This window comes from Myripristis murdjan, chromosome 5, assembly GCF_902150065.1.
Source record: "Myripristis murdjan chromosome 5, fMyrMur1.1, whole genome shotgun sequence".
In the NCBI taxonomy this organism is placed as follows: Eukaryota; Metazoa; Chordata; class Actinopteri; order Holocentriformes; family Holocentridae; genus Myripristis; species Myripristis murdjan.
In genome coordinates, this window is record NC_043984.1 from 17,977,463 (window position 1) to 18,099,358 (window position 121,896).

General features: G+C 40.0%; 11 protein-coding genes across 21 annotated transcripts in view; 6 read left to right on the plus strand and 5 right to left on the minus strand.

Moving 5' to 3' along the window:
* cacna2d3 (calcium channel, voltage dependent, alpha2/delta subunit 3) overlaps positions 1-4,319 on the plus strand; it is a 33,650-nt gene extending 29,331 nt beyond the window's left edge. The window contains exons 31-38 of the mRNA XM_030050661.1: positions 1,129-1,199; positions 1,403-1,478; positions 1,695-1,735; positions 1,848-1,903; positions 2,054-2,171; positions 2,426-2,538; positions 3,028-3,110; positions 3,377-4,319. Coding sequence (XP_029906521.1) covers positions 1,129-1,199; positions 1,403-1,478; positions 1,695-1,735; positions 1,848-1,903; positions 2,054-2,171; positions 2,426-2,538; positions 3,028-3,110; positions 3,377-3,469 — 651 coding nt within the window. The 3' untranslated portion in view covers positions 3,470-4,319. The remainder of the gene's footprint in view (positions 1-1,128; positions 1,200-1,402; positions 1,479-1,694; positions 1,736-1,847; positions 1,904-2,053; positions 2,172-2,425; positions 2,539-3,027; positions 3,111-3,376) is intronic.
* Positions 4,320-35,328: 31,009 nt separating this feature from the next.
* Positions 35,329-57,719, minus strand: LOC115358721 (uncharacterized). Its single transcript, XM_030050711.1, has 16 exons — positions 57,510-57,719; positions 57,203-57,229; positions 56,789-57,067; positions 55,640-55,948; positions 54,672-54,731; positions 54,478-54,558; positions 39,116-39,181; positions 38,939-39,013; positions 38,774-38,848; positions 38,216-38,317; positions 37,923-37,941; positions 37,492-37,511; positions 37,339-37,367; positions 37,132-37,180; positions 35,625-35,665; positions 35,329-35,542 (listed from the first exon to the last, which is right to left on the minus strand). Exons 1-16 carry the CDS (start codon positions 57,559-57,561, stop codon positions 35,450-35,452), a joined length of 1,377 nt encoding a protein of 458 aa, XP_029906571.1. The 5' UTR covers positions 57,562-57,719; the 3' UTR covers positions 35,329-35,449.
* Positions 57,720-58,338: 619 nt separating this feature from the next.
* h1m (linker histone H1M) lies at positions 58,339-59,758 on the plus strand. The gene is made up of 5 exons (XM_030050750.1): positions 58,339-58,544; positions 58,789-59,048; positions 59,133-59,235; positions 59,323-59,369; positions 59,461-59,758. Exons 1-5 carry the CDS (start codon positions 58,439-58,441, stop codon positions 59,695-59,697), a joined length of 753 nt encoding a protein of 250 aa, XP_029906610.1. The 5' UTR covers positions 58,339-58,438; the 3' UTR covers positions 59,698-59,758.
* An 858-nt stretch (positions 59,759-60,616) lies between these two features.
* Positions 60,617-75,619, minus strand: tmcc1b (transmembrane and coiled-coil domain family 1b). 7 transcript variants are annotated; one of them, XM_030050692.1, is made up of 8 exons: positions 75,535-75,595; positions 71,844-72,017; positions 67,364-67,407; positions 65,769-66,034; positions 63,255-63,680; positions 62,405-62,889; positions 62,164-62,299; positions 60,617-62,028 (listed from the first exon to the last, which is right to left on the minus strand). In XM_030050692.1, exons 4-8 carry the CDS (start codon positions 65,991-65,993, stop codon positions 61,714-61,716), a joined length of 1,587 nt encoding a protein of 528 aa, XP_029906552.1. In that variant the 5' UTR covers positions 65,994-66,034; positions 67,364-67,407; positions 71,844-72,017; positions 75,535-75,595; the 3' UTR covers positions 60,617-61,713. The 7 variants fall into 7 exon arrangements, with proteins under 7 accessions (XP_029906552.1, XP_029906546.1, XP_029906549.1 ...); XM_030050686.1 differs by having other exon boundaries at positions 65,769-66,546; XM_030050689.1 differs by lacking the exon at positions 75,535-75,595 and adding an exon at positions 73,062-73,773 and having other exon boundaries at positions 65,769-66,546.
* A 224-nt stretch (positions 75,620-75,843) lies between these two features.
* On the minus strand, positions 75,844-78,958 carry LOC115358705 (uncharacterized). The gene is made up of 6 exons (XM_030050681.1): positions 78,577-78,958; positions 78,127-78,240; positions 77,918-78,036; positions 77,424-77,574; positions 77,216-77,337; positions 75,844-77,134 (listed from the first exon to the last, which is right to left on the minus strand). The coding sequence occupies exons 1-6, from the start codon at positions 78,863-78,865 to the stop codon at positions 75,938-75,940; spliced, it is 1,992 nt and encodes a 663-aa protein (XP_029906541.1). The 5' UTR covers positions 78,866-78,958; the 3' UTR covers positions 75,844-75,937.
* Positions 78,959-80,049: 1,091 nt separating this feature from the next.
* LOC115358699 (proline-rich transmembrane protein 3) lies at positions 80,050-84,347 on the minus strand. Its single transcript, XM_030050675.1, has 3 exons — positions 84,124-84,347; positions 82,529-83,125; positions 80,050-82,268 (listed from the first exon to the last, which is right to left on the minus strand). Exons 2-3 carry the CDS (start codon positions 83,103-83,105, stop codon positions 80,641-80,643), a joined length of 2,205 nt encoding a protein of 734 aa, XP_029906535.1. The 5' UTR covers positions 83,106-83,125; positions 84,124-84,347; the 3' UTR covers positions 80,050-80,640.
* Positions 84,348-85,965: 1,618 nt separating this feature from the next.
* On the plus strand, positions 85,966-95,027 carry qrich1 (glutamine-rich 1). Its single transcript, XM_030050671.1, has 12 exons — positions 85,966-86,438; positions 87,231-87,487; positions 87,595-87,666; positions 88,752-88,892; positions 88,991-89,815; positions 90,353-90,512; positions 92,173-92,327; positions 92,444-92,558; positions 93,414-93,522; positions 93,630-93,781; positions 93,864-93,954; positions 94,047-95,027. The coding sequence occupies exons 2-12, from the start codon at positions 87,242-87,244 to the stop codon at positions 94,234-94,236; spliced, it is 2,256 nt and encodes a 751-aa protein (XP_029906531.1). The 5' UTR covers positions 85,966-86,438; positions 87,231-87,241; the 3' UTR covers positions 94,237-95,027.
* rpusd4 (RNA pseudouridine synthase D4) lies at positions 94,981-99,496 on the minus strand. The gene is made up of 6 exons (XM_030050724.1): positions 98,999-99,496; positions 98,149-98,350; positions 97,960-98,053; positions 97,718-97,868; positions 97,121-97,218; positions 94,981-95,741 (listed from the first exon to the last, which is right to left on the minus strand). The coding sequence occupies exons 1-6, from the start codon at positions 99,402-99,404 to the stop codon at positions 95,535-95,537; spliced, it is 1,158 nt and encodes a 385-aa protein (XP_029906584.1). The 5' UTR covers positions 99,405-99,496; the 3' UTR covers positions 94,981-95,534.
* Positions 99,497-100,238: 742 nt separating this feature from the next.
* Positions 100,239-107,080, plus strand: LOC115358738 (WD repeat-containing protein 82-like). Of its 3 annotated transcripts, none has more exons than XM_030050736.1 (10): positions 100,239-100,376; positions 100,604-100,778; positions 101,139-101,239; positions 101,345-101,411; positions 103,174-103,273; positions 105,568-105,684; positions 105,816-105,971; positions 106,105-106,174; positions 106,283-106,425; positions 106,548-107,080. In XM_030050736.1, the coding sequence occupies exons 2-10, from the start codon at positions 100,618-100,620 to the stop codon at positions 106,578-106,580; spliced, it is 948 nt and encodes a 315-aa protein (XP_029906596.1). In that variant the 5' UTR covers positions 100,239-100,376; positions 100,604-100,617; the 3' UTR covers positions 106,581-107,080. The 3 variants fall into 3 exon arrangements, with proteins under 3 accessions (XP_029906596.1, XP_029906595.1, XP_029906594.1); XM_030050735.1 differs by having other exon boundaries at positions 100,260-100,529; XM_030050734.1 differs by having other exon boundaries at positions 100,262-100,778.
* Positions 107,081-108,851: 1,771 nt separating this feature from the next.
* Positions 108,852-116,454, plus strand: twf2b (twinfilin actin-binding protein 2b). 2 transcript variants are annotated; one of them, XM_030050730.1, is made up of 9 exons: positions 108,852-108,876; positions 109,709-109,786; positions 109,945-110,123; positions 110,742-110,837; positions 110,960-111,082; positions 111,889-112,014; positions 113,362-113,512; positions 113,999-114,120; positions 116,042-116,454. In XM_030050730.1, exons 1-9 carry the CDS (start codon positions 108,852-108,854, stop codon positions 116,207-116,209), a joined length of 1,068 nt encoding a protein of 355 aa, XP_029906590.1. In that variant the 3' UTR covers positions 116,210-116,454. The 2 variants fall into 2 exon arrangements, with proteins under 2 accessions (XP_029906590.1, XP_029906592.1); XM_030050732.1 differs by having other exon boundaries at positions 110,960-111,064.
* Positions 116,455-118,674: 2,220 nt separating this feature from the next.
* Positions 118,675-121,379, plus strand: cishb (cytokine inducible SH2-containing protein b). 2 transcript variants are annotated; one of them, XM_030050753.1, is made up of 3 exons: positions 118,675-118,971; positions 119,460-119,626; positions 120,331-121,379. In XM_030050753.1, the coding sequence occupies exons 1-3, from the start codon at positions 118,958-118,960 to the stop codon at positions 120,840-120,842; spliced, it is 693 nt and encodes a 230-aa protein (XP_029906613.1). In that variant the 5' UTR covers positions 118,675-118,957; the 3' UTR covers positions 120,843-121,379. The 2 variants fall into 2 exon arrangements, with proteins under 2 accessions (XP_029906613.1, XP_029906614.1); XM_030050754.1 differs by having other exon boundaries at positions 119,474-119,626.
* Positions 121,380-121,896: the final 517 nt, after the last annotated feature.

A 121,896-nucleotide genomic window follows, 5' to 3' on the forward strand; every position in this document is an offset into this window, starting at 1 on the left:
CACTCCATGTCGCTAGCAGGCAAACCGGCTCCAGAGGCGTGAGTTGAACACCATCTGGAAAGGGTCCTTCACCTTTCCCATTTCACCCTCAATACATGTTTAGGATTACTAGGTCTAATCGACAGTCTCCACCACCACCACATGAGGGCTTCAGTCCCCAGTTGAACTAGAGCCCCAGGTGATACCTTATCCAGGACCCCACCCAAAGTGTCCAAGAAGGCCAGGTGCTGTGACCTGCCAATCAGTGTGTATGCACCAAAGAGAGTCAGAATGTTCCCTTGCCCAAGGCAAAGTCACAGTTAGGAAACTCTCTCGTTCACTAGGACAAACAAGGTCCATTAGCACTCAGCAAGGGGCTAAAAAATAAAGCTATGCCCTTCTGCTGTTTCTCACAGTGGACAGTTCTGGAGCCGAGACTGTGTGTGGAGTTGAGCGCAACTATATATGAAGAGTTCATTTGCAAAAACAGATATCTCCATTTGAATTTATTAAATCTTTTCAAACTTTTTTGAATTTTATTACAGTTTACTTTATATTTATTTCTATTTTTTATATGTTTATTTAGCCTGGCATAATGTTTATTATCCTAAATCATGCTTTGTTTGTGTGTGTATATAAAGGTGTGTGTCCTCCAAGCAGTATCAGTGAAAAAGGTGTATTGATTTTAAAGATGGCTTTTATCTGTTTTTGCAAATGAACTCTTCATATCTATACTATGTCTCGATGTGGACTATTGGATCACAGGGGCACATAAACCCCTACACCATGATAAGGACGCAATGACAGACACATCAGACCATGATACTTTTTTCCATTGCAAAGGTTTATTGCTCTTTACACCAGCTTGTGCATCTTTGTGTGGTGGCATTGTAGGAAAGCAGTTTCCAAATAGCAGCATGAATATTGTTGAGACTGTGCCACTAAGATGCCAAAGATTTGTGGTATTTTGCAATGATCATGTTAAGTGTCTATCACTATTCCTCTTTGGTGGTACAATCTGGGTCAACTTTCAGAACTGTCCCCACATCAAACAGTTTTGCAGCTTTTTAACTTGATGCATTTTCTCACGTTGCTGCTTTGAAACCGTGCTGTGTGTGTCTGTGTGCTTTGACATAACTTCTCTCTCAGACAGGGCTCTTCTTTGGAGAGGTGGAGGGTGCTGTTATGAACAAACTTCTCCAAATGGGATCCTTTAAAAGGTCAAACCCATAATATGTTTAAAAAAAAAAAAAAAAATTCTCTCAACAATGCCCACATCCACTTTCTCAGTCTTGTTTTCACCTAATACTTCAGACTTCATGATATGCAAAGTAAACATGGCCTTGCATGTGATTATATATGTCACCTCAACTGCTGAATGCAAATCTTGAATGTATGAGAATGTGTATTTTTGTGTCTGCAGGATCACACTGTATGATTACCAGGCCCTCTGTAAAGAGTATGCTGGGAGCAGTGACAGTGCACGCACTTTATCAGATGTAAGTATGTTAGAGAACATACATCTAAATTTGCACAGGCTGAGTTTTAATCAACCACATTGACCTTGATGCATGTCTGAGTCTGCGGTTGACAACCTTTTTGCATGCTAGTGGAAGGCTAGATGTAGAGCAGCCACAAACTGAGCTGTGACAGGTTAAAAAAAAAAAAAAAAAGTGAATATCTTTTCCACACACATTCTCTGTGTTCTCTTTCAGCCCTTCTCTGTTGTCAAGTGGATCTTGACTGAACTTGTAATGTAAGTTTAACCCCCCCAAAAAACAAAACAAAACAAAACAACCTTTTCATTTAGTATTGGTTTAATATTAATGTCAGTCAATTTAATGTTATGTTTGTGTTCTTCTTCTCAGTTTTCTGCTGGAGTTTAATCTCTACAGCTGGTGGAATGTTGATCTGTCTGTTAAAGGTGAATATTCATCATGATAGTATGTGTCTGTAAACGTGTGAGAGAGACTGTATGAGAGAATGTAGTGGAAATTACTTTCCATTTATCTGTGGCTCTTTCTTTTAAGACTTGGTGGTTTTGTTGGTCTCATTCTCTCTGTCGTGCATTCAGCCCAAAGATCACGGGGTAAAACCATGATGGTCCCATGTGACACAGAGTATCCTGCCTTTGTCTCTGAACGCACCATCAAAGAAACAACAGGCAACATTGACTGTGAGGGCTGCATCAGGTATTGCCTCAGGGAAAGAGTGTGCACCAGCCTCAATTAACTTGTCAATCAATCAATCAATCAAAGAAAGATCTATTTTGCAACAATATCCTCTCAAATTCTTCAATAGATCTGCTGTTGTACTCATTGTCCTGTTTTAGACATCGTTACAATGTCTCTCTCTCTCTCTCTCTCTCTCTCTCTCTCTCTCTCTCTCTCTCTCTCTCACACACACACACACACACACACACTTTCATTCACTCCCTGGACTTCAGATCTTTTGTCATACAGCAGATTCCCAGCAGCAACCTCTTCATGGTTGTTGTGGATAACAAATGTGACTGCAGCTCCACTCCTCCAGTAACCATGGATCCCATCGAGATCATGTATATCCTTTCTAGATGGAACTTGGGAAATATGACATAGGTTTAATTTGTATATTACATAGTCCCTCATTACTTCATCACTTGTGGGAGCACAAACAGGTAAGCAATCATGAGAAAAAAATGAAATAATGAGGGACTACTTAGTAGCTACTGAGTATTATGTAAGACATCAATTGGAGGCGCACAAAAAGAGTAACTTATTTTAAAGTAATTAGTAATGAATGAGTTGTTACTAGTTTTGTGCCACTCAGCAGCTGGTTCAGAGTTAAACGAGAATGACTCAAGGAGAGAGCAGTCAGTATGTTTGAGTCACAGTTATTCATGAACTAAGCATTACCTAATGATTCATTAATGTAGGATCTTTCTTGGCTAGGTTGGTTAGTAAAGATTGAAATTTGAAGGAGGAGTCAATCATTATGAGAAGTTTTAAACTGTTTTTGGATTTAGCAGCATATTCTGTTCACTGTGTTTCACCCTTAACCCCTTTGAACACAATGAGTCACTGAAATGTGACAGACTGAAGTTTCAGAAGGACAGGAAGAAGCCAGAGTCCTGTCATCCTTTCCACCCTGAGGTGTGTTAAAATGTGTGTCTGCATGTCTGAATGTGTTGGTTTCTGTATGTGTGCATAAAAGAATTTGCATATGCTTTGATAATAGAAGGTAATGCCTTGAATTCATAAAGGAAAATCCCTGAATTTCAGCTTTGAAGTGTGGTAATAAAGTTCAGTTTTTTCCAGTTGTCAGCCAGATACAAAAGCAGCTTGTCCATCCTCCTAAGGTGTAACATCACACCAGTGTGCAGCTCCGTGTGAATCAGAAATGAATGTGTCTTCTGCAGGAAAATGCCATGGAGTGTGGCTCAGCAGCAGGCCTCTCCAGTCCACTCACAGCAGCACTGCTCCCCCTGTTGGTGGCTTTCCTCAGCAGGTGACCACAGCACTCGCCCCTAGATCCAAAACTGGACGTCAGTATGGACTAAATCAGCTGCAGCACATCAACAGCCAACATGCTTGTGAACACACAGGGAATACGGCTTGTATGAAAACTTTGCTCATAGCACTGCACCAAGAAGAAATCCTTGTCCTGTGCAGTGAGGGATTCACATCAATAATTAAAAAAAATGTTGCTGACTTGAGCATAGAACTTAACAGATCATGTCACTGATGATTTGCCATTTTTTCCTGAATGTATGTAGAAATACAATATGGGAAACAAAATATGTTGCCAGTAAAAACAAATGGATAGGACCACAGGTTTTTTTCAAACAATAAAATTAATCCTTTTTAAGAAGGGCAGTAGTCAAATAAACATCATATCTTTGTTTGTCATGAGGGAGATGTAACATACAAATAAACTGCAGAATGTACATTGCACTTTTGTTACATTTGAAAAGAATGAAAAGTGGTCTGAATTGTTGGCAGCTGAAAATGCTGAAAACAAGTGATCTACTGTAGTGCTGTGATTTTCTTTCCTCTAAAATTTTAGCTGCTTTATCTTGATAACCTAGTTCTTTCTATCAACAATAATATGGATCATATAAAACACCAGTGAGACAAAGACAATGTTGAACTTGCTTTACTCTGCCACTCACTTCTTTATCTTTTATTTGTTTGATGGTTGTTTGTTTTACAGTTGAAGACATTTCAAATAAGATGCATGTTGAAGACTAAAAAATATGTTTAAAGAATATCATATGGACATAAACAGCCATAACTGGCCCACATACTCATAACCACAAGTCTGACAAAGCTGATAAATAAAGAAAGAGATATTTTCCATCATTTACGCGTTGGTGTAATTTACACTTTATGCGGTGTGTGTGTGTGTGTGTGTGTGTGTGTGTGCGTGTGTGTGGGTGGGTGTGCATGCATGCATGCGTGTGTGGGTGCATGTTGCAGCAAACGTCACTACATAAAAACTTAAAATTAAACCTTAACTAATCACAAGAGATTTACTTGAAATAAAAATAAAAACACAAAAATACATTTAATATTAATGGGACATTAATGGGAGACCTTGTAACATCATTGGCTAATATATATACATAGCAAATTGCTCCAGTGAACACCAATAGTGATAAAGACTTTTTAATATCACTTCAAGACAAGAAATGATGCCTAGGAAGTTCAGATAGAAAAATATAATGTCCAATAAAGCCATAAAAAATTAAACTAGCCACAAAGTTAGTTAAGTAAAGTGAAAATGATGCATTACAAGTAACACAAGGTTTGGGTGCTGTGAACTACATCCTTTGGGCTGATGCAGCTGGCTCCTCGGGGATGGTGCTTTATATATGGTGTGGGTCACACCAAAAAGAAAGAAACAGAAACTTCTTTAAAACTTTATCAGGGCAAATAGACTCTGAATGCCGTGCCTCATGATGTCCTTCAATCTTCATTTTGCAGAACCTTCCAGTCAGAAAAACCCACAGTGAGATGTTTTCCATCTGAGATATTTAGTGTTTTGTATGAAAGGTGATGAGGAAGTCAGGTGAGCAGTCTGGAAAAAAAAGGATTTAACATAATGTTATAAGCAATCTGTGAGTCCTCCTCCTCATCAGTCCTGTGCAGGAGCCTAATGCTACAACTGAGAAACTGGGTGGAGCAAAGCAACTCACCAGAGGGAGGGACATTTCCAAGTACATAAGTGACCACACTGTGGACTCCAGAGTGACCAGCAGGCAACTTGTGACATCAGAGAAGGAGGGGAAAAGAGAGTGAGAGCAACATTATCCAAGAGAATAACAACCCATGCGTTATCATTGAGGAAAAACTGAGATAACAGGTAGAAAACCTAATATATTCAGAAATATTTCAACAAACGTTTATTCACTCTGATGCTTCATCACTGAAGAATCTGTGAATGTGACATCTGACTTTAGCAAATGTGAAAGTTGAATTACCACTCCACTTTTGAGGCCATCCATGCACATACAGTAATCTATAACAGAATCAAAAACTCAACTTAATAAAGAAGAAAACATAAATGAAATTAATATAAATGTCTAAATAATGCTGTGTGATCGTTCATGGTGTGCCACTGTTGTGTTTGGATGTTAGCAACATACATTTTAAATCACCAATGGCTTTGCCTTCTGGTCTACAAGGAAATAAAGGACACAAAAGATGTTTTGTGAGAATGTGGCCATACAACAAAAGGAATGTGAATTAATGAAAAACTGGGTGATGATACAAGAGAAGCTGGACGGTCTGTTAGCTTTTCCAGGAAAATTAAAGGTTAGAAAATCTTTCTTACCTCTTGGAAGCACATGTTCCTGGAAAATGCATGATCATCGTCATCATCATCATTATCATCATCATCATTGTAACTTTTAGTTAATTTTCCCTTGTCACAGTTCCCTCAATTTAATTTCAACTAAAATGTGAGAGTGAGTTAAATCACATAGCCAGGAATTGGTAGTAATGTATGTGTATACCGATGTTAAAAAGAAAAAAGCAGTCTGGGGCATTATTGCACATCCAATTCAACCAGTTAAAATTCTTACCGGTCCTTCCTTGGGCGTAGAAAAGTGTCAATCCCAGCAAGATGAAAGCCACAGTTACTCCACAACAAGCTGCAACAACTGTAAACGTCATCATCTGCTTCTCTGTTTTGAGACAGCAAGTGTGAGCTGCAAGTGTCAGTTTTACTTCTCAAAGTGTTACAAGGGAAAGATGACAGTCACATAAGCATTATTACTACCACTACAGGTAGATAAAGTAAAATTACTGGGTACAATAATAGACAGTCTGCTTTCATGGGCAGAACACATTAATACCATAGTGAAGAAAATGGATTGTGGTGTCTCCATAGTGAGGAAATGTCTGTCTTATGTCCCTATACACATTGTGGGACATGTGGTTAAATCTTTAATTTTATGTCACCTGGATTATTGTGCACCTGTATGGTCATCTGCATCTAAAAGTCAAATAAAGAAATTACAAATTGCCCAAAACAGAGCTGCCAGGTTAGTATTGCATTGTCCCATGAGAACAATCGTTGTCAGCATGGACCGTCAACTCTCATGGTTAACGGCAGAGAAAAGGCTGGTTTTTAATGTAACTAAATTCTTTAGAAATACTGTGTTTTCTTTTCAGCCATTTTTCTTATATAAATAGATTGTTAGGTGCAACCAGGTTCATTCTCACTTGACTAGATCAGCTGATGATGGCCAGATAATGTTACCACGCCCAAAATTAAATTTTTCAAAGAGAACTGTTATTTATTGTGCCATCAACCATTGGAATAATTGTCCACTGAATATACAAAAGAAAAGAAAAATATCTTTCAAGTACCACTTGAGTGTATTATTTAAACCTGTGAGTGGGGAATGAACATATATACTGTATGAATGTAATAATGAATGAAATGCTGTAATAATTTACTCTGAATAATTTTTGATGATGTTAATAATGTTATAATGTTGTCTACAATGATTTTTTTTTTCTTTTCTTTTCTTTCCCTTGTGGACCCCAGGAAGACTAGCTCATCTACTTTTGTGACAGCTAATGGGGATCCTTTTAACAATAAACAATAAACACTACATTAGTGTATCGCACACACACACACACACACACTCACATACACACACTACAAACAGAACAAAACAGAAGAAAACATCCTCCTCTCAAGCTGATAAAAAAAAAAACAGCAAAGAAAACATGTTTTTCATTGTAAGCTACAATAGCAAGCTGTTTCCACTGTAGTTGAGGAAAAGTGGACCTTTAAATTTTTTAAATATTGAATAACATTTACAGTTTTTTTTTGATTGCTTGAACTCATTTTACAACTGCTTTGCTCACTGTGCCAAACCTCTAAACACAACACAAATAAGACACAACACCTGGAAATAAACCATACACATTTATGGCAAACTGAAACTCAGTCATCAAAACTTAAAAATCCTTTGTCAAAATGCAACTCACACACACACACACACACACACACACACGTGAAAGCACTTACTTAGAAAACTGAACACCAATCATTCAAGGCCAAAGCACTGCAAAGTGGGCCCAGGTCAGCCATGTTGAGTACTTTGCGTGGAGGCAGTGAGAGAAAGAGGCACAGGAAGACATCGTATGCGATGTGGATGATATTTTGTAGCTGTACGTAGTTTGATTTTGTTGTACTGTTTTATTTTTGCTTTACATACTATGTATGTATGTTAATTTTATGTTTGTCAACTCACAAACCCTGGTTTCAAAACAGTAAATCCATCGGCCTAATGAGAGGCTCTCTTCCCAAAATAACACATTTTGTTTGCAAAAGGCTCTTACCATGACAAAACATTTCAAACATGCAGCAAAAGCACATTTTGTCACCGCCCAATACAACTAATCCACTCACTCACTTCATGCTCAACACCAGAATGCAACACAGCCTTTTCAGTCTGAGCAGGTTCAACCTTACTTTTTCCTGCGTGTACGGTAGTCATATTTTTTTGACGATTTACATCGTCACATATTGTAAAGCAAGTAGCAAAAGCCAGTATTTCCCTCAAACAACTCAACTTCTGCCCAAATTAGTAGATTCCTTCAATCAGCTCTATTGTACTGTAACACAGCTGACAACAGAATACAAAATACAGCTATCAGTTTGAACAAGGCTCTCCTGTGAGCTACACATTCAAATGTGAACTTACAGTAAAGAACTGCATCCAAACTCAGAAAGACTTTGAAGTGAAATTTTACTGTGTTGATGGAAAAACTGAAATACTGTAATTCACATACAGTATTACACAGAAAAACTCAAAGGAGTTGAAAAAAATACAGAAAACAATTTATATGCCCCTTTTTTGTAGGTACATACTGACTGATTGGTGATTGGTGGAAAGGGCAGTGATGCAGGTGCAAAAGAGCGTGAAAAATGTGTGAATCCAATGAAAAAGTATGAACACATTTGCAAAAGAAAACCTCTGCTGTGGTTTGGAGGTGAAGATGACGACAAAGTGGATCCCAGTTTCATTATACTGGAAAAAGTGATTGAAAAAACTGTACTGTAAAGTACAATATACTGTATACTGTATACAGTTGACAGAGTTGACACCTTTCTTATTTATTTTTATTTTTTGGTTATTTTGGAAACAGCTGTTACTGTGAAAAGATGTTTAATTTCTGTTTTGAGCTTTGCAGAATTCTTTTTGAAGAAATAAATGAAAAGCAGTAAAAACTGCAGTGTTTTGTGTTAAGTATGTTATTGTGTTGCTTGCTGCTGTGAAAGTGTGTTCATATTATAGAAATGTGTATCCTTTTGTTATCAGAGTTGCATTTTGACAAAGGATTTTAAAGTTTTGATGACTGAGTTTCAGTTTGCATGGTTTATTTCCAGGTGTTGTGTCTTATTTGCGTTGTGTTTAGAGTTTTGGCACAGTGAGCAAAGCATTTGTAAAATGAGTTCAAGCAATCAAAAAAAAAAACTGTAAATTAATTAATTAAATTTAACTTTGCGACTGTATCTGCACCTATGACATTTCCAAATGCTAACTGTGTATTCAGAAAAGACTGTACTCCATTACTGCAAACTTTAATATCCAAGAAAGTTTGATTTGTCATTTAGTCAAAGAAAAATAAATTATCCAATTAAAAATGATGGATATTCTATTTGCACGTACTGACAATTTTTTTTTATAGATTTGTCAAAGTCAAACTGAACATTTCACAAAAATACATATTCTAACATTTTTGGATGCAATATTTTGAATCATTACATCAATTGTTTTTGGTTACCTGATGTTGGATTCATAGGAGTTTCATAGACACAGGTAGAACCATCATCATCATCATCATCATCATCATCATAACTGTTCGTTTTGTCACCTGAATGAGGATTCAGAGGAGCTACAGTTGCAGAGCGAGATGCAGCAGAAGCAGTGGAGCTGCCTGGTGGAATAACAAGACATTTCAAAACATAAAAAAAACAACAACATATTTTGCAATTTTGGGACTGTATATTGCTTTTTCAACCTCTAATGTGACTGGTGGTTATCCACTGTGTCTGGTCCACATTCTGCTCTCTTTCCACTATATCTGAAACAAGATGAAGTTTGTCCATGCAGAGGTTTATACAGAGCTGAATGTCAAAGGCAGGAAAGCCAAGGAAGACCTGTGGAGGTTAGGTGCCATGTAGTTGTAGCAACATTCACCACTGGGTTACTCAGTGAACAAACAATAAAACAACAACAATAATATAATATAATATAATAATACATTTTATTAATACACAAAGTACTAAGTGCTTAGCAATGAAAAATTTAAAGACAAAAAACAACAAAACAATAGCAACATTTAGAGAACAGTTGCAGAAGCATATGCATTGTCAACAGCCTGACCTGGTGAATAAATACACAAAGACATTTCGACATTTTCAGAGGAACATCCGCATCAACACTTTGTGAAAAATGTATGTTTGTAACCTAAAGGCACCTGTCGTTTTGTCACCTGAGCCTGGATTCACAGGAGTTACAGGAGCAGAGCTCGGATAAGCAGTAGGTGAAGCAGTGGGCCTGACATCTTTTACCCCTGGTTAAAAAAACATGAAAAACATTAAAACACGAACACACACACACACACACACACACAGTTGTGTGTGATTTTGTGATAAGACTAATTGCTTTCTCAACATATAGTATGTCTTACCTGTGGTCACTGACTGTGTCAGCACTGTTGAAACCGTGATCTGCTCTTTTTCCAAAACAGCTGAAACAATATGGAAAAATGGACTTGGGACAGTTGTTTTCATATCATTTCATATCTATCTAAGTAACCAATGTGAACCCAAACACCTGCTCACTTAACTGGTTTATCTTAGAAAAAAGACCCCTGAGACTGTAGTCCTGATGAAATACGTTGATTTGATTTGATTTGATTTGATTTTTTTTCTTGAGGTTCTGCTCAGCCCAGCACCTTGAACTTTTCTACATTTACGATGTGTGCCAACTAATGCTGTTAAGTACATAAAAGCACAGCACAAAGTGCGCAGAGCGGATGTGGAGAGGGCAGTTATGGGAACTAATGACTCACTGTTGAGCCTGCTTGAGGTGTCGTGGGCTAAAGTCAATTCAGCATCTAACAGGAGAGGCCCTCGTGATAATCAGTAGGACAAACCTGCTCACCCATGCAACTTAAAGGTACCTACTCAAAATACTCCAATAGATATTTACATCATAACACAGTCACACCCTTGAAATGGGAGACTGAAACATATGGAAACTTGTACAATGCTTGTCTGAATTTATTTGTTCAATAAATTCTGCTGCAGTTCACTTTCTATTCATCAGCTTATCAGCTTCTATAAATGCATTGTGTGTACATGAGTATTAATTTCCTCTGTGACTTACGTGTTAAGCTGAATCCATCACTCCGCGCAGACAGAGAGCTGGGCTCACCTCCCAAGCTGTAATCACAGCTAGCTTCCTTACGATGCACAGACTGTAGATGTCTGATGAAATCAGAAGTTTTCAGGGAAAACATGCAGAACTGATTGTCTGATCTGGATTTTTTCTTCTTGATGGTTTTTGACAGAACTGGATGACTTGCTTCTCCAAGGTACAGGTTACATCTGGTGTCACTTCCAGCAGATCCAGGCAGTGAACAAATGAAGTAAAAATCACCATCGATAGAATCAACATTCATCTGTGGTTTCTGACCTGCAATAAAAATCATTTTAAAAAAACTTTGCATATATGCCAAAATACATTGACTTATGCTTTATGTTGTAGGAGTGTTTTCAGTTCCAATGATTCGATACAATAATTATATGTATCATTTAAAAGCATAATGCAAAATGCAAAGTGTTCAAATGAAGTCAGTTTCATCATAAATACAGTATTGTCAGATTAAACATGATTCTGACAACAGCAACTAATTTTTCAAAACATTATCCCTTTGTGGCATTTTTTATGACATTTTCAGAAGAACATACAGATCAACACTGTGTGAAAAATGTGTTTGTAACCTAAAGGCACCTGTCATTTTGTCACCTGCACCTGGATTCACATGAGCTCTCTGGATTTTGTTTTGATTTTTAAATGTATATTGTGGCTTATCTGTGGTCATTGACTGTGTCAGCACTGTCTGAACCATGGTCTGCTCTGTATCCAAATTACTTAAAATATGGATTTGGGCCAGCCATTGTCATGCATTAAAAATATACATGTATATAGATAGATGTACATTTGTAAATCATGCAGTGGCTTTTGAACTGTCTGGAAAAAGAAAAAAATAAATCAGCATATTTGTATGAATGCTTCCGGAATCAATACACCTAAAACTTACAAACAACACACACATCTTTGATTGTAATGGAGGCTGTAAGATCAGTCGTTTCTCCTCCACGTATAAAAGCATGACAACATCTTTTCTCCTTCAAACCCCTCGCACAGTTCCCTTTGGGGCTCGACCGTCATGTTGGAAACAACTAGACTGAGCTGATACAGTAGCAAGGTACAATAATATATCAGAGCTTGAGAGTGGCGGTTACTTACTTTGTATGGTGATAGTGACTGGTTCACTGGACAGACTTTCTCTCCCTACAGTATAAACACACTGCACTTTGACCTGAGCAGGTGAGTTTTGCTGTGATATCCTCAGTAACTCAGTCCCTGTCACCGTATGCTGACAGGAGAACCTGGTGAGCATTGCTTGGCCATGACTGGAGAAATAACACTCAGTCACTGAAAGTGATGGAGGCTGACAGTTCAGCTTGACTGAGTCCGTCTCCGTGACGACTGTGGGGTGCACTGTCAGCTTAGGTTGCTGAGAGCCTGAAAATTTATATTAAAAAAAAATCAGCAGTTTTCAGGGAAAACATGCAGAAAGCATGCAGAACTGAGTGTCTGATCTGGATTTTTTCTTCTTGATGGTTTTTGACAGGACTGGATGACTTGCTTCTCCAAGGTACAGGTTACATCTGGTGTCACTTCTAGCAGATCCAGGCAGTGAACAGGTGAAGTAAAAATCACTATCGTTAGAACCAACATTCATCTGTGTTTTCTGACCTGCAATAAAAATTCATTAAAAAAAAAAAAAAAACTTTGCATATACACTACTCACAAAAAGTTAGGGATATTCGGCTTTCGGGTGAAATTTCAGGATGAACCTAAAATGCATTATAACCTTTACAGGTGAACTTAATGTGACCTTCTGTAAACTTTTGAATGCACATGTCCAACTGTTCAGTGTTTCAGTACCTTTTGCACAAGTTGCTGTTCTCTAACAAGGAGCTTAACGGCAAAATTCATAACAGGTGTTTGATCCATGAATTGACCAATAAATTTCCTGGTTCAATTAGAATTGGTATTTAAACAGTCCTCCTCATCATGCTGTTCACATTTTGACATCATGAGACCAAGATGACATCTAACAATTGATCAACAGCACCTCGCCATTGCGAGGCTTCAAAAGGATGTTCTCAGATGGAAGTGGCCACTGAGCCACTGAGCCACTTCCATCATCAACCTGAGTCATCAGCAGGTTGCAACAGAGATACAGAGAGACTGGAAGAGTCACAGAAAGGCATAGAAGTGGACGTCCTTTGGCCACATCCCACACTGATGACCGCTTCATTGTGAACAGTGCCTGCGGAACTGGATGATGAATGCCACTCAAATCCAGGCACGTTTAAGGGAGGTGAGAGGCACCCAAGTGTCACGTCAGACCATTCGAAACCGTTTACATTAGCATGGTCTGCGTGCTAGACGACCTGCAAGGGTACCTGACCACACCACCAGGCACAGGTGTCATCATCTTGCATGGGCCAGGGAGCATTTACGCTGGACGAGGGACCAGTGGGCCTCAGTGCTGTTCTCTGATCATGAAAGCCGATTCATGTTGAGCAGAAATGATGGCCGCTAACGATGTTGGAGACGTCAAGGAGAGCCCTATGCATCAGCCACTGTTGTCACCAGACGAGCCTTTGGTGGTGGTGGTGTTACAGTGTGGGCAGGTGTGTCTAGTCAATACAGAACTGCCCTGCACTTTGTGAATGGTACAGTGACAAGCCCATACTACCTGAATAACATCATTAATCCAGTCATTGTGCCCCTGCATGAACAACACAGGCCTAATTTCATCTTCATGGACGACAATGCTCCAGCTCATCGAGGTCGTATCATTAGGGAACGGCTGCTGGAGACTGGGGTACCTCAAATGGAGTGGCCTGCACTTTCTCCAGACCTGAATCCCATAGAAAACCTATGGGATCAGCTGAGTCGCCGTGTAGAGGCTCGTAACTCTGTACCCCGGAACCTCAATGACCTGAGGGCCGCCCTTCAAGAAGAGTGGGATGCCATGCCTCAGCAGACAATAACTCGACTTGTGAACAGCATGAGACGTCGCTGTCAAGCTGTAATTGATGCTGAAGGGCACATGACAAGTTATTGAGACATTGACATTTTTCGTTGTGGTATATCCACCACTGTTGTTGGCTTTTGTTTCAATAAATTGTTTGAGATGAAGAAATCACCAGTGTATGCTTCTACTTAAATCCCCTACTTTCATGATATAATATCACTGTAGCATGAACTTTTTACATTTTCCATAAATTTCACCCGAAAGCCAAATATCCCTAACTTTTTGTGAGTAGTGTATGCCAAAATACACTGACTTATACTTTATGTTGTAGGAGTGTTTTCAGTTCCATCGATTCAACATAATAATTTTATATATCATTTAAATGCATAATTTAAAATGCAAAGTGTTCAAATGAGTTCAGTTTCATCATAAATACAGTATTATCATATTAAACATGATTCTGACAACAACAACTAATTTTGTAAACTATTACCCCCTGTGGCATTTTTAAAAGGAATAAAAGTTGTAGATTGGTGCATGCTGCAAATATTACATATTTCGCGTTAAATGAAAAAAATAAAATATTATGCCCCATCAAAGGCCCTCACACATGTAGTCCCTTTAGGACTAATGTTTAAACCTGTTTTATAATATGTTGACTCTATGGAAAAATATAATAGTTTGAAAATAGTCGCTTACTTTGTATAGAGATAGACAATGGCTCACTGTGTTTAGATGGATCATTGAAACTGCTTCTCTTTGCAACATAATAACATCGCACTTTAACCTCAGCAGGTGCACTCTGATGTGCCTTCAGTAACTGAGTCCCTGTCAGAGTCAGCTCACATGAGTGTTGTGCAAATGTTTCTTCGGTCTGAATGTAGAAATGACACTGATTTTCAGAAGCAAATTCCTGTGGAACCTGACAGTTCAATGTGACCCAGTCTGTTTCTGTGATGACTGATGAGTTTGCTGACAGTTTAGGCTTGTTAAAACCTGAAAATGTAGAAATAAACACATTTTAATACTCTAAACTGATAGTTAGAGCCATATTGTACATTAGTATTATCACTTATTTAGTCTTGTTTGGATATTTTGTAATTGCAGTTATTTAATTTACATAATTTACATTATTATTGAATTCACATTATTATTATTTACATTATTTATATTGTTAGTGGAAGAAATGGTATTCGAATTATGGTTATTATTTGACTTCATGTGCTCAATCGCATTATCTTGCACTGATTTATAGTTAGGTCCATCAATATTTTGCCAATGACACAATATTTATTTTTTTTGCCCTTGTACACCACCACAGAGGATTTGAAGTGGAGAAATCAAGATGTGATTGAAGTGCAGACTTCAGCTTTAATTTAAGCAAGTGAACAAAAATATTTAAACCTTTTAACCTATTAACCTTTTAGAAATTACAGCCAGTTTTATGCATTGTTACTCCATTTTCAGATGCTCAAAAGTAATTGGACTATAATAACTGTAATTAAAAGGAAAATCCCTTGCTGTCTATGACTGCCTGAAGTCTGGTACCCATGGACAACATCACCAAATTCTGAGTTTCCTCCCTTGAGATGCTCTGCCAAGCCTTTACTGCAGCTCCTTCAGCTGCTGCTTGTTTGTGGGTCTTTTGACCTTCAGTTTGGTCTCAGCAGGTGAAAAGCAGCTCAGCTGGGTTGAGGTCTGGGCATTTGGCTGAATCTGAGCAGATAGTATGGCCTATAAACATCAGAATTCATCCTACTACTTCCATCAGAAATCACATCATCAATAAACACCAGTGACCCAGTTCCACTGGCAGCCATACATGCTCATACCATAATACTCCCTGCACCATGCTGGACAGATGATGTGCTCTGCTTTGGGTCATGAGCTGCTCCTTTCTTTTTCAACACTTTTCTCTTCACATCATTCTGGTACAAGGTAATCTGTGCAAAGAACCTTGTTCCAGAATCAGTTGTTGCTATCTGTCTGATAGATTTTATTTGCTTTTTGAACCTAATTCATTCAACCTTTATTTGGATTCGGAGAATCATTGAGAGCAAGCCCTCATTTACAATGATGCCGAATGTACAACAACCATAAAAACAACACGGAATTACAATACAATAACAAAAACAGAATAAAACAGGGACAAAAACAGAATAAAACAGGGATTAAAACAGAATAAAACAGGGATTAAAACAAAATAAAACAGGGGTTAGAACAGAAAAAACTGGGAATAAAAACAGAATAAAACAGGAACAAAATTAAAAGCAGTTACAATTATGAGTAAAATAATCAGCAATCAGAGATTTGAACTGGTTGAGGTGTACAACTGATTCAAGCTTCAAGTCACATTGCAAAGTGTTCCAGCTGTGAGCTGCACAGAAGCTAAAAGCAGTTTTTCCAAGTTCAGTACGTGGGCGCGGTACTTGGAGCAACAAAAAATTGGAAGAGCGTGTGAAGTAATTCCTACTGGACCACCTCAATAGAGAGCTCAGATAATGAGGAAGCCTTCCAATAAGGGCTTTATAAATGAAAACAAGCCAATGCCTATTCCGTCTGACAGACAGGGAAGTCCAGCCAAGTTTATGATACAGGACACAATGATGGACAAAATAACTGTCACCAGTAATGAATCTTAAGGCTGAGTGGTAAACAGCATCTAATGATTTTAGGGTGGAAGCAGATGCATGGCGATAAATGACGTCACCGTAATCCAGGACAGACAGGAATACTGCCTCAACTACCCGCTTCCTGCAGGACATAGGGAAGCTGTCTCTATTTTTATAAAAATATCCTATTTTCTGCCGCAGCTTGGTAACAAGCATGGCAATATGAAACTTAAAATTAAGTTTTTGGTCCAGCCAAAAGCCGAGATATTTATATTCTGAGACTCTCTCTATGTTATGACCATCCAGGGTCGTGATACACAGTGGTATGTTGTTATCAACATAACTACGAGAAAACAGCATAAATTTAGTCTTGCTTGGATTTAGTAATAATTTCAATTTGAAAAGAGCATCTTGAAGTGTGCCTTTTGAAGGGTTTCAACAGCAGATTGAGCCGTATTGGTAGAACAGTATAGGACTGTATCATCTGCATAGAGATGAGCATTACAGCCTGTTATAGAATTTGTAATATTGTTAATGAAAATTGAAAACAAAATTGGGCCCAGAATAGAACCTTGAGGAACCCCTTTCACCAGTGGCAGGAATTTAGAATGATTATTACCCAGAATTACACATTGTTGTCTATGAGACAAATAATCATGAAACCAATTACAGGCGTTCAAATCAAAACCAATATCACATAATTTCTGGAGCAGCAGAGCATGGTCAACAGTGTCAAACGCTTTTGTAAGGTCAACAAAAAGTGCCACACAGTATTTCTTGTTATCAGCATCACAAATATTATCATTTAAAACCCTGGTAGCAGCAGTGATGGTACTATGTTGGGCTCTAAAGCCAGATTGATTTGGGGTCAACACAGAATTTTCTGAGAGGAATGATTTGAGCTGCTCATTAACAAGAGATTCCAGTATTTTAGCAAGGCAGGGCAGTTTGGAAATCGGTCTATAGTTATTTAAATCATTTCTATTACCACCTTTATGCACTGGGATTATGTGAGCAGACGTCCAAACTAGAGGGACAATTTCACTAGACATAGAAAGGTTGAAAAGATAAGTGAGCTGCTCAGTAATAAAAGGGGCAGAGAGCTTTAAAAAGTAAGGTTCAAGGCTGTCCTCTCCAATTGCTGATCTACAATCAATGGCCTGCAGTGCCTTACTAGCAGCAGAGGGAGTGACAGCCTGTAGAGTAAACTGAGGAAAGGCAGGAGAAGTAGAAACAGGAGTTGATAAATGGGTTAAAAGCTTAGAACAAGACGCTGCTCCTGGGTGTATGATGTCATCCATTGTTCCAACGGAAGCAAACTGAGTGTTAAAAGCCTGACAAATATCAGATGCCTCGTTTACCTGACAACCATTTAACATTATATAAGTTGGAATTGATAAGGAGGATTTATCTTTTGTATTTACTGCTTTCCAGAATTTTGAAGGATCTGAGGCAGATTTGGAAATCAGTTCAGTATAATAGTTTGCTTTTGATTTCCGTAAGGAGGATGTGCATTTATTTCTAATGATGGCCTCCTCCACCTGCATAAACACCTCGTTGGATCGTATGTTGAGGGTTATGATAAACAGCTACCAAATGCAAACACAAACACTTGGAATGAACTCCAGAGCTTTTATTTTCTTAATTTGTCATGGAGTAATGAGGGAAAAGGCCACACCTAGCTGTGAAACTGCTTTTTAGTCAAGTGTCCAATGACTTTGGAGCCTCTTAAAACGGGGTGACAATGTTCCTAAACAGTTAATGCCATATTTTTGTTCAACCCCTTAAATTAAAGCTAGTTTGCACTACATCACGTCTTGATTACTCCATTTCAAATCCACTGTGGTAGTGTACGAGGGCAAAATTATGAATTTTGTGCTACTATATATTTTAAAGTCTTATCTGTGCTCCATTAATCTATCCTGCTATTGGAAGACTGTAGGTTCATTAGTCAGATGTGAGTGAGTTCAGTTGTAATCAACAGAGCAGGATGTGGAGAAACAGTGGGCCAAACTTCATTCAGTTGTTTCTCCATGTGGAGAAATTTTGTTTTGTATTTTGGCAGTTTATAAAACAAGCCCATGCATTTTTGCAACTTATTCCTGCCTCGTTTACGCTTTGTGGACCCTAATTTGCTTAGTTTGCAAGCTGTAGGCAGAATGTGGAATACTGAAACTTGGACAACACTACAACTACACAAGTCAGAAACTTTACAGCCTGCTGAAGTGGCAAAGACAGGTTTTTACTGTCACTTTGTCACAACACTGATAATTGCAATTAAATATAGAAAAAACAAGCTTGTTACACATAACCATTTAAAAACCATCAAACTTACAGCAAACAATATATATTTATGTATATACTCAGCGGCCACTTTATTATGTCCACCTGTAAAACCTAATGCGGTTCAGTGCAACAGTATGTTTTTTATTGAGGTTGTAGTTTGCAGAGGTCTTGTACTGGGCTACATTATATTGAAAGATGTTTCTTATTTTTTGTCCTCCCTATTTATTTATATGAGCGGGGACAGAATATTAGAAACACCTCTCAATAAAATACAGTCCAGTACAACAGCAGCACTAACTATGGGCTCAATGTCAAACATAGAAGTGAATGAACACCTCCATTACTGTGACAAAAAGAAAACCTGAGCATTATAGGCATCATAAATGTAAACTTTATGGCAGAACAGCTGTATTGGGTTGTATTAGATTGTACAAGTGGCCCTAATAAAGTGGCCACTGAGTGTATAAATAGATAGATAGATAGATAGATGTGTCTTTAAATTCAGATTTACCTTGTACTCTGTACTGAAAGGAATCTGTAATTGCAGAAAAAAATGTGTTGACCAGACCACATTACATATACCGGTAGTTAGAAATTTAGAAAATAATATCCTAACTAATGTTGTATAATTTTGTCGATGAATTGTATTGGCCTAATATAATAATACACACTTTTAACATTACACAACATGATATAAGTCAAATTTGATACTTGCTAAAATGTCTGTTAAATTAGTATCTAATGCTAGGTAATGATAACATAAGGAAATTTGGAAGAGAGATTGCCTGTTACTCACAGATGAAGAAAACTATCAGTGGATGACCAGCCATAAAGATGAATGCTGCCATTGTTCAGAAATACTGTTACCAGACTGTCTGTGTGGCTACACTGTCGTGTCAGCAGCTTACAGAGCTGTGTGTGAGGAAAAACACAGTAGGGAGTGGAAGTGAAACGTACCAGGGCAGACACACCCTCTTTGAAGAAGCCACACCTCTGTTACATTTAGGTCATCTAAGGTCGCATCGCTGCACACGTTTCAGTATTATTCCTGGGACAGTTTTAGCGTGAATCTCCACAAAGTGACAACAGTTTATTTTCTGCGGTTCATCTCTAACATCACATAATAAGAGTGTTGTTTTAGCCAGCACCGCAAATCATCTCCAGAAAGTCTTCAGTTGTTGCTGGTAAAAGACTCCAAATTATCCTTTATATCATGGCAGTTAAAATTTGCATCATATTAATACACATCCTTGGATATTGTGCAACTCATAGAAAAATCAGGACTGACTGCATACAATATCTTTGACTTGCCTGTTCTTGCTGTTTTTCTTCAATTTTTATTATGTAGATATTTCTTAGTGCTACTAATTTATTGTTTGTAATGTCTTCCCTACCAAGCAGAGGTGCAGACCCCAAATGTTATTGTGCAACTTGTACAATGACAATAAAGGCTATTTGATTTGATTTGATTTGATTTGATTTGATTTGATTTGATTTGATACAGATAACTACACTAGTGGGGCGGCTTAGCTCAATATATCACAACAATCGTTCATTTTGTGATAAAAGAATAAATTTGGTAGATGTGTTGGTGGATATATTTCAAACAAATTTGGATATTGGGTTATCACAAAATCGCCCCCTTGTGGCCATAGCAGGCATTTGATTTGTTAAAATGAATAAAAACGTTACAGTTTTTTTCAATCGCTTTACCTCCTTTGTCAACTCAGAAATGCTGGTATCAAAACAGTTAATCCATAGGCCTAATGAGAGGTGCACTTCCCAAAATAACACATTTTGTTTGCAAAAGGCTCTTACCATGACAAAACATTTCAAACATGCAGCAAAAGCACATTTTGTCACCGCCCAATACAACTCGCAGTCAAGCGACATAATCCAGCCACTCACTCACTTCATACTCAGCACCAAAATGCAACACACCTTTTTTAGTCTGAGCAGGTTCAACCTTACTTTTTTCCTGTGTGTATTGCAGTCATATTTTTGACAATTTACATAGTTACATATTGTAAAGCAAGTAGCAAAATCCAATATTTCCCCCAAACAACTCAACTTCTGCCCAAATGAGTAGATTTCTTCTATCAGCTTTACTGTACTGTAACACAGCTGACAGCAGAATACAAAACACAGCTATCAGTTTGAACAAGGTTCTCCTGTGAGCTACACATTCAAATGTGAACTTACAGTAAAGAATTGCATCCAAACTCAGAAAGACTTTGAAGCGAAATTATACTGTATTGATGGAAAAACTGAAATACTGTAATTTACATACAGCATTACACAGAAAAACTCAAAGGAGTTGAAAAAAAAACAAAAAAAAAACTACAGACTACAATTTATAGGCCCCTTTTTTGTAGGTGCATACTGATTGATTGGTGAATGGTGATTTGTGGAAAGGGTAGTGATGCAGGTGCACTAGTGATTTCACAGTGATTCAGCTCATTTCTATCAGCTGTGAGCAGAAGTTTTGCTTTTGACTACCACAGTGAAGTCAATAGAGTCAGGGCCATGTAAATGACACATGTGAGAAGTGTTGTGCAAAAGAGCGTGAAAAATGTGTGAATCAAATGAAAAGTTATGAACACATTTGCAAAAGAAAACCTCTGCTGTGGTTTGGAGGTGAAGATGACGACAAAGTGGATCCCAGTTTCATTATACTGGAAAAAGCGATTGAAAAAAACTGTATTACACAATTAGGAAAAAATTTGACGACAAAGCATACTTGTGCATGACTGTTCAAAAACATCACAAAAAGTCCAGTATGTGTAACAACAGAAGATCCAACTACAGTGGGCAAAGAAGAGGCAAATTTAGAAGCAGGTGGCTCTTATAACGAGTTATTCAAGTACGAGTAAGCCTGAACTATAACACACACACACACACACACACACACACACACACACACACACACACACACACACACACATCACACACTTTAACATTGTTTGAGGAATCTATCTAAACAGAACTATTCTGCTGCAGAAATGTTTCACTAAATTAGAAATGTACCCCTGGGGAAACAGGGCAAAGTAATCCATGTTCAAGATTTATTGATGCAAGCTGTGCCAGCTAAAGAATTTGAGAAGAATTGGTTTGTTCTCAATGGCTTGCCTGGTTAAAGAAAGGTTAAATTAAAAAATAATAACTACTATTTCTCTGTGACTGCAACTGCTTTCCATAAATAAATAAATAAATAAATAAATTCAAGGAGGGTAACAGGATGAAGGGGTGGACTTTTGATGTTGGATTATTTTGATGATGGCGTTATGCTGCTGTGGTGGTTTGCCTACTTCTTTGCTCTGATGGGTACACTTTTGCCGAACATCTTTACCCTCTCTTTATCATGTAGCTCTGATATTATTGAGTTATAGGGAAATTAAATTGTGGCTCTATATGAAAAAAAAAAATTCTATATGAATAAAATGTTTATCAATGAGAAGTAGTTTAAATTAAGTGATTATTAATTTTAATTAAGTGTATTAAGCTTCCTAGGTGGAGCCTGATGCACTAATTTGAATCATTTGGCTATGCCTGCTTTTTGCTGGATACAGAGGAGGTACACAGAAGAGGCAGACTTACTTGTAGTACTGGACCTACTAACTACTACTAGAGACAAATACAGTGATTTAAATATCAAAAACAACTAATATCTCACCTTTTTGTGTACGGTTGACGTTACTCTTTAATATTCCTCTCATTTTGTCACCTGAGCCTGGATTCAGCAGAGAGGCAGGTGCTGAAGAAGGTGGAGTGAAAGCAGTGGACCTGCTGTCTGTCAAACCTGGTGAAAAAAAACATCAACCTTCGAAACATCCATGAGAACACACTTAAGGATGTTGAAGGAATAAGGAATAAGATGTATAAGATGTATTGATTGTTAAATGTATATTATGGCCTACCTGTAGTCATAGATTGTGTCAGGCTTGTCTTGACCATGGTCCGGTCTTTTTCCAAAATATCTAAAACAATTTGATTAGGGCCAGTCATTTTCGTGCATTATGAATGTACGTGTCAATATAATTTCAGTTCATTCAATTCATGCATGAGCACATTGGAGGATTACCATGATTATTGGAGGTGTTGTGTTAACTTCAATTAAACATCTAAACAAGAGGTTCCTTCACTCTAACATGCCTGCTCTTTCCTTTTTCCTCTAACACGCAAACTACATTTCTAACTGGACTAAATAGACAAAATGCAACAATAAATAAAATCATGTCATATAACACTTTCTCACTCAAAGTTATTGACTGACTTTAAAAGGAAGACTGAATTAACACATTCAGTTACTGTCTGTGGCACTCCACCTCTATTCGGTCAGCTCATCAACTTGTATAAATTCATTGTGTGTATCAAATGAAATCATGAGTATTCATGTCCTCTGTGACTTACATGGTAAGCTGTATCCATCACTCCGCAGAGACAGAACGCTGGGCTCACCTCCCAAACTGTAATCACAGCTGGCTTCCTTATGCTGCGCAGACTGTAGACGTCTGAGGAAATCACTGACTTTGATTTTAAATACACAGAACAACTGACTGTCTGCCATGGATCTTTTCTTCGAGATGGTTGTCGACAGAACTGGTTGACTTTCCTCTCCCAGGTACAGATTGCATGTGGTGTCACTGCTAGCAGATCCAGACGGTGAACAGGTGAAGTCCAGAAACTCACCATCTATATGAAGAGCAATATGCGGTTTTCGACCTGCAATAAAAATTCATGAAGCCCCTTTTCATATCACGTTCCATTGTGCATTGAGTTCTGCTTCATCTTGCAAATCGCATTCAGTTAACTGATTCTAATTGTTAATTTTGTGTACCATCAAAATGTATCATGTACAATGTGATTATAGAAAGAGCCTGCATTCAGATTTATCATATCCCTGCTAATGCCCTACTGGTGGCATTTTTAATGGCATGGAAGCTGTTGGATGAGTGGTTCTCCCTCCTTTTTGGGGGGGATTGCAACCCCCCAAAAAGAAATGAATGCCTGAAATGTAAAGTGATGTCTTTTTTGCTCATTTCCAGGCTGTTGTGCATAATAAATTTCATGCTGCATAAATTAAACATTGTGCGCCACCTCAAAACCCTCACACAATTCTAACTGCGATTTGACCACATGTTGAGAACCACACTTAAATTAAGATGATACTGGCAAGATACAGTAATTCAGAGTGTGTGAATGGTGGTCACTTACTTTGTTGTATGGAGACAGATAATGTCTCACTGTGTGCAGATGAATGCTTTAACGTTTCTCTCTCTACAATGTAAAAGCATTGCACTTTAAGTTCAGCAGGTGGACTCTGAAATGCCTGCGTCAGTAACTCAGTCCCTGTCAGTGTCCACTGACAGGGAAACTTTAAGAACATCGCTCGTCCCTGAATGGAGAAATAACACAAATTCACAGGGACCAATGTTGGTGGAACCTGACAGTGCAATGTGACCAGCTGTCTCTCGGTGATGACGGGTGAACTCGCTGTCAGTGTAGGCTGAGGAAAATCTGAACATTGAGAGAGAAACATATATTGTAGTAAATATTTTCTAAGTTGCATTGATAATATTGTGTCTCTGTGTACAGAAAATTGGCTTGTGATGTATAAGCATACAAAATAATATGAATAACAATAATGATGATAATAATACTGAGCAAGGACTGACCTTGTGCTCTGCTTTCATGAAACAAATCTGTATTTGGAGAGGAAAAAAATTAATACTGATAACAGTGAACTGTAGAAGATAATATTCCAACTAACATGTTATTCTGTAAATGAAATGCATTGGCGTAAGGTATTAAAACACACTGCTAACATTACATCAATTGAAATGATAAAAAAAATCACATTTGATGCTTCCTAGTGAAAGTGGAGAAAAAGCTATATTAATATTAAGAATCTGGATGAGAGGCAGTTTGTTACTCACAGATGAAGAGTATCAGTGGATGACCAGCCAAAAATTTGAATACTGCCATTGTCCACAAAATCCTCCAAACACTGCCAGTCTGACTACAGTACAACATGTCAGTTGACCCAGTTAAAGAGCTATCTCTGAAAACACACACACACACACACACACACACACACCACACACACACACACACACACACACACACACACACACACACACACACACACACACACACACACACAGCAAGCAGCGGAAGTGAACTATGGCCACAGAAGAACACCACTCCCTGAAGAGGCTTCCTCTGCAATATTTAATTTTTTTCCGATAACCATTGGCCTTCCATTCTACCTGCTGGCAAGAGGATGAAGAAATCAGGAGCTCCTCTTCACTCTCCAGGAAGTTTACTGTAATACGATGACATCCTGAAAGGTGAGCATGTGCTCGGGAAAACAGTGCTATTCAAGCGAGATGAAAATGTCACTTTCCTCAAGTCTCCATAAACAGATCATGGTTTATTCTCTGCTTTAGAAAAGGGGAGTATGGGTTTGGCCAGCACAGCAGTTCAGCTGCTTTAGGACAGGAGCCTTATTCTGGTGAGTAAAGGGGAGTGATGGCAAGCTTTTGATATTTTTGTGACAAGATGCACCTGATGCATGTAGAAACGAGGGGGGCAAAGGTCATCCATGATGCTACACTGACAATAACATCATGCCCACTACCGTTACTCTCCTCCTGTTGCAGCGCGCAGCACATCACTAAAATTGGCTGAGTGCACCAACAGCATCAAGAGGTCATCGGGTCAACAAAATGGACAGATTTAATCCTCCAGGCAACATGTATGTTGTCACAAAAGTTCATGGTGATCCACCCAGTAGTTCAAAGGCAACACAAACACATACAAAAAGCTTGGCCTGTAACACTGTGTATGCCACTGTGTGCCTTAACTTCCTTAACTCCCTGTATCTCAGACAGGGCTTTTCTCTGGAGATTCTGGATGTTGGGAACAAAAGTCTCCAAATATGATTCTGCAAAAGGTCAAACCCACAAAAAGAACATTCACTTTTTCCCACTTGTTTTAAACTGATCCATTAGACCTTCTTGTATAATAGAGCAAACACGGACTTGCATGTGGTTGTACTGTATGTGTCACCCCTACTGCTGAATGCAAATCTTGAATGCGTGTGTATGTGTATTTTTGTGTCTGCAGCATCACACTATATGATTACCAGGCCCTCTGTATAGAGTGAGCACGCACTTTATCAGATGTAAGTATGTGAGAAAGCATGAGCTGGTGGGTTCATGTACATACTCTTTGACCTGCTTGGTGCATCTAAATTTGCACAGGTTGACTTTTAATCAACCACATTGACATCGAAAGCTGTTTGAGAGTCTGTGGTTTACAGTCTTCAACTCCAGAAGACGGCTCACGCCACAAAGAACTGTGACATTCAAACAACCACCAGTATTTTTGCATTCTGACATTGCTGCAGACAACAAGTTATTTTTTCTCTGTCTCTCTCAGTATAATTGCAAGGGATGACATAGACAATATTAATTAAATATTCTGTTTGTGTTTGCTTTAGATTTCTCTGAGATTAACATCTACAGCTGGTAGGATGTTGATCTGTCAAAGGTGACTGTAGCTCCTGATGTATGTGTATGTGTGTGTGTGTGTGTGTGTGTGTGTGCGTGTGTGTGTGTGTGTGTGTGTGTGTGTGTGTGTGTGTGCGTGTGCGTGTGCATGTGTGAAAAAGAGAGAATGAGAGAGAGACTATAGGAGAATGTAGGCTGATGGATCGTTCTCTTTCTGTCGTGCATTCAGCCCAAAGATCATGGGGTAAAACCATGATGGTCCCATGTGACACAGAGTATCCTGCCTTTGTCTCTGAACGCACCATCAAAGAAACAACAGGCAACATTGACTGTGAGGGCTGCATCAGGTATTGCCTCAGGGAAACAGTGTACACCAGCTTCAATTAACTTGTCAATCAATCAATCAATCAAAGAAAGATCTCCTTTGAAACAATATCTTCTCAAATTCTTCAATAGATCTGCTATTGTACTTCTCTGTACAATATTGAAATACAATCTCTCTCTCTCTCTTTCTTTCTCTCTCTCTGTCACTCTGTCACTCTCTCTCTCTCTCTACATATTCTGTTCTCTATATTTTACCCTTAATCCCTTTGAACACAATGAGTCACTGAAATGTAACTCAAGTTTCAGAAGGACAGGAAGAAGCCAGAGCCATATCATCCTTTCCACCCTGATGTGTGATAATATGTGTGTTTGTATGTGTAGGTTTCTGTATGTGTGCATAAAAGAATTTGTGTATGTACTGATAATAAAAACTAAATATAGCCACAAGCCACATACATTCATGAGTTATGGGAAGTTTCTTAGAAGTAGCCTGCCTTCAAATTTTTAAAAGCAATTTTGTTGTGAAAAAAGTAACTTTTTATGGCTTGGTCCAGATATGTTATGTACCAAAGCTGATGAATTGTTTAAAATCTGTTGGAGGAGGAACAAAAAAACTATTTTGGAAAAAACCCTAAATAGTAGAAAATCTTCCCACTGCACAATGCGATTTTTTTTTTTTTTTTTTTTTTTTTTACATGGATAGGTAGAATTTCAGGTTTGAGACTTATTGTTCAAAATTTATAAGCCAAAATTTAAAGGTTGTTATTATTCCATTGGCCAAGTGGCATAAGAATGAGATAGCCTATCTGCCAACTGTAGTTGTTATGGTTTCAGTGGGGCTGATGAGGGATTCACATTCATTCAAAAAAAAAAAAAAAAAAAAGTTGTTGCTGACTTGAGCATAGAACCTAACAGATCATGTATTTTTTTTCCCTGAATGTATGTAGAAATACGATATGGGAAACAAAATATGTTGACAGTGAAAACAAATGGATAGGACCAAAGGTCTTATTTTTGTTTTTTTAATTTTTTTTTTCTGAGAACACAATTGATCCTTTTTAAGGACAGTAGTCAGTTAAACATTAGATATCTTTGTTACTTTGCCACGAGGGAGGTATAGAATATAAAAAATGAATGAAACAAGTTTTAAAGAATCACATCAGTGTGAGACAATGTATAACATCATGGGTTACAAAAAAGTATCAGGTAGTTTCACAGTGTACAGTGAACACAAAAAGTGATTCCCAAGTGGCCCATAACACCTCAAATGACGTCCCATTGGATCATTAACACAGTTGCTATCACATTTCAACTCACGTTCAATGAAATTAATAAGTAAATTATGATTTAATTATATGATTTATTTTCACTTTCACACTTAAACCTGTGTTTCTTGTTTATCTTAATTATCTAGCATTGCCCATTGTGTATTGGATGTTTCTTTCTTTTTTATTTGAAGCACTTTGTAATTTTGCCTCTTACATAAAGTTAGTAGCATGCTACATTTCTTTGTTTACTCAAAACCTTGCTACATACAATTTAACTGTAAGTCATCTTGTCCTTTCTCCCATATATCACAGCCAATACAGTTTGCCTCGTATTGGAGCTCCTGCCGACTCACTTCTGTAGAACCTCACAGTGAGACTTTTCCCCATGATAGTGTTTTGGAGTGTATATTCACAGTGTATAAATGAGAAGTGAGGAAGTCAGATGAGAAACCTGTCTGTAATTGAAAATAAATTCATACAGCCCTGCTGATCTCTTTTTTTTTTTTTTTTAACCCAAACAAATGTATATTCCATTTCCCTCATTCAAAGTCATTTGACTTCTTTATTTATACTATACACCTCAGGATATTTTTGCAAAAATGACACCCTGAAAAAACATTTTTACATAATTTGGGAAATGACTTCATGAATAATCTTGACTGTCCATCATCAGTACCGAAGAACTCTCTAGCACTCTGTAGAACTCTGTAGAACTCTGTAGAACTCTATTGAACTCTGTAGAACTCTATTGAACTCTGTAGAACTCTCTAGCACTCCGTAGAACTCTGTTGAACTCTATAGAACTCTGTAGAACTCTGCTGAACTTTACAGAACTCTGTACAGCTGTAAAGCTGTTTTTTGTTTTTGTTTGTTTGTTTATTTGTTTTGTAAAACTGTGTATTGCTGTTGCCTGGTGTATGGCATGGCCTTTGTAGCCATATTTGCTACAGCATGACTCAAGGAATAAGGGGTTTGCATGAGTGCACTGCAGCTGAAATGACAACACAAGCACAAAAAGACTGAGGTATATATAGACAAACATCCTTGTTGATTAGAGATCTTGTTTGGTTCTCTGGATGAAGGACATTGACATGTGGATGAGTTGATAGGTGGCCTTAAAGGGAGGTGAAAAAATGAATGAACACATGGGGAAATGGAGCTGACTCTGAAAGTCTAATAGTAATAGGCTTAGAGGAAGTGAAAGTATGAATGAGCCTGGGGGAAATAGAGCAGATTTTGTCAGACTAATGTGGTAGAAGGAACAAAAAGAATCCATGAGGAAGGCACAGGTAGTCTTTGTGACTGAACTTACAATATATTACAGTTGTATTTAGTGTTGAGAATGATGTGAGCAGCTCTGAGAACTGAGAGCCGACTGGAAGCGTTGTGGGCTTAATTTAGAGAAACATCTTATTGGAGGTTCCCACTTGATAATAATACTGTCACATACCTGCTCTCAGCCCTCCAAGCTAGATTTCTACATTCCATCCACTCAGATATGGCAAATGGATGGACAGCATCCATCCATTTTGAAAACCTGATTACTCTGAATTAATTTTGCAGGGAGCTGGAGCATCATCATGCACTGGGCAAGAGGCAGGGAATCACCTTAGTCAGTCCATCACATGACTACCATACACAACACACTCACATCTATGGGCAATTCTGCGTCCTCACTTCTGCTGGCATGGCATATCTTTGAGAAACATGAGAGGAAACCAGCATACCTAGAGGAAACCCACACAAACATGAGGACATGAAAATTCATAGAAAGGGCCAGGGCCGAAGGTGTGTGCTCAGAGTCTTCTTGAGTTAGTTGGCTCAGTATTAAGGGATGCTTTCATTTATAACAAATATTTACTATAAAATTAATAAAACCATGATAACACCTTGTGCCCCCTAACGCAGTTCCCTTTTAGAATAGAACAGAAAACCTTTATTGTTACTGTACAAGTAAAATGAAATTAAAAGTCATAGAGCCAAAAGCCGCTGCGTTCGTGGTGCCGCCCATGTTTAAACCCACTCTCTTAGATGATGCTGATATTGGAGCAATAATAATACTTTGTCAGAGCTTGGGAACAGCCCTTCAGGTCCTACAGTGTAATAACACTGAACTTCAGCCTCAGCAGGTGGACTTTGGTTTGTCTTCATCAGTAACTCAGTCCCTGTCACTGTCTGCTGACATGAAAACTCTGAGAAATAACAAATGACACTGATTCTCACGAACAAATGCTGGAATCTGACAGGTCAGTGTGACTGAGCCTGTCTCCGTGATGACTGCCGGATACACTGACAGTTTTGAAAGCCTGAACATTTAGAGGCACACATATGTTGTATTAGATACTTGAAAGTTGCCTTGTTAATAATTATTTCTGAATCTAGAGAAAATTTGTTTGTGAGAAAAAAAAAAAAAATCACATTTACAGCAGACCGTATGCCAAATACAGTGATAACAGTACAGCAGGTCTTATAAATCATATATAATTAAATTGAAATGGAGTTTAAAAAAATATTTAATATAAATACATAAATAAATTAATACAGGGACCAAGCTTGTACTCTGTTCTAATGAGAACAATCTGCAGTTGGAAGAAAATGTGTTGATGGGGGAAAAAAATGCAATCATACTCAACACAGTACAAATATTACTGAAATCAAATACACAGCTAATATTACGTCACATGAATGATATGTTATAAATGAAATGTAACGCTTACTTTAGAAAATGGATAAAAATGCTCAGTTGTTTTGGATGACATAAAGAATCTGGGTGAGAGACAGAATTATTACTCACAGATGAAAAGAATTAGCAGTGGCTGACCGGCCAGAAATATGAATACTGTCATCACTCAGAAATCCTCCCAACACTGACTGTCACCGACTACATGGTGTGTGAGATCTACATACGTCAGTAGCTCACAGACCTGCCTCTGAATAAAACCACAGCAAGCAGCCAAAGTCAGTCAGTCATGGCCACAGAAGAACATGAGGCCTGATTATACACCTTCTTTGAGGAAACCACATCTGTAACGTACATATTTTTTCCTACAACCAGTCCCAGCCACACATTCGACCTGCTGGCAGTAGGATGAAGAAATCAAGATGTCAGCTTCACTCGCCCAGGGAATTTAATACCGTTCCTCTGTTACAGCTGCATCTGCTCTGCCTTCACTGTCGTAACCAAAATGTCATGTCACAACGCACTTTTTAGCATTATTCCACAGACGATTGGTTATGGCAAAAGTGAATTCAATTACTGTCAAGTAATGTAGTAATGCTGTATTTTTTTTTTTTTTTTTGTGCTAGAATGAATTACACGCGTAAAAAATGACCCACTGAGTGCTTTTTTTTTTAAGCCAATTAATCCAATTTTATCACCCAGTATGTTGTGATTTCCTCTTTTTTGATGATTTCATGTCATGTTTTCATTTTATCTTCATTATATCTTGATTAAAAACTGTTTTCTGTTGCTACCCTTTGTCTACATGCCATTACATAACTTCTCTCCCAGACAGAGAGGTGAGGTGGAGGGTGCTGTTATAGAAAAACCTATTCAAATGGGAACGTTCAAAAGGTCAAACCCACAAAGTCTGTTCAAAATTTCCCTAAACAAAGCCCAGATTCACCTTCTCACTCCTAAGTTAAACAAATTCTTCAGACCCTGCTATATGATAAAACAAACATGTCTCTAGGCATGGTCTTTACATGTATGTGGTTACACCTGTAATGGAGAATGTGAACCAGGAGTGCATGCGTATGATTTCCAGGCCCTCTGCAAATAGCATGCTGAGAACAGTGACACTTTACCAGATCTAAGTACAACAGAGAACATGAGCTGATGTGTTCATGTCCATACACTTAAGTCATCTTTGGAACAACTAAATTTGCAGAGGTTGAGTTTAAATCAACCCACACAGATGTCAATAGCTGTCTGAGAGTCTGTTGTCTGTTATGTTTTTATTTTACACACCGGTGAAATGCTAGACATAGAGCAACCTTAAAATGAACCTCAGTAAACAACCTTCAGTATCTTTGCAACATTACACAGCCATTATGACATAAGAAGTTTTTCCCTCCTTCAGTGCCTCTTCACTGTCAAGTGGCAGAAGACAGTGACAGAAAAAGAGAAATGGAAAGAGAGAGCAGATGACTTGTACATATACCGTGATGAACAGCTTGCAGGAGCAACCTTAGCATCCCATCTTCCTGCAGTAAATCCCCACAGGACACCTTGGGGACATTTTCTAGTTTCACAAAGCACATTTAGACCAGACTGGTGAGCTCCCATGACTCCTCTAATATCCTCACTATGGCAAAGAGTTGGTCAGTGTTTCCACAGCCAGGACAGAACCCACACGGTTTCTCCTAAATCTGAGGTTGGACAATCAGGAGGAATCCCCTTTCCTTCTTGAGTCTCCTCTGGTGGCTGAGCAGGGTGATATTCTGATAACTGAAGGCACACTGTCAGCTCTCTCTGGAAATCCAAAAATGGATGTCTGTTACTCCATGGGCTCTGTTTCCGACGTCCACACAACACAGAAGGGATGTGACAGCCACATCATAACGATATCCAGAGCTTTGAACACCTGCCTCCACTCAAAAATGGGTTTTCTTTTTAGTTTAGTATTCGTGGAAGGCTTCAACTGTACAGATTGGTATTGGTGCCAAAACTGCCACTGCAGCAGCGTTCTCACATTCCTCAACTAAAGGGGTGAGGCTTGCCCTTCCATCACTGAAATGTGGACATTACATATGAGTACAGAGCCAGCGGCTGCTATTCAAAGATATGCAAATTAGAAAGTAGCACCTGATGCTGCTGAAACTAGCCCAGTGTCCACAAGTGTTTTGTGGACGCTGATAGGCATTGTGACAGCTGATGAATGCCAGCCATTGCCAAAATGTTGGTGTCACACAGAGGCAGTCTGGTGAGTGATGTGAATTTAAACTTATATGTTTAGATTTCCTAAGAAACAAATGTTAAAATCAAAGCTATGACCAACACCAAATTGACATATGCCACTACGTACAGTTAACCTGTCATAGCCAGCATGACAGTGTGCTTAATAGTTGCAGGCTGACAGCGATGCAAACAAACTTGGCAATAAACTTCTGATTAACTTTTTGTAGAATAAACAGATGAAACAATTATTTAACAACCACCATTTTTTTTTGGACATTTCTGCTTTATTTGGCAGTCACAGTAGAGAAAGGGAAAGATGTTTTTTTTTTTGTTGGATTACTTGGATTAGTTTGTCTCTGTCCTCCAATTTCAAAATGTGGTGAAGCTGTCAGCTACAAGGTAAGCTGTTTATAATTAACGTTTTCTGTTCCTGCAGTGCTGCTTGCAGCAACAGAGGCACTCATGCAATTGATCTGAAATTTGGACGAGCTTATCTGCAGAAAGTGTGGTTTCAGAGCAGCTGTGAATGAAGCTGAAGTGGAGGGCAGTGTACAAGCTTATTGTTGGTTGGTTACAGAAATGTATAAGCTAAAACCAGGAAATAACAACAGGGTGGCTGTAAATTGTATCTTTGAGAGATGACTCTCACATTGCAAGGTGGTCATTTTACTGCAACAACATGCATGTAACACTGCTTAATCTAGCTTTAAAGTACATTTCCACAGTTGCAAGCATTCACTATCATCTTCCATTGCCAAACACAAGATGACTTTGTCTAAGCTCCTATTATGTCACATCACACCAGTGTACAGCTCCATATGAATCATAAATGAATGTGTCTCCTGCAGGAAAATGCTGCTGAGTGTGTGACTGCCACAGGCCTCTCCAGTACACTGACAGGGGATGTGGTGCAGCCTTGGTGACTTGAACATGAGCATAGCAGATCATGTTTCTGATTATTTACTATTTCTTCCCGACTGTAGGTAGAAAAGCAATATGAGAAACAAATAAGTCAACAGCAAAAAACAAATGGATAAGACTCCAGGCCTTTTTTTGTTTGTTTAAGCATGAATTAAGTCCCTTTTTTAAGGTTAATGGTGAGTTAAAATCAGATTTCTTTGTATCTCTCTCTGCCGAGGGGGAAGATGTAGTACAGAAAAACATGCAAGTGTCTGCTGCACTTTTGTTACATTTGTCACATATAATAAAAAGTGTGCTAACTTTCTGCCTTTGCACGTTGTAGCTGCTTTATCTTGATAATCATTCTTCCAACATTATGTAACAGTAATGTGGATCATTGTGCTGCCCCTTTAAGACAGTCAGTGTTGGAGTGTAGTGCTGTTGCCATGGTTACATGCTAACTGAAAAGCCACTGAAGTATGCCTGTTGCTTTTTCCTCTCTCATCTATTTTTTCTCCTCTAAACTCTCAAGAACTCATATCTGTAAGTACTCAGAGATATTTGACATGAATGTTTACCTTAATTATTTGGAACAATCGTTAGTTTGTGTGATAATCTTAATCCTATATCCTGTCAGCAGTGTTCACTTGAGTCGTCAGTTAGCTTACTGTAACAGATAATTGATGATAATCTTAGCATATGTTGATAATTTAGTCTTTGTTGGTGTGCCAACAAGAAGCAAACGTGCTATAATTGTTAATATTTTTATGTCTGCCTTTCAGTTTCACATTGCTTCTGATAAAGATTAAGTGACCAGCCATCTCCTGGATGTTTGTGGAGCCTGTTTAGCTTTCGGCCAAGCCAAGAAACAAACCTACGCTCTTGTTAGGGCAGAGTAATCATATAAAATACCAGTGAGACAAAGAAAATGTTGAACTTGCTTTATTCTGATTTTTTTCCCCAGCAGAAAACCTTTCAAATAAAATGCATGATGAAGACTAAACTATATTTAAATGTTATATGGACAAAATAGCCATAATTGTCCTATATACTTATAACCAGACAGACTGATAAATAAGCAAATATTACTCTTTATCCCTTTGTTTTCAGATTTTATGGTGTGTGTGTGTGTGTGTGTGTGTGTGTGTGTGTGTGTGTGTGTGTGTGTGTGTGTGTGTGTGTGTGTGTGTGTCCGTGTGCGTGTGTGTGTGTGTGCATGTGTGCATGCATGTGTGCGTGTGTGTGTGCATGTGTTGCAGCAGATCACACTATATGAAAACTGAAATCAAATCTTATGTTTGGTAAATTATAAAAGACTAAAAAGAAGCATCAAGAGGGTAAAATGTATATAAAACATAAAAAGTTAAAAGACTAACATTAATGGGAGACTGTAAAAAAAAAAAAAAAAAAGCACGTATTTCTGCAGAGTACAGTGAAAACCAGAATTAATACAGAGGAAATGACATGCTGCAAGATGGCAAAATCATTAATATATTTTATGATTCTTATGCTTTAATTTGAGGCCTTTTAAATTTTTCATCTTAACACTTAACACTTTGTGTTGTCAGCTGTGTCTTTATGTAGCTATTATTCTTTTTTTTTTAAATTACAGCACTTAATTTTCTTCCATAATTATTAGATTATTATATTTCTTTTATTACTCAAAACCTTGCTGCAGAACATTGCATGTCATCTTGTTCTTTCTCTTGTCTTCTCTACATGTTCAATGAAGCCAAGACATCTGTCTAAAAAATGCTATGTATTACAGTAATGTGAAAATTACAAATTAGCCTACAAGTAACACCAGGTCTGGGTTTCAGTAAGCCTGCAGAGTGCTGTAAACTATATCCTTCCGGGCTGATGCAGCTGGCCCGTCACAGATTTCGCTGTAGACATGGCACGGGTCACACTGAAAAGACAGAAACAGAAACTTCTTCAAATCTTTAGCATGGCAGATAGACTCTGAATGCTGTGCCTGATGATTTACTTACGTCCTCATTTTGAGACTCTTGACCTCTCACATCTGCAGACTCTGCCAGTCAGAAAAACCCACAGTAAGATTTTTGATTTATTTAAAGTCTTAGAGTTTTATTTCACAGTGTACATAAATAAAGGGTGGTGAGGATGTTAGGTGAGCCGTTTATTTGCAAATAAAAATAAATTCACACAGCTCAGTCAATCAGAGTCAACAACTGAAACTTCACTTCATCCCTCTGAAATGAGTTCTGCTGCGCACTTTCCTCTTTTAAGGTCATAACTGTTATAAACGGCTCTACAAAAGTAACTACAAAAATTAAAATGGGGGCGGCATGTGTGGCCCCACCTATATGTCCATCTGACAAGCTATTGGGTGTCCTTATGGTAAAGAATGCACACAGGACAAAGATAATGTATGCACGTGTCCAATTAGAGTGGCCATTTAATGAAAAAAAAAAAAAAAAACAACAACTGAGGTTTCCATGTTCTACTCGAGTGCGCTGATTTAAGAGTTTTTTGCTTCTGTAAGATATCATGAAGTTGTTTTGTGGATTGATAGCTTAGATTTGGTAAATCATGTCTTTGTCATTGGAAAGGCATATTTGTGAATCAAAAATAAACATATTACTACATAAATGTATCTTTTATGTACATTTAGGGCTCTATCTTACACCCAGAACAAAGTGACACCAAGCCAAGTGTCTTTGCTAGTTTTCAGCCAGCGCAGTTGTCATCTTCCTGTTGAAATCAGGAAATGAGCAAAAACCAGGTCTGAAGTCAGTGGCACAGTTTTCACTGTTATTTTAAGGGCATGTTATTAAGGTAGTAGTGCACGTTCTCTGTGCTTGGTATGCCCACAGAGATGCTTGATTCACCTCAGGGAGCTTTGATGGAAACCTGCTCTTACCGTAGATGATCTGCTCGTGCGCTTTCATTTCGTGCACAAGCAGATCCATTGCCTCTGCAGAGAGGACTTCCTTCTTATAATGGTGCATTTGGCAGATGTACCTGGCTTTTAAAGGGAATGGGAGATGGCTTTTCCATTTCTTTATTGCATGTCATGCCCAAACACACCCATGATTAATGAAGAGTCTAAGTGGAACCCTGTTGAACCATGCGCTGTGCGATGCAATGACCCTTTTTTATAGTCATTAAAATAGCAAAACTGAACTTGCACACACTTTGAATGTACTTGTGCCATGCTCTTCAGACTGTGCTCTTAGATCATTAAATTCAATGCGGAATTCAATAAATAGAGCCCGTATTGTTTTACTTATTATGTTGACTGAAAAAAATGGCTTTCGTTGGCTTTGTGGCATTCTTTAATCGCCCAACTTAACTTTCAGCCTTACTCAGTGGCATGATAACTTGGGATTTTGTGCTTGTACTGATTTTTATTATAGCATTTTTAGTGTAGTTTTAAAATAAGCCCAAAAGGGGTTCAGCCACACTTGAATATTTGTACACTGAATTTTGTTTATCTTAACATGTGAATCAAATCACCAGAGGGAAAATCATTACCAGGTACAGAAGTGATCATACTGTAGACTCCAGCATCACCAGCAGGTAACTTGTGAGAGGAGCAGAGAGGGGAGAGTGAGTTAGTGTCATGTTATCTAAGACGGCAGGAAAACTGAGATAATGAGGAATGAGGAATAATTAATATAGCCTATACAGTATTTCACCGTGGTGTAAACCTGATCTTAGTAGATACAAAAGTTAGATTACCACTACTCCTTTGGTCCCTCTCATGTCACCTGCAGAAGAATCCAAAACTAAACTTACTTACTAAACATCAATGAAATCAATATGCATGCATGTATGAATAATGGTGTGTTATTGCTGCAGCGTGATATTGTTGTGTTAATGTGGCAACGTTACCTTTGGCCTTGGTTTTTCGTCTAAGGAAATGAAGGAGATAAAAGACAAGGGGGAGGGAAGGTGTGTGTGTGTGTGTGTGTGTGTGTGTGTGTGTGTGGGGGGGGGGGGGGGGGGGGGGGGGGGTTAGAATGTGTCGTCATCACAGAAAAACACGCATAACACAGGAATATAATGTCCAAAAGATTATATTTCTGTCTCTCTTTGAATTATGTGCCAACAGGGAAATGGGGAACTTAATGAGTCAAACACTCAACTAATGTCACAGTGCCCTTGAGCAAGGTGCTGAACCCACAACTGTTTCAGTGGAGGGTGCACTGGCCAGGTGCCTGCTGAATGAATGAATGAATGAACTGGATGATGATGGAAAAGAAGCTGGATGGTCAGTTAGCTTTTCCTGGATAAACAAAGGTTAAAACAAAGACACTTCTTACCTCTTGGACACACACGTTTCTGGAAAATGCATAAGAAGAAGAATAAAGTTTTAATAAAGTGACAAAGTAGGTTTTAGCACCCCTTGTGCAACCCACATCAATGCAATAAGAAGCTTTATGTTTATTTCCTCTGACAAGTGTGCTTTTTACACTCAGTGGCCTTTAAGAGTTTGCATTTGACGTTCTACCCATCAGTGATATATGTGTATTTACCGATGCTAAAAAAGCACATCCTGAGGTGTTATTGAACATATAATTCAGCCTTCTTGAGGTTAACAGTTAAAAGTCCTTACCAGTCCTTCTCTGGACACAGAAAAATGCCAACACCAGCAAGATGATACCCACAGTTACACCACAACCAGCCACAACTACTGCAAACATCAGCGTCTGGTTCTCTGTTGTGAAAGAGCATATGCCATCAGGAAGCATACGTTTTACCTCTCACAATGCTGCAGCAAGGGGAAAATGACATTCACATATATATCTCTACTACCACTACAACAGTGAGTAGCACACAGACAACAAAACACAGAAGGAAAAAATTCCTTTGCAGCTGAAATAAAGTTTAATAATTTGTGTAAAGCTGTGGACGTGGGTACATGTAAGTGCCCTATCAAGAAGGTTAGTCAGTTATATGTTTTTATATTGTGCCATATCTCATATGATGACAGCAAACAGACAAAAAAGACATAACATAAACCATCATACGGTAGAGGGAAATTAACTGAGCTGAGATAATTACATGCATATTCTGTCAGTTGTTATGAAATTGTATTATGTCTACCTAAAAGTATGATAAAATTTTAGTTAGTTTGCTTCTAAGTTTATCAAGTTTATCAAGTATTACACACCTGGCGCTGTATGCATGGTAGTCACAGGAAAAGATGGAGAGCCAGATTCAGTGATGGGCTTACCAACAGTCAGACCTGGTGAATAAATACATAAAGAAGAAGTGAAAGTTATTTTATACACTCATTTGATTTTTTATTTTTTTAGGTTACCTGTTTTTCTGTTACCTGAAGTTGGAGTCACAGGAGCTCCACAGTCAGAGGTAGAGTCACCTGTGGTAGTGAGCCTACTGACAGTCAGACCTGGTGAATACAGACACAAATCATGGCATATACATATCAAAAGCAACAAATATCTCATTGTTTTACAAAAAGTCCATGTTATGATTCATTTCTTTTTGTCACCTGAGCCTGGATTCACAGGAGCAGAGACAGTTTGACTGGCAGAACTTGGCCTGTCAACAGTCTGACCTGGTGAATAAATACACAAAGACATTTCTACATTTTCAGAGGAACATACGCATCAACACTGTGTGAAAAATGTATGTTTGTAACCTAAAGGCACCTGTCATTTTGTCACCTGAGCCTGGATTCACAGGAGTTACAGGAGCAGAGCTCGGATAAGCAGTAGGTAAAGCAGTAGGCTTGACATCTTTTACTCCTGGTTAAAAAAAAAGAAAGGATTTTGTATTGATTTTTAAATGTATATTGTGGCTTATCTGTGATCACTGACTGTGTCAGCACTGTCTGAACCACGGTCTGCTCTTTATGCAAAACAATATGGATTTGGGCCAGTCATTTTCATGCATTACAAATATACACAAATATACCTATATATTTATATAGATAGATGTACATTTGTAAATCATGCAGTGGCTTTTTATCTGGAAAAAGAAAAAAATAAGCCTGCATATTTGTATGAATGCACCTAAAACTGACAAACAACACGCACATTTTTGATTGTAATGGATGCTGTAAGATCAGTTGTTTTTCCTCCACATATAAAAGCATGACAACATCTTTTCTCCTTCAAACCTTAACGCACAGTTCCCTTTGGGGCTCGACCGTCATGCTGGAAACCACTAGACTGAGCGGATACAGTAGCAAGGTACAATAATATATCAGAGCTTGAGAGTGGTGGTTACTTACTTTGTATGGTGATAGTGACTGGTTCACTGTACAGACTACTTAAACCTTCTCTCTCTACATAAAAACACTGCACTTTGACCTGAGCAGATGAGTTTTGCTGTGCTATCTTCAGTAACTCAGTCCCTTTCACTGTATGCTGACAGGAGAACCTGGTGAACATAATAAATAAATAAAATATGAGACTCATCATGTACAGTGTTCATGAAAGAAATCTGTTGTTGAAGGGGAAAAAATATGTTGACCAGAGAAATATGAATAACCTGGTGAAAACAGACACAAATCATGACATACACATATCAAAAGCAACAATATCTCATTGTTTAAAAAAAAAAAAAAAGGTCCATGTCATAATTCATTTCATTTTGTCACCTGAGCCTGGATTCACAGGAGTTACAGGAGCAGAAGGTGAAGCAGTGGGCCTTACATCTTTTACCCCTGGTTAAAAAACATTAAAAACATTAAAACACACACATACACATACATACATACATACATACACACACACACACACACACACACACACACACACACAAAATCACACACAGTTGTGTGTGATTTTGTGATAAGACTAATTGCTTTCTCAACAAATAGTGTCTTACCTGTGGTCATTGACTGTGTCAGCACTGTTGGAACCGTGATCTGGTATTTTTCCAAAACAGCTGAAACAATATGGAAATATGGACTTGGGACAGTCGTTTTCATTTGGTCAAGATACACAGACATGATACAATAATCGGTGGTTTTTGTCATGAGCCTGAGATCATATAGCCAGTGTGAACCCAAACACCTGCTCACTTAACTGGTTTATCTTGAAAAAAGACCCCTGAGACTGAAGTCCTGATGAAATACATTGATTTGTTTGTTTGTTACATACATAAACACAGCACATAATGCACAGAGCAGATGTGGAGCGAAAAGTTCTGGGAACTGATGACTCACTGTTGAGCCTGCTTGAGGTGTCGTGGGCTAAAGTCAATTCAGCATCTAACAGGAGAGGCCCTCATGATAATCAGTAGGACAAACCTGCTCTCACCCATGCAACTTAAAGGTACCTACTCAAAATACTACAATAGATATTTACATCATAACACAGTCACACCTATGAAATGGGAGACTGACACATATGGAAACTTGTACAATGCTTGTCTGAATTTATATGTTCAATAAAATCTGCTGCAGTTCACTTTCTAATCATTGGATTATCAACTTATATAAATGCATTGTGTGTACATGAGTATTCATTTCCTCTGTGACTTACGTGTTAAGCTGTACCCATCACTCCGCGCAGACAGAGAGCTGGGCTCACCTCCCAAGCTGTAATCACAGCTAGCTTCCTTACGCTGCACAGACTGTAGATGTCTGAGGAAATCAGCAGTTTTCAGGAAAAACATGCAGAACTGATTGTCTGATCTGGATTTTGTCTTCCAGATGGTTTCTGACAGAACTGGATGACTTGCTTCTCCAAAGTACAGGTTACATCTGGTGTCACTTCTAGCAGATCCAGGCAGTGAACAGGTGACGTAAAACTCACCATCGTTATATTCAACACTCATCTGTGGTTTCTGACCTGCAATAAAAATTCATTTTAAAAAAAACTTTGTATATATGCCAAAATACACTGACTTATGCATTATATTGTAGGAGTGTTTTCAGTTCCATTGATTCGACATAATAATTTTATGTATCATTTAAATGCATAATTTAAAATGCAAAGTGTTCAAATGAGTTCAGTTTCATCATAAATACAGTATTATCAGATTAAACATGATTCTGACAACAACAAATTTTTCAAACTAATATCTCCTTGTGGCATTTTTAAAGGGAATAAAAGTTGTAGATTGGTGCATGCTGCAAATATTACATATTTCGTGTTAAATGAAAAAAATAAAATATTATGCCCCATCAAAGGCCCTCACACATGTAGTCCCTTTAGGACTAATGTTTAAACCTGTTTTATAATATGTTGACTCTATGGAAAAATATAATAGTTTGAAAATAGTCACTTACTTTGTATAGAGATAGACAATGGCTCACTGTGTTTAGATGGATCATTGAAACTGCTTTTCTTTGCAACGTAAAAACATCGCACTTTAACCTCAACAGGTGGACTCTGATGTGCCTTCATCAGTAACTGAGTCCCTGTCAGAGTCAGCTCACATGAGTGCTGTGCAAATGTTTCTTCGGTCTGAATGTAGAAATTACACTGATTTTCAGAAGCAAATTCCTGTGGAGCCTGACAGTTCAATGTGACCCAGTCTGTCTCTGTGATGACTGATGAGTTTGCTGACAGTTTAGGCTTGTTAAAACCTGAAAATGTAGAAATAGACATATTTTAATACTCTAAACTGATTGTTAGAGCCATATTGTACATTAGTATTATCCACTTATTTAGTCTTGTTTGGATATTTTGTAATTGCAGTAATTTAATTTACATTATTTACATTATTATTGAATTCACATTATTATTATTTACATTATTTACATTGTTAGTGGAAGAAATGGTATTTGAATATCTATCTATCTATCTATCTATCTATCTATCTATCTATCTATCTATCTATCTATCATCTACTTTTTTTTTTTTTTTTTTTTGCCCTTGCACACCACCACAGAGGATTTGAAATGGATTAAACAAGACGTGATGAAGTGCAGACTTTCAGCTTTAATTTAAGGGATTGAACGAAACTATGGCATCAACCTTTTAGGAATTACAGCCAGTTTTATGCATTGTTGCTCTATTTTCAAAGGCTCAAAAGTAATTGGACTATAATAACTGTAATTATAAGGAAAATCCCTTGCTGTCTATGACTGCCTGAAGTCTGGTACCCATGGACAACATCACCAAATTCTGAGTTTCCTCCCTTGAGATGCTCTGCCAAGCCTTTACTGCAGCTCCTTCAGCTGCTGCTTGTTTGTGGGTCTTTTGACCTTCAGTTTGGTCTCAGCAGGTGAAAAGCAGCTCAGCTGGGTTGAGGTCTGGGGACTGACTTGGCCACTGAATAATATTCCACTTCTTTGCTTTCAGTAACTCTTGGGTGCGTTCACATTATGTTTTGGGTCATTGCCCATCTGCACTGTGAAGCTCCGTCCTATCTGCTTTGTGGCATTTGGCTGAATCTGAGCAGATAGTATAGCCTTATAAACATCAGAATTCATCCTACTACTTCCATCAGAAGTCACATCAGCAATAAACACTAGTGACCCAGTTCCACTGGCAGCCATACAAGCTCATACCATAACACTGCCTCCACCATGCTGGACAGATGAAGTGCTCTGCTTTGGGTCATGAGCTGCTCCTTTCTTTTTCCACACTTTTCTCTTCAAATCATTCTGGTACAAGTTAATCTTCATTTCATCTGTCCAAAGAACCTTGTTCCAGAATCAGGCAGGCCTTTTTAGATGTTTTTTGCTAAGTCTAATCTGGCCTTCCTGTTCTTGAGTGACACCAGTGGTTTGCACCTCGCTCTCTGTATTTATTTTCTCACAAATATCTCTTGACTGTAGATTTGAACGATATGCCTGCCTCCTCAAGAGTGTTTTTGACTTCCCTAAACGTTGTGAATGGGTTTTTCTTCACCAGCAAAAGAATTCTCTGGTCATCCACTTTAGATGTGTTCTGTGGTCTTCCAGGCCTTTTGTTGTTCCTGTGCTCACCAGTGAATTCCTTATTTTTCAGGATATACCAAACTGTTGATTTGACTACTCCTAAAGTTGTTGCTATCTGTCTGATAGATTTTTTTGCTTTTTGAGCCTGACGATGGCCTCCTCCACCTGCATTGTTGGATTGCATGTTGAGGTGTGCATGTTATGATAAACAGCTACCAAATGCAAATACAAACACTTGGAATGAATCCAGAGCTTTTATTTTCTTAATTTGTCATGGAGTAATGAGGGAAAAGGCCACACCTAGCTGTGAAACTTTGGAGCCTCTTAAAATGGAGTGACAGTGTACGAAACTGGCTGTAATTCCTAAACGGTTAATGCCATATTTTTGTTCAACCCATTAAATTAAAGCTAGTTTGCACTACATCACGTCTTGATTAACTCCATTTCAAATCCACTGTGGTGGTGTGCGAGGGCAAAATTATGAATATTGTGCCACTATATATCTTTAAAGTCTTATCTGTGCTCCATTAATCTATCCTGCTATTGGAAGACTGTAGGTTCATTAGTCAGATGTGAGTGAGTTCAGTTGTAATCAGCAGAGCAGGATGTGGAGCAACAGTGGGCCAACTTCATTCAGTTGTTGGTTGGTGGTTTTTCAGAGTCTCTTTGGGCTACAAACCTAAAACTGAGCATACAATATAGGACTCCATGTGGAGAAATTTTGTTTTGTATTTTGGCAGTTTATAAAACAAGCCCATGCATTTTTGCAACTTATTCCTGCCTGGTTTATGCTTTGTGGACCCTAATTAGCTTAGTTTGCAAGCTGTAGGCAGAATGTGGAATACTGAAACTTGGACAACACTACAACTACACAAGTCAGAAACTTTACAGCCTGCTGAAGGGGCAAAGACAGGTTTTTTATTGTCACTTTGTCACTACACTAATAATTGCAATTAAATATAGAAAAAACAAGCTTGTTACACATAACCATTTAAAAATCATCAAACTTACAGCAAACAATATATATTTATGTATATACTCAACGGCCACTTTATTATGTCCACCTGTAAAACCTAATGCGGTTCATAATCCTGTGAATGAAAGTTTATAATGCTCAGTTTTTGTTTACATTGTGGAGAAAATGTAAATTTAACTCTATGTTTATTATTGAGGTTGTAGTTTGCAGAGGTCTTGTACTGGACCACATTATACTGAGAGGTATTTCTAATTTTTTGTCCTCCCTATTTATTTGCATGAGCGGGGACAGAATATTACAAACACCTCTCAATAAAATGCAGTCCAGTACAACAGCAGCACTAACTATGAGCTCAATGCCAAACACAGAACTGAATGAACACCTCTATTACTGTGACAAAAAAGAAAACCTGAGCATTATAGGCATCATAAATGTAAACTTTATGGCAGAACAGCTGTATTGGGTTGTATTAGACTGTACAAGTGGACCTAATAAAGTGGACACTGAGTGTATAAATACGCATATAGATAGATAGATAGATAGATAGATAGATAGATAGATAGATAGATAGATAGATAGATAGATGTGTCTTTAAATTCAGATTTACCTTGTACTCTGTACTGAAAGGAATCTGCAATTGCAGAAAAAAATGTGTTGGCCAGAAAAAGAAACGTACATTACATAAAATAAGAAATTTAGAAAATAATATCCTAACTAACATTGTATAATTCTGTTGATGAATTGTATTGGCCTAATATAATAATACACACTTTTAACATTACACAACATGATGTAAGTCAAATTTGATGCTTGCTAATGAAAATGTCTGTTAAATTGGTATCTAATGCTAGATAATGATAACATAAAAAATCTGGAAGAGAGGTTCCCTGTTACTCACAGATGAAGAAAACTATCAGTGGATGACCAGCCATAAATATGAACACTGCCATTGTTCAGAAATCCTCCCTAGACTGTCTGTGTGGCTACATCAGTGCAGCATACAAGTCAGTAGTTGACAAAGCTGCTTCAGAGGAAAACCACACAGTAAGCAGCAGATGTGAAGCACCACCACAAGGGAACATCCAGTCTGATCACAAGCTACACCCTCTTTAAAGAGAAGCTACTGTCCCCTTGTAATGTCTGCTGAGCTGAAACTGAGAGTAATGCCTGATGTTCTGGTGTGAATTCTGCAGGCCATGCCAAGTGCAGAGAACTTCAATCTGAATTAACTGCAAAAAAAAAAAAAAAAAAAAAAAAAAAAAAACTCACACAAATCCAGTAGACAGAAAAGGGAGGAAAGGCATGGGAGGATGGCCAAAGCATTGCATTTTCAAAGTAAGAGTTTAACACTAAATAAACCTTTAGCATCAGCCTACATTCACAAGGACTACCTGTTCTGCAGAACGGGATACTTGTGCAGACAAATAATAAGTAACAAAGGAAATGCCACCAATGCAAAATGTGAATTACTGACCATGCATTAATGCACAAACAAGACACAGACACAGACACAGACAACATGCAAAGGAAAGGGGAAATGAAAGGAGGGTAAAAGGAAATAAAATTAATGGAAGAAATTTTAATTATTTGACACTACATCTGACTGTAGAGGAAAACAAATAAAATGTTTATTCCACCAACTATTCAAAAAAGAGACAAATCAAAACAACTAAAATATACATGAGATGGAACACACCTCTAACATATTATAGCCTACATAACAAGAACAATTTCTAGGTGGTGCATATGTGGTACATCAGATACCCCAAATATACTGAGTCTGTTTCCCTTTTCGAGGAAGACAAAAAGGGCAGAACTCATGTCAGGTCAGTTTCATATGATACTGTGAGGACAAGACAGAGTCTACCTTTGACAGGAAGGCAGAGCCCTTCCTGTCAAAGGTAGAGGCTGACAGTGAAGCATTAGACAACTGCTATTTAAAAGCTGTTGAACAATCATCAGGCTGATGATCAATCTGATGATTAGTCAGAAGCCCTAATATGGGAAATGGTTGTTCTGTAACTTTATATCATGACACACATCTGAAACACATCTGTGTGTGGCTGTGTGTGATGTTACTTTCTGTTATCCTGTGGCTTTCTTTGAACTCACATGGTTTTGTTGACCTTCTTCTTTTGGTTTCACATTTGGGCCAAAGGTCTTGAGCTAAAATCATGATGGTACAGATGCCTTTGGTACAGAATGACAGTCAGTTGACAATACAGGTTGCAATGATTGGTGTTGCAAGGCGGTCCACAAAGTGACAAAGTCGTGGTGTGGTAGATGACATCCACTGAGAATGTTCGGGGAAGCAATCCTGTTGTTTAGGTTACCATAATCCCAGATTGGCAGAATGGTCATCCTAACCAGGTGGTCCATTGCAGTGGCCAGGTAAAGAGGCTTTGTTACAGTAAAGCAGGTTGTTGGTGTGTTTGTTAGGAGATGACGTTTGGAGAGGTCATGTTTAATGATAAACAGTGCTGCAGAGTTCCCAGAAGCACTAGATGTGTACAAAATGGTGTCATGACGACCAAATGCATTGATCTACAGAGTCAAAAACCTTGGCAGAGTCAATAAAAACAGTGACACATAATCTTTATTGGTTATCACAGTATCTTTCTGCTGTTGTCTCTGACTGCACAATCAGAGAAACAGGCAACACTGACTGTAAAGACTATCAGTTATTCCCTTAAGGAAACTGTAAACTTACTGAAATTGATCATTTAATCAATCAGTCAATAAAATAAAGATCCTTTTTGCAATAACAACTTCTCAAAATCTACAGTAGATAGGTGTGCTGATATTCACATTTTTCTATTCCTCATTATAATTCCAATCTCTCTCTCTCTCTCTCTCTCTGTCTGTCTACAGGGGTTAATCAAGAGTTAAGGTGATGTTGCTTCTCAAGTGTGATTTTTTTTTTCCACATTTACAGCGACTAAGTTGGTTATCAAAGAAAGAAGCTTGAGGGAGGAGTCACTTACCGTGAGAAGATTTAAATGGTTTCTCTTTTTCAGCTGGCTGTGCCCACTTCATTTTTCAGTTTCATATCATGTTAAATATTCATATCATGTTCCGTATATCATTGAAACACTGAGTTTCCCAGCGTATTCTGTTCAGTGTATTTTACCCTTTACCTCTTTGAACACAACAAGTAACTGTAATGGGACAGACTGAAGTTTCAGAAGGACAGGAAGAACCCATGTCATCCTTTCCACGCTGATGTGTGCTAATGTGTGTCTGCAGGCCTTTGTGTGCATGTATGTCTGTGTGTGTGTGTGTGTGTGTGTGTGTGTGTGTGTGTGTGTGTGTGTGTGTGTGTGTATGTGTCTGCATTAAAATAAATTTGTTTTTGTTTTGTTGTTGTTGTTGTTGTTGTTTTTTACAGATGTTAGCATTCACTACCATCTTCCATAGCCAGATACAAAAACAGCTGATCCAACTTCCTAACCATATGAATCAGAAAAGAATGTGTCTTCTGCAGGAAAATGCCATCGAGTCTCATCAGCAGGTGACCACAGCACGCACCCCTGGATCCAAAACTGGACGTCAGTATGGACAAAATCAACTGCAGCACATCAACAACCAACATGCTTGTGAACACACAGGGAATACGGCCTATCAGGAGAAAAAAAAAAAAAAAAAAAAAAAACCTGTTCATAGCACTGCACCAAGAAGAAATTCTTGTCCTTAGCAGTAACAGATTCATCCATTAATCAGATTTGAGGTGCAGAAAATGTAAACCAAAATGACAACCTTGAGTCTGAGAGCAGTGGTGACTTGTTTTGTCCAAGTATACAAGAAGTTCTTTTTATGAAGGACAATAGTCAGTGGGACATCTGATATCTTTAGTTGTCTGTTGGAATGTACTATACTGTAGAAAAACCTGCAGAAAGTCCATTACACTTTGGTTGCATTTGAGAAGAATGAAGAGTGGTTTATAACATTGACAAAACGTCAAACTGTATAGCTCAATATCACAAATTACAAATTTGGCTCAAGGGTCTTTACAGTGATACAACATCCTCTGTCCTTAGACCTTCCTTATCCAATGTGAAGCTGTCAGGACAGAGGATGTTGTATCGCTGTAAAGACCCTTGAGGCAAATTTGTAATTTGTGCTATGGGCTATACAAATGATTTTGACTTGACTTGACTAAAATAAGTATTTTTTTTTTTTTTTTAGCTTAGAACAATATGGGTCACGTAAAATATCAGTGAGACAAAAGAAATGCTGAACTTACTTTATTCTGTCAGTTTCTCCTTCAGTGTTTTACAGCAGAAAATATTCAAAGTAAGATGCATGTTTTGACTAAACAAAATATTTATAGAGTGTGAATATAAAAAGCCCTGTGTGCTGCAGCAAACCTCACACAGTATATTCTGTAACACAAGAGACTAGCGTGGTAAACGGAGCATCAAGCCAGTTAATGCAAACTGTAAATAAAATACAAAGTTTAAAGTGTAAAAGGAGAGTTTAACACTGTCCACTAAAATATGTACATAGGAGAGAGTTCCACACTATCTAGTGAAAACTAAAAGCAATGAAGCCTTTTTTCCAATAGGGCCCCAGTTATTGAAACTGGCACCCCACAACTTTAAGACAGCAAACTCTTTTATGAATTAAGTTAAATACCCTTATTCTTATTTTATCACTTTAACATATTTTTTTCTTTACTCTCAATATCATTTTGGCATTATCCCTTATGTTTTTTGTTTGTTTGTTTTTTGGTCTTTTGTTAAAGCACTTTACATAAATAATAATTGCAAAAGGTACCATTCAGGTGTCCATGTCTTTCTAATGTTTTTGACATAAAGTTATTCACCTATTGTATTTCTTTCATTCAAAACCTTCCCACTTCAAATGTGTAATAATTTAACAAACTGACTAGCATGTATTATAATAACATAAATGATGTATATCAAGAAAAACATGGTTTGCGTTTCAGTGTGCCTTCAGAGTGCCATATAATATCTTCTTATGATGCAGATGGCTTCTCAAGGATGGAGCTGTACACATGGTATGTGTCATACTAGAAAAAGAAAGAAAGAGATATTGTAAGACTTCTATAAATCTACAGCATAGCAAACAGACTCTCAAGACTTTGCCTCATGATGTACTTACATCTTCATTTTGAGACTCTTGACTTCTGACCTCTGCTGACTCTGCTGGTTGGAGAAACCCACAGTGAGATGAGTAGGATAGTTTTGTTTAAATGGGTATATAAATGAAAGGTGACGGGGAGGTCAGGTATTTATTCACATTTATCTGTAACTAAAATGTATTTATAAAGCCAAGCCAATCAAATTCAGGGATTTGACTTTGATTTGCTGGGCCTGTTAAATGAGTCTCGCCTTGTCAAATAATATGTCTGTGTCTGATGATCATTAGCCAGTCATAGATGGAAACATAAATTCTGTTTTGGGACATACTATAAAATGGGCATCAGCTGCTAAACCAAAAGACTTTTCAGACATTACAGTGCCATTCCACACTAAACATTTAAAGCCATAACTGCCATGAACAACTCTGTAGAATTAGCGCTTTCATTGAGGCTGTACACCTCAGACCAACAGCGTGCACAGACTCTCGAAGGAACAGGGGACAGGTACATCAGTGAGGGACCCACATGCTGATGCTGTGACTGATTTCTTTTATCTGTATTATTTACTTTTTTTGTTTGTGGTTTAAGCCCAAAAGGGTTTCTACCTCACTCACACATTAATATATATATTTTATTTTCCATTTACTCTTCAGTTAGATTACATTTAACTTGTGCAAATCAAATCAATCCAACTCACCAGAGGGAAAAACATTTCCAGGTGCAGAAGTGATCTTACTGTAGCATTGGCTGTTATCAGCAGGCAACTTGTGAAATGACAGGAGAGGGGGCAAGGTGAGGGACAGTAATGTTAGCAGGAAAACTAAGATAATGGATAGACAAAAATGTTCATAAATAGTTCACATACATTACATATTGTATTATGTGACAGAGTGGTAAGTGGTAGACTAATCGCACCAATTGTGGTGTTTGAGTCCTTTGTTGTAGTATGACATTTGTGGCTCTGCTCTGGTTCAAGTGAACAGAAGTACAAACTACATACCCATAATCAATTTGGAGATTACTGATGATTTCCTTTACCCAAGCACTGTACTGGGTACCCTGAGTAATGACAATGTTGTGTTTGCATGTAGGTGTTAACAAGGATCTATTATTTCTTCTCAGGCAGCTACTGCTGTCTCTCATCCACAGATTCTGTGCACAAGAAGCGCAGTGACTTATCAGCACTGTCAGAACAGAAACAAAGCTACCAACAGCTGAATGAGGCAGGAGGGCCTCAAGGTCAAGCTGGAAAAGTGTTTTCAATAAGGTCAGTCACCTCGGACATGTCATCAGCAGTGAGGGGGTATCCACTGAACCTCACAAAAGTGAAGCTAGAGCCAACTGGCAGCAACCAAACTGTCTGAGCTGTAGTCTCCTCTAGGCTTTGCCAGTTATTATCACCATTTTGTGGAAGGCTTTGCAAAGACTGCCACCCTCCTACACTGATTGGCAGCTGAAGTGGCTGGCAGCAAGACCAAGAAGGGATCCAGGCAGAGCCTGGCCACTGTGCGGACAGAAGTGGACAAGTTCTCATGACCTCAAGAGTAAGCTGATGGCCAGCCCACAATAATTGTTGTGTTTATCATGCTGATGGTGGCAAAGACATTCTCCAGCTGGTCCTGCCCCTGTCCTTGAAGAACAAGGTCCTCCATCAACCACACCAGAAGCATGGCCATCAAGGCACTCAGCAGACCACAGAGTTGGTCCGCCAATGATGCTATTAGCCTAGCCTTTTTGAGGATATGAAACACTGGTGCCAGGAATGTGAGCAATACCTGGTTGCCAAGGACACAAATTAATGTGCTTGCATGCCTCCCAACCAAACTAGGTGCTAGCTTTACACTTTACTCTGCTCCAGCCATATCTAAATGGGCTGGAGAATGTGCTAATAATGACTGACATCTTTTCAAAGAACATCCGAGCGGTTTCCACTCAAGACCAACAGGCTTTTACTGTGTTAAAGGTGTTGATCAAAGAATGGTTCTACAAATTTGGAGCGCTGAGCCGTATCCCGCCGATCATGGCCAGAGTTGTGAAAGCGCTCTCATCCAAAACCTTCTTGATCTGTATGGGATTCAGAAAAACACACTACCTTCTATCAACCTGCTGGAAATGGGCAATGTGAGCATTTCAACCAAAATCTTGATGATCTTCTGCGCACCTCATTAACCCAACATGGCACCCCTTACCTCTCCGTCACAATTAGTAAATGCAAAAGTTAAATTACCTCTTCTCCTTTGAGTCTTCTCATGTACACATAATCACCTACAGGAGAATCAAAAACTCAACTTGATACAAGCAAAACAAAAATTAATTCAACATAAATGTGTGAATAATGCTGTGATGCTGCAATGACATTGTTATGTTTGTGTATTAGCAACATACATGTTAAGTCACCACTGGCCTTGCCTTTTGGTCTAAAGAGAAATAAAGAACAATGAGGGTGTTATAAGAATGTGCCCTTATGACAGAAGGAAGCACTATACCCACAGCTGTTCCAGTGGAGCTGCCCAGTGACTGACAGTAGAAGACAGTAGAAGAAGACAGTAGAAGACAGTGGTTCTACTGGGCAGCTCCCATGAACCGAATGAATGAAAAATTGGGTGATGATGGAAAAGAGGGTGGATGGTCAGTTTGCTTTTTCTGGATAAATAAAGGTTAACAAAAGCTTACCTCTTAGAAACACATACTTCTGGAAAATGCATAATAACAAAAATAATAATGAGAATCATCATCATCATCATCATCATCATCAGACATGGACACCTGAATGGTACCTTTTGCAAAACTGGACAAAGTAGCAAATGTTCAATCCAAGTGTTTAGCTTCATTTGTGCAACCCAGATCAACCCAGTAAGAAGCTTTTTATGTATTTATGTTCTTTGACCAGAGTCTCTCATCTATTAAAAGAGCTTTAAAGTTTGTTTTTGATCCTGTATCTGTCAGCAATATATGTGCATTTGCCCATGCTAAAAAAAAAAAAAAAAAGAAAAAAAAAAAAGCACAGTTTGGAGCATTAGTAGAATTGGGCCTAACTGGACCCTATCAAACAAGGTTAACGATTAAAAGTTCTTACCAGTCCTTTGGGTGCAGAGAAGGGCAAATCCCAGCAAGACGATACCCACAGTTACTCCACAACCAGCCACAATTACTGTAAACATCAACATCTGCTTCTCTGTTTTGAAACAGCAGATGCGATTAGGAAGCATACGTTTTACTTCTCACGCTGCAGCGAGGGGAAGATGACATTTACACACACATCTCCACTGCTTCTATACTGGTGCATAGCACACAGACAGCAAAACAGAAGAAACACCATTACCTGGCTGCTGAAATAAAGTTAAGATGTAATTTGTGTCAAGTTGTAAACATAAGACAACCTTGAATTCAAAATGGGTTTGGGATAGCACTGCAAACAAAACACACTGCTCAACCTGATTAACCACACAAAACTGCACTATAACAACTTATGTTTCCTGTAGCTGAGGAAAAGTGGACAGTTACCTTATTTTAAAATGTATAAAATCTGGCTCCTAACCTTATTGTTTTGTTATTATTAAAAAAAAAAAAAAAAAACAGAAAGTGAGCAGGGGCAGCACAGCTGGAGAAAGTTTGGGTCGGATTCAATTGTTGTTCTCTGGGTGCTTTTGAGTTAGAGAGGTGAGGATCGTAACCACGTAACTATCTCTGAACACAGAGCAAATATTTTTTCACAGCCCTGGATGATTCGTCAGCGGTTAAGATTCTTCAGAGGAGCATTTTAAAGTGGCTCTCTAAATATTTAGAGAGGCTGAATACAAGAAATCCACACAATTCCGGCATGCAATTAAGTAATTATTCATACAACAGGTCAAATGAGGAGACAGAGAGTGGAGAAGTCAGGGTGCTGCCAAATAGGAGAACTATACTAATTTATTTTCTGGTAAGTGAATCCAATTTACATGAAAATCAGTTCAGGTTCTCACAAAACTAAGATGCACTGCAAAAAGCAGTGCATCTTTTTTTTCTTTTTGCATTTCACAGTGAGATTGTCTGAATATGCCGTTGCAAGGTACCATATCTCTCATGATGAATGCAGCATGAAAGCATAATAAGGGAGAGGAAAATTTAACATAGCTTAGATATTTGCATGAAGATGTCAATGTGTTTTAAATGTGTGAAATGTCCACCTTAAAGAAATACTGCAGCATTTTAAAGTTTAGTTATTTTTCTTTACTTGACATTTTTCCACTTATGCAAAAAAAGACAAAGCATCTACCATTCATCAATTTCTCTGAAAATTCCAAATTAGTGACATTAGTATTGTTGGCATGACTAATTATTAAACATTACTAATTATTAAACACCACTGTATTTCCTGAAATCAGAGGGAAGAACCAGGTTTATTGCTGACTTACCAACAGTCACATAAGTTAAATAATGTTTAAAACAATAGAAAATAAAAATTACTTGTGGCTTGTTTTATTTTTTCTGTGTTAATTACAAAACAAGGTCCCCACTATATATTTTTTTAATAATAATAATAATAATAATAATAGTATAAAGCTAATCAAATATTACACACCTGATGCTGCATTCACAGGAGTCACAGGTAAAGATGGAGAGCCAGGCTCAGTGACGGGCTTACCAATAGTCAGACCTGGTGATTAAATGTACAAAGTGAGAGAAAAAAAAAAAATCACATCATATTTTAACATTATTTGATACACTCATTTGATTTTTTTTTTTTTTTTGTAGGTTACCTGTTTTTTTGTCATCTGAGCCTGGATTTACAAGAGCAGAGACAGTTTGACTGGCAGAACTTGGCCTGTCAACAGTCTGACCTGGTGAATAAATACACAAAGACATTTCGACATTTTCAGAGGAACATACGCATCAACACTGTGTGAAAAATGTATGTTTGTAACCTAAAGACACCTGTCGTTTTGTCACCTGAGCCTGGATTCACAGGAGTTACAGGAGCAGAGCTTGGATAAGCAGTAGGTGAAGCAGTGGGCCTGACATCTTTTACCCCTGGTTAAAAAACCATTAAAAACATTAAAACACACACACACACACACACACACACATTTGTGTTTGATTTTGTGATAAGACAAATTGCTTTCTCAACATATAGTATGTCATACCTGTGGTCATTGACTTTGTCAGCGCTGTTGGAACCATGATCTGCTCTTTTTCCAAAAGAGCTGAATATATAATAGATAGATGGAAAAAAAAACAAATGTATGTCTGAATTCTCCCAAAATCATCTTAATTCATTCTGTTTGCAGCGTTAGGGGGGCTTTGGTCAAGATACACAAATTAAGTGAAGCGGATGGGTGGGATCATCCAGCTGTGGAGAGAGAAATATTTGGAAAAATTGGAGAAATGTTTTTTCCAGTTGTTGAACTGTATTGTGTATATTCTGTGTGCATACGGTGTAGATATATATTCTGTCTGTATTTCAAGCTTGTGCAAATGTCCTATATCTGTAAAATCCATGATACAATAATTGGTGGTTTTTGTCATGAGCCTGGGATCATGTAGCCAGTGTGAACCCAAACATCTGCTCACTTAACTGGTTTATCTTGAAAAAAGACCCCTGAGACTGAAGTCCTGATGAAATACATTGATTTGATTTGATTTTTTTTTCTTTTGAGGTTCTGCTCAGCCCAGCACCTTGAACTTTTCTACATTTAGGACGTGTGCCAACTAATGCTGTTAAGTACATAAAAACACAGCACAAAGTGCACAGAGCGGATGTGGAGAGGGCAGTTCTGGGAACTGATCTCTCACTGTTGAGCCTGCTTGAGGTGTCGTGGGCTAAAGTCAATTCAGCATCTAACAGGAGAGGCCCTCGTGATAATCAGTAGGACAAACCTGCTCACACTTATGAAACTTAAAGGTACCTACTCAAAATACTCCAATAGATATTTACATCATAACACAGTCACACCCTTGAAATGGGAGACTGAAACATATGGAAACTTGTACAATGCGTGTCTGAATTTATATGTTCAATAAATTCTGCTGCAGTTCACTTTCTATTCATCAGCTTATCAACTTCTATAAATGCATTGTGTGTACATGAGCATTCATTTCCTCTGCAACTTACGTGTTAAGCTGTATCCATCACTCCGCGCATACAGAGAGCTGGGCTCACCTCCCAAGCTGTAATCACAGCTAGCTTCCTTACGCTGCACAGAATGTAGATGTCTGATGAAATCAGCAGTTTTCAGGAAAAACATGCAGAATTGGTTGTCTGATCTAGATTTTGTCTTCCAGATGGTTTTTGACAGAACTGGATGACTTGCTTCTCCAAAGTACAGGTTACATCTGGTGTCACTTCTAGAAGATCCAGGCAGTAAACAGGTGAAGTAAAACTCGCCATCGTTAGAATCAACATTCATCTGTGGTTTCTGACCTGCAATAAAAATTTATTTAAAAAAATCTTTGCATATATGCCAAAATACATTGACTTATGCTTTATGTTGTAGGAGTGTTTTCAGTCCCAATGATTCAATATAATAATTATATGTATCATTTAAAAGCATAATATAAAATGCAAAGTGATCAAATGAGTTCAGTTTCATCATAAATACAGTATTGTCAGATTAAACATGATTCTGACAACAACTAATTTTTCAAAACATTATCCCTTTGTGGCATTTTTTGTGACATTTTCAGAAGAACATACACATCAACACTGTGTGAAAAATGTGTTTGTAACCTAAAGGCACCTGTCATTTTGTCACCTGCACCTGGATTCACATGAGCTCTCTGGATTTTGTTTTAATTTTTAAATGTATACTGTGGCTTATCTGTGGTCATTGACTGTGTCAGCACTGTCTGAACCACGGTCTGCTCTGTATCCAAATTTCCAAAAACAATATGGATTTGGGCCAGCCATTATCATGCATTACAAATATACATGTATATAGATAGATGTACATTTGTAACTCATGCAGTGGCTTTTTGAACTGTCTGGAAAAAGAAAAAAATAAATCATCATATTTGTATGAATGCTTCCAGAATCAATACACCTAAAACTGACAAACAATACACACATTTTTGATTGTAATGGAGGCTGTAAGATCAGTCATTTTTCCTCCACGTATAAAAGCATGACAACATCTTTTCTCTTTCAAACCCTATCGCACAGTTCCCTTTGGGGCTCGACTGTCATGTTGGAAACCACTAGACTGAGCTGATACAGTAGCAAGGTACAATAATATATCAGAGCTTGAGAGTGGCGGTTACTTACTTTGTATGGTGATAGTGACTGGTTCACTGGACAGACTTTCTCTCCCTACAGTATAAACACACTGCACTTTGACCTGAGCAAGTGAGTTTTGTTGTGCTATCTTCAGTAACTCAGTCCCTTTCACTGTATGCTGACAGGAGAACCTGGTGTACATTGCTTGGCCATGACTGGAGAAATAACACTCAGTCACTGAAAGTGATGGAGGCTGACAGTTCAGCTTGACTGAGTCCGTCTCCGTGACGACTGTGGGGTGCACTGTCAGCTTAGGTTGCTGAGAGCCTGAAAAGTTAGATTTAAAATATATATATATATACTTTATAAAATACCAGAAAGCTGCATTGATACAATATTTGTGACTCAACATAAAATATGTATTAAATAAATAATAAATAATAAATCAAATATGAGACTCACCATGTACAGCGTTCTCATGAAAGGAATCTGTAGATGGAGGGAAAAAAAATATGCTGACCAGAAAAATATAAATTATGCCTAACTTGAAATGTGATGTGGAATGTAATCATCCAATTAACATTTTATATGATCAATTATCAATTATCAATTAAATGTCTTAATAAAATAAACTGATGACATCACATTACAGTGATGCTGTAACATAAATCAACTTTGATGCTGGCTGGCAAAACAGAAGGAAAATTGGTATCTAATACATGGATAACCATAATATAAAAACACTTGAGGAGGTAGAGTTATTACTCACAGATGAAGAAAACTATCAGTGGATGACCAAACAATAATATATATACTGCCATTGTTCAGAAATCCTCTCAGCCCTGCCAGTCTGAATACATGAGTGTGACATCTACAAGTGTCAGCATTTCACAGAGTTGTCAGAGAAAAAAACACAGCAAGCAACGGAAATTAGTGTAGGCAGCTGGGTCTGAAAATACCCTTCTAGGAAGTCTGACATTCAAACCAACAAACCAACAAACCAGCTAACCAACAGAACAGGTGACACAAACGCTTCCTTACCGTTTGTTATTTGTTTCACTGTGATTCATGTTATATTTATACTAAAGTACATTTACAGCTTTTATGATGAAAAATGTATGTAACATGTATACCCCAATGGAGGCCTACTTGCCGTCAATTTACTCAAATAAAAAGGGGGGAAAAAAACTTTTCCTTAAGGTTTGATCAAATCTTTTCTACTTGGTTTTGCGTCCTGTGTTACCCAATAATGCATTTCTGTGCAATTTCAAATTGCATATTAGCCATTTCTATGCTGCCATTGAAACTGTAACCTTATTGAGTGTAAGGAGGAATTTCCAAACGTTTATTATTTGACTACAGAGACGTGACCTTTAAAGGATGCACACGATTCCAGCAAAATGGATGGTAAGTGTGATATAGGCAATTTTAATATTATTATTGTTAAGACCTCTGTTCAGGTGGTCTGTGTTAAGGTTTTCACTACAGTTACACTTTAAAACACCAAAACGTTTAACAGAAGATTCGTAAATATGCGTCAAATTAAATAATGACTTGCACCTGATAGAGTCTACCTAATTGGCGTGGCCTCCTCACCGGAAGTAATTGCATAAAACTGAAATTGCAGCAGTGAGACGCTGGACATGAGGCGGATTTAGTGTGCTTTTAACTTGTTTTATTTGCTTTACCAGACGCCCGATGCCTCCAAAAAAGCCAGCCCCGGCCACGGCCACGGCCCCGGCCCCGGCCCCTGAAGAGCTGCCGCCCGCCTCCGAAGAAAACGAGAAGCAGGAGCAAGAAACAGGTCGGCGCACAAATGAAGCATTCACCTTTGGTGAATTAGCAGTTGACAGCGCTATATCAAAAATGCACACTAAAAGCACAGTCAGGGTTTGAGCGAACTTTTTCACACAGATGCTATCATCTATGGCTCCCAAAAGTAACCACCTGCTACTGTGGCTCTGTGGGCATAGGCTACAGTTGTTTTTTTTTTTTGTTTGTTTGTTTGTTTTGCAGTCTGATTTAATTAATCTCTGTCCTTGTTGCAGCGAGTGCTGATGTGACACGCAAGGCTGCAAGTAACCCCTCAACGATGACTATGATGAGAGAAGCGCTGAAAGAGCTTGACTCGCGTAAAGGGGTCTCCTCCCAGGCGATACAGAACTACATCAAGCAGAAATACCCCACAGTGGACGCGGTGAGGCTGAAGTACCTGGTCCGTAAGACCCTGATCAAGGGACTTGAGAGCGGGATGCTGGTGAGGCCGGCCAACTCCGCCGTGGCGACTGGCGCACAGGGAAAGTTTCGGGTAAGGTGTCAATGTTGAGTCGTGCAGCCTCGTGAAAATACGCACAAAACAGGTTGATCATCTGAGCCTCTCCACCTTCTCCAGCTTGCACCCAAACAAGCCAAGGAGCCGAAGCCCAAAACTGAGAACTCGGATCCCAATGTGCAAAAAGCGCCCAAAGAGGGAGCCAAGAAGCCCAAAGAAGCAGGTAACATCCTAATAACTATCAAGGTGCAAAAACTGGACTACAGAAATATCTGCTTTCACTTATTGTGATGTGTTCAACTCTTTAAAGGTGCCACAAAGAAAAAAGACCCTGTGAAGAAACAGAAGTCTCAGGAGGTGAGTTGGTGTGTGTGTGCTTGTGTCTGTCTGTGGTGGGGAGTCAAAAATAAAAGTGACAGAGCCTTGGTATTTTCTGTTTTCCTCCCAGACTGCTAAAAAGGCAAAGGTGGACGAAGGGGCCACAACTTCAAAGGTCGCACCAGCGAAGAAGCCGAAGGCTAAAAAGGCTGCCAAAGCTGAGGGGGATGGAGCCTCTACTTCTGCCAAACCTAAAGCAAAGACAGCAAAAGGTGAAAAGGCTGCCCAGGGCAAAGCTGTCAGCGCTGATGGTGACGCCCCTGCCACTAAAGCAACAGGGAAACGAGGCAAGAAGGTTGCAGAGTGAACTAGTATTAAATGTATTTTTAATGGCTCTTGTTTTGCAATAAAATCTTTTGAAGCTCTTATTTCGGACTTGCCTGAGCATACATAATTTGATGCTGCAGTTTCTTCTGTTTCAACAAGGTTGCTAGTGACTTAACCTGTGTGGAAGAAACTTAGTGGTGTCATTTGCCTCTCCAGAATGTCATTACATAGTGTAAACTTTTTTTTTTTTTTTTTAAATAAAGTGAAGGAATGGGCAACCATTGTTCTACAAGATGAGGCATAACTGTTAGTGAACAAGGACGTCCTTGCAAGGCAAACACCAGTGAAAACAAACCCTCCTGTGTGACTGTCCTCATCCTGTGGTCAGGTATTTAGTGTCCTGTTAAATATGCAATGGATTTTTTTTTTTTTTTTTTTTTTTGTCACCACACTTCAGTCCATTTCAGTCTTCAAGTTTCCAGCTTCAGGCACATTTATCTTCAACCTGCAACACACTTAAAGATTTAACTTCTTGCAAAGATGTTGTGTCTGTCAAATGCCAGACACAATCTACACTAATGGTCTCATCATGGCCTAAACTCCTACTGGCATCTGTTAAATGTTTTCTTGATTTGGTGGTCTCCAGACTTTTGACTAGTGAAATTAAAGCTTCAGACCTCAAATTGCACTCTGAAAAACACTGGAGAGATCACATAACCATGTCAGAATATGATAAACAAAATGGATCAACACTCTTAAAGATACTCCACACTTACACAGCCAGTATATATAAATGAATATTAATCTTGTATCACATTTGCAATGCAGATGACATATTAAGACAACTTACACAATACTCTTGCATGTGTCACTGCTTAATAAACTTTTGCAAGTGGTTGTAATAAACTTGGTGTATCCTTTGCCACAGACAATTTATCAAGGATTAAAAACAAATACAATACTTTAAGCTTCACTTTTAAAACAGCATGTTTATTTGTCTTCAAAAAATAAAAAAAATCAACTAAAAAGTATTACTATTTCATTGTCACTAATAGAAACAGTACGGAAGCACTGAGTCTGTGAGCATTTTTATCGCTCTTCAAGTATGTTCATTCAGTTCATAGATTATTCTTCTGCAGTGGCATAGCCATCAAGATAGTGGAGGCTAGCTGGCCCAGAGGGCAGGGTGGCACCTTCAAACGAAATGATCTCCATTTAATATCCTGGTTGTAGCAGAACCAGTGCTGCTGACTCCACACACCAAAAGAAATAAGTCAGTAACCCACTACTTGTAGATCCAGTGACGAGGCTGATCCCAGAGCAGTGTAGCTGATCTGCAGGCACCCCATTCTTCAGAGTGTAGAGAGGGAAGAGTTGGTTAAAGGAGCTGAAATTTGAAAAGACTTGAGTAACAGGGAAAGAAAAAGAGCAGACTGGTGAACAATCAGAATGGCAAGACTAGAGGAAGGAAGAGAGCCTACAGAAAGAGAATGACAACTCAATCAGCAGAAGAATGTTAGCTCGTTACCAGTAAACCTCAGAAAAGGAAAGAGAGAGAGAGCCATCAATCATCTGCATTAATAACAGCAAATAACAGCAGTGACTTTAAAACAATATCATTTAAATCAAGTCAAACAATAAAACTCTGAATTACAATTTCTCCTGTGGGGAAACAACACAAGTCTTCCACATGTAAACAAATTCACTCAGAAGAGAGAAATCAAGTGTGCAGTCCTCTCGGCTCCTCCTTCAACTATGCCCATGCACCCTTAGGTGCTTGTGCCACAATTGCACTGTAGACAACAAGTGAATCTCAAATGTCAGACCCAGTTTCCGCATATTCTTCCTTCCATTCTTCTCAAAACACATTTCAGAAAAGGTAAGGAGACAAACCACTGATTCACTCCTGAGTGTTCTGAGATAGAGGTGAAGAGGAAGAACAAGAAAGCAGGCAGGACCCTTGAGATTCAACCCTCTGTTTCAGTTAACCTTCTCCCTTCACATCAGCCTGCACCCCTCTGTCCCTTCACCATTTAACCAAACCTCTCCAAGCTGGTCATCTTGGGTGCAGAAGAAAACGGTCCAGGTACTGTGAAATAGCATCCCAGTTTCTCCAAAGGAAGGCGAGGAGGATTACAAGGAGCAGTGTGGAAAGCGTGCGGCTGCGTGTTTTCATCAAAGGGACAACGCAGTTGGCCACCGTAGAGACAAACACCAAAAGGACAGCCATGACAGCTAGCAGCACATTGATGAGTTTGCCAAGAAGAGTCCGTGCTGTGGCGTTCTCCAAGCCCTCAAGCTGCACCACCTGTTGTTGCTGCTGCTGCAGCTCCATCTTGGAGATTCGTGTCTGACAAGCTTCCAGCGCCTCCTACAGGTCAATGAGAAAAATGTCACTGAGAGGCATCTGATGACCATCAAAAGCAATTCAGAAATAGTTATGTTTTTACTAAACATCACTATACATGCTACGTACAACTCAACATGTCAAGTCCAGTAAGCATACCTGGATGTCCCTAGCCCTTTCGTAAGACTGATAGGCAATTTTCTCCTCCATGCTGGCTAGTTCTTGTTTCAAGTTAAGAATTTCATTCTGGTGCAGTTCTGTTAAGTCATTGAGTTGCTCTTCTAAGCGTTCACACCTGCAAAGCAGAGGTGAGAGATGAGGTAAATAATAGACAGGGCAAATAAGTTTTAATTCCTAGCTATATGGAACTACTATAATATGGTGCACAGGCCTATGCTACCTGAATCTCTCCTCTTGTAGGCTCTCCATAATCATTGAATAGTCCCGCTGATAATGGGTTTTTAAGTTTTCAAATGACTCCTCTAGCCGGCCTTGATTGTCCCGGAGCTCTTGGATCTCATGGAGTAGAGCGTCAAAGCCCGAGCCCTGGGCATGTTCAAGGGTATTGCCCTTGGAGCTAGGTGGACCTCCAGGGGCCCCAGTGGTGCTGTTTGCCCCTGCAGACCCAGATGTAGCACTAGAACAGTCGTCCTCACTGCCATACTTCGGACTGGACTGCAGCTGCCCTCCACCAAGGGTCCTCGCTGCTCCTGGGCCAACACCCTCATCTCCCTGGGTGTCTTCCAGAGAGTCTTTCAGGGCTGCAATGTTATCAGCACTGCCAAACTTGTTACGGATAAGGGAGGCAATTTCTCTGGGTTTGGACACCACAGCTCCAGCAGCAGAATGAGTGGCTTGGGAGAAGCTGGAGAGGCCACCTGTCACCTGTAAAGGGCAGAACTGGCTCAACACTCAGCTGGACCACAGTGCTATTTCAACATGAAAAGTAGGGATCATCTCAGAGCTCTGCTCCAAAGTGAGACATCCCCCAATGGCATGAAAGTAATGTTTGCTATTAATTAATTATTCATTCAAGTTATTTGCATCCTGATGCCTTTTACTCCTATTTAAGCAACTCATTTTAGGTAATTTAACTGTTTGTGATTTTTAAATACTGGATAATTAACATCTTGTAACATTTTACTTCATAAAATGATTACTCAGTGTTTTGAAATTAAACCCTTCAAATAATGCTGTCAGTTTTAATTTTAATAACAAGAGCACACTGAAAACACTATTAAAGCACCCACCTTGGCGCCAACATCCTTGAGCCCCTGGTGCATGTCTCGAAAAACATCTTTGGGCTGGCGTGGGATACCATTGTGCTCCACCTCACGAAGCTTTCGGTGGTAGTGCTCCAGCTTTCTCTGCAGCTGCTGGATAGTCTGGGCTGACTTTTGGTTCTTCTTCTCAAACACTTGCTTGATACGTGCGCTCTGCTGTTTGTCTGCATTATTAGCAAGTTTCAGATATTCTGCCACATTGTCATCACGTGCAGTCTGTTCTATCTTGATCTGTTCTGTGAGTTTGAGGATCTTCTGCTGTAGTTGGGCAATGGCCTGCTTTGTTCGCTGGGGGTCAGGTGTACTGTCAACTACATCAACCCCATAGCCATCTGCACTGTAGGACAGGGCACTGGGCGATACAGCAGGGCCCGATCCATCATAGCGATCCAGCTAATCACAGATGTTTGCAAAGGAAAAGAAAGGTCACAATTTTTGATAATGCATAAAATCAAAACAACTTTACTCAGCAAATAAATTTGCTTGATAAAATTACAAGCAAACAACAATGACGGTTAATTGTTGATGACTGTCTTTTATTGGCAGCACAGAGTATGTAAAATAAGTTGTGAAATCATTTTTACATATATTACGTGAACAATGCACAAGTTTATCAAAGGACAGCAAACTAAACAGTCGACATGTTAGGTTATTTAAAGATCTGGGAAGGTTGATTCAATACAGCTATATGCCTCAGACGTGAAAAATGGATGCCTTGTTGGTGTGTCTGTTTCTGTTCAGTTGTTAAGCCATCAACATTTACATTAAATACAGTTTGATTATGATGAATTATTAAGCACTCACTGGGCATGAAACACTCATCAGTATTAATTTCTTCCCCATAACATGTCATATGTAAACATTTGATTTGCAAATAGCATACTTAATGTTATTAACTATATATTTACTTCCTTGCAGCTGTGTGCAAAAAGTGCTTCCTTGAATTAACATTTGAATCTTTTCCTGTCCTCACATCAACTTTATTATGAATACAACCTTTTTGGATTAAATTTATTAGAGAGATAAATCTTAATCTTTTAAACATACAACAATGTGCCAACTGGCAGCCATCCAAATAAAACATTATTAAAATTGTTGGAAGTGCAAGATATCTGAACCAGTGTTTTGTACAAATAAAGAAAACATCTGATTTGGCCACAAGATGTCGCTGTAGTTCAGGCAGCTGACTATATGAGTCTGTAATTGGAGAGACAGCAAGTTTTGCTACACTACCTCAATCAGGTAAAAATAAAACCAGCTAATATTCAGTTAACAAACATCAGCTGTGTGATTGTTGACAAATTGGTTAATATTATGACAAAGTCATAACATTACAATATACGATTCAACTACTCCCCAAAACAACTTGAAATAATTACGTTTGGTAAGAAGAGAGTTCGTATTTTGCATCAGAATAACCTCGACACTCAGCTTGCTGTCTTCACCATCCTCGACAAACTCTGCTGCCGACATGGTGGTGTCAGTAATTGAACACATACTGTTGACATGGTGACTTGCCATGAACAGAGAAGGTAGAAACAATTTACTGGTTTTGGGGACTTAACAAAATTAGCTACGTTTATCAGTCCCTATCAAAAGCTTGCCAAATAAAGAGCTGATGTTTAGACAGAGGGAAGAGCCACCAGCCCATCTCTGTGAGGACTTTTGTAGTATTTTCAAATCTTTAGGGCAAATTGTGCATGCAAATATGCCTTAAAATAACATATCACTAAAGAGCTTACATATTTATGTTTCCCAAGCATTTAACAGCAGTTCCCGTTTAGTAATTTGCCTGTCAAGTACACTGGATAAGTCTTTTTTTGACTTCCCTATGATCATGCAATGTCGGAAAACACCAAACCATTATCAAACTTTAAGCTTGTTTGCGCCTGCAAGCTTTCTCTGACCTGAAGTACACTCAGAGACAGCAAAAGCTAAATTTAGAAAGGCTTAGAGCACATAGTGACCAACCACTCAAAAGCAGTGTCTGACCTTACGATGCTTACAGCTCATCTACCATTTACCCTTTCATCAAGGCACATCTGAACTATTAAAAGCCTGTTAACATATTTTGTCAATTCACTTCCTGAAGCTTTGATATTCATCCACAGATGAATGTACACATGCCCGTTTTATCTTCCTTTTAACAGCTAAATAGCTATTAGGCTATTAACGAAATATTTCATTTGTTTCCTTCAAGATGTGTGCCAACCGTTCCTCTGTATTACCGTTTGAATTTGTCATGTACTTGTGCCAACATTTTAAAAAATACAACCTTTTAGAATTCCATTTATTAGAAGAATAAATCTCAATTTTTTTGAACGTACAGTAACACAAGACTATGATTAAAACATTTGTGAGATCTCACAACAGTGACTTGCATCAAACACTGGAATTGTTAGTTTTGTTGCTACTCAGTGTGCCAGGTTTTTTGGCATGACTCTGGTTTATTTCACCTCAAATAACGTCTGGGACACTCACCTTGTCAGGTTCTTCAGTGGAGTGATAACCAGAGGCCAGCAGCATGTCTGCTAGGGCGGGGCTGCTGGGTGTGTCTGTGGTTGAGGAGGAGCGTGGGCGTCCAGCTTGCAACAGGGCCTCATGGGTACTGCGCCGGTGGATCTGGGGGCTACCTTTCTGGGGGGGATCCCCAGTCCCCCCCGCCTTGCTGCGGCGGCTCTGCAGGCTGGTCCCTCGCTTCATCATTGGGGGGGCGCCTCGGATCTGCTGCAGAACACGGCTCAGAGCTGCAGGAGGGGCGGAAGCGGCAGGGTTGTCAGAATCCAAAGGGAGGGCCAAGGAGGCAGGAGCATCCCCTACCTCTGACCCTACATCAGCGGGATCAGAGGCAGGGGCGCCTGTGGAGGACGAGGCGGAGTCATGTGGGGAAACGGAGGAGCGTCGGCGCTGTGGCTGGAAGAAGTGCTTCAGGCCATGGCCCAACGCTCCCATGTTCTCCAGGGCATTATGGGTGATTTTGGACAAGCCGTGCTCTGACTCCGACGCCCTCCTGCCGACCTCTGGCTCCACTCGGCCTCCTGTGTCCGGCTCCTCTGGACTCTGCTCACCACTACCCTGATCCATCAGAGGCCTCCAGTTTGACAGTGAGGGTCTACTTGGGGTTGCAGGGGACTAGCTATGCCACGTCGACACACCCCCTCTGAGAGGCTGGATGAAAGCCGGGAAGCAGAGGGGATGGCGCTCAGTTGGGCCTTTTGAGCGTACATGCATCTGTGGCTTGGCTCAATGTCATGCTTGTCTACCACAGAAGGAAAATAAAATGGATTATGACATGCAGCAGTGAATGATGAACATAATAAGCAGCAGCAGAATAGAAAATAATACCAAGCAGCATAAACTGTGTTGGCATTGAGACATACAACTGTTTTTAGAAGCTCCTTTATATGACATAACTAATGTTTTTGTTCATTCTGTCCAAATTCAAGTTCTGTCAGCTATTCATGATTTAAAAAAAAAAAACTGTAAAACAATATTTGCTTTCTACTGAGTAAAATCAGTAGAAATGCATTTTGGCAAAACAGCATGTGGCATGTCAAACAATACCAACCCATTGGTGCATGAACACTATTTAAAGAAGCATCTGAACAATTTCTGAAATGTTCTCCGTTTATAATATTTCACATTTTGAAGAACAGTGCCTTTGGTTGTTTGTGGGCATTCAGATCCCTCTATACAAAAGCTTGCATTATAGTTGATTAATTACTGTGCATTTCAGAAAGTGTTCGCACATGGTAATTAATAATCAACATAACTGAGAGTGTTTGGATGATGGAAAAAGGGAGACTACTAATAGTGTGAAAGAGGTGATGAAATTCTAAATGGAAAGTGAGTGATATCTAATTCTCATCTGATTAAGGAGTCGAAAGGTCCACCGTTGTCTCGTCTTACTTGACATTTTAAAACAAGGCTAGATGTATAGTGTAGAGCACCATTACAAGTCTCTGGATCTCAGCTGACAGCTTATATAAGGCTTTTGCTTTACCAATGTATAATGAGAGAGACAGATCGAGAGAGGAAGTGAGAGAGAGTGAGAGAGAGACAGAAAGAGCGCTTACCATCAGCCCAGCCTCTCCTCTTCTGACTCACAACTCAGGACTGGCTAAATGAGGTAAAAAAAAATATATATATTACAAAAATCAAATTAGAATCTGCTCAATGCCTTTGGGGAGGGAAAGTGTCAGCTTACATCTGGAAATTGCTGGTAGTAGTCAAAAGAAAAAAAAAATCACCATTCATTTCTCAATAAGTGGGTTTTTAATAATTTTTTTATAAATTAGTAGCCGCGTGCAACATTAAGGCACATCGGCTATGAATAAGAAGAAACATTTTTTTGCAAAGGCATAGCACTATGCAGACACTTGAAAAAAAGAACTATAACCACATCCTTGCGACTGCGCTGAATGATTGGGGTGGACTGTGGCAGTGACGTCAGCAGGACAGGCTTTGTGGTCTGTCCATTTGAATGCCACAAGATCATTTGATACACTGCCATAACAACACATTTCATAGGAAAAGGAGTGTAACTGCACCTCACATTTTGTAATTTAAGATGTGCAAACCATACAATTCATTTCGATGTCCTATATTGAACACAAACAGCAGAGGGCAACATGGCAATTTTCCCTTTCAACAGGCCATGGGAAAGGAAGCTACTGCTGACTCAGACTCAATCATAGGTCTGGCATGGCATTACACAGAATTAAACACAGACTCAAACACAAACCATCAGCTCAGTTAAAAGTGGTAATAATGGATGTGTTAAGTACTGCTGCTGCCTAAGTAGTGCTACACCTGATGAGAGATGAAAAGTCTTCAAAGATGCTGACCACGCAAAACTGTCGATTACCTAATGGACCACAGCCTTTGATTAAAATCTAAAAGCCAGCAGTCAGTCAATGCATGCTGTGCCATTACAGCAAGAACAAACACAGGCCTCTGATGTAATGTTATAATGACTGAAAAAAAAAACCTTAAAAATAAATAAGTAAATAAGTAGTGTCACTAGCATGTGTTATCATCATCTACTTCCCAATCACATCAGTGGGATGACAACTACATAATAGCCTTTTTCATAACAAATTTGGCCCTGATATTAGGTCAACACATTGGTTCACGTACGAGTAAGAGCTCCATACAGGAACAAACCATGGCAGAAGACAATTCTAAAAACTACTTTGGAGAAGTTGCCGTGTTTCTGTGTTGTGTTTGCGTGGGAATGGTCAGCCTCAGTCTTCCTTTCCTTTTATGCCAAGAAATGTACACTCTGTCCTTGAATACACACATCTCTTCGTGACTGCTGCCATCAATGAATTTAGGAACAAAATTAGGAAATGACTGTGCAGTGTTGCTGCAGCAGCTGTCTTCATACTATACTCAACATACTGGTTTGTTGATTCATCAGGTGACAAAACAGAGGATTTTCTTAGTATACTGATGTGCAGTGTGTTTTAAGACAAAGTCTGCATGATATCTCTGCTTATTTGACAACATCTGGTTTGTCACCAACAGATTTCCAAATGAAAAATGCTGATCTTATTTCTGGCTACTACAAATTAGTTTTGACTATTCGCTACTTTATGTTCTGAGGCTACGCTACTCATTTCTTGTACTAACAACATACACGGCTCAACTGGTTCTGCTATGCTTCCATCGGAATGTAAATGGGAGTGCCTGATTTAATTGTAGAGCAGGTGTTCTCAATGAATTAAATTCTTACATGTTATGAGTTGAGATGGGGAGGAAAGGAGACGGCACATTCACTGGCTACTTTTATCATCACTTCTGTAAAAAGCAAGCAGACCTCGGTGTCAAGCATTTTTACCAATTAAAGTACATGAGGCTTGTTTGTTTGAGCAACGTATCTGAAAGATGTATCATCTATGAGCACCGCTTAGGTGTGTTTAACTCAGACTGTTATTCTGTAAGTCCTTTTAATAAACATTTTTTAGGTATTCTGGGTGTGATATGATGACAAATGTTTTTTGTAAATCATAGTCGACATTTTTGTTAAAAACGGTCATGTGTGTCGTATGAAAAGCATGCATTCGTTTTTCATAATGACAATACATCATATGTATATAACGCAATAGGTTATTGAATTTATTTAGGCAAAATTATGCCCACACTATGAATAGCTAACATTAGCTTTGTCCACAATGGACACCAACTGTTCCATTTTGACCTGAGTTACATCTCTTCCCTGCCCCTGAATATTCTTTGTTATGGAATTGTACCATGCACAGTTGTACCACAACTAAACTAAATTCTCAATGTGATTGGAAAAGATTAACTACAAAGCCTTTACTACATTTCAGATTGTAGCCTTGGATATGAAGACTAAAACATGAATTATCTCTCACTAGCTTCAAATGCACCCTTGTTTAGTTTTGGAGCACCCAAGTAAGCGGTTCTACAGAGCAGAGTGCAATGGATGTTTCACTAAGCCCGACAGAAAACAACCAAAGCCAAAAGTGATAAGTCTATGCTGTGCATGCATCAGTTTGCACACATACAGGAAAGTATCTCCAGGAGTCATAACAGCTTTTAAGTATCACTAATCATGCCAGCAGATTGTAATACCAAAAACACTATGAGCTGTTCCAGTACTGATGCACAGGTTGACTCATTACCTGCAAGTCCTGTTGTTACATCCTCAGTAGTGGATAAGAAAAAGTTTTGTTCAGGGACAGATGGTGGTGGGCCGATTCAGTCATGTGAAAACGTGTTAGAAAGAACAAAGCCTATATTATTTTATTTTTTTTTTATTACTGTTCACTTACACTGCCATCACTTACTCAGTAAAAATGACAATCTCAGTTTATTATTAGCATATGCACCTTTTATCTCTGCCCCGACAGGATCAGTCTTATCCAACTAAACGGCGCTGACTCACAAATCAGATATGTTTACTTTTTGTTTGTGCCTTTAATGTAATTTTTTGTTAAACTGTTTGACCAGCAGTCTCCAATCCATGAGCAATTAAGCATCATGTGTATACAGGTTTTCACTGCTACTGCTTTACACACCCTACACGCCAAATGTAACAGCACATCTTACTGCCTTTCTAGTGAATCTGTCAGCAATAGGAATGCTCAGGCTGCCACTCATCTACTGATCATAGATAATGGCTTTACTTAAGCTGGTACAAAGAAGATGTACATCTGGAATTAAAGCATAAATAGTTACACTTGTTCCAACATGGGACACAAAAGTGGCTGTACACAGGTCCACACAATCAATCAGTCAGCAAGGATGAGTTGAAGTTTAAGAAGTATTACAGGCTGTTTTTATGCAGAAATGTTGTTTTCCACGAGGAGTGCAGCACCCAGGGTAAGAACAGCACTCCTGGAGCTGACAGGAAATTAGTGTTATACTCAAGTACACTTTCGAAGGGTAGATGCTTGACAACACAAGTGAAACCTGGGGGATTGAACTCAAGTTCCCATATTAAAGGCTGTCCATTGTGCTGACTCAATAGATTTGGGGTTAACTGTAACTGCTTTGCTGAAGTTATCAACTCAAAATCGGCCTCTAACTGATCAATACTACTTTGGGAAGCCCTTTACCTAACTGACTTTAACTTTGGACTGGATTTCACACAAGTATGGATTATCATTATTGGTATTACTAGTAGAGTAGTGTAGTTGTAGGAGCAGTGATATGTGCGCTTTCAGAGGCATTTCCCAACGGCCAAGAAGAAATTCTTGGAGAATCTCTGATACATTTTATAGTTGTAATTTCTTAGATTAACATGGTCAATCAGCAATCTGCATAGTTTTGAATGTATTATGTGCAGTTAGGCAGCTGCAGTCATACAAAACAAAAATTGCTTTTAGGTGCAATTTACTGTACAGTTGACCCATCCTAAATTAAGTGTCATCTATGGAAATCACTGGTCTCTGACAACATACAGCTAGATCTGCTACAGTATCTCCTGATCTTGAATCACTGACCTTAGACAGAGATACGTGCAATTCAGTGCAACCCTTTGCTGCATGGATTAACCTCTGTAAGATTAAAACTAAAGATTAGAATTACAATCAAACATTTAACACAGAAATGGAACTGTATCCTTTGTCTACAGTCTGATGGAAACACACTAGCTTCATCCTCCTCTGTGCCGAGGGCAAAGTGTTCCCTGTCTGAAGTGGGTCAGCCAACATTTCGCCTATCACTCTCTCTCTCTCTCTCTCTCTCTACCAGCTTTGTGCATGCAGCGTTCCAAGGTCACATCAGCTAAAGAGTCAGTGTATTTGTGCATGTCGAGTAGCATTTAGGCTTCTGCTTCTACTGAGGAGGCAATGCTCCAAAAGGCTATTTGTTTCCATATACAAAGGCCCAATTTTGATGTGGAGGCAGCTACTTGGCACAGTACTCTGTGCTCTTGGGTCATTGTTATTATCTACAAAGTAATGATTTTTTTCCCACAACATTCCCACACCTGTCCAAATAAATCAAGCTTTGTCATCACAGTAATAAAATATGATGATAAAGGTATATGCAACTCTGCAAATGTTTAACTGCCAACAAGCATACCTTTAGCTGTGGTCATCAGCAGATGATCTGTGAACTCTTAACACAGGAAAAGATTTAACATTCCAGGGACATTTCCAACACCACTTCCTCTGGGTAGTTTTTCCCCCAAAATTGGGTGGGATAGTTTTCAAAATTTAGCCAGCTGTTTCCATGGGCATTTAGAAAAATCACATGCTGCAAAGGAAAAAAAGAGTGAAGACAGACAGGTTGAGAATGCATCTGCTCTGAAAGGAGAGCTGACACTGCAAAACTGACCATCCTATTTTCACAAATACGTTCATCTGTGCACTACAGAACTAATTTTATTGTCCTCATCTGGGATACTTTGATTTAACAAAATGTAAGATGCCATCTCCTACTTTAAAAAAATCATTGAAATGTCTAGCGCCTGGACTTCTCTGTGTGACAGCATAAATTCAGCTGCCTTATCTAATCATGACACATCTTCAGTCACAGGTGATGACTCCATGCAAACAGACCACACACCTATTCTGTCAACAAGAAGTGGGCGTGCCTTTGTAACAGACTACCTTGCTTACTGGTGATTTAATCTAAGAAGTGGCTCAGTGAAACGATGTTTTAACCACAGACCTATCTAGGCCTTTTAGCTTGATTAACTGTGCAATGTTAATTAAGAGGACAGAACAGCCCCTTGATAATATTTGCAGGACGTGAACCGTGCACCTCTGATAGCTGACTTACATTCATTACATTGATTAATTAAACATAAGAACACAAACATCTCATGTATAACAGTGCATCATTTCTCACCTGAACACGCTTAACACTAAAGACCGTCATTTGAGGCTGCCGCCCCACAAAACATGCCGTCGACCTGGCTGTGCTGACACACATATGACTATTACATGAAACGAAAACTTAGCCCTTACACACTAGCGAGCCTGATGTCACCAAGTAATTTAGTTAATTAACTGGTCAAATGCAAGTACTGTGTCATGGCGTGTGGGTTAACTGTCTATTAATGTTTACGATCAACTGTGCTGGAGGATGTAAGAACACTCGATACGATAAAGACAGTATTGCTCACAAATAATAAGCTCTATTTATGAATCAGTTATTCCTGCAAATAGCCTGAGCCCAACGGTTTAAGGATAAGAGGGGATGGAATTAGCAACCTCGCTAGCTACCGTTCGTAGGCCTGACCTTTAAAATACTCAAATGAAAGATACGCTGAATGAAAACCCCAGTCTACCTTACTGTTTGACTCTAGTGAAGCGCTAGCTGTTGTGTTTAATGTGATCTGAATACGCTGGCCCCATTTGGATGGCTTGTCTGCTCCGTTAACGTCGCTTGACCAGCAAGCTAGCACGACAAGCTAACGCGATGCACCAGAGGCTGTTCAATTTACTCCACGGAGCCAACCGGAATTTTGGTGCGGGGTTAGGTACGTGGCGGGGCAATCACTTCAACGGTTGCCCTTTTTGTACACACATTAGGTTAATATTGAGCATCCATAACAGCTGACGGAGGCTACCGTGTCAAACTCAGTCTCCTTTATTACGCCCAAACTACAAAGTGTGTGGTCTGATTATGAGGCTTGCAGGTCATGTGAGTTCACCTCAGGCTCCAAAACGACAAGACCAGTTCTTTTGCAATATAGCACTATTCCACTTCAACAGTTCAGCTGCTTTAGCCCTCCTGGTACCTTCAAATTTCCCAACATTTTTTTATCAACTGAGGTCCATTAGATCCCAGTAATTTAAACCTCAGGAAAATTATTACAATAACAATTGTTTGCCAAGCTTATGTGTCAAGCACTTAATGTGTCTCAACAGCCCTTTGAATAAAACATAAACCCCCACAACCAACCCGTCTTATACATCAAAGTTCTTGTGGAAATCATGTTTTTCCTCCCAAATGTCACATTAACTATCACTGGGTCTCTCACTACTACAGGTATGGATATGTTTGGTTAGAGCCCTATAGCAGAGGGAAGATTTTGAAGATTATAAATGGCCTGCTATAGTTCCTCAGTGTCATCCAAAATGTTGATATTTCTTATATGTTCATAAAAAAAAATAAATAAATAAAAAAAATCCTGGGCACATATTGACCCCATAGAAACACTTTGTGTACAGAATGTGTACAAGATATTGAAAACATGTCATCATATTAACTTTGTGGTTACTCAGTTGTCCCCATTAAAATATTAAAGGTAACTTACTATGAAGCAAAAAACAATGTTAAACATGTATGTAGAGACATCACACACTTAATGGGGTCAAATTAACCCCAAAGTTAATAGGAGGGCCAAGCACTCACTACCATCTCTATGTTTGTCAAACACCCTCATCCATCATATCGATGTGGAGTTTCCATAAAGAGTGAGATGGCAGCATGTCATGCAGGATGCTGGGGTAGTACCCTGGATATTCAGGAGTAAAAATCCATTCAAGAAATCCCACCCTGGACCTTGTGTCAAATTCAGCCGCTCTCCCATGGCTTTCTGGGACTACAGCCAGGGAGCAGTCATGACCCAGAAATGTAAGTTCTCCCCTGGCATGTTTGTGCTGTTGTTCAGTCCAGACTCGTATGAAGGATGGGAGTAAAAAGTCTGGTTTCTACTATAGGGCCAAATGACTAGCCAAGGAATACTGATCTCTGAGAGGGTAGAGAGGGTGATCTTGTACCCGATTACCAACAGATTATCTTAACAGAATAAACACTAGTTGCTAATAAGCTTGCAAGTCTGCGTTTTGAGCTGACTGGTCAACCCACATGGACTTGCTGTGTAAACGTGGCTACTGAATCAATGAGTCCATGACCACCTTGTATTGTAATAAATGTGAGAACCAAGTTTGCAAAATACAATATAACAACTGACTCATTTGTAAAAAAAAAAAAAAAAAAAAATTCCCTTAACTTGCACTATTTCAGAGAATTCCTTATACTGCAATCTTTCTGAACACCATGATTTTCTACATCTGGTATAAGTCCAATGCAAAAACCTGCAACACTGACACCACCAACAGGAGACAGCAGCCCATGACCACCAAAGCTCAAATACACACCCTGCATGTCCATCTATCATCTGCTCTCCCTCAAGGCTTTCTTTATGACACACAGATATGCTTCTACTGTTTACACATTAGCTTAATTATCAGCTCCTTTTAAACAGTTGTTACGGTGTAATAAGCACAAGACCAATCTGAACCGGTGCTTCACTGAGACCACGGCATCAAATCAAACCCAAGGATTCAGCTTGTCCTGCAAATCCTGGCCTAGCAGCTATGATATAACGTTGAATACGGCCTGTGGCTATACGCCTGGGTGTTGTCCCTACACCTAAATGAAATTTGCTCCTATAGCGTGTGACACAGGCCGCCTTGTCCTAATAATAAAGACATAAACAGAAGTAACATCGCCCATCCAGACTGTCCTGGGTTGCAAAACACGCGCTTACTCAACGTCTGGCTCCACAGCCTGTCAGTTAGCTGGCTGGCTAGGCGGCTAGCTAAAAAAAAAAAAAAAAAAAAAAAAAAAAAAACACACATCGCTTCAGCCATGGTAAGCCAGCTACAGGCAAACCGAAGACACCGCCAGCAACGACAACAGGATAAGTCCACCAACCATTCTGTTATACAGTACGTGTAACGGCACATGAAAAAGCTTTTCATTGATAGCCTAGTTCGCAAAATTTGTATTTTTTTTTTGACTGGGTTCAACTTACATGGGCGCTGAGAGGATTGTGTTGATGACCGTTCATTTCTCCCTGTGGAACACTCCCACGGTGACGTCAAATAGCGTGCTCGACGTCAGAGCCACAGAATACTAGGCATTGATGAACAACTTAACATGATTCATGCAGGTGATCGAGGATAAATACATTAAAGACTGGATATGTCGCCAAAGTGATGGTCCTCAATATTATTGTGCAATAAAAAGTTAAAAAAAAAAAAAAAAAAAAAAAAATCACATTATTAGATGTGATAGATTAGTGACATTTAAACACCAAATCAAATCAAGAAAGCCATGGTGCTAAGTGTAATTTTTATTTTCTCTCACAAAAATGTGTGCTTTCATTCAACTACAAGACAGATCAAATGTGTATGGATTACACACTTTGTCAAGGATTATTTTTTTTCATGATATGGATGAGAGGCCTCTCTGCTAGGTGAAAGATAAGAGGCATAGGGCATGCCCCAGCTGCCATAGCCATATCTCTGCAGTGCATCGAAAGGCATGAAGGGGACTTGTTGATGCTGCTGCGGGTTGTCAACATTTCCATGAGTGCCTCCTGCAAGCGAATCTTGCCACTGATGACGGAAGCGATCAAATGAGTGGATGGGATGGTGATTCTGAGGTCCAGACTGACCAGATGAATTTGGGATTGTAGATTTAGCTGGTGCATTGTGCGCTTGCTGAGGATAATAAGATGGCATGTAAAGGTTTGGGTGATAAAATGGCCTCTGAAGAGGCGGCCAAACAGCAGTAGATGCAGTGGTTGTTTGGCTGGTGGCAGGAGGAGCAGTCTGAGGTTTAAGTGAATGAACATTTCCTTTTTGAATAGGATACTTAGGAGGGGGATACACAACAGGCATCTGGTAGGTCTGAGGATTTGCATGCTGCTGGTGTCCATGGATTCCAGGTTTAAGTGTGTCCACGGCTGTAGCAGAGCCGTGAGGGCCACTTTCTGGATGCAGCGGTAAATTGGGGGATAGTGGGAAAGCATGTTGTGGAAGTCCTGGAAACTGTGGTTGTTGGTGGAGCTGAGGCATCACATCTTCCACAGTGGGGACAGGTCTGTTGAAAAAAGCTTGTGCGGTAGTAGCATGAGGAGGCATTGCATGGAGAGCTCCTTGCGCCATGAGCCACTGTTGGGATGGTGGCATCTGAGGTAATTGGCCAGGAGGCGCACTACTGTTCTTATTGACAGAGGGAGATTGCATTGATGGTACAGGCCTGGGAAACATTGGGTAATGAGACAACCAGGGATACTGTGACATAAAGGAGATTTCTGGGTGCTGAGCAGGGGCAATGTCTTGTCTATCAGTGGTGGGGCTTGTGGTAATACTAGGCGGATGCATTGGTCTTTGAAACATGGGACGTTGTGGCATCTGTACCACTGGATTTGTGACAGGAGCGGGCCTCTGTGTTTGAGGAACAGGCCCAGGAAACACCCAATCTTGTGGAAACACTGGGAACTGGGGATACTGCAGGGACGGGCCGCCCTGACTAGGAGTAGTAGGTTTCTGAACATCTTTTCGTGAAGGGCATGTGACTAACAGCTCCCCATCAGCCAAGAGAAGAGAGAGTAAGTACTCATCACTCTGAAAAGAAACACACCAAGTAAATAAAAAAGCATGACCACGTTTCAGTTCCATCTCTGACCACAAGATGGCTCACCATACCTTCATCTCTATGCACAGTCCCTTGTGGTAGGGTGCAGTGAGTATCAGTCCTCCAGAGTGCTCCTCCAAAGCAAATCCACAACTGTCACAGACTGATGAGAGGGACTCCCACATGCCAGACACTGCAACACAATTTCAACATCGTATACTGAGTTGATCTGAAACCATTTGTCAAAGCCAATAAAGTGATATTATGTAAAATGCCAACCTTTCACTTTGAGTCCACTTGCTATAATACCACCGATTTTCACCACCATCCCGGATGGGAAGCAGCAAACAGATGGTGGAGGTGGTGCAACAGGGCAAGACATTGTCATTGGTGTCCCTCTAAAACGTAGTGGTAGCACATAATTGCCATCCTGCAGTAAATGGAGAAGAAAAATGTAATCTGTTCAACAGGCGGTGCACTCGACATCCAGTAATTTTAGTTAAAGTGAAGGATGGTGAGGCAGCCAATCTAAAATGGCAAACAGTGAGTTGTTATTATCAGTTATAGGGACTTTCTGTAGTATTATTACTATCTATTAAAAATGACTTTTTCCTCTTTTTCTTTGGAATATGTCTACAAATGCAGATTTGTTTAGTAGACTGTCTCTGCATCAAGTAAAACCTAAACTCTTATCACTGCTGACAGAAACACATTCATGTGCTTCAGTGAATTGAAAGACGTTCATGGGACAGAAAATGTACATTGATCTTAACCTGCTGGGTAACATGGCAGCCCTGATAAGGTGCTACAAAGTGCACATCTCTCCGGGACCTCCTCACAGAGAAGCCACAACTGGATGGTATGTGAGACAGGGGAACAGGAGGTCCCTCGCCTGTTTGAAAGGAGAAAAAGCTCAACCTAACATAATAAATCAGCAAATCAAGGACTGGTCAATGATCCACCTCCCTTTTGTTGAACCTACCACTGTCCACCAGAAAAGGAGCTCTCATGCGTTTGACCTTCAGAGTCATTGAGTTGTTACTGCATCGCACTGATGGGTTCAGGTGCTTCAGTTTTGCATCCATCACTGTGTGCTCTGATGAAAACATGCCAGTAGAAAATGTCAATACTCCCTCACAAAAAGCTGTAGCATGGTAAATAAAGTTATTCACTCAAAACTGATACTGGCGTCTGAGCCCAATACAAGGCCTCTCAGCATGCACTAGATAGATAGATAGATAGATAGATAGATAGATAGATAGATAGATAGATAGATAGATAGATACTTTATTCATCCCGCAGGAAATTCGCACTAGAACAATTTGACATTTTTCAGGTAGATTGCAATGGTTTGTCTCTGAGCAAGCAGAAATCTCAAGTCTATAATCTTTAATCTGTCATAAAAGCAAAACCTGAGGGACCCTCAACTCACCAGTAGTCGGTATTTTTGTGTCAGCAAGCGATCCGTCTCCAGTAGTCGCCACTGGTTCATTTTTTCCATCATGCATCACATTTCCCGAGTGCAGATTGCTTCTTATTCTTAACATACCAGAGCGCATGGATGCATCTGAGTTGGTCTCTTGGGGTGTAAGTTGCAAAACAGCCCCTGCTTCTTGTCCATTGCCAAGTTTCAACAGGGAGGTGAGAGTCGTCATCACCACGAAGTACAACACAGGTTTTCTCCAAGGCATTACACTTGTCAGATAATCTACTTTCGGCATAAAATAGTCCTACAACTTTACGCCCTTTCCAGTATATGGGTAAGTGCAAAGACAGTACGACCTTGCAACACATAGCTGCTTTCTTACTGCCTAATTGACCAACCAATCGCTGATAGGTTGAACTCTGAGAGCGCACCTGGTGAAAAAAAACCGTGCTGATGATCTGCGCCGCTGCGTCATTTAAAGGGGCACCGTAATGACCTGATGGCCTCCAGAGAACCGACAAGCACCCTATAGCAAATATGTTGTCATAGTAAAATAATCACTGGAGGAGTTTTCAGATGGTTCTGCTATAAATATCAGATCTCTTAATAACATCTCAGAAGTCATCACCTGTACTCCCCCTATAGACTAGTAAAATAACACGAATTTTGTAAGAAAGTAAAAACATTAAACAATAATATGTTTATAAGGCCTAAATAAATTTATTTTTTGTTATTTTAAATTTCAGTCCCCACAGTTTCTGTCCCTTGCACAAGTGCAGTTGATGACCCCTGCCCTAAACTGACCTCATGACTTCAATCATTTTCAAAACTCTTCCTGAAACAGTTAATGTCAGAAAGTGATACATGATTGGCTCCACCAATGACAGTCTCAATCAAAATTAGTCTCAACCGGTGTAACTGCACCTCCTCCAGTGACTTCAAACAGGCCTGGCAAGAGAAATCACTAATTACAGACAGTTGGCACAAACCTACCCAAGCTCCAAATCAAACTGCTGTGCATGCAAGAATTATTTCAGGAAGACTTTTGAAAATAACTGATGTTAGTGGAGGGAAATTGGCATGTATTTTTTCCATGATGACAGGGTCTCTGTAGGTCCATGACAGTAGAGGACATTTATGACAATGCCCTTGTCACCAAGTATCCTGGGAATATACTCACAATGTGTCTACAGTGCTTGCCAAACAGTGTCTAGTCCCTGTAAATAACAAGTAAAAGCTAATAGGATAGGTAGGATAGGGTGATGGTACATTTACAGAATTTACAACCTCCAAATGTCCTCTGTCATCTCCACCCTTCCCAATTTCTCATTCCATTGTACTGTATGACTGCATATTGTATAATTGTGATGTATGAGGGCTGGACTTACACAAAAATGCAGGCACAATACAGGGACAGCCTGTTTTTCGACAGTATATTTTATTGTTATTGATTCATTAACATTGGTACACATTAATACAACCAAATTTACATATAAAAATCCTAGTGAAGTCAAATAATGACTAAGAGACTTTGACAACGCAGATTTTTTCAGACATTTTTGCCACCCCTTTCTCTATATGTGCAACAGAGATACTAAAACACAGCTTTTTTTAAGTCAAACATGCACAGCATATCTGTGTGGGACTGTTCCTGGGGATATTGTGCTGAATATTTGCCTGCTAATCCTCTTTAAATCTGCATTTAACATTAGGCCATACACAAAGAAGCCCTCATTTTTGTGACTGATGAGTGGTCTCTTGTGAGAGCTTTACATTTGACTGCACAGTGCCATTTCATGACAATAGCCAACAACAAGAACTGAGTAGTGGCTGTAGTTTGTGGTTTCCGCTTGTTGGTTATTACTCGCACCCCATAACGAGAAGGTCTTGGGTTCGAATCCCACAGTCAGTTGCGTTATATTCTCTAAACTGCTCATAGGCATTAATGTGGTTGTGTCATATGGTATATTGTATGATATGAATATGATGCAGTATGGTATATGACATATGTGGGATATACAAGATATACTTGTGATACAAGACTATATAAATAAAGCTTGAATTGAGTGCTTAGAGATTTGTGATATCATCAGACCAGTCCTCTTGAGGCTTGTTCTCAAAGTTAAGTTCAGTGTTTGGGGATTGGTTAGCGATATGATCAGTGGAAGTATTTGGTGATTGCACTGACTCCTTCGTTTCAAAATGGTGTGGAGATCCAGGGGTAGCTTCAATATCCAGTGTCCACTGATAGCCAACAGGAGCCTCAGAGTCTTTTGCTGCTATATTATTTGTGATATCGGTGCTTACAGTGTCAGTCCAGGAGGGAGGCCGAGGTGCAAACAGACTTCCTCCTACAAAGTTTCCATGATGGAGTGCATTGTCAATGCTGTGCCTCAGGTTGATAGGAGACGGGGGCCGCATGTCAAACTCTACAAGGGAAAGTATACATTCACGTTCACCAACTCTTTGCCACAATAGAGCAGCTTGAGAGTCACAGCTGCTACTGCTAACAGGATCAGGCATGTGGTCAACAGCTTGGTCGTCACAGGTACACATCACATTGTTGCTCATACCTGTTCTAGACACGTTACACATTGCCCAGTTATTTGGCATTAGTTCTTCCCAGTTTTTCTCTGATTTCCTTAGTGGCCCTTTCTGAATATTGGTCAAAACTCCACTCCAAAAACTATTCTCCTCCATCCCTTTGGACATGTCACCTCTGCCCTGCCCATTATCACCCTTTGACCGGCTCCCAGGAGGTGTCCAGAGGATCCAGGATCCCAGGACAAGCAAAGTGAATCCCCAAGCTAACTCAAGAATTCTGGCCCAAAACTGACTAAGCCACCAGCCCCATCCAAAGCGCCTCCAGTTCCCCAGTACCCCATAAAGCCAGAGGAGACTGTACATCTGCAGGCTGCAGCAGAGAATCCCAAAGAGAGCACACACTGCTGTTACCCGCCTTGCACGGTTCTCGATCCTCTGTGGAGCCCCCCACTGAGGTATGGGGGACTGGAGGAAGGAGCTCAGATGAGACAGAGACTGGGTGAGTGTTCCTATGCAGAATAGTAAACCCCAGCACAGTGAGAGTGTCTGCAGCAACAGAGGGAGAGCAGGGGACAAAGTAGGGGAGAGTAGATCAGCTACCAGTAATGGAGCGCAATGCAACAGAGCCATACCCCCAATCGTCCATGGACGCTGCAGCTTCACTGGCAAAAGCACCAGTTTCACCCCTCTGAGTGTGACCAGAGCCAGGACAATCTGTGCCCAAAGAAGAAGCTGCAGGGGAATGTTATGGAGAGCAGCAAGAGCAGGACGAGACAGGATTTGGCGAGTGCCATAAGGATCAAGTAGAAGAAGCACAGCACGCAGAATACCAGTTAACAACAGGAGACTATTTGCCAAGGTTAAGGCATCACAGAGGGGGTGAAGCAAAGTGTGAGCGCCAGCCACTCCCAAAACAGCAACGCCTGCAAGTAATGCAAAAAGGCTGGCAGATCCAAAGACATGCAGCTCCCAGGCAAAGGCCAGCGTGCGTCTCATGTCATCCCAGAGCAGGTTGGTGCCATTAGGGTTTGCAAGAACAACGCAAGGGCTAAGACCAAACACACAAGGAGCACCAGGTCCTGACAGATCCTGGTTTATTATGGAATTAAACACATTGTATTGGAAAGGGAGCTCAGGAGTGTCTTTATCTTTACCTAAGAAAGAGAGAAAGAGAGGAACCTGTAATTTTTGCTGCAGCAGAATTCAAAATTGGATTAATATTAATACATTATGCAATACCAGTGCATTTTAATGCTTGACTTATGAAGGTCAGCTTCATATTCTGTATTCACAAAATGACTGAACATATACAATTTTATTCCCATGTTCATCTGGACAATATTTATCAGGCATTTAGTCAAGCGCATCTAGTGAATTACATTTGACCTCACTTAACTATTACTTGTTGACTTACCAGGTAGAAAGTTGTCAAATACTATAGGTGTGTGATTCTCATCTAAATGTTCGTCCACCGTTATCTGACTGACTTCAAAGAGAGTTTCCTCTGAGAGTATATCTTTGGCTGCCTGCTCTAAGTGTTCATTGGTGTGAAAGTGTCCTGAAGTTTCAATAATCAAAGGCTCATGTTTGTCAGCTTCTTGCTCATGAGCCTCTAAGAGGGGCAAATTAAGTGCAGGGGTTGTAGCAGCTATGATCCCCATCCTAGCCTGGATTTCTTTGTTGGATTTCTCAGGCTCCTCTGGATTGCTGTCATCGTCGGTGAGTTTCTGGGGTACTGGTAAAGATGTAAGAGAGGCAGGAATAGATGAAGGCTTCTGCAAATTTCTGCCGCTGTCCTCTGCAATTGATGGATCGATTTCAGTGAGGCTGGCAAACCCTGTTGTCATTTGTGCATCAGTATTTCCACTGCCCTCCACAGCATCAGAGTTGCCCACTGACTGTGAAGTTGGAATAATGCTTCCAAGTGAAGACTGAGACAGAGTAAGCACGATGACGAGAAAAGAAAAATGATCCATCGTGGGATACAACATGTAAATGTAAATCCCAAAAACTGTAAAGCAACAAAGAAGAGGAAGAGTTAAAATGTGTGGTTGTGGATATAAATGCAGACAACAAGAGCCATGAGAGTTAAGATATTTACTTTAACACACTACTGGTGTGTGAGGAAGGCTAACAGTGATAACTTTCCACATCTTCATGGATAGACAACTTTCTCATCTAGCTTTTAAGATTGCTGTTTTCATGCTCTGATTGTCTCGCTTGAAAATTACATTTTTTCCCTGCTAATATATGTGGTATTCTTTACAAGGTGCATTAGTAGATGCTTGTAAGGATCAGGTAGAGATCAGGAGTGAAACAAAATCCAATCATTAATCTTAGGTTTCAATCCTATAAGGTGCAATAATTCCCTGCTGTAATCCAATGGGTTTGCACTCTCTATAACATGTGCAGAAGGCTCCTCTTAGTGAAAAATACAACACATCTTGGAAAAAAAATACTGTTTTTGGTTGTTTTCCTTTTGGAAAACAAATGCCAGGCTGCTAGTTGATCCACAATGAACATTATCACAGACAAAAAATAAACCAGAACTTGAACAACAGAATAACACTGAGTGTTTAAGGAAATTACTCAATTATCAAAACACTCTATGAAACTAAGTATACTATAATATATAATATAAATTCTTATGACAACCACCATAATATTCTCTCACTGAAGGCCCAGTTCTCTAAAACTAACTCTTAGTGGGCCCAGTTGGGAAGTAAACTAAAGTAAATTATTCCTGTTTTATATGTTTATTCCAAAATTGAAATAAATGCACATTGCAAGTGTTAGAGAATTACTTGCAAATGGACTTATTACTCAGAGATTTCTATAAATAAGAGAGGTGCTCAGTCAAAAACAACAATTGCTAAGAAATATTGAAGAATGAGAAAAAATGTTTACATTAATAAGTTAGTATATTTTGCAGAAATTAGTTTACAACAATTCACAGTGTGGCCTAAAGAAATATAGAATGCTCATTAATACCAAATAACTGAGATGTACCTGTGCGTCCTCGTGTTTTGAGTCCCTCTAGGATGTCATGGGTAGCACTCCATCTCTTGTTGCAGCACAGAAGTGTGTGACTGTCTGGTTTCTGCTGTGGCTCTGAACGTAGGGCGAGAGGAGTGCCCCAGTCACGGATTAATACACTAGATTTACTGGAATCATGCTCACAGGCATCACTTCAAAGCTGACGTCTTGGTCCTATTACTGCACCGGCTGGTTGTTTGGCAGCCTCCCATCTGGTTATCACCTGGAATAAGGAAGACAGGATCTAAACACTGCAAAGAAAAACTAAACTTAAGGCATAAACTTTTTCTTCTTAATGCTCTACACTGATGTTAACCTGGGGGGAAAACAACAATAAAACAAAAACAGCATTTTGGTAGATAATTGACCATTTAAAAAAGTCCTGCCTCTCTGTGCCACAGCTGTGTTTAGGTAATCCCCTCACTCCAAAGGATTACATTAAGATCCTTCCAGTAGCACAAAGTCACATTAAGAGGTAGTGTAAAGCCAGCTAGGTACAAGCACAGAAGCACAGATGCACACACAGCTTCAGTTTCATGGCAAACTACTGACCTACAATTATACAGACCTATAGTGTGCAAGGGCTTATGTCAAACATTACCTGGAATTAACAATACCAGATGCTCATAAGAGAGTGCACTGTATAACAAATGTGTTACTGTCCCAGCAATTACATATAACAATCATAATAGAGGGAAAGAGAGAACAAAAAGGTTTTATTTATTTATTTATTTATTTATTGTTGCCTTTTTTATCATTGGTGTGTAAACAAATTTATTTTAGAGAAAAAAATATCCATTACCATTTCTGCCAGAGATAATCTACAGCGAGTGTGGGAATTAACTGTTTCCTGTCCAGGGTGTAGGGGAGGCAGCCTATGCACACAGCACATCTCTTGTGGTCCACCTTAAGACGGGCGAGAGGCAGCTTGTTGTGGGGAGAACAGGGGAGGCCCTCAGTGGCACATGCCTGGCTCTTTAAGGCAGACTGGGGAAGTTAGATTTTGTTAAAGGCACATGCATTCAAAAGGCCATGAGGCAGCAGACCTAAGCAAAACTATATTGGAAAGTGCTGTAAAATAATTTGAAATACCATATGCTTTCTCATTTCAATGTGGCATGTTATACAAACATAAAAATAAAAATAAAAATAAAGTGGACACTCAGTTGGTTTGCATTCCCCACTGACCATCCTAAGGCCACACAACCAACATATAAGCAAAAGTCAGCTATATTTGAAGACAATCAATTTGCCTGGCATCACATAACCTACATCACTTTGATAATGTTAATTAAGATGTTGAGATAAATGCTGTGTAAGATGATGTCAGCCTACAATGTGGGTAAACTTTTATGCAGATTGCAAGGTGATTTATAACAGTTTTGGTGGAGATATGTGGGCTGGGTCTGGTAAGTTAACAACAACAAATGACAAAGAGTTCGTGCTTTTACAGATAAAACATTTTTGTATTCCAATTTCCAGTCAGAACTATCTATCCATCCATCTATCCATGTTGTGTTTAATATTACAGTAATAGCTGCATTTTTCAATATGAATGTTTTTCTCCTCCCCCATCCATAGAGTGCCAGCTGACACAGTAACTTGCATTACATGTTCAAATTGCCAGTGTTCATCTCAGAAATATTAGTTTTCTCCCCCCTTGGCGAGACAAATCATCAACGCAGCATAATTACAGGCTGTGGCACACACTGAACAATACACTCGAGGCTGTCCTGTCCACGTCCCCGTCCTGGTTAAACTGTACCATAACTTTTCATTTCACAGCTACGGGTGACCGTACACCGCCTCTCTTGGTCATGGGGTCTGAAGTGTTTTCACCAGGACGACGCGCTGAGGCCATTGCCAGGCAGAGCACTCCGAGGAATCGCGTTGTGTTTTTTTCGGGGCCTACTTCCGTCATTTTATTATTTTGCTGAACAAATGCAGTGCATGTTGTTGCCTGCCTGCCGTAGGTTGTAGCAGTACCACTTAAAATTGCATTCGGATATCTGAATTTGTGCTTTGCAGGAGCTGGAAAACTTGTTTTTTTAAGCGAAGGCTGACTTGGATCACACACTAAAATAAGCACACGTCAGAGACCTCGCCTGCTCGCTGCTGTTAAATTTTATTGCAATCTAATCACTGCATTGTTTGTAGGATATAGAGCCGCTGCATTCACAATGTAGCGAAGTAAACGGCATGTGGGTGGTAGCTGTTAGACGTTTATCGGCTTTTTATTTTTAAACACCGTGCCTTGGCGGAAAGGAGAGGATTTCGTTTTATTTAAGGTAGCATGAGAGGATCCTTTAACCACCGCTAGCTAGCTAGCTAACACGGCTAACGTTAGCACATAGATTAGCCAGTGACAACTTATTCCAATGAACTAACTCTTATTTTTGTGTTTACCGGATTATGACCGAACTATTTGGTTAAAACAAGTTATATCAGATATACCGCAGCTGTTCGACGACGTTAAATGCAGTCAGCGTTAGCCAACCAGCTAAACAGAAATATAACGTTGGGCTGTGCGAAAGCAAAATCTTGCTAACATTGTTAGGCTAGCTTGCTAACTACTGTAACGTAGATGCTATTATTAGAGAAGCAGCAGATACAGTCCTGCTGTTGTTGGTGTTGCTCTGATATGACATTTTAACAAACACTTAAACCTAAGCCAGCTGACGTTAAAAAATCGTTATTTGTTCCATAAGTGAATGTGCAGCATAAAGTTAACAGGGCTGAGAGTCGGTGTACTGCAACGAAACTAGGAAAAAAAAATGCACTTTGCCCCCTTTGCTTTAACGTTACCGTGTCAGCTTCACTGTTCTGCATACTGTTTTTAACGAGCAGTGCTTACAACTGTGTAATTTATGGAACTGTATTCATTTAACGTTGTATTCATTTAAAACTGCAAACCAGATTTCCCTCTCTTGGAAATATGCTTCATTAGAGATGATGTTTTTGCTTTTCAATACAGAGAGTCAGCTTGCTCCCAATACAATGTCCAGTGTAACCAAGGTTACTTTTCATATGTGTGGATCCTCAGGTGTTTTTAAATAAATCTGTTGCCCTCATCTTTCCAGGTTAAGTGACAATGAATGAGCAGGACAGCGGGGTGGTCTCCTTTGATGAGTATGTGCGACAGAAGGCCCGCACTGTGCCTCAGCACCGGATGAAGGAGTTCCTGGAGTCGCTTGCCAAGGGCCCAGAGGTGCTCCAGGAGTTCAGCCAACAGGAAGGTGCAGCCACCACCACCACCATGGTGTACCAGCAGGGTACCAATTGCATCTACACAGACAGCACAGAGGTGGCTGGGTCCCTCCTAGAGTTGGCTTGCCCGGTAAGAGCTCCTTAGTCATGGTTGCTTTTTCCTGAGTGATATCACTATTCTTAAGTGCAGTGCTCAATACTGCACTCTACATATTAATATTATTTTTCTCGGTACAGGTGACCTCAGCAGAGATTTCGTCATCTCAGCTGTCTTTGCATCAAGGCTCTGAACAGCCGCTTCAAGTGCAGGTGAGTTTGTCAATGCAGATACCATGAGCTGAATTTTAAGCATTGTCCAAATAACAACAGATAAGGATTAGTTAGCACATTTTCCTCATTAAAAATTTTAGATTGAGCACATCAATATTTTGTTCAAGAGGCAGAACAGAAAAGGTCTAAATATATTCAGATTCTTCAATGACCACACAGCCAGACTGGTGTAAATTCAGTACAGACTGTAAACATACTGTAATGTAAAGATAATTGTGTTGGGTGTGGACTCAACACAGAAAAGCAATGGCCTTAGTCAAAGCTAATGGAGATCCAAATAAAGATAAAGATAAACAGATCATAGTTCCAACACAGTATGTATGAACACAGCATAGTGGATAGCCAGTAAACACATCTGCATTGCCTGGAGCTGCATAACCACCACAGTAATCAACATGATACACATGAAATCAGACACAGTCAGGGAACACAGAGATATTACTGAAACATGTTAATGAGAGGTCATTTTTTTGTGATCATATCAGTCAAGCTTATCTAAAAAATACTATATTTAGACTGCACAAGAGGGGTGGGATCAGCAAGGTCCAGAAACACTCACTGCTCACTGTCAAGGGAAAAGTGAAATAAGAATGCAGGGTGTTGTTTGAGCATTGGAGTCAATAAATCAAAGTTAAGTAGCAGTTCCAGTCCGGATTTGCTTTATCAGCTGTGGTGTTTTTGCTGTTGCGAAGAGATGAGAGGCAGGAGCATGGCAAGAATTTCTGATCCAAAACCAAAATTACAGGGCTTACTTAAATAACTTTTTCATTGTGTTTCTTCAAAGTATGGCAACTATCCAGCTCTCATCTGCTCATCAGTGCCAGTAAGATATTTGTCACATATTGGAATGCAGAGGAAAAAATGCCTATGATCTTTAAGTCTCGCCTTTTTGTTTGTTTGTTTGTTTTGTTTTGTTTTTATTTTTATTTTTTTATTTTGTAACCACAAGTCAAGTCTAGAATGGAAAATTATTTCACAAACCATTTCTGCTTATACTGCAGTAACTTATTTATGAGTGATTGCTGGTAGCCGAACTATTTTTGGCTTTCCTCCTCTCTGCTTAGGTACAAATCCAGGGACAGCATGGCCACACGGTCGGCCAGGTGCTCCAGGTGGCCTCCCCCTCTCAGCAGGATCTGCAGGCCATCTCGGCAGGAGCACAGCTTGTCCAGCAGGCGGAGCTCACAGAGGAGCAGCAACAGCAGGTATTGTATTCATTTGAAAAGTCACCCATGTAAAGCATATCTGTGACACATTACAGTCGGCTGATTAATGTGTTGACGATGATTTGGCTATGTCACAGATACAGGCGCAGTTGGTTGCAGCTGTGACTGGAGGACAACAAATCCAGTTGTCAAGTGGCCAACAGATACAGTTACAAGGAGCGCAGCAGATTCAGCTGCAGGGTGGCCAACATATTCAACTTCAGGGTGGCCAACAGATTCAGCTACAAGGTGGCCAACAGATTCAGCTGGCAGGGGGCCAGCAGATCCAGATCCAGACCATAGAGGCCATGTCTCCCTCTCAGCAGCAGGGCTCTCCCAGGGAGGGGGAGAGGAGGTCATATACTGCCTCCACTGTTCTCCAACCTGCTAAGAAGCGCAAGGTGGATGTCCCGCTCACAGTGTCCTATGCTGTCCCTCAGGGCCAACAGCTGGCCACAGTCCTGGCCATCCCTCAAGGGCAGCAGCAAAGCTACGTATCCCTGCGGCCAGATCTGCTCACCGTTGACAGCGCTCAATTGTACAGCACTACAGGCACCATCACAGGTCCCGCCGGTGAGACCTGGACCATCCCTGTATACTCCACTCCACAGCAGCAGGGTGTAGCTCACATTGCCATCCCTCAGGAGGCATACAGTACAGTACAAGTCGCTTCCACCCAGAGTAAGGACAAAATGCCCTCCAACTCATCAGGTTCCTCAGACGTCCAGTCGGCATCTGAGACACAGGAAGAAGTTGTGCAGACCCTGTTCCCAGCACAGTTCATGAATGGGAACATTCACATCCCTGTGGCAGTGCAGACTGTGGGTGGGGCATATAACACTACACAGTCAGTACAAATTTGGGACCCAAATAATCAGTCCAGCCAAGGAGAAGAGGGACAAGAGCAGCACCTCCATCTGCAGGTTAGGAAAGAGTCTTCATGCTGTACATGGCCATTTTGCAGACTGCTTGTCTCAGACATTTAGCCCCCTCTTTTCTCCGGTTTCAAAGTCAATTTGGACTGAATCTGGTGAGGCAGTCTGTTCTGTCATTCTGTGATTATTCTCAGGGCGGAGTGGTATATCGCTTTAATATTAATGTTAAAATATGATGGTACATTATCTGTTTTGCAAAGGCTGCTTGCTATGGGTTTATTTTAAATTGTATTTAATGCAGTGAATCATGACAATGAGAAACACATATACAGACATGCCTCCTCTAAGTCCAGAAGTAGTAATTCATAGTAGGAGGGGCCCTCCAATGGTAGATATTGTTTCAGCTCCCTGATTTCTGTTTTAAGCTATTTATTTGTCCCTCCTGGACACAACAAAGGACCTTAAAATTACATGAGTCATACTTTTACTACAAAAAAAAATCATAAAATAATCAATCTGTTTTATCATCTATATCTTGCTGCCCAGAAAGGAATCATTTGACTGTCTTTGTTCTGTCTTGTGCAGGGTCAAGTCGAAGGAGAGGCTCATAATGAGCCGCCTTCAGAGCTGCTGGTTCCTGTCTGTTTGAAGCCAGAGGAGGGCCTTGAAGTCTGGCGCCTTTGGGTCCTGCGAAAAAATGCAGAGCTGGGCAAGCAGGAGCAACCAAAGCTTGCACCTATTGGACGTGAGTCAACCCACATCTGTTTAACACGCAACCATTTTTTAAGGAATGGACAAAATATTGGTTAATACATTTAAATATTTTATTTAAGCACACATGTTTTTATCTTGCAAGCAATTTTGGTCTTTATTTTTTACACAAACCAATAAAAAGCACAAGAATATTTAACATAAAAGGAGGTGAAAAAGAGTAATGCATACTAATGATCCCCCTTTCCAGGAAAAATTAGACCGAGGTTGAGTATTTTGACTCTAAATACAAAAGAGGTTATTTCAGAGCTGTGTTTTGTTTTATATAGAATGTCATCATCAGGCACATAAAGTTGTTCTCAGTGAATTGTTCTCCATAACTTAAATAAACTGTCCTCAGATCTGAGTTTCCCTTTGATAGTAAATGTCAATTTTGCCATTCCAATCTATCAAAGCTTTGAGAGCACAGTTATTTCTTTAGTCACTGACTTACCACAGATCTTTTATTTCCCACTGAGTAGCAGTGGCTAGAAGTAATATTTTGTGATTGTGCGTCTGAGTTCTCCTCATGAAATCAGTCCAAATATATCCAAGTATAGGCAGACACGTTTTTTTTGTTTGTTTTTTTTGCTGACGTAGTCATGTATGTCAGTGTATACTAAAACAGTAGTAGTACACACTTTTTTAAAATTCAGTGAGCAACCCCGTAAATAATGAAACATGACACCAATCTGAAATGAACTTTACACACTATCAGCATTATTGTGGTCCATGTAGAGAAGGGATGGAGTTGTACAGATATTCCATGTATACTGCAAAAGGTTAGACCTTGTAGTGATGATCTGTGTTTATTTACTTTATTAAACATGGGTTGTTTGGTAATTTCTAGATGTAGGTCATCACAAGGCAATTCTTTAATTCTACTTTGTCTGTGTACGAACAGTAGAACAGATAAACCTTTTCCCCAAAAACATGAGTTTCCAGGCTTGTGTTTAGTTTTCCAAAAAGCATAGTTCAGAAATTGCAACACTAAATTTATCAAACAAGCATTGTATTTTGATTTTGGAGCCAGCTGAATCTTTTCCATTGAATAGGCAGGGCAGAGCGATTCAGATGCCTGTCAGTGTGATGGTGCAGCTATCAACGATGCCACTCGCTGTGCCGTCCTGTCTAAGGCTATAAGATGGGAAAATGCGGGTTTTCTGAGAAATGGTTTACCCATCCAAAATGTTTTTAAAATGTTTGGCGAAGGATCCTAAAACAGGGAGAAAAGAGCATGGTGCAAACTGTGTGTGAAATCATTTAACATTTTGAACATGAGCGAGGCAGCTGTCACTAGTCATATGGAAAGGAAAAAGCACAGTGATCTTGTGAAACCATCGTCAGCACCCGGTGTCTCATCATGTTTTGCTCAACTCACCAATACGAGGCCAATGAGTGATGAAGCATTATGACCTACTTTATCCCATCCAGCGTGGAGGATGACTTGAAGCAACCACCCTCCACACTGAATGAATTGAATAGTTGAGTATTAAAATGCATGATAAACATTTCTTTCTCAATGGATATCACACATAGTCTGAAAAAATCAAGTGAGCTATCTGGGAAAGTCTGGAATTTTGAAATGGAAAATGTGCTGGAACCCTGGACTTTAATTCACTGTTTTGTGCCTCTGTCTGTGGTTCTGTGTACAGGTCGTCAGCCTCTGCGTTTTCAAGAAGACTTGGTGTCCAGTGCAGTAGCAGAGCTAAACCTGGGTCTATCCCTGATGACACAGGAGGCTCGAGGATCGGAAGATGAACAGTTCACGCCTGATGTCCTGTATTATGTGTTCTTATGTATGCAAAAGGTTTGTATGCTCATGCTCAAACACCAACTCCTAAACACCCAAGACTGTGTGCTAAGTCAAAATGATAACTAGAGGTACCCTGCTGTTTCTTTTAACACACTTGTCTCTCTTTATAGTATCTCTCTGAAAATGGACGTGTGGATGATATTTTCTCTGACCCATACTACATGCGTTTCTCTGAGTGTCTACACAAAATCTTGGATGGTTGGAAACCCAGTGTCCATCCTTTAGGTAAGAATCAAAATTAAAGATACGAGTGCAGACAGTCATGATCAGATCTGGCCTATAAGTAAATGTAAATAAGTAAAATTAAGTAAGTTTAAGCAGGTTAAGTAAATAAGTAAGGCTGAGTGAGTGATTAAGTAGGTAGAAGTAAGTAATTAGAGTGAAACTAATGTAAGTATAAGTAGGTAAAGGCAACTTCCCACTAAGGCAACCACCAGGGTGTGTGACAACCGTTGTCCATCCATATCAAGCTAATGTCAGGAATTTTGTTTTCAAGATAAAATTCTGAGAATTTGCACACTTTATCAAAACAAGATAGAGTTGTATGCTATCCTTTTAAAGACTGCATTCCATTAACATTGACTAAAATGTTTTTCAGTTTCCGTAGCAAAACCTTTTTTTTTTTTTTTTTATTCAGAAATTTTGTAAGTTTCATCTAAAAAGCTTGAAATATTTGTTTATATATTAATATATTTTCCACATAAAGACTGGACATCATGTAAGTGTCAGTGTACAGTACCATTTACAGTCAGACCTTTTCATGCACTGTGGACTCAATTTTTGATTAAATGAAAAACCCCACATCAGTCCAATTTGTGAAGGTCTAGGGATGCTCGAGTCATTTTCATGCAATTTGTTCAAAGTATGTGGGACTAGTTAGACATTATTAGACTTAAATAGACTAAATTATGTTAACAGTTTTAAATATAAAATGAGTGATGGACCTCATAATTAAGGGCACCGGGTACAAAAGTGTCTTCATTTGGGCCAACAACCTCAAAAAAAATCTGAGCTGCAGCATGTATTGTTTATTTGTTTGGTGTATTGAAAATTATGATATGATTTGTGTCGTCCCCTTAGGTTACTTCATTCCAAGTCACGTAACAGAAGAGATGCTCTGGGAGTGTAAACAGCTTGGGGCACATTCACCGGCCACATTGCTTACAACCCTAATGTTTTTCAACACTAAGTAAGTTGCAAGCTCTGAAAACAGATTAACCCAAATCTCCTAATGTGCTTGTGCCACATACACATAGATTGTATATAAAATTGGCGTGGCTGTTATTTGTGTTCCAGGTATTTCCGTCTGACAACAGTAGAGCAGCATATGAAAGTAGCCTTCTCTAAGGTGTTAAGACACACCAAGAAGAACCCCTCCAACCCCAAGGACAAAACCACCAGTATCCGGTTTCTTCGAGGACATGGTCCGCACAACACCGGGCAAAAAGGTGCTCAGTACACTTCACTTAATGCCCGAGAACCCTTGACATCCACAATTTCTGCTGTTAACCTTTCTATGGCTTGTTTCAGTTACCGACGACACCTACGAAGAGCAGACAGAGGATCCTGAGAACCCACTTCGTTGTCCCATTAAACTGTACGACTTCTATCTCTTCAAATGGTGAGTGCTTTTTGATGTTTGGTCGCACAAAACTAAAACTGGATCTTACTCCATTACGCTTAACAAACTGTAACTCCCCTGTCCCATCTCAGCCCTCAGAGCGCAAAGGGACGTAATGATGCCTATTACCTGACTCCAGAACCCGTTGTGGCGCCTAACAGCCCGATATGGTACTCGACTCAGCCCATCACAAGTCAGCAATTGGCGCAGATGCTCGCTCGCATCATCGTGGTTCGGGAGATCCAGGAAATCATAGGCACTGGGCCGGAGAACATGAACTGAGAGGTGAGGACGGACTGGGCTGATGGGAACTGGTCCTCCAGCTCTTGACTGTTCACTATGCAGTTTCCCCCCTCTCACTCTGTAAAACCTCAATGGCCATTTTCAAGCGAATTCAAGTGGCCTCTTAAGCATTCATAACTTTCTTTAAGGGGAATGTTTCCTGGAAGGAACCAGTCATTTTCAAAGTACCGTTTCAAAGTTCATTCTGTTCATCTTCTGAAATTTTGTGCCCCTCACCTGATGGAGTGTGCTGTTGTTTCTGTTTTCAAGCAAGCAAGCGAGGCTTTGATCCGACTGCTGTTAAGTCATGATTGACCTCTAAGGCCGAGGTGGCTAATTGTTGTGTAAAAGTCAGTCTTATAATATACAAGGATATTAAACCTTTTGCATCTTGACCACACATACCATATAACCTTGTCTTAATTATCTAAGGTTCCAAAATGCATTACACTTTCATGGACAATTACGGGACTTCTGCTCACAACTTTTTGTACAATGCATTTTTGATCCTCTGTATGTATTCATATTATAATGATGTTAGACGCTGAAAAACTTGTGCCTGTGTTCTCAAAAATGATATTTCATAATTTATGCTTGTGAATCATTGAGTGTGTGTGTGAAATTACGCTGAACCACAAATGTTCACAAGGTCATGTGCTATAGTTGTTCCGGAGATAGGAAACATTTTTCTCTCAGGTCAAATCTAGTGACTCAAAAACCCATAAAGGATTTTTTGTAAACTGATTGCTGTATATATAGGTTTAATAAACAGGAAATACAAACATTTTAAATGAATGCTTAGCAAACACATCAATCCTTCTGTCAGTAAGTATGTCAAGCAAATCAAAAATGAAGTCTCCAGTTTCAGGTGTGGAAAACAGCCTCTTCTGTTCTACATTTTCAAGAAAGGATGAAGTGGGCCTTTTTTAAAAAAAAAAAAAAAAAAGCTGTCCATATCAACACCATCCATACTGTGAAATGATGTGCACATCTGATTTAACTTTAATACATCACTACAGCTACATGTAACGTGTGCAAAACTTCAATGGAGTCTGCAAGACAGTCCCATACAAATTTCTGTCATCATTTAAATATGCTGTGCAGCACTTACATTCATAAAATATAAGTACCCCATCATTAATTTTCTGTACAGAGCTTGCAACGCTGCATTTGCCAGATTCTTACATTCCAGGCCTGTCTTGAATTGGATTCGCGCGCTGAAGAGTTTCAGAATTGATGTCCCCCATGACGACACAAAGAGCTGAACATGTCTATCCAGAAGAAGAGCAAGGCGATTGTCATTCAGGCTCCTGCTCATCAGGAAGAGCTAAGTGCAGTCGACGCAGAGTGCTGGTGAAGTACTTAGGCAGCGGGCAGGACACGCTGATGTCTGGCTGACGGCTGTTCTCCGGCAGTGTCAGCTGGCGGGCATGCAAGTGCAGAGGGAGATAACGTACTTTGGTCTGTTCCAGCCCCAGCTTTCCTAAAACACGCTCCGGCAAGTTCTGCAGAACAGAATGTACCTCTTAGTGATTTTATATACATATGAAGATTTCACATGAATTATTTAAACACTTAGTGTTCCACAACAACAAATTTACATGTAAGACAGTCTGCCAGTGTAAATATAGTTACCATAGAATTTCCAATAAATGCCTGGTCTCATGATAGCATCTCCTACCACAGTCTGATAAAACTTAACACTCAAACAAAATAAAACTGGTCAAAAACATTTTATCTTGGAAGGAAACTGTGCAAACACCATGGCACAATAATAGTCTCTGTATTCTGTAGTTAATGCTTTTGCATGTGTTAACAAGGGAAAGTTTATGAATCCCCACGCTAAGCTGTTTTGTCTCTTCAAATGAGAAATTATGACTGCACTGAAATATATAGAAGAATTCATAATGCCATCAAATTAAAGTTCCTCATTGTGAAGATGAAGAAAAACTCCCTGTCCAGTTTCCAGTTAAATTTGCAAAGCTGGAAAAACTCCATAATTTAATACTTGGTCAGTCTCTCTCAATGCCTGAAAGAAAACATTTCTGGCTTAATGTTTATGCAACAACGTATTAATAATAGATTTAGTCAGACATTGTCTTTGTTCAACCATATCTTCAGTGGAAATTAGGCCGATAAAGTTAATGTTTGAAAGTTAATGTATTATCACAGGGTAATGACTTCAGCTTAGTCATTTATTAAGACGTGTAGCACACCTCCGATTGCTGTGAGATAACAGGTTTCTGCTGAAAACCCACTGACATGCACGGAAGTCAGGTTTCAAACAATTCCCCCCTGCTAAGCCTGTAACAGACTGAGTGAAACAACACACTTTGTGCAACAACCAAATGTTTCCAGAGTTCATTAATGGCTATAACTTTGGCAATGAGCTCTGAGGTCATAAATAGGTTATATTAATAAGCTGCGTATGTATTGGAGTTTAAGATCCTGACAAAATACAGGTCTGTAGTTTTGGCTTGGATCAGTTCAATTCAAGAGCTAAAACGCCCAAGCTACAAATGGATAAACTTAATATCTATAGCAGTGCCTGAGCTACAAGACATAGCATATTAGCCATGCTTACATACTGATATTTAATGTAGCATGTGTCCATTCAGTTTTTTTTATGCCTTTGTTGTGAACTCCATTCAGATCCTGTGAAAATCACTTTGTCACATCTGCTTTGATGAAATCACTAAGCCAAAACATTTAAATGTGCCTAATGTGTCTTGAGATTTCTGGGTTGGTTTGCCAGCCTATTAAAAGGCACTTCAATTTCTGATTGAGGAAGAGTGCCTTGGATTTTTCCTGCATCATCTGGTGCTGTAGGACTTGTGGTTTTATTGTAAATAACTCACTGCAGTACATGCTAAATGTGATTTACCTGGGGTGCCAATTTGCTCCAGTGGGAATATTTGTGGTCGCCAAGAATGGGGCATGCCAAACCCAATGCCATATGGACCCTCATCTGGTGCTTCACTCCTGGGAACAGAAAGGCAGCAGCACATAAATGAATAAGAGTGGAAGCTGCAGACTGTTTAGTCTTCTCAGGAAGAACTGTGCCAAACTGGCTTAGCAGTCACAGATCAGACCGTTGTCTTTGTTAGGCGTGTAACAATTGTACAAATCAACAGCTTGCTTCAGACCTAGATTTTTGAGCCACAGTTTGGTTATAAATAAATTAATAAATCAACTATAAATTTGAAAATAAGTATAGTTGTACATAAACCAAAACAAATGGATACATAAACTTAACAAAAGATGGCTCTACATAAATAAATGAGTAAACAAAAATAACTAAGTAAAGAACAGTGTTGGGATGGTGCATTCACTTAACCGCCCCACTTATTTCAGCCCTTGATTTTTAAATTTATTTATTTAGCTTGAGCCATGGTCTGGTTGAACATATCTCAGCTTCTGAACCTTTACACCCCAAATCTTTGATAGCCACTACTATTGCCACACAGGACTCTCGTCTTACTGGTGAGTGGCTGGAGCTCCACCAGGCTGCAGCCACTGCTGCTGTCCAGGACGCGGTACTTGGTCACGGCACCATGGGCTTGGCGATGGGCACGCACTCTGGTCATGCCATCTCCGCTTTCCTTTAACCTGTACAGAGGACTGAGGGCCATCTGGAAGAGGAGAAATGTTTGTGAAATTAAAACATATAGGTATTTGTGCTTGTAAGTACAAGATTGATACCATGCACATAAGATGGGAAACCTTGAAATGCGGCTGAGGGCCTGTGACTTCTCTCTCGATCAAAGGAATGTCAATCACTCCTTCAGAGGGCACAGGCACACCGACAGTGACGACCCTGGGCAACAATAGGAAAAATATGAATGACTGCAATACATTTGAAACGATCATGATCTAACCTGGTACTCCCCTCTCTGCAGCCACATGTCTTACCAGTATTTACTCTGCACTTGATTGTTTCTGTGGAGGTTCAGTATGTGCTCGGCTACTTCTTCACTCCGCGCCAACAGGAGAGTCCCTGTCGTCTCCTTTTCCAGCCTTAAACAGGGAAACAGCTGAGAGCCACTCTTCATGCCATTCATCATTTTGGCAAGAACCGGAAGCACCGAGGAGATGGATGTGACCCCTGAGCCATCTGAGGGGGGGGGGGGGGGGGGGGGGGGGGGGGGGGGGGGTCAAGCAAAGAGTAGAAAACAAGAATACATGAATATTAATTTAAAAAAAAAAAATCTGAGGTTTGCATAAATGCATTAAAGACGTTTTGGTTGCTATCACATTACTAAAAAATGTCAATATATTGCACTACTTTCAAAAATACACTACAGTTTTTCCCCCACAGAATATGAATTGTGAATATGAAATTTAGCCGAGAGTTGGTTAATAAGACGAAAAGTATTGCCAAATGGGTACATGTTTAAGGCACAGATTCACAGGAGTTATGTTTTTAGGCTTGTTTATGTCTTTTGTGTTATGGATACGGTGTGATTTCAATGATTATTTGTTTTTATTGTTGTCTCTGTTGTTGTTTTTTTTTGTTTGTTTTGTTTTGTTTTTTGCGTGGGCCTCGGGAAGATTTGCGACCACTTTCTGGAAGCCAATGCGGATCCAAATAAAGAATAAAATCTGTGCATCAGCTCGGATGTTATTTCCTGATGTTTTGTTCCTGGTCATGGCCAAACAGTTTTCATGTTAATGCAGCCTGCAGACTCTTGTAGTAAAGTGCTGCTGATCGGACTGAAACCAACAGGAGGCTGATTTCACTGTGCGGGCCGGGAGGTCTTACCACCTGAGCCGCCGTGGAGGGGCACCCCGTACGGCTTGTTGACCACCACCACGTCCCTGTCCTGGAAGAGCACACCTCTGTCCAGGTGTCTGGCCAGCACGTTCGGGTGGACCTTCTGCAGCTGCCGGGTGAGCCGCCTGAGCTCCGTCACCCTCCTGTCCTGGGCGGACAGCGAGGGACTGGCCGCCCCCTTCTCCTTCACCTTCTCCTGCTGGATCTTCTGAGCGAGGTCGATGGCTCTCAGCCGGGGCTTGTGGCCGGGCTGTGTGCCGGCCGCATGCTCAGCAGCGGCGGCGTGGCTCCGTGAGGCCGCCCCGCTGGACCGGAGCCGCCTGCTGTGTGATGTGTTCAACACGAGGCTCCAGTCGCTTCTACACACGTCTTGAACTCTCCTGAACCTGCTCATAGCGGCGTCCTGTTGAGCTAAAACATGTCAGCTAGGAGGAAACTGAGCTACAAACTCAGCAAGCCAGAAGAAGAATACAACATCCGGTTCTCTATTGCCAAAATAAAAGCCTAATTTATGGACTCAGCAAGACAAAACTTTTCTTTTTTGTTAATACACATGTTGTTGTGTTGTAAAATTTTTTTCAGTCATTTTTGACAAAGCGCCCTAACTGCATTTAAACTGAGAAATTATTTTATATAGTTATTTTCGGACCACATCGGCCATACAGAGAAAAAAAGGCATGGGTGAGTTTACATTGTTGGTGCCTAAAATTAATGTCAAAATACTCCTGCACACCTACACTTGAACAAGACGCTAACATCTAGACCCCGGGCAGGCCCAGGGACGTGACAAACCCGAAATTTTTTCTTAAAAAAAAAAAATTGTTCTTTAAAAACGATGACATGTCAGGCTAACCTTTTTCTATTTATTTCAGTGAATTCAAGCCAGTTGCTTGAAGTATACCTGTACACACATTTTTTCAGTAAAAAACAACAAAATGTGGAGCAACGAAACAAACAAACAAGCAAAACGCCAAGGTCTGCTAACCAATTGGAGTAAATTTTAAATGTCTAAGTAATTCTTTTTTTCCAAATTGTGATTTGTGCGTTTTAAATTTTCAATAGCAGTCAAATGTGTTTTAAAATCTTTCAAAATATAAAAGAATGGTCATTTTTAAAGCCATCCTTTTATTACTGAACACTAAACTGGTCACTATTTGTAAAGATGTAAAGTTTCCGGTGTGTTTCCGTCATTTCCCTTTTATCTGTTGTCTGTTTCTCAACCCAGGACCGCCCGGTGCACAGGGATCCCACCTCAGCACGCTTATAATGGTGCACAAACGCCGCCCGCCTGACGAGCACAGAGAAATACTTTGAATGTACCGCCGCTTTGCCGCTGGTTAAATCGCTCGCTACAATGTTTTATGTGGTAAATACCAACATGATAAGGACTTGATTTTTTTTTCACTGAAAATGTAACAATTTATGTGACTCCAGTGATCTCAAATCGAGATGCATCGTTAGAGCAGATTGACAGCAGGAAGGACGCGCTGACCACAGGCACCAGTGTGCATGAGATGAAGTAATAAGGAGGTCAATTTTTAAAAAAAATTATTTATTTTTACTTTTGCATTGTTGACTGCTGTTCGGCTGCAGATGCCCCTGCAGAGATGAAGATCACAGACAGCGTGCTGAGGAGTTTCAGGGTCGCCAGGACCTACCGAGAAAATTCCCAGAAGGTGAACTGTGTGGATTACAGCCCGAGCGGAGAGAGTGCCATATCAAGCAGCGACGACGACTCCATAGTCCTGTACGACATCCGGGAGGGAAAGTAAGCTGGCTCGGTTTAGATTTCTAATGCACTTTGCTATAAAAACCCGAAGAGGTAACTCAAACTGGAATACATTCCTGTGTGAATATGCCCCAAGTAGGTCTACATGGGACTAATATTCCCATTCTCATTTCCTTTCCATATTTATAATTTGAATATCTATAAATAAGCAGTCCACCTGAGTCCCTTTGTTTTTGAAGTGAATACCATTTAGTTCATTCTGCTTCATTATATCTGAATGGTAGTCTGGAGCTGAATTGCCCTATGGAGATATAGTTGTTGCATCTTCAATCTTATATGATTTTCTCTTTGTTCCTAATTAACCAGTTAACAAGCCTGGATGTCCCCATGTCTCCTCAGGCCCACCCGGACCCTGTACAGCAAGAAGTACGGAGTGGACCTCATCCGATACACACACGGAGACACAAACACAGTGGTGTACAGCTCCAACAAATTAGATGGTAGTGACTCAGTAGGGTCAGTGTTGTTGGAAAGTAAACTTTACGAAGGAAAAACGGTTTATCCTCTTCTTACTTTCAGCTGTAATTTGCGTGTGTGTTTTACAGATACCATCCGATATCTGTCACTCAATGACAACAAGTACATCCGCTATTTCCCAGGTCACACTGCAAGGTGAGTGTACAATACAGCCTTTACCAGTTTGAATCCAGTGGCAGGGTTACTGTGCCGGGTGCAAAGAATTCAGTAGTTTTCATAGTTTGCCAATAGTTTGGTGGTATTTGCACCCAAGAAACTATAAAATACTTTGCTGTCAGTGGACTGAGATCATATTAGTTACACACCAATGTTCACTTTATAAGTTACTCCGGTAATTTGTGTGAATAATCACCTATGTTGGCATTTTCACTCTCTGGACTCACACTGAACTCTGATTTTCCTCTGAATTTCCCCCTAAGTAGCTTCAAAGTTAGTTCGTTTCTTTATTGTATGACAGTGTAACAGTGAAAGTGAAGAGGCCAGAAACACAGGATCTCTGAAGTTTGTTGTGCACAGCACTACCCTTAACTACCACAGGAAATGTGTGTATTTATATCTCTGTAGAGATCCCGCTTGTGTGTGTGTGTGTGTGTGTGTGTGTGTGTGTGTGTGTGTGTGTGTGTGTGCGTGTGTGTTTGAGAGTTAGAATGCAGTGTACAGTTCGATGGTCTGAGCACAAGTAGATGTATTTTAGGGAAACATGAAGCAAGAGCAGTAGACTTAAGCACAACTCAGTGCTCAGAATCAACTAAAGTAATGCAAAGATGCATTTGTCACAAAGGGCACCCACACACTGTCAACCTCTGCACAGCATCTGCTTCAAGCAAAGCACTACTTTTCTTTAAAAAAAAAAAAAAAAAAAAAAAAAAAAGGTAATTTCTAGGTATTTTAAACGTTTTTTGCTGTTAATCTGAATAGTGCTTATTGAAAATGCCTTTTTACATATGCTCAGAAATGCAAAAAGTTGTAGAGTTTTGTCAGAGGTCTTTAACCAGAGTAGTTTGTTCAAATTAGCATTCCACTTTCTGCCACCCTAAATAAGTGCTCAAGTATATTATTTCCATGACCTTAGACATTTTCGTGCAGATCTGCATACACAAAAGAGTTTCTCCCAGTCCTGGGAAAAAAGCAGAAAGGGAAGGAGGACTAATCAGAGATTTTATGACATTGTGTGACACTGTGAACTCGGGGACTTTGTGGACACTTTGACTTTAGCCAGAGGAATACGGAAATACAGCCAGATACCACACAGATAAACACAAAAATACTGACAAAATTATTCAAACCAAAAAGATAAACATGTCTCATCTCTGTTTTCGGGTGGATTTCCTCCACTCAGACAGGATTTTGGTATTATCTCCAGGACTGTGAAGCATTTAATTATTTCTCTTCGTGTTTGATCATTCATCACTTGATTATCTCAATAGAATAGAATCAAACTTTACTGAAGTTTACTTCATAAGAGCGTTACTTTTAAAATGGGTCTATCTTTGTTGCCAGGGACTATGCTGGGAATTACATCACATCACATTGTGTCATTTAGCAGATGATTTTGTTTAAAGTTAGTACATTTTGTCAAAATGGCAAAATATACCTGTGACGTATGTAGTGTAAAGCACCAGCCTGAGGAGAGCACCTTACACTCTTTCGGCGTAGCTGTGTTTATGGCCTGGTGGCTGTCGTGGATAACGTTAGATAAGGTTGTGTTGCCTTCAGTAAGTCCTTATTTCAGTCTTATCCTCAATTTGTTCTCATTGGCCGTTTATCCTAGATATTGCTGCTGTTATTTGCCGTTCCCCCACAGGCATCATTAAAATTTCATGCCGCCATGTATCATCTGATCTCAAAAGACTGTTCATACACTTAAGTGAATTATCTGCTGTATGGATTTTGTCAGGGTTGTTGCTCTGTCCATGTCTCCAGTGGATGATACGTTTATCTCCGGCTCGCTGGATAAGACCATCAGGATCTGGGATCTGCGCTCCCCAAACTGTCAGGTGAGTTGTCTCTGAGCCGACTGATAAATGACTGTCACTGTTCTCTCTCTCGTCAGTCACTCAGGTGTATAAAAATTAAATGGCCAGCCAGCAAAATAATAGTGTCATGCGTTGTTTTTATAAAATGATTTCACATCAGGGAACCCATACAGACACACAGCAGTCCCTGAATCCCATTCAGTCAGAGTTTGTCCTGTCACCACTGGGTGTCCCCACACTATACATGTATCTATAAGAAGACTGCCCTCTCAGGTATAAACCTGGGCCAGTGGCCATACAAAAGAAGACTATGACTAAATGAAAGGTGCTAAAAGAAAGCACTGATAGTTAATCAATCAATCATTTTTATTTGTCACATATAATCATATAAGGTACAATCACAGTGAAATGTACTCCGGCTGGTTCCTTCAGTTTATGCATGAAATAGATGACATAGGATAGGAATAATAATAGTGATAAATACACTATATTACCAAAAGTATTCGCTCACCTGCCTTTACTCATACTATGAACTGAAGTGCCATCCCATTCCTAACCCATAGAGTTCAATATGATGTCGGTCCACCTTTTGCAGTTATTACAGCTTCAACTCTTCTGGGAAGACTGTCCACAAGGTTGAGGAGAGTGTTTATAGGAATTTTTGACCATTCTTCCAAAAGTGCGTTGGTGAGGTCACACACTGATGTTGGTCGAGAAGGCCTGGCTCTCAGTCTCCGCTCTAATTCATCCCAAAGGTGTTCTATCGGGTTCAGGTCAGGACTCTGTGCAGGCCAGTCAAGTTCATCCACACCAGACTCTGTCATCCATGTCTTTATGGACCTTGCTTTGTGCACTGGTGCACAGTCATGTTGGAAGAGGAAGGGGCCCGCTCCAAACTGTTCCCACAAGGTTGGGAACATGGAATTGTCCAAAATATTTTGGTATCCTGAAGCATTCAAAGTTCCTTTCACTGGAACTAAGGGGCCAAGCCCAGCTCCTGAAAAACAACCCCACACCATAATTCCTCCTCCACCAAATTTCACAGTCGGCACAATGCAGTCTGAAATGTACCGTTCTCCTGGCAACCTCCAAACCCAGACTCGTCCATCAGATTGCCAGATGGAAAAGCGTGATTCATCACTCCAGAGAACGCGTCTCCACTGCTCTAGAGGCCAGTGGCGGCGTGCTTTACACCATTGCATCCGACGCTTTGCATTGCACTTGGTGATGTGTGGCTTGGCTGCAGCTGCTCGGCCATGGAAACCCATTCCATGAAGCTCTCTGCATACTGTACTTGGGCTAATCTGAAGGTCACATGAAGTTTGTAGCTCTGTAGCAACTGACTGTGCAGAAAGTCGGCGACCTCTTTGCACTATGCGCTTCAGCATCCGCTGACCCCTCTCCGTCACTTTACGTGGCCTACCACTTTGTGGCTGAGTTGCTGTTGTTCCCAAACGCTTCCATTTTGTTATAATAGAGCTGACAGTTGACTGTGGAATATTTAGGAGCGAGGAAATTTCACGACTGGATTTGTTGCACAGGTGGCATCCTATGACAGTTCCACGCTGGAATTCACTGAGCTCCTGAGAGCGGCCCATTCTTTCACAAATGTCTTGTTTCACAGTCTGCATGCCTGAGTGCTTGATTTTATACACCTGTGGCCAGGCCAAGTGATTAGGACACCTGATTCTGATCATTTGAATGGGTGAGCGAATACTTTTGGTAATATAGTGTATGTGTATGATTGGAGGGGAGGGGGGTCCAGTCTCAGGCAGAGGCCACATTTACACTTAAATGTGGCCTCTGCCTGAGACTGGAGCCACTTACATTAGGATCCTTGTGGCCAGAGGGTAGAGGCTCTTCCTCAGCCTCTCAGTGGTGGCCTGGTGTGTCCGCTACCTTCTTCCCAACTGCAGCAGGGAAAATAAGGCCGCGATTCAGGTGATTGGGATCTTTCATGAGCCTTATTCTTGAAGTGCCTCGTGTAAATATCCTTTAGGCAGGGGTGCCACATGGTGCTAGAGCGAGCCAAAAACAAAAGACAGCACAGTTCCCAATATCCCCCTAGAAAACTAAATTTTTTAGCCTTAACATCAAGCAGAATGTGGCCAGTGACTAACATGCATAGAAAAAGGTGTAAATATAGACAGGGAGCAACATCACCACCCCGAGTTCAGAAGGAACCAGGTGGAAAATTTTGTGATCAGTAATATCAGGAAAACACTAGCAAATTAATAAAGCCCCGTTTCTTGCACCTTCTTTCTCTTTATTTGTGTGTGTGTGTGTGTGTGTGTGTGTGTGTGTGTGTGTTTCAGGGTCTGACTAATCCCTTAGGGAAGCCTGTGTGTTCCTTTGATCCTGAGGGGTTGATATTTGCTGCCGGGGTTGAATCTCAGGCTATTAAATTATACGACCTCCGTGCTTTTGACAAGGTAAAATGCAAAATCAGCATGTCAGTGTGTATGTGCACATACATGAGCAAGACATGAAGCTGTATTGACTTCAAAATAGATGCTGTTTGATTTCATTAATATATTTATAATGGTTTTTTTTTTCTCCAAAGGGTCCCTTTGCTTCGTTTGAAACAAGGTTTAATCGTTTCTGTGACTGGACGGGACTCAAATTCAGTAAAGATGGGAAGCAGATTCTCATCTCCACCAATGGAGGTGCAATTCGCCTTCTGAACGCATTCAATGGATCTGTGCTGCACACCTTTTCTGTAAGAGAGCCACAGTAATTACATGATCATGTCGCCAAGATCATAATGAAAGACATACATCTGCATATTAGTGCCATAAATACAGATTTTAGGCCCCTGCGTCTAACATTTTCCTCGTCTGTGCTCCCTAAAGGGCTACAACAACAGTAAAAGCATTTCCCTGGAGGCCTGCTTCACTCCAGACTCACAGTTTGTCATGATCGGTGAGCCCAGACATCTCCGTACAATAATGCTGACACACATGTCTTATACAGGAATTACAGAAAATCAGTAAGCTGTAAAAGCCTGTCTGATGTATGTGTGCTCGGCAGGCTCCGAGGACGGGAGAATCCATGTTTGGAGCACCGAGAGCGGGATGAAGGTGGCTGTGCTGGACGGGAAACACACGGGACCCATCAACACCCTGCAGTTCAACCCCAGATACATGACGTTCGCCAGTGCCTGTACTAACATGGTGAGATGTCGCTCTGACATACCACATCCCTGTGTTGCGTAACTCCTCCCGTGTTCACTTACACCCGCGAATGCAGTGCTCACTACTGTCATCACACTTTTCTTTTCCTTTTCTGCCAACAGACGTTTTGGCTCCCGTGTGTTGACGACCTTTAGAGGAGAGAAGCCAGTGTCAAGTCATCCTCGAAGGAAAACATCACAATCATGCTCAGACAACTCAACAATGTGTGATACATTAACGTGACAATTGTTATTTATTTTATTTTATCTTATTTTAATTTTTTATTCCTCTTATTATTTTTTGGCAATTTAAGGATCTATAACATAGCCTCATAGCTTGTGAGAGGAGAAACACAGTATTTTTTTTACTTTTTACCTTTTTTAAATTTCCACATACAATAACAAAAATGTATAGCAAGTACAGTAATCTATACTTTGTTAGTAAGTATAGTAATTTTTTACATTTTAGTGACAAAAATGTTTGAAACACTGTGCTACATGGAGTCCCATGTACATGATGTACAGTCAGTTAATATTTCTACCTTTTAGCCTAATATTTCATGTATAATCTCACTGTTCATCATCATTGTTTTTACTGTTTAAATGATTTTAAGCATTAAATTGTGTTTTATATGGAAACAAGGGCCACTATTTTTTTCATGCTGTCATTCCTTTTATGATCCATTACAGAGATTTTATTTATACAAAACATTTTCAAAAGAGACATTTTCTGAATATTTCGCCATTTTAAAAAAATAAATAAATAAATAAACACCAGCATTTTTCACTGCTGATTTTGATAAGACGCCCCAACATGCTCTTTGTAAGCAAATAATTACAACCTTAACCAGTGATTATTAAGTGCTAAGTCTTCATATATTGTTCTTGGTTGGATAATTATGGGATTAAGGTGGTGGTGGTTCAACAGCAACGATGCCACAGACTCATATGGACTCACTGTACAGGTGTGAACAACAGTTCAGTCCATCAGGAGATTCGCCTTTTAATCTGCACATGAAAGAAACACAGGCATGTTCGAATTGTAGCACCGGTGAGTGGCCGGTGGTGTTTTATCTGTTTGTGCACATAAAGTGTGTCTTTATGTGGTGAGGGGGGGCTCTGTTGAATAATGTATAGATGCTTGGGTTGTGTACTCACCACTGAGTGAATAATGGATGATCCCATCACAGGTAACCTCACAGGTACACACTTATCTTTCTCTCACCCACCTCTGGGTGTGCGTGTGTACGTGTGCGTGCGCATGCATGACCAGCATGTGTGATGCAGAAAGGATGTGAGGGTGTGATGAAAGAGGTAAAAATAAAATAGGATGTGGTCATGTGTGCGTTTGGCATTTCAGCTTCCTCTCCACTATTCCTTTCTTCCCTCATCTCCCCCTCACACCTGCTCCCATAATGCATGTGTTTTTTGTCAGAAGGTCGGCGATGGTACGTGCACTGACTGAACTGCACATTTAGGAGCCAAGTGTGTACAGTGTGTGCACATAAGATTATCACAGAGACATTTGCTGCACCACACCTAACACTGTTTCGCACTTAGGAGCTAAGTGGGTTTGCATTTTGCTCTGAGAAACTGGACATCCTCTTTTTTTTTTTTTTTTTTCATTGCTCTTGCTATTTCTGCTATTTCTGTAACACACTAAAGCCTGCTCCTGCCATATCCTGTTGGCTTTTACATTAATTTCTAAAGATAATCTTGTAGATATGATTGTTATGATCAATCAAAATGCACATCCATACTGGCCACAAATGCATTAAATCCCCTTATTCTGGTCCAAGGAGCAATGCTGAAATGTAGCATCAGATTCTTGCTGGATATCACGTTTCTGTGACCAGGTGGCTGGAATTTGAGATCATGCAGTTGCGTCTGCGAGAGCTGATAGGGCACACTGTGTGAATGAGTGATAAAATGTCTTTACAGGTGGCACACTGACAGTATGTAAAATAACTAACTAACTAACCAAAAAAAAAAAAAAAAAAAAAACACACACACACACACACAAGACAGGCCACTGATGTCATGAGAGACGTATTTCTCCAGAGTTCATTATGTCCCTCGGCTGGCTGTGTGCCCAGGTGTGACTTTGGAGACGCTTCCCCCCTGAGGGCTTTAAGCTTGTGGCCATTGATACGCAAAGAATTTTAGATCAGTGGTTAGGGTGGCATATCCACTGACAGGCACGTTATTACTCATCAGCCACAGTTCCGCAGATCGCATTTCAAGTGTTAGGAATCTCCCAAGTCACCCTTGAGGCGTTTATGTCACTGGCGTGCGTGGGTCCATCGGTCTTCCGTCAGTGGAGAGGTAGCCTACCTGCTGAGCAATAAGAGTGAGGACGCACGGATCTGGACAGAGGCTTCCTTGCATGAGAGTGGTGTGGAATTGGTGCACGCTGACTGCCAAAAGATGTCCCATCAAACTGGAATTCATGGTAAATGGCTTTTTTTTTTAAGGAATCTGGGGAACTTTTCTTATGGCATGGAAACACAGGTATCTGTTGGTATCTAGGTTTAATTGACTCTTATTTTATTTGGTGGCTTTTTAAAATTTATTTATTTGTTTTTGAACAGTATCCTTGTTGATAATTCTCTGATGTTTCTCTCTATCCTGCAAAAAAGGATCTTGTCTGTCTTCATCACTTGACTATTTGGTGGAACATCACAAACATGATACAACTGCTAGTGAGATTGAGTCTAATTCATTGTACAGGTGACATATTCTGAATTGTGAGAGTTTACTGATTCACAGTGAAAATGTCTGAGTTGTGACAGCCACAAATGTGATGTTTAGCAGCGACAGGCTTTTATAGGTGGTTTAAGAACAATATGCATGTGTTATGGCATTTGCGTAATTGGAGTACAGGGGGAAGGGTTGGCGGAAGCATACCTCTCTCACCTTTCTCACCTGCTCTTACATCATTTATGAGACAACTGTGTTTGGTAACCATGGTGAAAGAGAGAGAGAGGGAGTGCAATTAAAAAAAAAAAAAAAAGTTCTTAAAATTTTATTTTCAGTACCAATTTATCAGTTTTAAATAGGGAGAAATGAGTCTGCATCCCCCCTCAGACTCAGAGGTTTTAGCAATTACTGTGTGCCTGTCTGCTGTCTGTGTCAGATTAGGTGATACCGTGACGATCTGGCAGTGGATCAAATTTTCTCCCTGGAGTGGAGTCTCAAGTTCTTACTTACCCAACTCAGTCTGTCTTGCTATCGACCCCCCGTCCTCAGTTTTGACTTGTCTGCCTTATATCTGGTTACTTTAGCAACATCTGAGCTGAAAGAGTTTCTGGCCAGGGCAAGAGGAGGTGCCATCAGAATAATGAAGATTGTCATCAGAAATGGTAAGCATGAGTCATTCCTTCGATAATGATCCACTGCTGTTAGAAGAAGATTTGATATGTGTGTGTATGTGTGTATGTGTGTGTGTGTGTGTGTGTGTGTGTGTGTGTGTGTCATCAGTCCTGAGATGAATTAGTGATACATGTTCTTTTGTGTGCAGAGGAGCTGGTGTTAGGTTCATACAGAGAGCCTGCACAGACCTGGGACAAGGACTATGACCACTTCCTGCTTCCTCTGCTCATCGCCCAGGAGCCGTGCTACATCCTCTACCGGCTCGACTCTCAGAACGCACACGGCTACGAGTGGATCTTCATCGCTTGGTCACCTGACCAGTCACCAGTATGTGGACGAGAAGTTACAGTGACTTTAACCATATGTCTCACCTACGGTCCTTCAAAGCACTAACCCTCAAGCTTACTGACATAAACTAAGACTGACACGGAAACTATGTGATAAAAACAGTCTTTGAAAAAAAAAGAGCTAAAATTAATGTCTTATAAATCTATCATACAATGGAGATGTAGGTAGGCCTATAATGATTTTAGTTTTTGTCTTTGTTCATGTGCAGGTTCAGAAAGATGATTCATTTTGGGCAAAGAGTTATTTATTTATTTATTTATTTTTTACTGAGTTTGAATTAAAAAAACAAATGCATATTAGGTTTTAGATAGATAGATAGATAGATAGATAGATACATCGATTTTAGATTTTAAAAATAATTTGTAAAGATCATCTTTTATTTTTTGTATTAAACAATAACTGTTGCAAAATACTTGTTCTTAACTTTGTACTTGTGAGAATAGTAAAAGTGAAACTAAATAAATGAATGAACACAAAAAACGTTATCACCAAACTATACCAAACTGACTAGAAATAAAAATAGAGCTATAAAAATACAGACAACTATAATAACCTCGCTACCAGCTCGTTATTTATTGTCTCCTTTGCCCCCGCTAGGTGAGGCAGAAGATGGTGTACGCAGCGACCCGTGCCACACTGAAGAAAGAGTTTGGAGGAGGTCACATCAAAGACGAGATGTTCGGCACAGTAGAGGTAATAAAATCATTCCACTGCCATCCTCTTGTGTCTTCTAGCTTGAATTAGAGTGACAATGTGTGTGTGTGTGTGTGTGTGTGTGTGTGTGTGTGTGTGTGTGTGTGTGTTTGCGTTTGCAGGATGACCTGTGCTTCCAGGGCTATCTGCGGCACATGTCCTCCTGCTCCTCCCCTGCTCCTCTCACAGTAGCTGAACAGGAATTACAACGAATTAAAGTCACAGAGGTAGGTGAGACAAAGAATGCAGGATGTCTCAATGGGATATGAACTGCAAATTAACTCCATATGTGTTTTTCTCTTGTTTCCATTCAGGATAAAGTTGTATGGGTACGTTCTTTCTCTTCCTACTGAGATTTTAGGCATGGGGTGGGGGGTGGGGGTGTATCGGGACACAGACAGAGATATCAAAACAACTTGATCTTTTCTGTCCACAGGATGAACGTAGACGAATTGGTACTCCAACAGCACGAGCAAAGGTGAGTTAAGTCCTGTGACCCAGTATCTACCATTTGCATATTTTCCCCCTTCATTTAGGTGTTAGTTTGTAAAACCAGTGATGACTGAGTGTTGGGAATATTGGTGCAGAGTAGAGTAGTGTAACATTTCCTTGCATCGACTATAAATGCTGCAAATTTAACCCCAAACTGCCAAGAGAAATGAAACACTTTGAATCAATTTATTCATGACAACAAAACAACAACAACAACAACAACAACAACAACAAAAAGATCTAATGTTGTGATAACCTAACTATACTATGAATTGCAACTTTTTGGTCAATACCTTTTTTTTCAAATAAATGAGTAATTCTTTTGTCTATTTTTTACATTTCAGATGTGAGAAGAATGATAGTTTCACATTATTGCATGTTTATTAATAGACATAGAATTTTACTTAAAAGCGCTGAATCGAATCATTACAATTTTGAATCATAATAAAAAATAAAAAATAAAAAAAAAAACGTTAATTAGTGATTTGAACTGCATTGATGTTAAGGCAAAGATTCACATCCTAAGTGCAGGGTCTTGTATGTTTTGGCAACCCTGCAGGTGACGATGGAGTTTGGCTTAGACAAAAGGGCACAGACTCTTCAGGGTCTCGCGTTCCCTTTACAAGAGGAGGCCAAACGAGCTCTGCAGCAACTCAAGCAGAAACGTATCAACTATATACAGCTGGTGAGCACTACCTGCATCGACATGAAACATTTATGACAGATCACAGCGTACATCATGTTGTGTATTCCCTGAGTGTGTTACATGGGAGGCTGGACTGGTGAAGCCAAATTCTGCTTCTCAAATTGGTTCGGTCCAAGATTCTTGGAACCATGGTGTAAACTGAGGAACTGGCATGCATCTTGACCAATTTTTGGAAAAAAATTTAATACTCTGGGAGCATATGACCATAGTATCGTGGTGACTCTTGAGAGCCCAACCCCTCATACCTGTTGGAATAAATAACATACCTAATCTGAGCCTGATAGGTTTCAGATTGAGAATAATAAACTCTAAATCATGTAAGTATCTTAACCAGTGTCCTGATTCAGTCCTGGAGAAGTGAGCAGGATGTTACCGGAAAAGTGCAGCTGCTACCCATAGAAAGGCAAATGCAAAATGTTTTTTATTTGCAGATGTGTACACAAGTGTGAGGGAGTCTCTGTTTAGTGTTAACCTATCCTTGAAGAATAATTCAATTCAATTCAATTCAATTCAATTCAATTCAATTCAATTTTATTTATTTGTATAGCCCAGAATCACAAATACAAATTTGTCTCAAAGGGCTTTACAGAAAAATACAACATCCTCTGTCCTTAGACCCTCACATCGGATGAGGAACAACTCCCTAAAAAAAATTCACATCCACTCAGTTCACATTTGAGAATAACTATTTTCTGCTTCCAGCTGAGAACCAATTTTTCCTTTTGTTAAACACTCCACCATATTTGGTGGAAAAGCAGGTGTGTATCCAGGGCTGGGGCGCAGGGTTGAGACAGAAGAGGGGCTGGAAACAGGGACCAGAGGGGACAAATAGAATTGTAGATTTGCAAAAACTAGAAATGACTGTTGTGAATGTGTTGGTGAATGACCGGCAGCAGAGATATGATCTGGCGGTGTGGTGGTGGCTGAGCAGAGTTTAAGTAAGTTGCAGCTGGCGTGGCTCTGCTCTGACTCCAGCACACCTGTCTGCACTCACACAATCCCACCCACATACACACACATACACACACAGGGAGAGAGCCACTGGGAGAGTGGTAACAGGTTAGTCTGGGGCAGAGTGGGATGTGGAGGGTGTGTCCGTGGAGGCTGCAGGGACAGATGCAGCCCTGTGTTGAACAGCTGAGTGCTTTTGTTAACCAGTGGCACAGGAGTTACATAATCTGCTGCTCTAATCAAGAGTCGCTGTGTGTGTTTGTGTGTGTGTATTGATGTATTTCTTTACAGTCCCCAACATGCAGGAATATGGCTTACATCGTCTTTGTGTGTCCCCTGGGCTCAGTGCAAAGCTTGTTTCTGTGTGTGTTGCAGAGGTTGGATGTAGAGAGAGAGACTATCGAGCTTGTCCACACCAACCCGACAGAGACCCACGAGCTTCCCTACAGGATCCCCACCGACTCTCCCAGATATCACTTCTTCGTCTTCAAACACTCCCACCAGGGCCAGCTGCAGGAGGCGTTGGGTCAGTACAGTGTCAGTGTCAGTGTACGTTTGGCGTGAGAGGGCGTAGGTCTGATCAGCTCTGTAAATGGACAGGTACAAAGGCAGGATGTTTTTTATGTCACAACTAATTGTTGAACCTTTAGAAAGGACCATGGGCCTAATTCAATATTGCATCATTTATCTTTTTTTTTTTTATTTTTTTTTTTTTACCTGCACTCATTTGAGCCAGTTTTCTATTTTACTGCTCAACTTAGTTTAACAGAACAAAGGGCTGTTTTGTGCATTTTTAGCAAATGTCAGATGCTGTGCAGCAATCATGGAAGCACACACTCTTTGCACACAGGCTGGCACAATCATATGATAAACCCTCGTACAACAATAATAATAATAATAATAACAAAAGTGGTTTTAACAGGTAATGATATAATCAACTTAATGTTAAGCACAAAGTAACCCTATTTCAGATCTCTACAGATGTTATACCATGACTGCATGTCTCTTTCAGTGTTCATATACTCCATGCCCGGGTACACCTGTAGTATCAAGGAGCGGATGTTATACTCCAGCTGTAAGAACCGGCTACTGGACGAAGTAGAGAGAGATTATCAACTGGAGGTCACCAAAAAGGTGCAGATCAACAAATCCACCACCACATCCACACACACACACACACACACACATCCACACACACACACACACACACACACACACACACACACACACACACACACACACACACACAGACACACACACACACACACACACACACACACACACACACACACACACACACACACACACACAAATATACAAACACATTCTTTGTAAACTGAAAACAAGGCAGTAAACAAGACAACCACTTTGAAAACCACTGTGTTAATATTATAGCCAACATTATGGTTGCCTTGGAGGTCTCACTCTCATAAAATATGAGGGAGTACTTTAAGATCATGTTTTAGTCTTACCATACTTGCATGTATTTGTCAGTGTTCAAATATGGCATCAGAACTATTTAATCCTGAGCACAAACCAAAAAATCTTTTCAGGGTCCTTAGAGCAAAAATCATTTGCTATGGTAGTCTGCTGCTTACAGCCCCCCTCTAGCCATTGATTAAACCTACATTACATTCATTCATTCATCTTCTAAACCGCTTCTCCTCACTACATGTTTTGTTTTTGTTTTTCATGAAAAAACATCCCTTCATGCCTTAAAACAGCTTAAATGTAACTCTACACCTTGTGCCTATTAGGTATGCCATGCATACTTAACAGGTGCAAGGTGTAGCGTCTATGAATATGCAAATAGTCCCCGCCCACCTCCCTACCCGCTCACACACAGGCTCATAACTTGTGTTGGATAATCTCTCCATATAGGGAAAAAAAAATCAGCAAATTGATTTGTTACACTAACATTGAGTACGTTTACATGCACACCATATTCCGGTTCGGCTCAATATTCCGGTTAAGGTAACTGCGCCGCGGCAACTGGAATATTCCGTTTACATGTCACTTGGCATGCCCCCGTGTTTCGGCGTATTCCACTCTCTGACGTAATGCAACACTCAGCCGCGGGGGGCAGCAGCACGCGTATAGGCGTCTGGTCTGCCGGAAAAACAGACGAAGAAGTCTTCTTCCTCGTCTTCTTCTTCTTTTTCTCGTTCTTCTGTCGCTATTTCTATGTTTTCTCCCATCGATATACTCCGTGATATTTAAGTCTTTTATTAGCTGAAGGTGGACTGCAGTCTCCTGGCTCTTGCTGCTGTTCGCCATGCCGTTTTCCCCGCTTGCAGTAACCATAGCAACGAAGACGCCACAGAAGTCCTTGTGAGTCGAGCATGCGCAGTCGTGACTGAATATTCCGGTTCGGGGCATTTTCCGACTAAGGTGTTTACATGCCCCAATATTCCGGTTGGAACAGGAATATTCCAGGGGTCTTATTCGGAATTCTCTCCAACCGGAATATGACCTTAATCGGGTTCGGTGCGTGTTTACATGACACGTGCGCAACCGGAATATTCGCAATATTCCGGTTAATACAGGAATAAGGTCTGCATGTAAACGTGCTCATTGTTCATGCGAAGGAGCCGTTTCAAGTTGGTCTTTTTTTTTTGTCTTTTTTTTTTTTTTTTTAAAGTAAAACACTTGAGTGACATGCAAAGCAACACCCCATCAGCTGATGGGATTGGCTGTCGGATTTGTGACGTACCAGGGGTGTGTCTGAAGATTTTAGGGGCATACACAGTCACCTCTACCTTCAGTAGGCGATTGTAAAAACACCTCTCTAGTGACAAACTTTCCACAGATACAAGTCAGTATAGTCAAGGTCAGACATTTTATGGGACACAAACACAAGAAAAACGCATTTTTGAGCGGGCAGGGACTTTAATGAAAGTTAACTTGGGGGGGTCTGAAACATGAAAAAAGTTTGATAACGAACTGTTGTATATTAAAGAATAAAGGCCATATTGAAATATGTAGCCAGTAATCTGTGCGTGCATGTGCCTGCTGATGTGTATGTATCAATGTGTGTGTGTATGTGTGTGTGTAGATGGAGATAGACAGTGGAGATGGCCTCACAGAAGACTTCCTGTATGAGGAGGTTCACCCGATGGAGCACACCCTAAAGCAGGCCTTTGCCAAGCCCCGAGGCCCGGGAGGAAAGAGGGGCAACAAACGGCTCATCAAGGGTGCGGGGGAGAACGGAGAGGAGAGTTAGATGTGTGCACACAAATACAAGCACATGCACACAGGCAATCCAACAGCATATCTATGAATTGACTTCTTCTTTGGCTGCTTAGCATCTAGACATTTCTTCTTCTTCACTTCTACTTGTGGACATATGAGGACATACATTTTATGCTGAACTTCAAAAAAAAAAAAAAAAAAATCCACCATAAAGCAGAAATCATATGTTTCCCTTTGGTGTAAAGATGTTAAGTCTCAACATGAACGTTGCTATCATGACAGCGATATTTGAGTTTCATGGCTTCATGGTCATTTACTGGGAATATGAGCACTTTTTTTTTTTTTTTTTTTTTTTTTTTTGCTTCATGACTGTTAATATTATGTAAAATCACATTTCAGTGTAAAAGTACAAGAAAATATTCAGAACATGTGATAAATTGGCAATAATTTAAGATAGATGGGCAGTTCTGCAGATAATTATGAAGATCAAGAAATCTTAAGCATACACTGTTTTTAAGTGATCATCTTGATTTTTCCCATATGCCAGTTACTATCAGTGTTGCAGGCAATATTACACATCTATATTGTCTGTATGTGATGAGCTGAAGAGCTCATCAGTTTTTCTCTCAGTGCTGCTGAACCAGACATCTCTAATGTCAGCACGAGTTAGTAAGTCAGTTTTAGGGAAGGATGCGCTTCATACATATTGATTTGAATTATTCAAGATCACTGGGAAATGGCTGTGAGATTCTGTTTTAGGGTGGATTCCTCTTTCTTTTGCCCACTTCTACGCCTATGCTGTGCCCATGGTCCACTGTTTACCACGTGTAAATTCACTCACACCTCTTACACAGTTGCCTTAGCCTTCTAAGTCACCCAAGCAAGGTTTGACTACATTCAGCTGAAGGCTGTTGTTTTACATGGTCCTAGAATAAAATATTTTTATCTTTACTTCCTCGTCTTTGCATCCATGGCTTTGTGTGTGTGTGTGTTTGTGTGTGTGTGTATGTGTGTCTTCACGCACACATACATTCTGAGATGTCGGAGAGGCCTGACTCTCTCACAGTCATGTGAGCCAGTTAAAGATCCATAAGGGATCCAGGCTCAGCAGCAGAGGTCAGTTTCTGTGTGAGAGCGTTTTCCCAGAAAGCGCTCTACCAGGAAGCCCTCAGCTGCCTGTCATGCTGCATTCAATTCTCATCAGGAAGCTGGTAGATAGCAGCTTCTGGCTTGTAAAAATGACATTACTGACAGCTTTAAGGTGGTTAGCAGCAATGATTAACCCTGATTTTTATGACATTCTCTCATCACCAAAAAGAAAATATTTGCAGTTCAGTGTAGGAAATGGTTTACACATTTCAAATAAAATGACTAGGATGGACAAATTGCATCACATAATCATTTTGTGATCATAGTTTTTTTAACATGTACAAGGCACAACCAGGCTTCCTGGATTTTTGTTTAGTGTTGTAGCAGCATATAATGGCTCAGTGGTTAGCAGTCTACACTGTTACCTACACAGATTTGAATGTGGTATCTGTATTTGCCTGGTAATGGACAAGTGACTTTTTCAGACTGTCCTACTGTCTTTCCCCCCAACATAATGTTGGGACTGTCTCCAGCCCTGCAGGCGTGGCCCTACCAGGAATAGGGTGGATTAACAATACAAAGAATTAGACAGTGCAATGTTTGATTTGCTGTAAACATAAACCAGATGATGCTTCTCACTAAGTGCGCTTGTGTTCAAAGCATGGACAGGCTGAGAGTAATTATCATGAGAAACCAAAGTCAACCATATGGCGCTGGGTGTCATTACTCCCACGTGAAGCAAATGCAACATTAGATGCAAAGCATGAACATGAGGTGGAACATGAGCTGTGTCAAGACGGCCAGAGAGAGCGAGAGGAACACCGGAAACAGGGCTGCGTGCCTTCCAAATAAAAGCCTGGAATGTGGCATTGTAGGAGGATATGTGGTATATGGATTGATACGGGACAACGAAATCAACCCAAAATACTCAGCGGAATTGTTGCACTCGATATTGACTAAATGAACTCAGTGATGGGCATTCAAGAAGAGGAGTGCCACGAGTCTTCAGGGTTTTATTCCGACTGAACAGGACACCAGGTGATTTCTCTGAGGATGAAGGTGTGCTAATCGGTGCAATCTCCTTGTCTGGTGTTTAACCTGAGCGATCTCCTGCTGACTGATCGGCTTTCCCGCAGCCCGACTCCCAGCCCTACCTGTGCCGTGAAGCGAGTAGGCCTACTAATGAGATCACTTTGGGCTTTATTTTGAAAGTGTCCCTGCGCAGCTCCGTGAGAGCGGGCGGACAGCGCCGGGCTGTGTCACTGCGGGCGGTGAAACACAAAACATTTCTTGGAAGCAGATTCCAAGAACTTCCGTCAGCCTCAATCTGAACATAGAAAAGAGGCGTCTTCTCCTCGTCCCTCCACTCCCCAGCATAAAGAGCCGCGTCTCAGGAGCTCTCTCTTTCTCTCTCTTTTTAAAAAAATGTATTTATTTATTTATTTATTTATTTTTACCGACCTTTAATAGTACTCTACATCTGAGATGACAGGTGACACACACAGTGGTGTGTTACAATTATTATTATTTTTTTACCTCCGTCTTTTATGATAATTAAGTTACAAGGAATGTTTTCGATTTTTTCCGCCATCTTCCAAGAGGATAATTGTGGTATTTTGTAATTAGCCTACTGTAAAGAATCAACGGATTTATTCCCTGGGAATTAAGTAATTTTAAAGTGCTTACGATTATGATTGATCCAAGGTGAGCTTATGTCGAGCTGTGGTCTGCTATGTGATATAAATGGTCTAAATCTTTGTTAACCTGTGGTTCCAAAGGTTGTTTTATTATTTGCATTTCATTTTATTATGTAGACTATTTTTATATGACCAATTAAAAAGTTTTAATATCAGTGCGTCTAATGTCAAGACAATTCTAATTATGGACAGTCATAATAAGCATTATAACATGATTCATCTATGTGCCTTAAGCGTTTATAAACTTAATAAGTGTAATAATTTATGGTTATTTATCAGTCTAATACTGCTTGCTGAGTTTGTTTGCGCAGTAAGTATATAATTGAACACAGTGATTTAATCTTATAATAATAATAATAATAATAATAATAATATATAATATAGTCTAAGCTCATGTGCTTTCATGATAATAAGACCAAATGAAGCCATTCTGCATATAGCCTATTTACACCTGAAATGTCCTGTCCATGCTCTGCTGGCCTCCTCCAACATCAGACCTCTGTTGGCAGGGCTGCCATCGGATCCAGTTGCCAGGGCGATGACTATGTCTCATCATGAGGAGACGAGGGCTTCATGTTGCACACACCCTCCATCTCCGCCCTGGGACCCCGCCGAAGACCTCCGCTGCATCACCACCACCTTCCAGTATCTGCACACCTCAGGTACTCGAACAGGTTTATGTTTTGTATATGTCTGCATAACAGTTCATGTCTCCTTGTGTCGAGCTGGCAGGGTGTCTGCAGTGTGTAGCCCTCAGCGAGAAGGTTGTAGGTTAGAATCTTAGCTCTGGGCTTTTCTGTGTGAAGGTTGTTCTCCATGTGTGGGTTCCCTCTCTCTCATAGTTCAAACACATGTAGATCAGGTGAACTGATGTAACTGTGAATGTGCGTATGTGTGTGTGCGTGCGCACACGCGTGTGTGTGAGTGAGTGAGAGACAGAGAGAGTTTTTGTCTCTGTGTTTTCCCTGTGATGGACTGGCAGTTTGAGTAGGGTGTTTCCCTGCCCTCCACCCAATGTATACTGGGATGGGCTCCAGCATCTTGTGACCCTGAATAGGAAAAAGTGTTTGTGGAGAATGGATGGATGACACAGCAAGTTTTACATATTGGGTCCAGCTCATATAAACATTATTTATCCCATTTGTTGGACACATTTATCCAAATACCTGGTTAGTACATATGTGTTTAGTGTTAGGCACAGAGCACAACAGGAGGAACAGCGAGTGTTGGCACTGAGGGAGAAATGAGAAATATTTTCATGATCTCCAAACTGGGGCTGATGCAGTAGGGTCTGATGACACTGTATATAAGAGGCATATGGGTTTGGCAGTATAGCTGTAACTTGCAAGCCTCTCTCTGACTGCAGGTTGGTACTGGGGGCCCATGTCAGCAAGTGAAGCTCGAGATGCTCTTCTGAAAAAGCCTGAGGGGACATTCCTGGTGCGCGACAGCAGCCACCCTCAGTACATGCTGACCCTATCAGTGAAAACCCGCTGTGGACCCACCAACGTCCGCATAGAGTACAGGACGGGCTGCTTTTGGCTGGACTCCAGTTCTCCTGGCCTGCCTCACTTGCAGTCTTTCCCCAACGTCCTCAGCCTCATACAGCACTACATCGGGTCGGGACATTCTCCACAAGGCCAGACAGCCGATGAGGACAACCTTCATCCAAAAGCAAAGCCTGACCCTGGCCAGCCCACAGCTAAGGACAGCGGAGTGCTTCTGAAGCTGATGTGCCCCTTAAACAAGCCTCAGGCCTTCCCCTCCTTACAGCACCTCACACGCCTCACTATCAACAGACACACCTCCGGCCCCGAGCTGCTGCCGCTCCCGAGGCCTCTGCTGCACTACCTGCAGGACTACCCCTTCCACATATGAAGCTCCTCTGGCCCACCTGGCCCTCAGGCTCAGTGTCACGTGTCACAACCTCAAACTGTGAATCGGCGATTGTTTCTGACTCCAGCCAACGACAGGATGGCACACAAACAAAATGCTGTCATTATTCAACTTTACCATTATCTAAATCTCACAGAAACCTCATATCCATCATATCTGCTGATTTTTTTTTTTTTTTAATGTTTTTATATGTTCTGACTCTTTTATTTGAACAATGAAAATATATGCCGTTTGGTCTTCAGGATTTTTTTTAACCACAAGTAGGAAGCAGAATGGGAGTCAGCAGGGACCTCCCAAGATGATATAATTCACAATACTTGGGTGCAGATTCATCATGTACTGCAATTCTGTAATGATTGTGATTCTGAGATTTGATTTTACGATATTGTCCAATTTTGTTGTTCTTTTAAACACCGGACTATGGAAAACAACATTTTTTTTCACACTACCATCTGTTGCATTCTAAGCATAAACTTTTTTCCGCCCACCTTGAATAAAAGAAAAATGTGTCTTAAATAAGGACAAAGTATTGATTCAGCGTCAGCATGGCATGGCAATATAAAAATCACCCCTACCTAAAAAAAAAATCACAATTTATAACTGAATTGTTTCTTTTTTCCCTCATCCCTAGGAGGAAGAGATTGTAGAATGGGTTTCTTCCACTAATTCAGTCCACTGAGTTTTAGGAAATGGTGCTTTTTCTTCAAATGCTCTGAGCTCCTCAGTCCCTTCAGAGATCCTTAAACTTCTTGAGGAGGAGGCCCAGGCTGTCTGCCTCCAGCCACGGTTGAACAGAACTGTCAGTGTTTACTCGGTGTTTTTATGACGGTCAGTGACCTTGATCAACTGTGGTGAAGCCAGCAGTGAAGGTATAAAACACTTGACGCCTCTGGGCATCATTATCTGTCAGCTACCATATAAATCCTACTTTTGTCACATGAAGGCTTTAGCTGATATTCATGATACAAACATAATATGTGATCTTTCAGTAAGTGTTAATGTCAGCTGTGTGAAATGGCTGTGAAATGTGTGAAGC

Coding starts and splice junctions, on each gene's coding strand:
- LOC115358699 (XM_030050675.1), bottom strand. CDS start 83,105: ATGTTGTATCCCACGATGGATCATTTTTCTTTTCTCGTCATCGTGCTT. Junction 82,269..82,528: donor ATTTGACAACTTTCTACCTG/GTAAGTCAACAA, acceptor TCTCTTTCTTAG/GTAAAGATAAAGACACTCCT.
- LOC115358738 (XM_030050736.1), top strand. CDS start 100,618: ATGAAGATCACAGACAGCGTGCTGAGGAGTTTCAGGGTCGCCAGGACC. Junction 100,779..101,138: donor TACGACATCCGGGAGGGAAA/GTAAGCTGGCTC, acceptor ATGTCTCCTCAG/GCCCACCCGGACCCTGTACA. Junction 101,412..103,173: donor TTCCCAGGTCACACTGCAAG/GTGAGTGTACAA, acceptor GGATTTTGTCAG/GGTTGTTGCTCTGTCCATGT.
- twf2b (XM_030050730.1), top strand. CDS start 108,852: ATGTCCCATCAAACTGGAATTCATG. Junction 112,015..113,361: donor GTATCAACTATATACAGCTG/GTGAGCACTACC, acceptor TGTGTGTTGCAG/AGGTTGGATGTAGAGAGAGA. Junction 114,121..116,041: donor AACTGGAGGTCACCAAAAAG/GTGCAGATCAAC, acceptor GTGTGTGTGTAG/ATGGAGATAGACAGTGGAGA.
- LOC115358705 (XM_030050681.1), bottom strand. CDS start 78,865: ATGCCGAAAGTAGATTATCTGACAAGTGTAATGCCTTGGAGAAAACCT. Junction 77,575..77,917: donor GCTGCCATGTTACCCAGCAG/GTTAAGATCAAT, acceptor CATTTACTGCAG/GATGGCAATTATGTGCTACC. Junction 77,135..77,215: donor GACTGTGCATAGAGATGAAG/GTATGGTGAGCC, acceptor GTTTCTTTTCAG/AGTGATGAGTACTTACTCTC.
- rpusd4 (XM_030050724.1), bottom strand. CDS start 99,404: ATGAGCAGGTTCAGGAGAGTTCAAGACGTGTGTAGAAGCGACTGGAGC. Junction 98,351..98,998: donor CCTCCACGGCGGCTCAGGTG/GTAAGACCTCCC, acceptor CCCCCCCCTCAG/ATGGCTCAGGGGTCACATCC. Junction 97,869..97,959: donor GCCCTCAGCCGCATTTCAAG/GTTTCCCATCTT, acceptor CTCCTCTTCCAG/ATGGCCCTCAGTCCTCTGTA.
- tmcc1b (XM_030050690.1), bottom strand. CDS start 66,371: ATGGATCAGGGTAGTGGTGAGCAGAGTCCAGAGGAGCCGGACACAGGA. Junction 62,890..63,254: donor TCAAGGATGTTGGCGCCAAG/GTGGGTGCTTTA, acceptor TGCCCTTTACAG/GTGACAGGTGGCCTCTCCAG. Junction 62,300..62,404: donor CTACAAGAGGAGAGATTCAG/GTAGCATAGGCC, acceptor TCTGCTTTGCAG/GTGTGAACGCTTAGAAGAGC.
- LOC115358721 (XM_030050711.1), bottom strand. CDS start 57,561: ATGGCAGTATATATATTATTGTTTGGTCATCCACTGATAGTTTTCTTC. Junction 57,068..57,202: donor TCATGAGAACGCTGTACATG/GTGAGTCTCATA, acceptor CTAACTTTTCAG/GCTCTCAGCAACCTAAGCTG. Junction 35,543..35,624: donor AAGAGTCTCAAAATGAGGAC/GTAAGTAAATCA, acceptor CTGTCTTTTCAG/TGTGACCCGTGCCATGTCTA.
- qrich1 (XM_030050671.1), top strand. CDS start 87,242: ATGAATGAGCAGGACAGCGGGGTGGTCTCCTTTGATGAGTATGTGCGA. Junction 92,328..92,443: donor TGTTCTTATGTATGCAAAAG/GTTTGTATGCTC, acceptor CTCTCTTTATAG/TATCTCTCTGAAAATGGACG. Junction 93,782..93,863: donor GCACAACACCGGGCAAAAAG/GTGCTCAGTACA, acceptor GGCTTGTTTCAG/TTACCGACGACACCTACGAA.
- cishb (XM_030050753.1), top strand. Junction 119,627..120,330: donor CCAGTATCTGCACACCTCAG/GTACTCGAACAG, acceptor CTCTGACTGCAG/GTTGGTACTGGGGGCCCATG.
- h1m (XM_030050750.1), top strand. CDS start 58,439: ATGCCTCCAAAAAAGCCAGCCCCGGCCACGGCCACGGCCCCGGCCCCG. Junction 58,545..58,788: donor GAAGCAGGAGCAAGAAACAG/GTCGGCGCACAA, acceptor TCCTTGTTGCAG/CGAGTGCTGATGTGACACGC. Junction 59,049..59,132: donor GCGCACAGGGAAAGTTTCGG/GTAAGGTGTCAA, acceptor CACCTTCTCCAG/CTTGCACCCAAACAAGCCAA.